Source organism: Sus scrofa, chromosome 9, assembly GCF_054392235.1.
Source record: "Sus scrofa isolate SSC_HxYL_T2T_F1_AM1 chromosome 9, Sscrofa_HxYL_maternal_Yorkshire_Landrace_v2.0, whole genome shotgun sequence".
Taxonomy (NCBI): Eukaryota; Metazoa; Chordata; class Mammalia; order Artiodactyla; family Suidae; genus Sus; species Sus scrofa.
In genome coordinates, this window is record NC_139391.1 from 23,263,119 (window position 1) to 23,407,297 (window position 144,179).

At 37.6% G+C, this 144,179-nt stretch overlaps 1 long non-coding RNA gene across 1 annotated transcript; it reads right to left on the bottom strand.

Annotated features, from left to right (window-relative positions):
• Nucleotides 1–1,594: 1,594 nt before the first annotated feature.
• LOC146399789 (uncharacterized) lies at nucleotides 1,595–57,210 on the bottom strand. The gene is made up of 2 exons (XR_014816720.1): nucleotides 57,059–57,210; nucleotides 1,595–1,845 (listed from the first exon to the last, which is right to left on the bottom strand). It is a non-coding gene; the product is annotated as an uncharacterized LOC146399789 (long non-coding RNA).
• Nucleotides 57,211–144,179: the final 86,969 nt, after the last annotated feature.

Consider the following 144,179-nt stretch of genomic DNA (forward strand, 5'->3'; position numbering starts at 1 on the left):
AGTATGGTTGATTTACAATGTTGCACTAATTTCTGCTATAAGCAAAGTGATTCAGTCATATTTATATATATATGTATATAAACATACACATTATTTTCAAAAATATTTTCCATTCCATCCAGGGATTGGAAATAGTCCCCTATGCTATACAATAGGACCTTATTGTTTTCCATTTTAAATGTAATAGTTTGCATCTATTAAATCCAAACTCCGAGTTCATCCCACTCCCTCCCCTACCCCTTGGCGAGCACATGTTCTCCAAGTCTGTGATCCTGTTTCTGTTTTGTAGATACATTCATCTGTGCCATATTTTAGATTCCACATGTGAGTGATATCATATGGTATTTGCCCTTCTCTTGCTGATTTTAAATGTTGTTCCTATATTCAATTTAATTAATATTTATGAATTAGTCCAGTCAGGGATAGGAGTAGTTTTTTTTTTTTTATTTTAGTTAACTTCATTAACAGAACTTGAATCTAATGTAAATGTTTTTCACCAAGTGCATTCTCACTACTGAGTAAAACAATCCAAATATAAAACTTAGTTAACCCTTTTTAAGAAATGGCTTGATAATTTGGCTCCTTTCTTCCTCTAAGTCTGAAGTATTTAGTTAGGACATGTGACTGTAATTTTAGAATTTCTTGTCCTCATAACAACTAAACCATAGAAACCAAATGCTTATACAGTAATAATAATAGTCTTAGTTACTCTAATAAAAGTTTTATAGTTTATTGTTTTTGTATGTATTTAATTATTAATATAATAGTGAAGTATACAAATATGATTTGTTTGGTTATGATTCTCAGAGAAGAAATGGCATAGATTTGATCCTTTAAAGGAATTACTTTAGTCATTTTAAAACCAAACAGAAAGGCAGCCTGGGGGCAGAAAGAATAATCAGAATGATGAAATTACAGGAGAAACAAAATGCTTCAATGAAATGTCAACATTTATTAACTAATATATGTATGTTTGTAGCTTGAAGCTATATATAAAAGTTTTAATTACACATATGCATAAGTAATGTATATGAAATAAAATTATTTTGTTACATATCTTAAGCAAGCAGTTGTTCAAAATGTTTACTGATTCTTTGAAATTTTAGTAATTTAAAAAATAGATTTTAGTGAAGGCATTTTTATTTAATTCAGAGATGCATTGTCTCCACATTTTAACATTTTGAAATTGAGGTAAATTGTATAACCTGTGTTAAATTTGCAACCTCAATGAAAAAACTTGGTAAAGCAATAAGTTGCCATGTGATCCACCCTGCCTGTGAACTTGAGTATGTTATAAATATATATTTATCTGTTCGCTCAGCAAGGTTATTTGTGAAATGGCAACCAAATAGAGGATTGAATTTTAATTTAATTTGGAACCATAATTATAGCCCCAAATTCATAAACAATATTACATTGGGATGTAACATTGAAATGAAAAGTATTGGGGTCAGAAGAGCACAACATAGATCTGTCAGATGAAAAATTTATTACAAATTGCTCAAATATTTTTGGCTAGAGCAGTATCTGCACATTTTTAAAATATCAACCGAGAGATTTACCGTACCTAGTTTGAGCAAAAATACACAAGAAGATAAAGCTAAGTTTTATTTTGTCATTAAGACATTTCAAAAGGATTTCTGGTCACACTTCAGGCAATGCAATTAAAAATAGGAGGAATTGCCAAATGTCTTGGGAAAGGTCACAGGATTTCAAAGCTAGGAATGGTTGGTGTGATGATTCATACATTGTGAAAATCCATCCCTCAGATATTGAGCATGCAACATTCAAAGGCTTCCAACTGACTTCCAAGAGAAGCTGTTAACTTCTGCGGATGCATCAGTCCTATAGGGAGAAAAAGAAACCTTGAATTTAACTAAATAGGAAATGCAGAGGAAATCTTGAAATTCTTTGATATGCCAAAAATTATACAGTCAATCCTAAATGTGCTAAAACCCTTCATGAGCACAGAATGTAAAAAGCAGTATTTCTCTGTTCTGAAACTGCATATGCCTAGAAGTGATTCAGGAGAAGTTTTGGATTCTGAATTGTTACAAATATTCCCATATTCTCCAGGGATAGAAAGACATTTCATAGCTGGTATCCTCTAGTCTACACACAGCACATCTCTCTTCTCTCCTAAATCCTAATGGTAATTCCACCAATGAACACGTGAACTGGAGCAAGAGTTAAAGTGAGAAGGAGATGCTGAGAGAGAAGGGTGAAATGGAGAGATGACCTCTAATACTTGAGAGTCTGATGGAGGAGGCGGTGAAAAGAGGCTGAAAAGAAGGGAGCAAAACCAATGGAATGTGGTGTCATGAAAGCAAGGAGGGAGTCATCAATAATTAAATGAGATACAGAGTAATGTGAAGGCAGAAACGTGTCCATTGAATGCAGTTATAAAGAGCTAACTGGAACCTAAGCAAAGTGGTTTTCATGGAGTAGTGGGGGTTCAAGGCAGATTAAATTGGTCTGAGAAATTAATGGGACAAAAAAGTAGGAACCGAAGAACTTTTCTAAGTCTCAATGTGCAAAGACTATGAGTTAAAAGAACACTGGAGGCAAAAGGTTTTTAATTTTTGCAGTTGTTATTATTTTTTTAAATTAAATAGAGTTGGTTTACAATTTTGTGCGAATTTCTACTGTACAGCAAAGTGACCCTGTCACACACACATATATACATTCTTTTTCTTACATTATCTTCCATCAGGTCTATCCTAAGAGATTGGATAGAATTCCCTGTGCTCAACAGTAGGACCTCATTGCTTATCCATTGCATATATAATAGTTTGCATCTACTAACCCCAAACTCCCACCCAGCCCATCCCACTCATCCCCCCTTCCCCCTTGGTTACCATATTAAAATTTTTTTTTCGATGAAAGAATTTCAAGATAAAGTGACAGAGGAATAGAGTAATTCAGTGGTTCAAACTGCAGGTTATGACTCATTAGTGTGTTCATGCACTAATTTAGTGAGTGGTGACTGGCATCAATTAAAAAAGGAAAAGGGAAAGAAGAAAAAATATCAGTGCATCCTGCAGAGTAAGGTAATCTTATAAAATTTTGTTTTTTTATGAAAATTGTCAACTACAAACCACAAAAAGAGATACTTTGTATATTTATACATGATGCTTACGCATAGTGTATATATTAACATAAGTACATATCATATGTGTAATGTGAATATATTGGTTTTCAATGTAATGCATATATTCCTGTCTGTGGTTCCTAGTTTAAAAAAAATACTCTGAAAGTGAAAGCATTAAATGTTAGCATAGATTCTGAAGAACATGGGAGGAACTGGGACTCAGAGGGACCAGCCTTCAAAAAGATGAGAAATGTGTATTTTTTTGTATCATCAGGAAGGCAGGAGAAATTGGTACACATGCAAGTTCATGAGAGATTTGGCAGCAGAACATTGAGGGAATTCCTGTCTGTTGGCTCTAATCATTTCAGTACAACACAATCACCTGCTGAGAGTGAAGAGTATAGACAGGGTACCACAGTTTGTAAATAATATAGGAGTTTTGAAATATTTGTTGTAGAAATTAGATTAAGATGGTTAGAGAATTATATTAAGGTTGTGTGTAGGTGAGGTTGTTGATTGGATTTATGATAATAGCAATCCATTTATGAGTGCTTATCTATCTGAATATAGACACAAAGGTGACAAACATTGTCAGATTCTGGATTTGGGTTTTTCTTTTTGGAGGCTTTAAAAGAGCACATGGACAAGGGAGGTTAGTACATTGGTGCCATAATGATTGAAGTAAAAGGTTGTATAATCAGTTGAACGTATAAGGAGTTTGATATTTTGGAAGAAGTGAAGAGATCAATGGAGCTGAAAGCTCAGAGATTGAAGAAGAGTGAGAGTTAGGGCTCATGAATAGGCAAATAGGAATCTTCATAAGAGAGTCAAATGCTTGTAATTTTGGAATTGGACTTTTTTTTCTTTTTTTTTTTTTTTGGTCTTTTTAGGGCCACACCTGACATATGGAAGTTCCCAGGCTAGAGGTCAAACTGGAGCTGCAGCTGCTGGCCTACACCACAGCCACAGCAAGAAGGGATCTGAGATACACCTGCGACCTACACCACAGCACACCGCAACACCAGATCCTTAACCTACTCAGACCAGGGATCAAACCCGTGTCCTCATGGGTACTGGCTGGGTTCGTTATGGCTGAGCTACAAAAGGATCTCCAGAAGTGGACATTTTAAAATGATAAGTTAGAGGGAATTGGTGGAGACGATGTGAAACATACCATTAACAATGAGGAAGTCAGGGAACCATTGAAGTATGATGTTAGATAGATTGTCCATGCGGACACTGGATTTTTCTGAGATGATGGCAGGTACAGAAGAGGAAAGAAATACCTTGAGCTGGGTACCAAAATCTTAAGTGAATGAGATGAATTGGACAGGCTGTTGGTAGATGAAAACAACAAAGAACAGGAGTTTTTAAAAGTGAATGGAAGAACATCTGTTGAGCAAGGCAACAATGAGAACTCAAGCCCCACTTCTAAGCAGTAAGAAGAGAATGTCGCCTAACAGTCCCAGCTCTGGATTCAGCCTGCCTAGATTCCATTGCTGGCTTCATCTCTCTACACTTCAGTGCCCTTGATTAAAGTTACTTAATGTGTCTATGCCTCAATTTCATGTGTCTCATATATGGACAAAATACTCACCTTACAGGATTGTTGTAATAAATAAATAAGTTTATGAAATGCATTCATGAAATACATTCATGTACCATATAGGTACAGTGCTGTGCATAGGAAGTACACAATACATGTTTGCTATTATTATTGGCTATTTTTTCTAGAATGTTAAATAATTTCTGCTTGGGAGAGCTGTAGAAGGTTTCTCAGTAGTCATACATTTTCAGTTAAAGCAGTATTTAGGGAAGCTGGTCAGGTGGTAGGGATTGGCTGGTTTTACAGGGAGTGTTCCAGAAAGCCCGATGGAATTGTCTTCGATGGAAAAGAAGTGTGAATGTGATAGCAGGTGAGGGAACAGACATACTGAAAAACATAGACTCATGAGATAGCTTCAAGAGCTTGTTTCTCCACGGTGTCACTGCCACAATGGCCCATCCCTCACATAGACGTGACATGGAAGCTGTGGTAGGAAGCAGGAATATGAGGCATTTAGTGAACTTAGTACCAATAGTTTTTGGAGGGAGGAAAGGTGTTTTGACCTTACAGAATTCAAGCATGTGTGATCTGGAAGGGAGATCTTGTGAGTGTGGAATGGGGTGAGATATTTCCTTTCCTCCCCGTGTCATAAGCTACAGTGAGAGCAACCGTGGCCTGGAAACTGTGGTTAAAGGAGCACAGGCCACACGGTCTCTCATGGAAGTAAGAGAGGATGCACTTCGGCCATAACTTCCATATGTGTTCAGTTGGTATAGCCACCCATCACCCTAATCACTCTCGTTTCTCTATTTCCATAGAGGTCATTATCATTATCTTCAACTACTACTTGTTTCCTTTTTTGCTTATTTACTCAAATTTGAAGTTAAATGAAAGCAAGGCTTCTCAGACAGCCACTGTTATGTGTTAAATAGAGAAGATCTTTTCCTTTCAATCCAGGGGACTTAGATCGTTCTGAGGATGAGAACCCTCAGTCCCACACATGAAGTTACTTTGCCTTATGAACATACATGCCTGTTAAGTGCCTACTGCTTGGTGTAATTTCCCATTCTGAATTTGTTTTTCTTATGAAACAAAAAGGGAAATCATGATGAATGACTAAGCACCAACTCATGGTTTTGTTTTATCATAGTATAAATAATTATATTGTCTACATTTAGAACTATTTTGGTGAAACTTCACACATGCTGTTCTTTTTATTAAGTCCTTGGTCAAATAGTTGAAAAGTGCTGTACTTGAAAAGAGGTGGAAGAAGTGTGAGGACCTATTGATGCTTTCCTCACTAACCTGGCCTCTGCTCCAGAACAGCCTTTCTTTGGCTTTCCCTCATGGCCAAGGGGAACTAAAATTAATTTCAGAATTGGAAAGATACAATAGCTCATGCAGAGTTCAGAAATCTATAGCATTTTTTTTTTTTTTCTGGGAGCCAATGGTCAACTGGAAACCTCCCATCAATGCAAGTGGGGAAGGGATGGACTGGGGATTTGGGATTGGCATATGCACACTGTGGTATATGGAATGATTGGCCAATAGGAAACTGCCATATAGCAAAGGGAACCCTATCCAGTGTTTTGTGATAATCTATATGGGAAGAGAATCTGAAAAACAATGGATGTGTGTATAACTGAATCACTTTTTTTTTTTTAATGGTTTCACCTGCACCATATGGAAGTTCCCAGGCCAGGGACTGAATCTGAGCCACAGCTGTGACCTACACCACACCTGTAGCAATGCTGGATCCTTTATAACTCTCTGCCCTAGGTGGGGGATCAAACCTGCACGACCTGAGCAGCTTCAGTCAGATTCTTAACTCACTGTGCCACAGCAGGAACTCCTGAATCACTTTCTTGTACAGTAGAAACTATCGCAACATTGTAAATCAACCATACTTTGACAAAACTTTTTAAAAAATATTGATACTGCTTTGAAAAAACAGTTATATTATTCAACTACCTTAAAAACATTCATGGTTCTTATTGTGTTTATTTTTTTATATAATGATTTTAATTTTTTCCATTATAGCTGGTTTACAGTGTTCTGTCAATTTTCTACTGTACGGCAAGGTGACCCAGTTACACATACATGCATATGTTCTTTTTTCTCACATTATCATGCTCCATCCTAAGTGACTAGACATAGTTCCCAGTGCTATACAGCAGGTTCTCATTGCTAATCCATTCCAAAGGCAATAGTCTGCATCTATTAACCCCAAGCACCCCATCCACCCCACTCCCTCCCCCACTGCCTTGGCAACCCCAAGTCTATTCTCCAAGTACATGATTTTCTTTTCTGTGGAAAGGTTCATTTGGGCTGTATATTAGATTCCAGATATAAGTGACATCATATGGTATTTGTCTTTCTCTTTCTGAATTACCTCACTCAAGTAATGAGTGCTGCAAATGGCATTATTTCATTCTTTTTTTATGGCTGAGTAGTATTCCATTGTGTATATATACCACATCTTCCTAATCTAATCATCTGTCAATGGGTTGTTTCCATGTCTTGGCTATTGTGAATAGTGTTGCAGTGAACATGTGGGTGCATGTGTCTTTTTAAAGGAAAGTTTTGTCTGGATATATGCTTATTGCATTTAGAATACAGTCCCAACACCTTTTATTGGCTATAAGATCATGTGTATCTGGAACCTGTTCACTATTCCGTCTCATCTCGTGCCACTTTCTCCCTCTCCCACTTACACTCTTAGATGCAAATTCTTTTTATGGCAAAATTCTTTGCTCAGCTTAGGGCATTTGCACTCGCTGTACTCTCTTCCCAGAACTATCTTGTGCCTATTCTTCTTATCCTGTTACTTCTGAGCTTGAATGTCACTTCTGCAGAGAGACTTTCTCTGCCCACTCACCCTGATCCACACTCCTCATTTTCTAACATAGAGTCTATTTTGTTCTTGCTTATGCTTCTTACAAGCTCTGAACATTAGTTGCTATTGCATATCTTCCTAAATGAAATATGAGCTCCATGAGGAGCAGGGCTACATTAGTTTTTTGTTTTTGTTTTTGTTTTTATTACAGTTGATTTACAATGTTGTATCACTTTCTGCTGTACAGCATAGTGACCCAGTCATATATATACACAGCCTTTTTTTCATACTCTCTTCCATCATATTCTATTACTTTATTTATTTATTTATTGGGCTGCATTTTATTTTTTCTTTATTGCTCAAATGAATTTATCACATCGGTAGTTGTATAATGATCATAACAATCTGATTTCACAGGATTTCTATCCCACAGCCCAAGCACATCCCCCCACCCATTACTTTTTTTAAACTCAGAACTTACAACAGTCTCTCTGGGTCAATATAGTCTGAATCACTAAATCTTAAAAGGCTATTTCGGCCTTTATTTTTTATTTTTTTGGCTTTTTAGGGCTGCACCTGTGGCATATGGAAGTTCGCTGGCTAGGGGTCAAACCTGAGCTACAGCTGCAGGCCTACACCACAGCCACAGCAACACGGAATCCAAGCCATGTGTATGACCTACACCACAGCTCACTGAAATGCTGGATCCTTAACCCACTGAGTGAGGCCAGGGATAGAACTTGCACCCTCATGGATACTAGTCAGGCTCAGTTCCGCTGAGCCACAATGGGGAATTCCCATGCCATTGTTCATTTTTGAAAATTACCTATGCATCCTTGGATTCTTGCATGTTGTGTGACATGTGGGATATCTAATTGTTTTATTATTAATGTTTTGCAGTGCTTATTCTATATAAGGAGTAACAGAGTTCTTCAGTCAATTGCTTAAATAATTATTTTCCTGCCTTTAAAAATACATTAAAAAATGTGGGAGTTCCCGTCGTGGTGCAGTGGTTAACGAATCCGACTAGGAACCATGAGGTTGCGGGTTCGATCCCTGCCCTTGCTCAGTGGGTTGACGATCCGGCGTTGCCGTGAGCTGTGGTGTAGGTTGCAGACGCGGCTCGGATCCTGCGTTGCTGTGGCTCTGGCGTAGGCCGGTGGCTACAGCTCCGATTCAACCCCTAGCCTGGGAACCTCCATATGCCGCGGGAGCGGCCCAAGAAATAGCAACAACAACAACAACAACAACAACAAAAAAAATGTATATTACTCTGATCTCTCCCTCCCACTACCACTGCATTGAATTTCCTACTACAACAATACAGATCTAATTTTATCCATTTTAAAATCAATGTATCCTCCAGTTATTGTGTCATGTAAGGTTTATTTTTCTGGTTTCTTTACATTTTGAATACCTTGCAAGATCTGAATAGGTTATGTTTAGACTCTAGACCATAGCTCATGAAAATGTAAGATAAACTGATAGGGTATCTTTTAAAATACCAAGTGTAGAAGGAGCAGAATACAAATGCTTCTATTTGTGCTTTGGAATAAATTCAGCTAAGAAGCACATAAACTAGCAGCATTCCGTGTACAGACAGTATCTGTAAAGATGTCAGGAAGAAGAGGCTAGTGATATTTTTACTGGACTGAACAGCACCTATATGGTCCTCTAAGACTGTCCATTCCTTTGTGAGACACAAGAGTTAATACTTCTAGAGCATAGAGAATATACGTGGTAATGTAATTTAAAAAGATTTAATAATGAAGTGTTTTTGAATGAGGATTAAGTAATTTACTTGGCATTAATAAAAATTGTTAACAATGAACCAGAGTATAAATTACTTTTTAGAAGTGGATATATGTATCAATTTACAGGTTTTTGACTGAAAATTTAATGTGAAGGCTATGACTACGGTATAGAATTTAGCAGTATTATTAACATTTGTATGATCTGTATTTCTCAGTTGGAAATCAAATTTGTTGTCAGGGCTACACAAAAGACATGTGGAAACAAGTCCAGTGGCACCATCCTGTGGCAGAATCAATAGCCAGGGTTCTCGACAAGGTATCAAGAACTCTTGCCGGGCACAGGGCTTAAGGGAACAGACAGGCATTGTGAAAAGAAAAAGATATTCAACATCACTGATAATAAAAATGGCTCTCTTATGGTAGATTTTGTCCAGATAATATTTTTTAAAGCACCTTTCTACTCCTTCCCAAACCAGTTGTCTTTTGTTCGGAGGCAAATCACCTGTTTGTGGTTATGATAACCTGAATCCTTACAGTTTACAGAACTGTGCTTAGGACGTTTCAGGTCTTATCAATAGCTCGATACTACAGGCCTTCATCTGATGATGTTAAGGGATCCAAAATCTAATGCACTGTAAAAAATTACTAGGCTTTATTTATTTTTTTAAGAATGATTTTTGTTTTTTCCATTATAGCTGGTTAACAGTGTTCTGTCTGTTCACAATAGCCAAGACATGGAAACAACCTAAATGTCCATCAACATTTGATTGGACTATTTTTTATTTAGATTGCTAACTATTTTTTAAAGATTGCTTTAGAGCAGTTTTAGGTCTCTAGAAAGACAGCAGAAATTATAGAGCGCTCTCACATAGCTTCTCTTGTCTTGCACTGAGTTCTCCCTATTATTAACTTTATTTTTAATGCTTCCTTAATTTTTGTACCAGAGAATTGGCAGAATTTTAATATGATTTCCATAAAGTAAATTTTTATTCCAAACATCTCTAGATCTACCAACTTTAAAATAATGGCTGAAAGTATGGTCATTAGGATAAAATAGTTGCATTTATGATCAAATTCTTTTTTTTTTTTTTGGTCTTTTGTTGTTGTTGTTGTTGTTATTTAAGGGCTGCATATGGATGTTCCCAGGCTAGGGGTCCAATCAGTGCTGTAGCTGCCAGCCTACGCCAGAGCCACACCAGATCCGAGCAGCATCTGTGACCTACACCACAGCTCATGGCAACGCTGGATCTTTAACCCACTGAGCAAGGCCAGGGATCGAACCTGCATCCTCATGGTTACTAGTCAGATTCATTTCCACTGTGCCACGACGGGAACTCCCCTATGATCAAAATCTTGTTCTGTTTCTTGCTACTTGTGAGATCTTGTTCCTCAAGTCTTTTAAGATTCAATTCCGTTGTCTGTAATGTAGGCACAACAATATCTACTTCATGAGGTTGATGTAGGTGGATGTAGGGAATAAATTAGGTCGTAATACAATACCTATCTTAATGAAAAGTGGATGCTATTATTCTTACAAGTGAATAACTGTCTCTTTCTCTTTTAATTTACAAGTAATGGTGTGGAACTTGAGGGACATTTAAGGAAAAACTTAAGGAAACACAATTTATAGCAGAAAGGAAAAGTACAGGAGTTTAGTACAGAAGAAAAATCATGGGCTTTGGAGTGAAAACTGAATTTCAATAGCACTACATAAAACTAAGTGACTCTGGAAAAGTAGTTTAAATTACCTGATCCTCCATTTTTTCAACCTAAAAATAGAAATATTGTTACTTATCTCTTTTTGAGAATTAAATGAGATAATACATGCAAAGATTCTTCCAAAGTATATTGAACATAATTGGTCAAGGTATGTGATTGTACTTCTATAAGGGACATGCCTATGTAATCTTTCCTGCTTATATTATCTTTCTGAGATAATAAAATATAAATATGGTAAGTATGAGCTATTTCATATCATTAATTTGGATGTTCAGTAAGCTTTTGTCGTTTCTATAGAAAAATTTACATAAATATGAAGCTCCCCACAGATTTCTAGTTATGATTTTATTGTAAATGACTTTGCTAAGATAGTACAGGTAAACAGAAATAGCCACATCTCTGCATCAACGGTTGTGTTATCTCATATCCTCACCTTTTTGTTCTAAATTCAAATGGTACACAGTTCTCAACTGTGTGCACTTGGGTTAGTTTTTCACCTCTCTATGTTTTCATAACTCAGTTATAAAATATGTATTATGACCACACACATAATAAAGTGACTATATATAAAAATATAATTGTGTGTGTGAGTATGTACAAAGCTTTGATGTGATGCCTGAAAGGCAAACAATGTAGCCAACAAACATGATCTAGAATTTTGTGGGAGGTAAAGAGATCATTTTTTAGTGGAAGGTTCTTCTTCTGTCCTTTGCATCTGGAGCATTAATGCCAAGTATGTGTTCTGCTGGAGAAGTCCTCCTCTTGCAAAGGCCAGACACAGGTCTATGGTAGCACTAAGAGAAAAGGAGAAATGGAATGACTTTGCAGAGATGATTCTGTCTAGGATTTGAGTGAGAATTGAAAAGGTTATTTATTTATTTTTATTTTTGGAGGGAGAAGAGAGTAAAAAGAATTTGTGAGCAGAGTCTTAGCCAAGAATTATGAATATATGGGAGTTCCTGTTGTGGCTTAGCAGTAATGAACCTGACTAGTAACCATGAGGATGTGGGTTCGATCCCTGGCCTTTCTCAGTGGGTTAAGGATCCAGGGTTGCCATGAGCTGTGGTGTAGGTTGCATATGCGGCTTGGATCTGATGTGGTTCAGATCTGGCACAGCTGTGGCTGTGGCCGTGGCAGGCCAGTACAGCTTCAATTCAACCACTAGCCTGGGAACTTCCATATGCCACAGATGTGGCCCTTAAAAAAAAAGAATTATGAATATACATAAATGTGGTTTCTTTGACATCATACTTCTTGGGAACTTTTAGCATCGTCTTTGGAAAGTAGGAGGCATATATTCCAGGAGGCTGATATTTGAGGGAAATAAATTTCTGGCTAGTGATTAACAAAGCACTTGTTTGTCCCCCCCAAGGGAATCAAAGTACAGTCGACCCTTGAACAACATGGGTTTGAACTGAATGTTTACACTTACATGCGGGTTTTTTCAACAGGAAATACTATACTGGAGTGGTTGGTTGAACCCTTGGATGTGGAGGAAGCAGGTGTAGGGAAGGCTTACTGTGACACGAGGATTTTTGATTGTGCAGAGTCATTGCCTCTAACCCCAGTGCTGTTCAAGGGCCAACTGTAACTTAACATTTTTAATGACAATGTTCGATAACATATGTTGGGTTTTTAATTTTTGTTTTTTGGGTTTTTTTGGGGGGTGGGAGTGGGACGGGGTTAGCCACATCTGTGGTATGTGAAAATTCCCAGGCCAGGGATTGAAGCCACACCACAGCAGCAACATGAGCCACTGCAGTAACAACCCTGGGTCCTTAACGTGCCTGCTGCGCCACAGGGGAACTCCTTTTGCTTGTGCATTTGTTTAGGTTTTTTTTTTTTTTTTTTGGTTAGGTTTTGTTTGTTTTATTTTTACAGTAGAAATTGGTATAACGTCATAAATCAACTATACTTTAATTAAAAACTGCAAATGTATCTACCTCAAAAAATAAAAATTAAACATCTATAAGCCATAAATATTAAGATTTAAGCAAGCATTAAATTTTTAAAAGGAATCTTTTCCACGTGCCGATGACATTTGAAGAGTAATTGCTCAGAGTTGCTTTGTGATGGATGTGTGCTTTGCAGGACTTGGAAGAAGGCGATGGGGAGATTTCTACATGAATGGGTTTAGCAGTGTACACGCTCTGCTTGTTTTATATCATGCTAAAATTCCCCTTCTTTTCTGTCTGGAAGCTGTACGTTAAAAATATAGTTCCAGGAGTTCCCATTATGGCTCAACCAGTTAAGAACCCAACATAGTGTTCATGAAGATGAACACTAAATTCAGGTCAAATTCCTGGCTTTGCTCAGTGGGTTATGGATTTGGCATTGCTGCAAGCTGTGGTGTAGGTTACAGGTGCAGTGTTTTGTTTTGTTTTTGTCTTTTTTGCCTTTTCTTGGGCCGCTCCCACGGCATATGGAGGTTCCCAGGGTAGGGGTCTAATCGGAGCTGTAGCCAGCGGCCTACGCCAGAGGCACAGCAACATGGGATCCGAGCCGCGTCAGCGACTTATACCACAGCTCACGGCAATGCCGGATCCTTAACCCTCTGAGCAAGGCCAGGGATCGAACCCACAATCTCATGGTTCCTAGTCAGATTCGTTAACCACTGAGCCACGACGGGAACTCCTACAGGTGCAGCTTTGATCCGGCCTTGCTGTGGCTGTGGTGTTGGACTATAGCTACAGTTCTGATTCAAACCCTAGCCCAGAAACTTCCATATGCCACAGATGCAACCCTATAAAGAAAAAAAAATACATATAGTTCTGAATCATAATAATAAGATAATCTTTTTCTAGTTTCCAATCAGTTCAACAGTTTGATAGTATTTTTTAAAATCTCCTTGGGATTTCCCTTGAGGCTCAGTGGGTTGAGGGCCCAGCATTGCCACTGCAGCAGCTTGGGTCACTTCTGTGCCATGGATTTGATACCTGGCCTGGGTACAGCCACAAAAAAAAAAAAAAAAAAAAAAAAAAAATCCATGTTTAATGAGTTGCACAATTACTTCAATATTGAACATTTTTGCAATATCTGTCAAAAATGTAAAGTTCAAAGCATTTATACATTTCAAGTATGTACAGCATGTTTTTATAAAAATCTAATGTTTGTTTATATATGTGGAAATAGCTAATACATGAGGAAAGGAAGTGAACCATAAACTCATCGAAAAGTCGTGAAAAATAACTGTTTCGCATCGGTGAATATTACTAAGAGCATGTTTTTTTAATTTCTTAAAGCATAATAATATGTTAATGTAAAGAACAACGGTAAAAATAAAGCCAAGTATTGAATGCTTAGCAAATGAAATTTTCATAATCTAGAGTGACAAATACTAGAATATATAATATTTTCTGAGATTAGGTCATTGGCATTTCTTTAAGTACCTAGCACAGTTTGTTCTATTAGTAGGAAACAAGTACTTCATGGCATGTCACAAAATTTATTATTATGCTAGTTTATTTCCCACCTAGCACTTACGTGTGCTGTTTGAATTTCAGTTTACATTTAGTAATGTAGTCAAAACATTTTCAGTTTTGTGCTCAATCTGATTTCTCTGGAAATAGCATTTTGTTGACAAAGGCAAGGAAACGTTGTGAATCAACAAACTGTGACTTTGTCAGGTCCGACAGAACTACTCCTCAAATGCTCCTGCTTACACTGCACAGAATGGCGCTTTTATGTGGTTTCGGTAGGTCGATGTCTCTAATCACCTGATAGCATCTTTTATTCAAAAAGAGATCACATTCTCCAATGCCTCCCTACTCAGTCTGGACCATTTCAAGTAGGCTCTTTTGATGATCCATGATTTTCCTATTCTTTTTTCTTTACACTTTATCCAATTTTCCAAAGTCCAGCCTAAGCTAGATCCTATATACATACATGCACATTTGTATATATGGTGCTTATTCACAAAGTATTAATGGATACAGAAACAAAATTGGCCTGATTAATGTTGAGTCCAGTTTTATTTCCCTTGCTAAGTATGGTCAATTCTAGAGAAATAAAAAAGGAACTAGTATAATGCACTGCATTCCTACCAAGTGACTGACTGGCCTTGGGTTGATATTTAACGTATGTTTTTAACTAGTTCAACCTACACGAGAGCTATGAGATTCACCTCCTCTTTTCCTCTGCTTCTACACAAATTAATTATTCTTGGATTAATGGCTTATTCCCAAACCCCCACAATCAATTGCCTATATCCCATCTATTTAAATTAATTGTAGAAGTTTCTCTCAGATAGATCTTTCTAATATACAGTTATCACATTATGCTTTATTTAAAAGTTTTGCTGTGGCTTGTCATTATCTTGCAATACATTCCAAAGAAGCTGGAGCACATTTGAGCAAAAGCACAAGATGATGCACTAGGATATGGGAAGAACAATGTTAAAGCTTTATTTGTATTACCATAGTAATAAAGAATCTGTATTTTATAAATAAGTGAACAAATATCAAAGTGGGGGGTGAGATATTTTTCTGATAAAGGTGTATGATTATTAATAATTGGAAACCACTGGGATCTAGAATGCCATCCTGAGCCAGGCACTCATTTCCTCTAGAACCTTAACTATCACTTTCACACTGTATCCTCTTCAGTCTTTATTATAGTCAAATTTAGTTACATTTAGCCACAGACATTCCCTGATTTCCTAAGTGTTTCTTCCTTCTGCCTGGATTGTTTCCTTTCACGTTTTTAGGCTTCTTAAACATTTTTCAAATTCTAGCTCAGATGCTTAAACCTTTTTTTTTTTTTTGTCTTTTTGCTATTTCTTTGGGCCGCTCCTGCGGCATATGGAGGTTCCCAGGCTAGGGGTCTAATTGGAGCTGTACCCACCAACCTACGCCAGAGCCACAGCAATGCAGGATCTGAGCCGTGTCTGCAACCTACACCACAGCTCACGGCAACGCCGGATCCTTAACCCACTGAGCAAGGCCAGGGATTGAACCCGCAACCTCATGGTTCCTAGTTGGATTTGTTAACCACTGTGCCACAATGGGAACTCCCTAATTCCTCTATTTTAGCATTTAGAAGAGTAAGAACAAAGAACCACTCAAATTGTTATGATTAAGAAAGGAAATAAAGGCTCATGCCAGTGAAAAACTAAGATAAAGTGAAGGCTTCAAGAGTAGTTTTATCAGATCCCAAAGCCATCCCGCCATGTTGTTTTCCTTCTCATTTTGTTTTTCTTCATGGTTACACAATGTTGTGGCAATTCAAAGCCTCTTATTTGCATTCCACATCACACAGAGCAAAAGCAAGAAGGAAAACACCTCCCCCACCCTACCTGTGACCACCCAATTCAATAAACATCCTTGGCTTCACACGGAATTACCTTAGGTCATCTTCTCACTTGTGTGGCCAGAAAAATCCTGTTTAAATTAGGTCACCAAGGCCCTACTTCTACATTAAGCTAGCTCACAACCCCCCCCCCCCCACCCCACTGCCCACCCCAGAGCTTGCAAGTTATCAACTTCACGGCTGCTTCATAATGGAGATAAAAACTTTGTATTCTGAGTAGGTAAAGTACAATATTCACTACAAGCCTTAAGTCATTTACCCACTAAAAATGGACTTTCCATCTCTCAAATTACGTTATGTTTTCTTTATGTACTTTCTTTGCTCTTATTTTTTCCTCATATTATTGCAATTTTCTTTCACATCCACAAGGCTTTAAGCTGCTGGAAGAGCAAGTACCTATACCCGATTCATCTTTTTATCCACTTCTCCCTGTCTAGCATCTACCATAGTGCTTTGTTAATATACTATATGTAGAACAAATGAAGGAATAAATAAAGAAATAATTGCATGATTGGATGATTGTATAAAATCATTTCCTTGAAGTATAGATTCTCTGTTATTAGAAGAGTTCAAGCAAAGTTTGACACAACATATTCAGATATGGAAAGAACTCATTCATTGGAGAAAAGCTAATTATCTCTAAGATAACTTTAGTCCAACAGTTCATTTACTTCTTGAAGATTTAATCTTTTGAGAGGAGGAGGTGTCTGTTAAATGTATTCTTCTTAACTACATATCTTTTTTGATTCACAGGTAATCATTTAAAAAAAAAAAAGACACACTGCTACTTGTGTGGGGAAAAAAAAAAAAGGAAAAGTACAAAGTGGTTGGGAGGGATGGCATGTTAGCCTGCTAAATATTATGCCTTTCTGTAAAGGAGGAAATTTGACCTTGGACAGTTCTTACTTGTGTTTAAATGAATAGTACTTACTTAATACTGTCATTAGATAAATTAGCTGATCTTCTCTTGAAAAGATAATTTCTTCTCATCAGAATTTTAATTAAATGAATAAAATGTACATAGTCTCTAAGCTTCCAGGTTCACTTTGGATAAAGTGAATAGAGAAGCTACAGTTCATGTTCACCTAATATAAAAACTGTAAATGAAAACGATTTTTATGTAATGTTACTTATCAAAAATCTCCCCTCAAATATGCTTCATTCAGTCAAGCATTGACCATTAGAGATTTTTAAAAATTGAAGTAAGGTTGATTTATAATGTTGTGTTAGTTTCATGTGTACAGAAAAGTGAATCATACATGCGTGTGTATGTGTGTGTGTGTGTATGTGTATGATTTTTCTTTCTCTTTTTCTTTTTCATTATGGGTTATTACCAGATAATGAATATAGCTCCCTGTGCTGCAAGTACCTTCTTCTTGTTTATCTATTTTATATGTAGTAGTGTGTATGTGTTAATCACAACTCTTAATTTATCCCTCCTCCGTTTCCCCTTTGGTAACTAAAAGTTTGTTTTCTATGACTGTGACTCTATCTCTGTTTTGTAAACAAGTTCATTTGTATCCTTTTTTTAGATTCCACATATAAGTGATATCATATGATATTTGTCTTTGTCTGATTTACTTCACTTAATATGATAATTCTAGGTCTATCCATGTTGCTGCAAATGGCATTTTATTCATGCTTATGGCTGAGTTATATTCCATTGTGTACGTGTGTGTGTGTGTGTGTACTACACATCTTTATTCATTCATCTGTTGATGGACATTTAGGATGCTTCCATGTCTTGGCTATTGTAAACAGTGCTGCTATGAACATTGGGGAATATATCTTTTTGAATTAGCATTTTCATATTTTCCAGATATATGCTCAGTAGTTGATTGCTGGGCCATATGGTAACTCTATTTTTAGTTTTTTAAGGAATCCCTATACTGTTTTCCATGGTGGTTGTACTGATTTCCATTCCCACCAACCCTCTTTTCTCCACTCTCTCCAGCATTTATTATTTATAGAATCTTTGATGATGGCTATTCTGACTGGTGTGAGATGATACCTTATTGCAGTTTTGATTTCCCTTTCTCTAAACTAAAAATTTTGAGCACTTTTTCTGCCCATTTTTTCTATTGGTTGTTTGTTTTTTGATATTGAGCTATTTATATATTTTGGAAATCAATTCCTTGTCGATTGCATCATTTGCAAATACTTTTTTTCCATTCCATACATTGTCTTTTTGTTTTGTCTATGGTTTCCTTTGCTGCGTAAGAGCTTTTATGTTTACCTAGGCTCCATTTACTTAAGCATTGACCCTTAAATCTAAATTGATCTCAACACCCATTTAGATAATAAAAAGTCCACTGAGTTCTTTTCAGAAACCTGGGAGTCATCCTTGACATTCCCTCTGCTTTACTCCTTTATATTCAATTCAAATCCTGTCAGTTCTCCTTCCCACATGTGCAAAATTTGTCTCGACTGTGTTCACTTCTCTCAGCTTCTCTTGCTGCAACTGTAATCCCCCACGATCAACTTCCTGCACTTAGGCAAATAGCCTCCTCACTGGTTTTCTTATTTCTTACCATGTCTTTCTCCATTTCACTACCCACACTTTTACCAGAGTGTGAAACACCTTGTTAAAAGCCTTTAATAGCATTCCGTTGCTCTGTAGGTAAACATAAGTTCTATAAGATTTAGAAAATACGGTTTCTGCTTCTTTCTCCATCCTCATCTTTCACGCATCTCTCTCTTCCTCACTTTGCTCCATCCGCGCTAGTATTCTCTGTTCCTGAAATACACTTAAGTTCTTTTGCCTTTGTGGCTCTCGCACATCCTGTCTCCTCCATGTAAGGTATCTCATGCACCTCTCTCTCTCTCTCTCACAACCCCCCTTCCTAGCCTAGCTCATTCCTACTCATCCTTCAAGTTTCACATGAAAGATTGTTTTAATTTGTCAGGGAATCTTTCTCAGAATGTCTTACCAGATTAATTCCTTCCACTATAAGGTCTCACAGCCCTCTGTACTTTTATCTAATATCATGTATAATGATCCTATTAAATAATTCTTTGTTAAGAATTTTGTGCCTTTGATTTTAAAAAAGGTAGCCTGGAGGAGTTCCTGTCATGGTGCAGCAGAAACAAATCCGACTAGGAACCATGAGGTTGTGGATTTGATCCCTGCCCTCAATCAGTGGGTTAAGGGATCTTGCACTGCTGTGAGCTCTGGTATAGGTAGCAGATGCGACTCAGATCCAGCGTTGCTGTGGTTGTGGTGTAGGCCAGCAGCTGTAGCTCCAATTTGACCCCTAGCCTGGGAACTTCCGTATGCCGCAGGTATGGCCCTAAAAAAAAAAAAAAAAAAAAAAAAAAAAAGACAAATAAATAAATAAAATAAATAAAAAAGGTAGCCAATGGAAAAAAACAGCACTTTTTTCTACGTAGGAACTGATCTTGACTTTCCTCTGTGTACATTTCATTCCTTTCTAGCCTTAGCCTCTCTCTAACTTCCTCTCTATGTAATGTCACTCACCAATTCTATTGATTTTTCAGTAATATCATTACATTTTGCCCATGTATTTCTCATGTGAATTATCTGTGTCAGTGACCAGTCCATATATCACCACAATTATTTTTTCTCTTTTAGAATATCATCCTTTCCTGGAGTTCCTGTCATGGCTCAGCAGTGAATGAACCCGACTAGGATCCATGAGGATCTGGTATTGCCCTGAGCTGTGCTGTAGGTCGCAGACTGGCTCAGATCCTGTGTTGCAGAGTCTGCGGTGTAGGCCGGCAGCTGTAGCTCTGATTAAACCCCTAGCGTGGGAACCTCCATATGCCACAGGTGTGGCCCTACAAAGACAAAAAACCAAAAAAAAAAAAAAAAAAAAAAAAAAAAGATCCTTTCCTACTTTACTTGTTTTTTACTCCAAAATGTGGTTCCTGATTTCTCCTACTGAGAACAGTGCCTTTTTTCCCTCTGAACTTTATTCTCATTTTACATTCTAGGACAATCACCTGACATGCCATATTTTCTATGATTCATTATTATTATAATAATAGGAGCTGAACCCCCAATTAAATTGGTGGTCACTTGACAACTCTATTGAAGTCCCAGCATTTAGAATAGTACCTAGTAAACTAACTGTAGCCTCTTACAACTCATGGTAGTACCAGCATTTAGAAAGGTATGTAGTACATAATATAGTGTAATGAATATTTACTATTGAGCATGATGAGTATCACTTAGAGAAGGGGAGGTGGGCATGATGAGCAGAGTACCCCGAGGAATACCAAACATGTGGAATATTGCTAGTAGAGGAGTTAACTGAGTCCACAGGCCTTGAGATTCCTAATATTTTGATGATACCAGTTTTAGTTGAATTGTCCCCTGATACAAGAGAGCATGAGTGAAGGGCATTTCACTGGAAAGAATGGCAGGACCAAAGGCTCAGGAGGTGGAAATGTGTATGAACGATGGGCTAATTTGAGAAGAAGGGGAGATCGCCTACTTCACATGGAGACCATTAGATTATTATTCAACTCTTTTGCAGGGAAAAAGTGAGGCTGTTTTTATGTGAAAAAAAAAACTTTTATAAAGACCACATAAAAAGCATTGTTTTTCTTATACCAAGCTCTTTTTGAGAAGTTGAGAGAATTTTTGGTCAAGGAAAGAATAGAGTATGTGTAGGTATTCAGCAAAGTAGGTAAATAAAATTATACAAAGTGGAAAACATCTAAGCCAATTTCCCATCCTCTTATCCACATTTCAAGTTGTATCTTGTTTGCTTGAACAGATGAATAAACTATTTTGTGATATTGGCATATCATAAATATTTTTGCTTTACACATCCAAATGTATCTTTTTAAAATTTTGTAATATCCTTTTATTGTACATTATGTTTCTTCTTTTTTTTTTTTAGTTTCAGGCATACAGCACAGATTCAGTTATACACCTATCTATTCTTTTTCAGGATCTTTTTCCTTTTAGGTTATTACAAAATATTGAGTATCGTTGCCTATGCCCGAATGATTTTTTTCCCTTTTTATAGCTGCACCTGCAGGATATGGAAATTCTTGGGCTAGGGGTTGAATCGGAGCCACAGCTGCTGGCCTATGCCACAGTCACAGCAATGCTGGATCTGAGCCTCATCTATGACCTACACTACAGCTTGTGGCAATGCCAGATCCTTAACCCACTGAGCAGGACCTGGGATTGAATCCTCAGAGACACTATGTCGGGTTTTTAACTGGCTGATCTACAACAGGACCGCCCCCAAATGATTACTTTTATAATTTTTTTTTTTTTTTTTTTTTGCTTTTTAGGGCTTCTCTTGAGGTATATGGAAGTTCCCAGGCTAGGGGTCAAACTGGAACTGCTGCTGCCAGCCTACACCATAGCCAGAGCAAGGCAGGATCTGAGTCCCATCTTTGACCTACACCACAGCTCACAGAAATGCTGGGTCCTTAACCCACTAGTGAGGCCAGGTATCAAACCCGTATCCTCATAGATACTAGTTGGGTTCGTTACCACTTAGCCACAACAGGAACTCCTACTTTTATAATTTGGATTTTTTCTACCCCTTTTCAGTGAGATGTTGGTATTGATTGATATTTAACTAGCAAAAAGAAAAGAAGTTAAAATCCTTGGTATTTAGTACTTATAAAAATTACCTTCCATATTCTTAAATTTGGGAATAAAAATGAATCTATAAGGTCAATAATCATGAAAAGTAGATTATTTTCTGGTTGACAGAAGTCTAACACATCAAAACAATATAAGCTGATTTTTTTAATGGTAAATTTACATATTGCTCTGGTATTCAGAGGAGCATTTGAAAAGTTGATATACTTGGTTCTTTGGTACCTTAGTATAATTAATTTTATATTGCATACCTTTTAGATGTTACCATGCTGATATGAGAGGCTTGAATGTTAAATAATGCATTCTGCAAATAACTTGGTCTTTAAAGATTACTTTCTCAGGGTTTTGTTTTGTTAGGTTTGTCTCGATTTATTTTGGTTTTGATTCTACTTACTTGAAAGAACTCCTAGATCTTTGCTGCAGGACATACTAAGTAATGGAAGATGGAGTTACAGAAAGCAAGCAAGCATATCATTTTATTTTGTTTTGGTTTTGCTAAAAGTGTAAGGCTGCAGGTTTCCAGGGCATTTAAATTTTCATGTGGGCTGCTTATCCACAGACACAAAATATCTAAGACAGACACCCATAAAGAGCATTCACATTGTCTTAATATGTCTCCATTTTCACCTGTAGTGACCAATGTCGTATGTGGTAACAGATTTCCACTTAATATCAATAGCCTGATTTTTAATTCTATAGTCATCTTCAAGGATATAAGCAGGTAGGACAAGGCAGGGAAGTAAGTTGCATGGACCCATAATAGTCTCCTCCTTAAATTCAGCTTTTTCCTTTGTGACCTTGTGGTCTCTCACTCACTTTTCATCTTGGAGCAGAAAATAGTCACACTGTAACATCGTCTGTGTTTAGGTGGTAATAGTACTGTGTATTTGATATGTGGTCATATGAAGTTGACAGGTCACCATTTCTAAAAGCTCATGGTGACAAAGTGAGAAGACCCTGGGAAAATCTGAGGCTTCCTTGGTAGGCAAATTAAGTCTTCCATGGCCTCTTGCCTCCAAGTATGAGTATGCTGGAAGGCAGAAAAAAGGGGATGATTTTGTTTTTTGTCACAAACACTCATTGCTAGTTGAGTGAAATATTTTCTTTGGATTGATTTTAAGAACTTTGGAAAGTTCTGGTAATATATATTACATTTCCAGTGGCCTAGCTAACATTACCATGGTCTGGAAGGTTGAATGCATGGGATGCCCATTTAAAAGGACCTAATGATCCTAGAAAGATGGATCACTGTTTCTGGTTGAAATTACATTTTAATAGAATTCTAGCAAAAACAATATGCATTTTAATAAGTTGCATGAAATGGCAACATTTTCAAAATGCAAAAGAAATGGCATGAGTGATGGTAGTGTTGGACCCAGGACGTGTAACGTGAAAGTTCTGGAATATCATGACAAACTACAGAAGTGTATACATCGTATCCTGACTATACCTTTATAGTAATACAGAAGGAGTTTTTAAGATTTATAGTCAGGGGCTCAGAAACATAGGACGTACACTATTAAAAAAGGTTGTTCTAGCCCTAGGGGGATGGTGGTGGGGAAAATGTATGGAACAGACCATGAAGTGGGAGAGAGATGAATTGCATGTGTATTGTCATGGAACACAGACGCGCGGTCAAAAGTGGGGCTTAAGTATTCTTGTTTTCCTGCTTTATCTCCATTATCTCCACATATGTTTAAATCAGAAGTTGGCAAACATTTTCTATAAGGGGATAGATGGTAAACATTTCAGGCTTTCTAAGCCAGAGGGTCTCTGATTCAACCACTCCACAGGAGCCACAGACAATACATAATATAATGGTCATGATGTGTTTCAACATGACTTTATTTACAAAAGGAGGTAATAAGCTAATTTGATCCACTCTTCATCTAGATTCTTGCTCACTAAGTCAGATTTTGCCTGGACCATGACATTAGCTTCCCTCCTCTCTGTGTAAAAAGTCTTTACATCTCCATTGATTTATTATTCAAGAAATTTTAAAGAACTATCAGACACCATGTTGTACACTGCGAAACAGTAGTCCAAAACCATAGTTGGCCTTCTTTCCTATAGAGGTTTTTGTCTAGGCAACATATGATAAATGAGCACAGAAGTGAGTAAACAAGATCATGAAAAGTCATTTTAAGTGTTACGATGGAAAAAAATCTTATGATGGGAAAGAAAGTAATTGGAGGTGGGAAGTCAACTTGAAATAGGGTAGTCATGAAATACTTTCTGAAGAAAGCTCAAACCGGAATGATGGAGAAAACTAGTCGTACCATGAGCCTAAGGAAAGAATATCCCAGAAAAGGGAAAAGCATAAAGGCTCTGGGATGGGAAGGTGCTTGGTGTATTCTGTGAACAGCAAGGAAGACTCTGGGCCTAGAATACTGGGTATAAAATGAGAGTATAGATGAAGACAGTAGCTAGATCAAGTAGGGCCTTGAGGGTTATGGCAGTGTGCATGAAATGTTTTCTAATTGCAATGAGAAGTTACTGAAAATGTCTTATGAGAGAGGTAACAGGATATCATGTACTTTTAAAAAAATATTCTGGCTGCTATATATAATGAATGAAAGAGGAGAAGCAAGAGTAGAAGTAAAGAGATTAGAAGTTTCTACAATGGTTCAGATGAGGGATTCTGAGAGTGGAAGTAATGTAAAAAGAGACAGAGGTTGTATTTTATATGCATTTTGAAATGGGATAATAGGAATTATTAATGTATTGGATATGACAGTAGGGGAAGAGAGGGGTCAAGGATAACTCAGATATTTGAATTGAACGTCTAGGGAGGGGGCTGGGGGTGAGCAGGAGAGAAATGGATGGGGGTGTGTGGAGTGAATCAAGAATGTGCTTCATGCTTTGGAGAAGTTGAATTCTGTTTTGAATAAGTTGGGTTTAGAATGTCAATAAGGATTTAAGGAAACATAAAATGGGAAACGGATGTCTTCCGAGTTCTTTTTTTAAGTTTTATTGAAGTAGAGCTTATTTACAAGGTTGTGATCATTCCTGCTGTGCAGCAAAGAGAGTCAGTCGTAATATACACATATCCAATTGTGGATGTCTCTGTAGTTCAAGGGAGAGTTCAGAACTAAAATTTTACTTTTTGTGGTATTAGCATAGAGCTGGTATTTACAACATCGGGTTAGGCATCAGCCTCTGGCCACATGGAATAAAGGCCTTGATATACCCTCATGCCTTAAACAAATAAAAAGTAGGACAAAGTATAAGAGTCAATGGTGTTTTAGAAATTGAACCATCAGCGTCTGAGAGAGGGAAAGCAAATGAGGTCAACCATACTATTGATCCAACTTACTGCCTTAAGAGAATCTCTAGGGTGCAGTCAGGGAGAGGGAACACAAACAGAGCCTCAGTTTTCCCATGTTGAGAAACCAGAGTTGAGAATGCAGAGAGAAATTTATAGGGCAGCACACAGGAGAGGAGAGGTGAGGACAGAAAGACAGAAATCTAGAGATATGGAAAAGGGTGTCCCCTTGAGTCTGCAGCTGAGTACTGATCAGTATTTGATGTGAGAAAGTGACCTGAGCCTGGGGAAAGAGGCACATCTTCTTTGATATTTTCTTCTTCTAGGAGGTAGAGCTTACAGTGGAGAAACCTGGAGATACCACCTGCATCAAGTGATTGAAGTTAATGTCACAAGTAATGATATATATAGTTATCAGGTACCCCCGGTATGATGTGATCAGAAGTGCACTTCTCCTTTGTGGTATTATATCCAGAAATCTGTAACACCAGTGTAATCATGAGAAAACATCACACAGGGAGTTCCCGTTGTGACTCAGTGAAAACGAATCTGACTAGTGTCCATGAGGATGCAGGCTCGATCCCTGGCCTCTGTCAGTGGGTTAAGGATCTGGCTTAACCCCCTGGGAACATCCATATGCCACGGGTGCAACCCTAAAAAGACAAAAAAGAAAAAAAAAAGAGGAAAAACATCAGACAAACCTAAAGTGAAGGGCATTTTACAAAGCTCTTGACCAGTATTTTTCTGAAGTGTCAAGGTCATGAAAGATAAGGAAAGATTAAGGAATGTCACAGTTTGGAGGGGACTAGACACATAACCACTAAACCCAATGTGCTCTCCTGGAACAAAAAATGGACATCAGTGAAAACCCTTGGGAAATCTAAAGTAAACCCCCAATAAATTAACCACTGGTATCATGGTGGTGTTAAATCCTCACTTTTATAATTATGTGTTGGTTATGCGATATCTTAACATTAAGGAGAAGCTGAATGAAGGGTTTAAGAGAACTCTGTTATCTCTGCAACTCTTTTGTAAGTAAAAAATTATTTCGCCATAATTTTTTTTAAAGAATGAAATTAAAACTTTTGAAATAGTAAAGCAGAGCATTGACATATCACTGGTGGAAGCCTCTCTAATCACACACACACACACGCACACACACACACTCGCACCCATATCCCAAAGCTACTCACTCAGTTCTTTACATGTATTGGGGGCCTATAATGGGCCAAGCACTATGAGGATTATAGAAGCAAATGAAAGATACATGTTCTTTTAGTTGACAAAGGGGACTGCAATGGTTATTATCTGTGAGATGGAGAAAGTTTGAATTTGCAATAATGAAATTGGGTTGGGGGCTCAGCCATAAATGTGTTTGAATCATCTTCAATTTCTGATTATCTTTAAGGTTGATATGTATTGGGAGAACCAAGATTTCATAGAACAATATCAAAACTGTATAACTGAAATACTTCTAATCTTCTAAACTGTATAACTGAAATACTTCTAAAGTTTGTGTAAAAATCCTTTTTACTGGTTTTTGATGGTCATCACATGTACTGTAGGCCTCTTCACTGCCTGACTCAGTAGCATGGCTATTAAGGCAAGCTTACCAAAATTTCCCAGGTGTATGCTGAATATTCTGGACATATTAATCAGAAATAATGTTGTGAAATCAATATGTACATGTGTCCATGCCACTTTGAATGTTCCTATTCTGCACCTTCTATTAAGGGACACATTCAACTTTTCTGTCTTTTCTTCATTCCTTTGCAAATGGGAATATTTAAAGGGATTATTAAATACATTAAAATAAGTAGACTGAATTTCAAATGAGTGAAGAAATAGGTATTTATGAGATTTGTATGCTTCTGGAGTCCTCCTGAGATTTTTTTTTTTTTTTTCCTGGCAGCATAGTCTGTAAATATTTAATATTTTCCAGAAATTATCCTCAGAGGCCCAATCCATTAACTCAAGTGCATGCTACAAAAACAGATTCATATACTATTGATGGTACATGAACAGAGGAAGCAAAGAAAATAAAATGGTTTTTCTATCAGGTGCCATGATTTAGTCATCTCTGGGTTCTATGGATTTAGCTCAGTGCTTGGCAATACTGGAAGTCCTAAATTCAATTTTGTTGAAATTAGTGAATAGATGAATGAATATATCATCCAGAGTTTTATTTAAAGAGCTTAAAGCATCACAAGACTTTCTTTTGTCTCCCAGAATGTCCTTGGCAAAGCTAATTTCTGGGGCTGTTCAACTATTTCAGGAATATTTCCATTTTACCAGTAGATGGCAGTCCCTCTTTACTTCTCCTCTCTCCTTAGCAGGAAAAAAAAAAAAAAAAAAAAAAAAAAAAGAAAGCAAGAGATTGAAAAAGAGATGGAAATGAAAACAGATAAAGATAGATTTTTAAATTCAGCACACTGTGTTTATTTCAGTTTTATGAATGGATTTTTTAAAGTGAACTGCTAAGAAGGAGCAAAAATTAGAATAGGTCTTAAGTTAATTGGAAATAAGTCATCAAACACAATTGACTTTGTGCTAGCTCATCAATTTCACACCGATGTGCTACATTTTGATTAAATGACACTGCGTAATTTCTTCTGAAAAATAATTTCATCAAGAGCCATGGGGACTATATGGTTATTCCGTGTAAATGTCACCTAATTTTTTGCCAAACTGAGTACTCTAAGTGAGGCAGGCTTCAGTGGTTAAGATTTGGGGGCTCCACTTTGTTATCAGCCTGGTACCTTGGAGAGTGCTTAGGGAAAGTCTCAAAATATTTTAATCTCCAAAATGTTTAAATTTTGTTGAGCAGCTCAGGATGAGGCAGACATCTGGACAAATGCATACCCTAGCACTGAAGCATCATACAGAAAACCACCCCAACAGGAGCTCATTACACATTTCCAGAAAGAGTCTCAATATATGAAACACATTGATGCGCTCAAATTGCATCTCTGCTACAATAGTTGCTAGGGAGCAAACTGAGATCACCAATTTCATTTCCTTTAGAAAGTATCTTTGCTTGAAACTTATATCATGAGTTCCAGGATGATTTCCTCAACCTTTTCCCTTCATTATCTTCATCATTCCTCCATCTACTTCAGCCATCTCATAAAGACCTACTCCAATAGGAAAAAAAAAAAAAGGACTAAAGTCTGGGGAACCATCCAGAATTTTAAATACTGGGTCCAGTTTCCATTTGATTTTTTGTATCCTCTAACTTAGTATATTTTTACAATTTGTCAACAGCTAAAAGCACAACTGTATTAAACATTTTTCTAATCTACAACCTTTGTTAACTACAGAATACAGGTCATGGGAAAAAAATACTTTATATGAAGAGGGGTGTCTTCTTACATATTTCTCAAGTAACTTATTCCTCTGAAAGTAACTGCTGTGTGGATAGTTTGACCAATTTTATATTGTACTCAGAAATGTATTTTTATTTAGCTGTTAATGTTTAGAGAATATATAAAACCAACAATATAGATACAGTAACAATAGGAAATGGCAAGAGTGATATAAACAATTGCAAAGGACACAGAAAGATACTTTATGTTCATATTGAACATATGTGCTCCTCCTTGACCTATCTAGAAGTAACAGTCAAGAATAGAAGCAAGTCAACCACTGCAGATACATATGCTATTACAATTTTTGATGTTTGTATATGTTCTTCCATTAGACTTTAAGACAGTTGAGGGAATTCCTGTTGTTACTCAGTGGATTAAGAACTTAACATAGTGTCTGTAAGGATACACGTTCCATCTATGGCGTTGCTCAGTGGGTTATAGATCCAGTGTTGCCACAAGCTGTGGCATAGGTCACAGATGTGACTTGGGTTCGATGTTGCTGTGGCTGTGGTGCAGGCAAGCAGCTGCAGCTCCTATACAACCTCTAGCTTGGGAACTTACATATGCCACAGGTGCAGCTGAAAAAAGAAAAAAAAAGACAGTTGAGGAAAAGCAGTGTTCACATTAATTTATTCATGCAATCATGCTTTTATTGATCACTTATTACATACTTACTATGTGACAAGTAGGGGATAAAATAATAAGATATATCCTCTGCCTATAAGATGCCTAAAGGGAAATGGGATTAAGATGGCAGAATAGAAGGACTGGAGCTCAACTTATCTCCTAAAAACAACAAAAATCACAACTAAAGGCTGAGCAATCGTCACCCAAATGGACCGGAAACCTTAAAAAAGATATCCAACTCCAGAAGACAAAGAGGAGGACACATCAAGAGGTAGGAGGGGCTATTTCACGATATAAACAACCCCATACCTCCTGGATGGGAAGCCCCACAGACTGGAAACTAACTGGTTCACAAATACTCACCTATAGGAGTGAGAGTTCTGAGCCCCACATCAAACTCTCATGTGTGGGGATCTGGCACTGGGAGAAAGAGCCCCTGGAGCACCTGGCATTGAAGGCCAGGGGGGCTTGTGCACAGGAGCTCCATGGGACTAGGGGAAACAGAGACCCCATTCTTAAAAGGCGCACACAGACTTTCACGTGCACTGGGTCCCAGGGCAAAGCAAAGTCTCCATAGGAATCTGGGTCAAACCTGACTGCAGTTCTTGGAGAACATCCTGGGAAAGCAGGGGTGAATGTGGCTTGTGAGGGAAGGACATTGGAAGCAAAGCTCTCGGGAATATTCAGCAGCTGCCTTTCTCTGGAGGTGGCCATTTTGGGAAAACCTGGCCCCACCTGTCAGGCAGCTCTGAGAAGCCCCAGGGCAAACAATAATCCATGTTGGGATCACAGCCCCACCCCTCAGTAAACAGGCTCCCTAAAGACCCCTCAGGCACACAGCTGCCTCTAATCCCATCCAGAGACTAAGCCCCACCCACCAGAGGGATTAGAATCAGCTCCACCTACCAGGGGGCAGGCATCAGCCCCTCCCATCAGGAAGCCTACAGCAAGCCCCCCATACCAACTTCAGCCACAAGGGGGCAGACACCAGAAGTAAGAGAGGCTACAACTCTATTATCTGTAAAAAGGTCACCACACCAAAAACCTATAAAAATGAAAAGACAGAGAACTATAACTCAGATGAGGGAGAAAGGAAAAACCCCAGAAAATCAGCTAAGTGATCAGGAGATTCTCAGCCTCCAGGAAAAAGACTTTAGATTGTTGATGCTGAAGATGATGCAAGACATTGGAAATAAACCAGAGGCAAAGATGGATAACTTATAGGAAACACTGAGCAAAGAGATACAAGATATAAAACTTAAACAAGAAGAGATGCAAAATACAATAACTGAAATAAAAAATTCACCAGAGGCAGCTAACAGCAGAACACAGGAGGCAGAATGAATAAGCGAGGTGGAGGACAGATTAGTGGAAATTATGGATGCAAAACAGAAAAGAGAAAAAAGATTGAAAACAAATGAAGAAAGTCTCAGAGAACTCTGGGAAAACATTAAATGCACCAACGTCTGTATTATAGGGGTGCCAGAAGGAGAAGAGAGAGAGAAGGGGACAGAAAAAATATTCCAAGAGATAACAGCCGAAAACTTCCCCTAACATGGGAAAGGAACCACTCACTCAAATCCAGGAAGCACAACGAGTACCATATAAACTAAACCCAAGGAGGAACATCCCGAGACACATATTAATCAAACTGACCAAAATTAAAGAGAAAATATTGAAAGCAGCTAGAGAAAAGAAACAAATAACATACAAGGGAACCCAAATAAAGTTATGGGCAGATTTTTCAGCTGAAACTCTGCAGGCCAGAAGGGACTGGCATGTTATATTTAACGTGATGAAAGGAAAAAACCTCCAACCAAGATTCCTTTCCCCAGCAAGGCTCTCATTCAGATTTGAAGGAGAAATCAAAACCTTCACAGATAAGCAAAAGCTGAGAGAATTCAGCAACACTAAACCAGCCTTACAACAAATACTAAAGGAACTTCTCTAGGCAGAAAAGAACAGAGAAGAAGGAAAGAAAAAAGAGCAAGAAAAACAAATCCAAAGCAATTAATAAAATCACAATAAGAACATACATATCAATAATTACCTTAAATGTTAATGGGCTAAATGCCCCAACCAAAAGATATAGACTGGCTGAATGGATACAAAAACAAGACCAATATATATGCTGTCTTCAACACCCATATATATGCTGACTTCAACAGACATACATCACTTCTAGGGATACATACAAATTGAAAGTGAGAGGATGGAAGAAAATATTTCATGCAAATGGGGATCAAAAGAAAGCTGGAGTAGCAATACTCATATCAGACAAAATAGACTTTAAAATGAAGTATATTTTAAGGGAGAAAGAAGGTCATTACATAATGATCAAAGGATCAATCCAAGAAGAAGATACAACAATTTTAAATATCGATGGACCCAACATAGGTTCACCACATTATATAAGGCAACTGCTTACAACCTTAAAAGGTCAAATCAACAATAACACAATAATAGTGGGGGACTTTAACATCCCACTTACAGCAATGGACAGATCAACCAGACAGAAAACCAATAAGGAAACACAGGCCCCGAATGAAGCATTAAACCAGATGGACTTAACAGATATTTATAGGACATTCCATCCAAAAGCAGCAGAATACACATTCTTCTCAAGTGCACATGCAACATTCTCTAAGATTGATCACATCCTGGGCTACAAATCCAACCTCGGTAACTTTAAGAAATTTGAAATCACATCAAGCATCTTTTCTGACCACAACACTCTATGACTGGAAATCAAAAACAAGAAGAAATCGGCAAAAAAAACCACAAACATGTGGAGACTAAATAACATGCTACTAAACAACCAATGGATCACTGAAGAAATCAAACAGGAAATTAAAAAATACCTAGAAGCAAATGACAACAAAGATATGACACTCCAAAACCTATGGGATGCACCAAAAGCCGTTCTAAGAGGGAAGTTTATAGCAATACAAGCCCACCTCAGGAAACAAGAAAAAGATCAAATAAACAAGCTAACTTTATAGCTAAAGCAGCTAGAGAGAGAAGAACAGACAAGACCTAAAGTTAGTAGAAGGAAAGAAATCATAAAGATCAGAGCAGAAATCAAAGAAATAGAAACAAAGAAAACCATAGAAAAGATCAATGAAATGAAAAGCTGGTTCTTTGAAAAGATCAACAAAATTGATAAACCCTTAGCCAGACTTAAAAAGAAAAAAAAAGAGAGAGGACTCAAATCAATAAAATTAGAAATGAAAAAGGAGAAGTAACAACGGACATCACAGAAATTCAAAGGATCATAAGAGACTACTATATGCAACTATATGCCAATAAAACAGAAAACTTATAAGAAATGGACAAATTCTTACAAAAGTACGATCTTCCAAGACTAAACCAAGATGAAACAGAAAAGATGAATGGACCAATCACAAGAAGTAAAATTGAAACTGTGATTAAAAAACTTCCAACAAACAAAAGTCCAGGACCAGATGGCTTCACAGGCGAATTCTATCAAACATTTCGAGAAGAGCTAACACCTCTCCTTCTGAAACTATTTTAAGAAATTGCAGAGGAAGGGGTGCTCGGGTGCTCCCAAACTCATTCTGTGAGGCCACCATCACCCTATACCAAAAGCAAAGATAACACAAAAAAAGAAAACTCCAGGCCAATTTCACTGATGAACATCGATGCAAAAATCTTCAACAAAATACTAGCAAACTGCGTCCAACAGTACATTAAAACGATTGTACATCATGATCAAGTGGGATTTATCCCAGGGATGCAAGGGTTCTTCAATATCCTCAAATTCATCAGTGTGATACACCACATTAACAAACTGAAGAACAAAAACCATATGATCCTCTCAATAGATGCGGAAAAAGCCTTTGACAAAATCCAACACCCATTTCTGATAAAAACCCTTCAGAAAGTGGGCATAGCAGGAACCTACCTCAACATGATAAAGACCATATATGACAAACCCAGAGCGAACATCATTCTCAATGGTAAAAAGCTTAAAGAATTCCTGCTGAGATCAGGAACAAGACAAGGATGTCCACTCTCGCCACTACTCTTCAACATAGTTTTGGAAGTCCTAGCCACAGCAATCAGAGAAGTAAGAAAAATAAAAGGAATCCAAATTGGAAAGGAAGAAGTAAAACTATCACTCTTTGCAGATGACATGATACCATACCTAGAGAATCCTAAAGACTCTACCAGAAAACACTTAGAGCTCATCCACGAATTTGGCAAAGTCGCAGGATACAAAATCAATACACAGAAATCAACAGCATTTCTATACACTAACAATGAAGGAGCAGAAAAAGAAATTAGGGAAGCAATCCCATTTACCATCACATCCAAAAGAATAAAATACCTAGGAGTAAACCTACCTAAATAGACAAAAGACCTGTACTCTGAAAACTATAAGACACTGATGAAAGCAATCAAAGATGACACAAATAGATGGAAAGATATACCATGCTCATGGATTGGAAGAGTTAATGTTATCAAAATGGCTATACTACCTAAGGCAATATACAGATTCATTGCAATCCCTATCAAATTACCAAGGACATTCTTCACAGAACTTGAACAAAATATTTTAAAGTTGGAAGCACAAAAGACCCAGAATAGCCAAAGACATCCTGAAAAAGAAAAATGGAGCTGGAGGAATCAGGCTCCCGGACTTCAGACTCTACTACAAAGCAACAATCATCAAAACTGTATGGTACTGGTGCAAAGACAGACATATAGATCAGTGGAACAGGATAGAAAGCCCAGAATTCAACCCACACACCTACAGCCAACTCATCTATGACAAAGGAGGCAAGAATATACAATGGAGAAAGGACAGCTTGTTCAAGAAGTGGTGCTGGGAAAACTGGACAGCCACATGGAAAAGAATGAAATGAGAACACTCCCTAACACCAGACACAAAAATACACTCCAAATGGATTAAAGACCTAGACATAAGCCCAGACACTATCAAACTCTTAGAGCAAAACATAGGCCAAACACTCTCTGACATAAAGGACAGCAACATCTTCTCAGATCCACCTCTTAGAGTAATGACAATAAAAACGAAAAGAAACAAATGGGACCTACTCAAACTGAAAAGTTTCTGCACAGCAAAGGAAACCCTAAACAAAAAGACAACCCACAGAATGGGAGAAAATCTTTGCAAGTGAATCAACGGACAAGGGATTAACCTCCAACATTTATAAACACCTTCTTCAGTTCCATACCAAAAAAACAAACAACCCCATCCAAAAATGGGCAGAAGATCTAAACAGACAGTTCTCCAAAGAAGACATACAGATGGCCAAAACACACATGAAAAGATGTTCAACATCACCCATGATTAGAGAAATTCAAATCAAAACCACGATGAGGTACCACCTTACCCCAGCCAGAATGGCCATCATCCAAAAGTCTACAAACAAGAAGTGCTGGAGAGGGTGTGGAGAAAAAGGAACTCTAGTACACTGTTGGTGGGATTGTAAATTGGTGCAACCACTGTGGAAAACAGTATGTCAGTACCTTAGAAATCTAAACGTAGAACTACCATTCGATCCAGCAATCCCACTCCTGGGCATCTATCCAGAGAAAACCACGACTTGCAAAGACACATGTACTCCAATATTCATTGCAGCACTATTTACAATAGCCAAGACATGGAAACAACCTAAATGTCCATCGACAGAGGAGTGGATCAAGAAGATGTTGTACATATACACAATGGAATATTACTCAGCCATGAAAAGGAACGAAATGCCAGCATTTTAAGCAACATGGATGGACCTAGAAATTATCATGCTAAGTGAAGTCAGCCATACAATGAGACACCAACATCAAATGCTTTCACTGACATGTGGAATCTGAAAAAAGGACAGATGGAACTTCTTTGCAGAACAGATGCTGACTCACAAACATTGAAAAACTTATGGTCTCCAGAAGAGACAGTTTGGGGGCTGGGGGGATGTGCTTGGGTTATGGGATGGAAATCCTGTAAAATTGGATTGTGATGATCATTATATAACTACAGATGTGAGAAATTCATTTGAATAATAGAAAAAAATAAATAATAATAAAGTTTTTATGAGCCTCTGTATGACCCATTGAGGGGAAGCAGAGACCACAAATAAGCCTTCCCATATTCCTTTTTTTGTTTGTTTTAAATTAAAGGGGTTCTTAGATTTACCTTTATGTATATTTTTCCACCTTTTAATTTGCTTTTTTCCCCCACAAATACCAATAAAGCAGTTATTGGTAATGAAAGCTTTCCAAAAATTTACCATCTTAAGAGTTTTTCCAATTTAAAGGATCCAGCATCTGGCCATTAGTAGATCTATCTTAATGGTGACTCAAACCAAAAAATGCAAGAGGCTTCCCCACAAGAGAGTGTGAAGGATTCTGCCTAAACAAGATCCAGAAAGTTTACTCCCCAAAATAGTTTAAGAAACTACCGGTCTTCTTTGCAAAAGCTGACACAGTGGTTAAGATGGCAAAACGCCCCTGAGAGTTGGCATAGTCAGAAAAGAGACTGCTCAGCTTCACAGTCTTTTTGACTGACTGGCAAATTGCCAAATGTACACCAAATGTGTACCTTTTGAATGCTACAGACCAAGTTCTCAAAGCACAAACAACTACACACTCACACAAAGTGTCTGGAGACCAGGTAGAATATTTACATTCAAAGCTGCAGGAAGAGAAATGCAAGAACCTCCTAAAAGAGCTTTTTGTTTCTTAAAGTCGGAATTCTAAAAAAGATGTTTTTATCAAGCCATCTTTTTCGAACTAAACTGCGTACACAATAAAAGAGCCCCACCTTAATCATTTTCAGGGTTAGAGTTTCTTCATTTCCAAGTAAGGAGGGGCTTGCAACTATGAGCTCTGTGTGCATAGGAGTCTGGCTAGAGCTTTAGTTGGAGGGTGGATTTCTGACACTCTCATTTTTCTGTTTGAGAGACTCTTATTTCCCATTTAAAGTTGAATTTGTCAGGAATACATTTTACTAGTGCTTTGATCTTGATAAATCCTTGTTAAGGTAACCAATGAGAGGACAGTATCAGATCAGCCTCTTGTCTACTTAAAAAAAAAATGCATGACCTGAGGGAGTGGGATGGGTTGGGAGCTTGGGGTTACTAGATGCAAACTATTGCCTTTGGAATGGATTATCAATGAGATCCTGCTGTGTAGCACTGGGAACCATGTCTAGTCCCTTAAGATAGAGCATGATAATGTGAGAAAAAAGAATGTATACATGTATGTGTAACTGGATCGCCATGCTGTACAATGGAAAAAAAAAATTGTATTGGGGAAATAAAAAAAAAAAAAAAGTACAACCTGAAAAAAAAAAAAGATGCCTAAAGTATGTAAAGGTAAAGAAGACACAAAAAATAAGGTCAATAAATCATAGCTGCCATGGTGGCAGTGTTATTGGCTACAGTAGAATCACAAAAGTTAAATATTTTCTGTCTACTGGAATGTAAGGTGGAGTGATAGAAAGCTTCATTAGAGAGGAACTCTTGAACTATTTTGAAGGGTGTACAGGAGTTCACCAGATTGACTAGTTGTGAAGTGGAATATTCTACACAGAAGGACCAGGGTGAGAATTTAAAAGGGCATACGTAATGTGGTATATTTGAAAATTGAAAATAACTTGCACGAGAAAGTTTTTTGACTTGAGCACTCATACATTTGTTTTGATTTCTTTGAGGTTAAATTGTGGTCATAAACTTGTATTACCAGACAACTGGACAAAAATGAATTTTCTATAGGACCTGACTTAATTATTGCCTAAGAGGTTTTATGCCATTTTAGAAATGAGGGGTACCACATTCTACAATACTGCATCTTGTAAAAGTAAATAGCAGAAAATTAAAAACAGATTGAGAACATGTTTACATTTAAAAAACCCTTATACTCCAATACATTTAACAAAATATAGATTAACTCTGGGAAATAACCACCGCGGTTTTCTCACTTGTATGCATGTGCCATGATATAACCAGAACAAAGTCTACAAATACACAAGCAGCAAATGTAATAGTCTTCCTTGAAAATCGATTGTACGTCTCAAGACACAATAACATATGCTTAATGCATTTCACCTGTATAAACAACTATATCTGGATTTGTAAAGAAAAGCACTTTTTTGGGGGGGCGGTCAGTCAAAGAGTAGTAATAGTCAAAGACTTAACAGTCAAGCATATTATTAAGCACCTGCTAAACATATTACAGAGCATGAAGTGATTTGAGGCTTCAAGTTGACTTAACAAAGGCTCTCCCTCAAATGGTTAATGGAGGAGAAACACTAGCCATCATTAACAAAGTTTCTGTGGGAACTTGAACAATTCTCTCCTCCATTCATTTTATCTTTTGCATATTTTTTGCTTCTTCTCCCATCCTCCCGTTTTTCCACTCTTCATCTTTGACCTGACTACCAATTGCCTCCTCCCTGTTCATTCTTTTTATTTTTGTATCCATGGACTAATTATATAGCTATCCTTTGATTTACAAATGTCTTCTTTGTTCTCTGTGACTGAGTGTAGGAGACAACTAAGTGTGTGAAGAAGTTAAGGGAGAGAAGAGTGACAAGCAGTAGATAATTATGTAACATGGCTGAAATGACTGAGGCTTTTAATTTGAGTCATAGGAAGGTCACTAGTCACCTCTGTAGTTTAAATATCTGGGTTTGAAGAGAATGCTGTGAAAAGATGTTCAAGGAATGAATTTGAAGGAAGGAATCAAAAGATAGATATTTACCTTTGCCTAGATAAGTTACAAAAAAGGAAAGTAATTCTCTGCCAATTGTAAAAACAAAAATCAATCCATGTTTTTCTAGAAAAAATATTGATTTCAGCAAGAAAAGCATTTGAGAAACATATATTTTTTAATACATCTGATTCTAAGATTATTTCATATATCATGTTTCCCCCAAATTAAACATCTCATTATATTTAGAATCTAAATTTCCTAATGGTATGATAAATCGCCATTTCCCCAGAATGATGTAGGCTAAAATATTCTGGTTAATGGAAAAGTCTTGTTTAACTGAGGTTTGCAAAGAATTCATATTCTTCTCTGGATATTAAAAAAATTTTTTTCTTGGTTTTTAAACATCTCTTTTTCCCCTATTGTGGCATGTGGAAGATCCCTAGGCTAGGGTTCAAATCCAAGCTGCATCTGCGACCTACATCACAGCCCATGGCCACACTGGATACTTAACCTACCCAGCAAGGCCAGGGATCGAACCCATATCCTTATGGATACTAGTCAGGTTCTTAACTTGCTGAGCCAGGGAGCTCCTGGATCCTAATATTTTGAAATTTGTAACAAAGTGTTAAAATTTATATTAAACACCTCCAATAGTTACCAGTTCCTTAACTTCCTTAAACATGGAAAATATAGAACTGGAATTCTTTTAGCCTCTCTCTGTTTTGTGTTCCATCATTCTTTAAAAGTATAGCAAATTTAATAAGAGAGTTATAAATACATTTTAAAGAAAGCTACTTTATAATTATACAGTGGCTTTGTAACATACTCCTTATTTATAATTACCTAATGTTTAGTAAAATACTATGAACAGCTCCAAATTATCTTAATTGCAGGAACTTAGCTTCTTCCTCTTTGACTACTCGGCATACTTCTTTGCATTGAGCAACTAGCAAATATTTACCAAAATATTGATTTTGTGACTTTGGGCTTTTCATTCTGACACAGGAAAGAGGCTAAAATCCTAGAAGGCTGCCTTTTACTGATGTTTTCTTAAGAGGTACTGTGTTCAAACAGCAAATAAATATTTCTCACTAAGAAGTATTTTGGAAACAAAGCAAAACAAAACAAAAAAGCCCTTATCCTATATTACCCTAAATTGTTGGGGAGTTCCCCTTGTGGCTCAGTGGTTAACGAATCTGACTAGGAACCATGAGGTTGCGGGTTCGATCCCTGGCCTTGCTCAGTGGGTTAAGGATCTGGCATTGCTGGGAGCTGTGGTGTAGATCGCAGACACGGCTCAGATCCAGCATTGCTGTGGCTGTGGCGTAGGCCAGTAAGTAGAGCTGATTCGACTCTTAGCCTGGGAAACTCCATATGCCATGAGTGCGGCCCTAGAAAAGACAAAAAGGCAAAACAAAACAAAACAAAAACGACTTGTTGAAATAGCTCTATTTGGTATTTCTGGTTCTCAGCCTCAAAAATCCTGTAACATGGCTGAACATAATTTAGAGAAATTATACTCAGCTTTTATTAGATCAGAAGGTATAGACTTTAATTTGACCTTAATTATAAAAAAAGTGTATTACATTACATTTGAATAAGGGGATTAGAGAAGAAAATAATTTTGAACCTTGTTTTCCTCTCATGATATAAATACTTAAGTGACATGAAATTGCCTTTCTGAGCAACACAAAGAAAGCTAAGAAAATATTTACATTTCTGTGATGATAATTGTTCTATAGTTAAGAGTATGTTGGAAAGACAGCCAAATAGAAATGAGATTACTTAAGTAAAAATCTACATGTTGGAGTTCCCGTCGTGGTGCAGTGGTTAACGAATCTGACTAGGAACCATGAGGTTGTGGGTTCGATCCCTGGCCTTGCTCAGTGGGTTAAGGATCCAGTGTTGCTGTGAGCTGTGGTGTAGGCGGGTGGCTACAGCTCTGATTAGACCCCTAGCCTGGGAACCTCCATATGCCGCGGGAGTGGCTCAAGAAAAGGCAAAAATACAAACAAACAAACAAACTATATGTCCCCTTATTTCTTATTCTTATTATATGAGCTTCTCTCTTTATGTTTGCTGAGTAGAGAACAATCCAAGATATTGAGCTATTTAATTAGGATTTTTTGTAGTTAATTTCCCAGGAATATAATATATGTATATGAGATTTGTGATAAGAAACCTTAAAAATATGTTTGTTACAGGTTATTGTATTTTTTCATTTAGCCAATAACATGTTTTTAAATAGGAAATTGAATTTTCTTACTTAAGCTGTAAATTAATTTATTAGCTTTGAGAAAATTAACTCAATGTTCTATGAATGAACTCTACAATCACATAATCAACTCAGCACCATGTATGGGTTTTATGGCTAAAAAGAACATTTTGGCTAACTTTCCGCTAGAGTTGCCAAAAATTAGTGTTTCCTTTGACAGATTTAATTTAAAATACAAAGTAGAGCTTGGGGACTTTCACATGTGTGACAATAGCTTGAAACATAGGACTGAGAAAATATAAAATCTGGGAGTAGTAATCAACAAAGACTCATGAAGACAGTGGATAATGTTAGCACTGTCTTATTGGAAACAAACTTGAAAGAAAAAACCCATGACAGATGAGAATATATAAGTACATACTGAGAGATATTAAAGGCTTAAACATGAATTAAGTCAAGAAAGTTTTAGTTGAATTAATGGCAGATTAAGCCAAGATTAAGGTAGGGGAATATCACTAAACTGAGTTTGTACTAAGGGAAATGACTCTGCCTCTTTACCAAAACATCTTCAGGTGCTGCCACCATATTATTGTTAAATGAATTACTTGGGCTAGTATTAGAAATCTATATATATGAGAAGTATGTTAAACATTTGCAATTAGATAATGATATTTTCAACATTTAAAAATATTCTAACTACTACCTTCAAACATGTGCTGTGTGGAATTTCCCTTTTCTGTCTCAGGCAATCCTATTAACTTTCTGGTCACCTTTCTTTTTTTTTTTTTTCTTTTTGCTATTTCTTGGGCCGCTCCCGCGGCATATGGAGGTTCCCAGGCTAGGGGTCGAATCAGAGCTGTAGCCTCCGGCCTACGCCAGAGCCACAGCAACGCAGGATCCGAGCCGCGTCTGCGACCTACACCGCAGCTCACGGCAACGCCGGATCCTTAACCCACTGAGCAAGGGCAGGGATCGAACCCGCAACCTCATGGTTCCTAGTCGGATTCGTTAACCACTGCGCCACGACGGGAACTCCACCTTTCTTTTTTTTTTTTTTTGTATTTTTTTAAAATAATTTTTTTATGGTCTTACCTTCTGCATCTGGAAGTTCCTGAGCCATGGATTGAACCCAAGCTGCAGGTGCTACCTATACCACAGCTGCAGCAATGATGGAGCCTTAACCCGCTGCCCTGAATTGGGGTTAGATCAGCAGTGATCCGAGGTGCTGCAGTCAGATCCTTAGCCCACTGCACTGCAGTGGAAACTCCTTTGGTGACTTTTACATTAAAAAAAAAAGTCTAGTCCAGTCCAGTACAATTTAAATCAGTTGAGTATTTTATATTTATTATTATCATCATTATTTTTTAGGGCTACACCTGTAGCATACGGAGTTTCCCAGGCTAGGGGTTGAATCAGAGCTGTACCTACTGGCCATACAACAGCCACAGCAATTCGAGATCTGAGCCGTGTCTGCGACCACAGTTCACAGCAAGGCCGGATCTTTAATCCACTGAGTGAGGCCAGGGATCCAGCCCACAACCTCAAGATTCCTAGTCGGACTCATTTCCGCTGCACCACCACGGGAACTCCCAGCTGAGTATTTTAAATTCATATCCTTCCCTCTCTATAATTTTGTTAAGCCTGAGGGGTTCATTGTAAAGTAGGGAAAAATAGGTTCTTTACCTCCTCTTCTGCCTTTTTCTAGGATCAAAGATGGGGAAATGTGGAGAAATCTTTCTACTTAATTAATGCCCTACAATCTTGGCCTTCAGTGAGATTGGTCTGGTGACATTTAAATGGTAACTCATTCATGCGCAGTGTGTGAGATCATCATGGGCTTTGGAGGTTTTCCCACTGAACGGTTTCATAACATGGAATCCATTCTCTTCACACCTTCCTTCGGCTCTCTTCATGAAGGATATCATTTCTTTTGCTACTGGAATCCCCTTCTGCAGGGGCTTCTCAGGTCCATTTACCTTCTTATCTAGCTCACAACATTATCATGCCAAAGAGTTTGATGTTGGATGTCCCACTGCTGTTGCCACTCTTCGTTTTGCATGGTCTCTCCACTCTTCTCTTGCTCCTTCACAAATGATCAGAAGGGCCATGGGGAGATGCCTATCTAGACAACAAGGGTCATCTTGGCTTCTCGCGAGCACACCCATTTCTACAAGTAGTTCTCTGGGGACCTCTTTATGGGGTAAGAGGAGCAATATTTATCCTCCTTTTACAAAGGGAGCATGTAAAAGTTTACTAGGATATCTACATTTCCTACAACTCTGTTCATGGACCCTTGTAGTTCCTTTTTTTCTCCCACATAGACTTGAATGGTATCAGTTGGGTTGATGGTACCTATTTCTCCTCGTTAGCCCTCCCATAAGCTAGCTCTTTAGAATGCTTGTGGTGATAGACGAATGCAACTGTAAAACAACAGGAAAGTCAGATTAAAAATCAATTATCTATATATTGAGCTGGAGATTTGCAGGAGTATTTCTTCCAATTTTTTTTTTCTTTTTACAGCCACACCTGTGCCATATGGAAGTTCCCAGGGTAGGGGTCAAATTGGAGGTGCAGCTGCAGGCCTATGCCACAACCACAGCCATGCTACATCTGCAACCTATGTGACAGCTTGTGGTAATGCCAGGTCCTTAATCCACTGAGTGAGGCCAGTGATCAAACCTGCATCCTGATGGAGACTATGTCAGGTCCTTAACCCACTGAGACACAATGGGAACTCTCCCAATATGTTTTTTAATTCCCCCTCCCCAGTTTTCAGTTATAATAAATTACTTAAAGAAAGCATTCTTCTTTAATGAAATATCAGAGATTTTAGAATCATCCTGTCTTCCATGCTTTCTTTTAAACATGCAGAAGACTCATCTATTGCTTAAAATTCAAACGCCTTTTTACCAATTTCTTAGGAAATTAATTATTCATTTAAATGATTCTCAACTTCCCTATCCTTGGAGACCTATGATTATATTATGATAAAAGAAGGATAAGTTCTATTACCGTGAATATTATTATAACTAGTATTTATTTAAATGGTTGGAAGAATTTTAGTTCATCTCTTTTTTACAGACATATAAGAGCCAATACAGAGTATGTACATCTATGGGAAAAAAAGAGATTAAATTCATAATACAGTTCGTGCCTAAAAAAATTTTTCATTAATATGTATTGATGTGTACTTTGTAGTGTTCAGAATGAAAAATAACTTTCCTCTCCCCTCAAAAAGAGCCTACTTCTAAGGAGACTAAACTAAGACTGTTTCTTCCATTTAAAGAAAAATTCTTTATTTGAAAAGTAAACTATGATAGCTTATTAAAAATTCAGTTAAATCTGATTGAAGTTTTGCTCCAAAGCCGTTTTGAAAGACTAGTATTTTACTTTGTATGCTGTAGTTCTTTATGAATTTATTTTATGCAGCTGTCTTTAAGTTTTGTGAAATAGTCTAGTAATTGTTGTTAGGTGTGTTGAATTTAGTAAGACTGCCTTCCTTACTTAAGTGATCTATTTCCATTGAACTGCCAGTTAAAGATGACCTCATGCCTGCTGACATATTATTAGTGGTTGATTTTTTTTTTTTTTCGTCTTTTGTCTTTTTAGGGCCACACGAATGGCATATGGAGGTTCCTAGGCTACGGGTCTAATCAGAGCTGTTGCTACTGGCCTAGGTCAGAGCCACAGCAACACCAGATCCGAGCCATGTCTGTGGCCTACACCACAGCACACAGCAACACTGGATCCTTAACCCACTGAGTGAGGCCAGGGATTGAACCTGCAACCTCATGGTTCCTAGTCGATTCGTTTCCGCTGCGCCAGGACAGAAACTCCTAGTGGTTGATTGTTAAAGAAATGTTGATATTTCTTTATGCTGTTTATTTTGCTTCTTCATATATCATGTTGGCCTTATTTTTTTGTCCCTTTGCAAACTTCATATTCTTTGAAGACACAAGATAAATGTTCATAAAACAAGTTATGAATTATAACATGGAAAAAATCCAAATATGAATTAGCTGCTTACAACTATCAAGGCTCTCTCCTAAAATTATAAAAATAAAAAAGCCCCCTTTTCATAGGTCAAATTTTTCTCATTTATGCCCACCATTTATTTTATCTTTGGGTTACCATTACTATATACTGAACACAAAAGTCTATGTTTAAAATTTTTCTAATATTTTGTTTTAACATGTCATCTAACAAAATATTTTTTAAAGCTTTTAATCAGCTTGGTAATATCTTGAAACCATTTAATTGGTTAATTCATCCTTCATTCAACATCATTTTATTTATTGATTTATTTGTTTTTTGCTTTTTAGGGCCCCACCTGCAGCATATGGAAATTCCCAGGCTAGGGGTGGAATCAGAGCTACAGCTGCCAGCCTACACCACAGCCACAGCAATGTAGGTTCTGAGCCTTGTCTGCAACCTACACCACAGCTCATGGCAATTCCAGATCCTTAACCCACTGAGTTTGGTCAGGGATTGAACCTTCATCCTCATGGATACTAGTCAGGTTCATTACCAATGATCCACAATGGGAACTTCTCAACATCTTTTAAAACACCTGCCACATACCAGCATTTAGATAGATCCTGGAAATGTGCCAGTAAATCAGGGACAAGACCTCTGCCCTCATTGAGCACAGCAGAGTCTGGTTGTAGAGATGGGGAAAAAACAACAACTAGTAAATGTAAAAACTAAAAATTAAACATTGATGAACGTCTGAAGAAAATAAGCACAGGGCTTTCACAGCACTTAGTCCATGGCAAGCTGAGTGATAAACTCAGCAATATTTGGTGTCAAGCATGCAAAACATAATACATATACACGTGTACGACTCTCCTGAAAAATCACTAGAGTTTACTTGAATGTTTAAAAAAATTCCGTCAAATATAGCTTTTCAATTACAATAGCTTTGCTATTTCAAAAAAGTACACATTTACAAGTGAGGTAACATGGACCCTTGAAAAAAACTTTGACTTTTCATGAATAGTTTGTGATAACTATAAACAAAAGGCTATGGGACGCACGTACCCTTAGGAGAAGGCCTAATTCTCCAGCCTTATCGCTCATTGCTCTTCACTCACCCTTCTCCACCCATGGTCCAGTCTTACTGAGGTCCTTGCTCTTCAACATGTTATATTCTTTCTTGTGTTTGGCACACTTAATGTGCCATCTCCTGAATTCTCTACATTCCCTACACTTTCTCTCCGTCCCTCCCCCACAGAGCTATCAGGTCTCAGTTTAGACTAGTGGTTCTCAAGGTGTGGTCCCCAGAAGCATCAGTATTACTTGGTCTTTTTAGAAATGCAAATTCTCAGGTTCCACTCCAGACCTATGGACTCAGGCACTCTGGGCTGCGGCTCAGCAGTCTGTGTTTTTTTTTTTTTTTTTTTGGTCTTTTTTTGCCATTTCTTGGGCCGCTCCTGAGGCATATGGAAGTTTCCAGGCTAGGGGTCGAATCGGAGCTATAGCCACCGGCCTACACCAGAGCCACAGCAACTCGGGATCCAAGCCGCGTCTGCAACCTACACCACAGCTCAAGGCAACGCCAGATCGTTAACCCACTGAGCAAGGGCAGGGACCGAACCCGCAACCTCATGGTTCCTAGTTGGATTCGTTAACCACTGCGCCACGACGGGAACTCCAGCAGTCTGTGTTTTAACAAGTGCTCCAGGTGACCAATGCACAAGCCTGCGAGCATGTGAAATACTGGTTTAAAAGCCTCCCAAACCCTCTGTGGACAAGTGAATCTGTGTGTATAAACCTCTTTTAAGTATTTTTCTAACACAGGGCCAGTCAAACTATAGCCTCCTAGACCAAACCCAACCTGCAGCCTGTTTTTTGTAATAAAATCATTGCAATAAGATCACATCTATTTGCAATGTCTATGGGGGCTCTTTTGAGATATAATTGCAGGATGTAACAGAGGCTATATAGCCTCCAAATCCTAAATTATTTATCATCTGCCTCTTTGCAGAAAAGAAAAATAAGGCAGATTCCTGCTGTAGCACTATAGTGTAGCACTTATTACACTAAATTATCATTAGCTATTTACATACTATTCCTTTACTGCCAGGCATGTTTCTGAGTTCTGGGATGCATTCACCATCATGGAGCTTACATTCTGAAGTAAGTGGGGGTAGACTGTGAGCAAATAAACATTATTTTCCTTTTTCAATAACAGGATTAGAATTGTGTATTCCCTTGGGGGTCTAGCGCAGTGTCTGGTCCATAGTGGACATTCAATGGGTATCTATTTTTTTCCATTTCTTTTTTAAAAAGTTGAAGTATAATTAACAATGTTGTCTTAGTTTCAGGTATATGGCAAAGTGATAGTATATATATATTTTTCCCCCAGATTATTTTCCTTCATAAGTTATTACAAAATATTGAGTATAGTTCCCTTTGCCATACAGGAGGTCCTTGTTGGTTATCTATTTTTATATAGTAGTATGTGTATGTTAGTAACCATAAGTTTGTTTTATATGTCTGTGCATCTTTTTGTTTTATAAATAAAAATGTTAAAAATGAACTTACGATTCCACACATAAGTAATATCACATGATATTTATCTTTCTGTCTGACTTCACTTAACATGATAACCTCTAAAGTAAGTACCTATTAAATCAATGAATTACCAAATGAATGAATGAAAAATGCCACAGAGTGACAGGAAAGGAAATTCTCTTTGTATGTGAGACTCAGAGTACATGGAATTAAGCTGTCTTGGAGTCATCTTTCCATGTCCATAGTTAATATCTTGAGGTTCTACATTCAATGGGTCTCAAACCTCATTTGGTGTTTGATCGCCATAAAAAGTGTTAGAGACTTCAGATAATATTAAAAAAATTAAACTCAGCTTTAAAATTTTAAAATAATCTGTCCTTTTAGGAGAGGAAGCAAGGTTCAGGTTATGGGGCAAGCACAGGTGAGTCATGACCCCTTTCTGCAACTCCAGTCGTTGGGAATTACATATTCTACCTTGCTGTGGTATTTTAACATATAGGCTGTAGACATGAAAAGATACTATGAATCTTGGCCGAGTGGTTCACAATTCAAAGTACTAAGATATCCTTATGTGAAATAACATTTATCTGTGTTGGAAGAGTAGCCGCTTTACTTTATGTTGTTTACATCAAGCAGAAATGAATCTCAAGTCACTACCAATTACATATCAATCATACAGACGATAAAAATTCTGATCCAATAGATTACTTTGTTCACTGGCAAATTCTATCCAATATGGTCAAATAAAAAAGGAAATTTATTTTATTTCGTCTGTATACAAGGTAAAGAAAACTGCTGCAAAAGTAAATCAGGAAATTTAAGTGGTTAGTGACTTTCAGATGGAAATAAGAAAATTGTGACCAGCTGAAAATTTCCCTGCATTTGGAACCAATTATTAAACTCTACCTGTGAAGCTGGTATGGATATCCGGCCAATGAATCTACTAGATTATTTATACATCAAACTATCTACTAATTTGTTTTCTGATTAAATAAAATTGAGGAGATACCCAATGTGTTTTCCAAGTGTCAATTTCTAATTATTTGTCTTGATATTCAGCCTATTGACAGAAAGTCCCCTGTGGTGAGATATATAGCCCTCAAGGTGAGGCAATTAGGGAGACTGAGTAGCTTGGCCCCTTATCAAGCCCATGGGTATTCAGCCCAAAATTATACATATAAAATACATACAAAGTACTTAGCATAGTGCTTGGCAGACAGTAAACACGCAATAAATGATTCCCATTGTTATTAGCCAGAATCTGAAAACTGACTTTTGAAAGGGACATATTTTCTGACTCAGAGATGAGAGAAAACACCCCAAAGGTCTCCTTTCCCTGAGGGGGGAAAAGAAAGATGCATGGAAAGGGTATATTTTGAGGTGAGTCACAACAGTTAATTTTTGAAAGATAGAAATGGGAGGGAGCTCAAAGACAATGGCAGGATAAATGCACATTTTTGTTGCCCTCTTCCTTTCTTTAGAATTATTCACTTTGAGAGTAGCAGTTTCCAAAGACAGCTATGCTTGGATGGGGAAAACAAGGTTTGCCTTTGTGTTGAGATCCCGGCAGGAAGCACATGTACAGAACTGAACTCGTCTCTGGGCCTGCCTAGATCCTGGATACTGTAGAGAAGGTCTCTTGCTGGACCAATTTGCACTTCCCGCAAAGAGGAGGTTCCACTGAATTCTGTGCACTAAGAGCTAGCACCTGCCCATCCACATATGCTGAAAGAATTTATTGGTCCCTTAGGTCCTTAAGCAGCTCCCTGATGCTGAAGAGTTTGGAAGTTATCTCTTTGTCCAGGAAGACATTAACTACTATAATTATGGGAGAGGAGGCATTTTCTCCTTTAGACTCAATAGATGACCAAAAAACCCTCAAGCTGATACATCTACTGCTCAGAGGCAGAGAAGGCACATCTCCCACCAATGGGGGTATTAGCATCCCTTGGGACTGAGCAATGGGAGAGGAATGCATTAAGGAAAGAGTGCCTTTGGAAAGGGATGGATAACTATTAGCAGAATGTAAAACTTCTGTAGAGCTTCTAAATGGAAGAGAAGGAAAAGATAATGGTAATTTGATTGAACAAACTGAAAAAAGTTATGGAAAATATAAAAAAAATGGATAATGAGTAGAGGAATTATTGAATAAATTATGCTACATCTGTGCTTTGGAAGTTTATGCAGCATTAAAGATAATTAACACAAGCTATATAATTTGATCACTAGATATTTCTATGAGGTATTCATGAAGAAAGCAAAATGTAGACAATTATATAGAATGTGATCACATTTTTATAAAACAAATAATGGAAGATCTAGATGATTATACGTTTGTGTGTGCAAATGTTTTCAGTTTGTGTATGATTATATGAGGTTGAAGAATAACGTAGACTAAGTATTAGATTTCTAACATGATTTATGGGGTTGGAAGGGCTTATATTGATAGGAGGTAAGTGAGTAAAGATGCAGAAAGAGACGAGGCTGAGGGAGTCAAGCAACACAGGAGAAAGATAATCAACAATAATTTGGTCAAACAAGTAAGAAAAAAGAGGCTATGATAAAAAATTTCACAAAAATGGAAAAAATATGCAATTACAATAATACAAGTATATTTATGTGTACAGAAGTGTTTTCAAAGGAAAAACTGGAATGGGTAGAGGTATACCAGACAAACTAAAACCAAAGAAAGGCAGGAGAAGCAAAGTTGATCTTAGGTTAGGTATCTTAGGTTAACTGGGATTAAAAAGAACATTGTGGAATAATAAAGAGTAAAGAATAATGAAATGCAATTCTTTAAAAGTACAATAATAAACCTGTTTTTGCCAAACAGCACGGTGGCTGATTACATAAAGATAATGTATTAGAAACACAGGAACATTTCATTACAAATTTAAATTAGGGTATTTGGGTTTATATTTATAGATTATGCCAAATCAGGTAAACCAAAAGAAGTTAAGATAGGAAGAAGTTGAATAATATGATCATACTCGAGTGTGTGTGTTCTTGTGTTTAAGGAGAGGAAAAAAGAGAGAGAGACGGAGACAGAATTTCACACCTCACAAATAAGAAGCAATTTTTTTTTACGTGCATGGAATATTTTCAAGATCAGTCTTCTGCTTGCTGACAAAGAATAAATGAAAACACTTTAAAGTAGAGACTTTACAGGTCATATTCTCTGACAGTTAATCCTACAGTCTAGAAGGTCTGAAAAATTAAGAAACATGCTCTTAGAAAACCCTTAGATGAAAGAGGAATTCAAAAGTGAAATTGTAAAGTATCTAGAAAGCCATAAAAGGAAAACACTTTACACTAAAACACATGGGACACAGCTAAAGATATTCTCATAGAAAATTTTACATTTTAAATGGTTTCATTTTTAAAGAAGACAGAAAATATGGGAACTTAGTATTTATCCTGAGAAATTAGACAAAACAAACAATATGCTAAAAGAAAGCAGTAGAAAGAATACAAAATAGTGAATCTGAAAGAGTGAAATAGAAAATAAAAATAAATCTGAAAATAAAATTTCTTAGATCAGTGATACAGATTATGAGCTCAATTAAGCAAAAAAGGGAAAAAAAAAGAAAAGCAAATCACATATTGGTGTGAAAATGGAGATATAATCCACATATAAATGAGACTTAATAAATACTTTAAATACTATAACTTTTTTTTTTTTGTCTTTTGTATTTCTAGGGCCACACCCATGGCATATGGAGGTTCCCAGGCCAGGGGCTGAATCGGAGCTGTAGCTGCCAGCTTATGCCGCAGCCACAGCAATGCCAGATCAGAGCCAAGTCTCTGACCTACATCACCGCTCACAGCAACACTGGATCCTTAACCCAATGAGCGAGGCCAGGGATCAAACCCGAAATCTCATCGTTCCTAGTCGGATTCCTTTCGGCAACGCCAGGACAGGAACTCTGCTCCAACCTTTTTGAAAGCTTAGCTTATGCAGATGTTTTCCTAACAAAGAGATAAATTACCAATACTGTCTCACGAATAAGCAGAAAATTTGGGATACAGATTATTGTAAAATAGATTGGAAAAGAGATTTAAAATGTCAGTAAACAAGGAATTTTCATCAGAGAGTTTCAAAAATGAGTTTTGTCTAATCTTTAGAGAACAGGTAGTTCTAATCTATTTAAATTATAGACCATAAAAAATGCAAGAAAGCTTCTAGAATACATAAAGACAATGTATTAATATCAAAACATGATAAAGAGTACACAGAGAAGGAAAATGTAGTTCAATGATAGTTTAAATTATAGATGCAAATAAAATATTATCAATTAAAATTTAGTACTGAGATAGTCACAGGTAGAATTCCAGGAATAAGGGAGTGAATACAAAATCGGGAAATTTAGCACATTTTATGATGCCATGATATTAATGGAGAAAATCAAATGAATACAGCCCTAGATGCTGACAGATAGTTGATGGAATTTAGCAGATGTTCTCAATAAACCCTGATTAAAATAAGAAAGAAAAGAAATTTATTTAGAATATCCTATCTTAGGACAGGATAAGGATAAATAATTTTCACTTGTAAACAATGAGAAGTCCACCTTTATTATTATTTAACTTAAAAAATACATGCTAGCAAATGCAATAAGAAAATAACTTTAAATAATAAGTACTGACCTTTGAGGAGTAAAATTATCCCTATTTTTAAATAAAAGTTGAAACCTAAGAAATCTAAAATGCCTAGGCCTCTCAAGAGAAATTTGCAAAGTGGCTATGTACATTATAAGTACACATCCATGAATATATTTCCTTCATATTTTATATAACCATCTATCAATAAAAATGAAGTTAACCTATTCAAAATGGCAACAAAAACTATGAAATAATTGGGACTGATTTTAACAAGAAGTAAAAGACCTATAAGAAGACCTCCATAAAACATTTCTGAAAGAAATTAATCAAAATGTAGACTAAAGGAAAGATTTAGCATGTTCTTAATGTTAACACTTAACACCATAAACTCGTAAACACTCAACACCATAAATTTGACACCATAAACTTGTAAACACTTGACAATTCTTCTCAAGTTAATATGTGAATTACAAGATATTTTAGTAGGAGCCCTAAGATGTTTTCTTTGGACTTGGATTAAAGCGATCTACAATTCTTTTGAAAGAAAAATATTCAAGGGCATAATATTGGCTTTGGGATGTGTGAATAAATTAGTAACACAGAAAATAAATTTTAGTAATGGGCTGCAGTGTATATACGTATGGGTGTATGTGTGTGTAAGGTAAAGGCAGTATTTCTGTTCACTGTGAAACAATGTTATAATTTATTTTATTTCATTTTTTTTTACCAATAGCGCTATTAAAATGATTATCCTCCTGGAATAAAAGAGAGTTGGATCTCTCCCTATCACCATCCACAAATATACACACAGACACACAGGAAGGTAAATAAATGAATAAGTAAATTAAATTATTATAAGTGAACTGTGGGAAAGCCATCATAATCTTAGGAAAAATTTTAGAAGAAATATGTGTATATTCTAGGGGTCTGAAGATTCTTAAAGTCACATAGTATATCCAGAATCCAACGACAAAAATTATGTATTTAATCTGAGCAGGGGAAAATTGAAAATTATTTCAATAAAGATACCATGAATGAGGTCAAGTGCATGCTTGATTGGAAGAAAACTTCAGTGCACATAAAAGATATAATATTAATATTTATACTGTGTAATCAGCTCTTAAATTTGATGACATGCAGATTAGCAACCATAAAATTAGACAAGAAGTTGTTAGAGTACATAAACCCCAAAAGACCAAATTCAAATGACCAGTACCCATACAAAAAGATTCTCCAACTCACAAATAAGAATATGGAAATGAATAATGAAATATCTCTTTTTACCAATCACATTGGCAAAAAAAGTCACCTTGAGATTGGACTATATTTGGGCCTTTTTTCAGATGAAGTCCTGGCATTTTCGCTAGTTATCTACAGGCCCATTTTGCTGTCATAGGTGCTAAGATCACACTTGGAAAATTGTCTCTCCTAGAGATTGTCCGTCAACTTTCCCACACAACACTGAGTATTCAGGAATGATTAGATACCTGAGTTCAAGTGACTTTATTGTTTATTATCTATGTACTGTCTTTCCAGTGTCAATCTATCAGAGTGAATCTATCGGTCTGCAGATATGAATAATCTTGTCTGTTAACTCTGAATATAAATTCACAAACTATCATTTGGAATTTGCTTTTTTTAAACCTAAGTTCCTTTGAGTTGAATTAGTACAAATCTGTCCATCAAAGCTCAATCCTCGTAACAACTTTTTTCTTTTCTTCCAGTTTTATTGAGATATAATTGACATACAGACTGTATAGTTTTAAGATATAGAGCATAATGATTTGACCTAAGACGTCATGAAATAATTACCATCATAAGTTTAGTGAACAACTACTATCTCATATAGATACAAAATTAAAGATATGGAAAATATATTTTTCCTTGTGCTAAGAACTCAGGATGTACTCTGAACAATTTTCATATATAACATACAGCCGCTTTACACACAGACTTGTAAATAAAGGTTATGGCAGCATTATCCAAATAGTCAAAAACTTGAAGCGATCCAATAGCCACTTGGTGAATGGATTGAAAATGTAGTATATCCCTACAGTGGAATATTACTATTATGTTTTTTTCTTTTTTTGGCCATCCCAAGGCATACGGAGTTCCCCGGGTCAGGGATCAGATCTGAGCCGCAGTTGCAACCTATACCACAGCTGGTGCAATGGCAGATCCTTAACCCACTGTGCTGGGACGGGAATAGAACTGAGTCCCAGTGCTCCCAAGACACTGCCAACCCCGTTGCACCACAGCAAGAACTCCAATGGAATATTATTTGAACAATAAAAAGGGATGAAGAAGTACTAATAAATGTTACAACATGGATGAATCTCAGAAAAATGCTAAGCAAAGAAGCTAGATGCTAAGACGACATGTTGATTCCATTTATGTGAAATGTATAGAAAAGTCAAATCTATAGATACAGGTGTCAGACCAGTGGCTAACTGTGGCTGGAGGTGAATGAGAGAATTGACTAAAAAGAGAAGAGAAGGAGTTTTGAGGGGTGATGGGAATATTCTAAAACTGGATTGTTGTGATGGTTTTACAACTTAATACACTTACTAAAAGTTGTTTACTCTCAAGGACGAATTTTCATTGAATATAAATTATGACACAACAGAGATAAAAATACAGTTCTTTAGTTCTCCCTATAATTTATAGGCAACAGTATGATGGAGCTATAATCTTTCTACATATATGTGAATGTGCATATACTTACATATGTGTGTGCATATATATTTGTGTACATATATGTTTAGTTTAACTTTTCTTCTAGCATACAATGTAAACACTGTTTTTTCTGGGTATTTATGTTTGTAAATATTATTTATTGTCTGTGCCACTGGAGAATGCTCTTTTTTTTTTGTCTTTTTAGGGCCATATGCCAGAATATGGAGGTTCCCAGGCTAGGGATCCAATCGGAGCTGTTGCTGCTGGCCAAAGCCAGAGCCATAGCAACACCGGATCCGAGCCTACACCACAGCTCACGGCAACGCCGGATCCTCAACTCACTGAGGGAGGCCAGGGGTCGAACCCGCAACCTCATGGTTCCTAGTCGGATTTGTTTCCACTGCGCCACGACGGGAACTCCGAGAATGCTCTTTTTGATAATTACCAAAGAAATTCTGGAGTTCCCGTCATGGTGCAGTGGTTAACGAATCCAACTAGGAACCATGAGGTTGCGGGTTCGATTCCTGGCCTTGCTCAGTGGGTTAAGGATCCAGCGTTGCCGTGAGCTGTGGTGTAGGCCGGTGGCTACAGCTCCGATGAGACCCCTAGCCTGGGAACCTCCATATGCCGCGGGAGTGGCTCACGAAAAGGCAAAAAAAAAAAAAAAAAAAAAAAAAAAAGCCAAAGAAATTCTTTTGGAAATGTTTGCCTGGAAACCCTGAATTTATATTTATGCAACATGTACATAATTGCATGTCAGTTTAAAAAATGTAAAGTTAAATTCAGTAAAACAACTTGTTTAGGGAGATATGAAACAATATTGGACTATGTTCACTTACTTTTTTAGTCTTCAGTCATTGAATGTACATATATTGAGTTTCTTTTTTGTGCAGGGAGACCTAAAATGTCAAAAGCTAGAAGAGAATGCGGGGATGATGCAGTGACTGCAACTTACAAAATAGTGAAACTCAGGACCAGAGAAGTCGAGTTCTTGTCCAGTGAAAAACTTGTTTTTAATTTACAAATAGAATTGATTCTAAAAATAAGTTTGGGGAGAATTGACAACTTTTAAATTTTAAATCTTCAAATATATGAATCTGGTATATACACCCATCAATTTAGATGGTTAAAATTTTTTTTCTTAGTAATATTTTACAATCTTTTAAAAACTGAATTATAGTTGAAATCCAATGTTGCATTAGTTTCAAGTGTACAGCAAACTGTGTGTGTTTATTTATGTATATACATTCTTTTTTGGATTCACTTTCATTATAGGTTATTACAAGATATTGAGTATAATTCCCTGTGCTATACAGTAGGTTTTAGTTGTTTATTTTATATATAGTAATATATGTCTGTTATCCCAAATTCCTAATTTATCCCTCCCCCGCTTTCCTCTCTGGTAACCATAAGTTTGTTTTCTGTATATAAATTCATTTGCATCATTTTTTAGATTCCACTGTAAATGATATCCTATGATATTTGTCTTTATGTGACTTCACTTAGTAATATAGTCTCCAGGTCTATCCATGTTGCTGCAAATGTGATTATTTCATCTCTTTTTATGTCCGAGTAATATTCCAACACATCTTTATCCATAGATCTGCTGATGGACATTTAGTTTCCTTCCATGTTTTGGCTATTGTGCATAGTACTGCAATGAACACTGGAGTGCATATATCTTTTTTGAATTATGATTTTCTCCAGATATATGCCAAGGAGTGGGGCTACAGGATCATATGTTAACTCTATTTTTAGCTTTTTAAGAAGCCTCCATATTGTCCTCCATAATGTCTCTACCAATTTACATTCCCACCAACAACGTAGCAAGGCGCCTTTTATGCAAAACTCCTCTACAAAATACTAGCAAAACAAGTCCATCCATACATTAAAAGCATCCTATGCCATGATCGAGTGGGATTTATCCCAGGGATGCAAGGATATTTCAATATATGCAAATCAATCAGTATGTTACATCACATTAATTAGAGAATAAAAAACTTATGCTCATGTTAATATATGCAGAAAATGCTTTTGATAATATTTAACATCAGTTTATGATAAAACCTCTCCAGAAGGTGGACATAGAGGGGAACTACCTCAATATAAGAAAAGCTGTATATGACAAACCCACAGCTGACATCATACTCAATGAAGAAAAGCTGAAAGCATTTCCTCTAAGATCCAGAACAAGACAAGGATGTCCAGGGCAAAACTTCTTAAAAGACAAAGCTGGAGCAGATTCTCCTTGTGTCATTCTCCCTATTACACTTGTGCTAAGTGCTATATTTGTAAGAATTTACCAGAAATTGAACCAATAAAGAGATTAAAAAGTCACACTTTATCACAATCTCTTTAGGACTAACTCATATGTAGCAAAGTCAACATTTGTGTCACTCAAGAGACAGCAGGCTCTGAGGAAGCTAAGACGCTACAGGAAATTCACTTGATGACAGCCTTCTCTTGCCAGATTTAAAATGGAAAGCATTCTAAACCTTATCACATGTTCCTCCACATTTCCTTACAATGTAATTTCATCCTTGTTAGCTATAAATATTGTTGAAGGGAATTGAAACTGACAAGCCTCCTTCATAATAGTTTAGGAAACGAGATTAAACATTGATTGATTAGCAAACCAAACTTCAAGCAGCACTTCAAAGAAAATCATTCAATAATCTTATAATACATGTAGTCCAAACATTTAACCCCCCTAATTTATATATTCTACGCTTTACCATGTGAGGAGATCAATACATGATGTATCTTACAAACAACAAAACTGATTTTTTTTTTCTACCTTAGGTTAGAGATCAGGTTTGGCCAATGTAAAAATGCTTCCACTTAGCTGAGGAGCAGAGAGAGAGGGATGGGGGATTATTGAATGTAAATTGGGCATTTGTGCAGCAACTATAAAAGCGGAGTACACATGTTAATAGATGGAGTTTTTTTAGCCTTCTATTTTACATATATTTAGAGTAAACTGCAAATACACACGATGTCACAAACGGATTTGAAAACTGTTTTCACAGCGACTGAATTAGCTTCAGGGTGTATTTTAGTCAATAGATGAAGGTCGGTCAATTTTTTAAAAGAGGAATTCAAACATTTGAAATCTTACTTTTAAAAACTTGCTCTTATTTCAGATGGCCAAGAAATGAGAAAAATATTGACTTTTTGCTATTAGCTCTCCCTCACCCCGCCCACCCCTCATTGGGCTGCACCCTGCTGGCCTACAAGGCCTGTACTTACCCAGGTTCAAGACCGAAGAAATAGCCCAGAGTCAGCAACAAAGACCTCAGTGATTTAACGGATGGGGAGCTTATTTGTCTGAAGTGAGGTCCTGGCGTTGACACCCCACCTTGTGTGCTGAGGATGGTGAGCAGAACATGGCTGCAGTCTTTGCGCCTGCTCCCAGGGGGAGGGGGAGATTGCCAGTTACAGGCGGAATTGCCATCAGGTTGGCTCATGGGTTACCAGGGAAACTAGCAAGGAGCAAAGCCCTCACTGCCCCTTTGGTAAGCTCTCCAGGTGGAAGTGTTCTGATCAAGGTTGAAACAATTGCTAGCTGGGGCCGGGGGCAAGCATGTAGGAAGGTCAGACCTATGAGCAGGGTGTAGGTGAAGCAGGCACAGGTTGAGCAGGGGATATACAGAGAGCAGGAGAATAGCCATCTTGGGTGGCCTGACCATATAACCTCTCAACCTTGGAAAGATTACAATCCTCAAAAACTTTCAATTATCATTATATTTGAGTGATTCACACACTAAAAATTATATTGATATCAAAATTGGTGGTAGGGCTCTAAAATAGACACATGTGAAAAGACTTTAGAAATCAGCTATACAGGCAGTAGTGATTTTTTTAATATTAAGTTCATCTATACTTTTGTATTCCTTTATTTGGCAAATATTAAACATTTATAAAAAGGCCAGGATCCCATCAGGTGTTGGAAATACAATGATTAAACAAAACAGACTCATTTTCTGCTCTAATGAAGCTTAAAATATCAGATTAGTAAATTGGCAATTATAATATAGTAAGATAATTGATAAGTCTTGAGCTAACCAAACAAGATGAGATATGCAGTTGAGTCCATTAAAAAAACAGACTCCTATTTTGTAGATGTCATTTTTAGTATTTATTATGGGGATGAGGAAAACAGTTTGTGGTAGATCGCATTTTCTAAAACTATTCGGTGATATTTCTGGTTTCACATGCTCTTACAATCTTTGCTACACCAAAGATAAAGACAAGGAGTCTAGGAGTTCTCCTGTTTTTCAGTGGTTAAGGATCTGGTGTTGTAACTGCAAGCAGCTTGGGTCACTGCTATGGTGCTGTTCAATCCCTGGCCAGGGAGCTTCCACATGATGAAGGTGTGGCCAAAAAAAAAAAAAAAAAAAAAAAAAGGCAAGGGGTCTACTTTTTATCTCTTTCAGCTTGGAAGTGTTACATATACTTTGATCAAAAGAGTATAGCAGATATGATACTATGTAACTTCCAAGGCGAGATCTAAAATTATACAGCTTCTGCCTGCCTCTCTCCTGAGATATTTAGGAGTGGAGCACAAGCACCCCATTGTAAGAAAACCCAGTAGGGAGTTCTCAATGTGGCTCAGCCGAAATGAGCCAGACTAGCATCCAAGAGGATGCAGATTTGATCCCTGGACTGCTCAGTGGGTTAAGGATCCCGCATTGCCGTGAGCTGTGGTGTAGATTGCAGATGCGGCTTAGTTCCTGAGATGCTGTGGCTCTGGCGTAGACTGGCAACTGTAGCTCCGATTGGACCCCTAGCCTGGGAACTTCCATAGGCTGCAGGTGAGGCCCTAAAAAGCAAAACAAACAAATCCAGGTAAGTGGAGGGTTGTGTGAACATGTTCCAGTTTATAGCTGCCCTGAAGGTCTCAGCTGACAGCCAGTAGCAAGAGTGGGATGTGTGAGGGAGCAGCCTTCAGATACCTATAGGCTTCCATCTTTAAGCTGCCTCAGCTAATGCTTAGTGGTGTCAAGACCAGCTGTTACTTCCCAAGCCCTGCCCAAGTGGCACATTTTTGAGCAAATTAAATTCTTTTGGTGTTTAAGCCGTTAAGTTTGAGATTTTCTTATTGCAGAAATAGAGAGTTGGAAAAAATATCTCTGTCTAAACTATGGTTCATTTCAGTAAAATGATTATTACAGGACTATGTATTTAACAAAAAAAATGCTTCTTGAAAATTGACCTCTAGTACTTGTCTACATTTCTCTATTTCCCCAAATTCATTTTCTTTTATTCATATTCCATTTGCATTTTCAGTCAAATATAACTTTTTTTTTTGGTCTTTCTGTCTTTCTAGAGCCGCACCCGTGGCATTTGAGGTTCCCAGGCTAGGGGTCTAATCGGAGGAGCTGTAGCCGCCGGCCTACACCACAGCCACAGCAATGTGGGATCTGAGCCGCAGCTGCAACCTACACCACAGCTTGTGGCAATGCCAGATCCTTAACCCACTGAGTGAGGCCAGGGATCGAACCTGCAATCTCATGGTTCCTAGTTGGATTCATTTCCACTGTGCAAAGACGGGGACTCCCAAATGTAATTTTTTTCCCCCATATTCATTCCAGAGAAATTTACTGAACATTTACTCTGTGCTAGGCATTTTTTTCTAGATATTAATTTTCCCTGAGCAGACTATGCCCATTCACAACTCTGTATTTTGACATACTGTTCTTTCTATCAGAATACCTTTCTCTACCTTCTCTGACATACTTCAGCTTACCCTTCCATAATAACCACTTCTTTTTTCTTTAAAAAAAAAACTAGCTCTTTTTTTTTTTTTTTTTTTTTTTGTCTTTTTGCCATTTCTTGGGCCGCTCCTGCGGCATATGGAGGTTCCCAGGCTAGGGGTCGAATCTCAGCTATAGCCGCTGGCCTACGCCAGAGCCACAGCAGCGCGGGATCCGAGCCGAGTCTGCGACCTACACCACAGCTCACGGCAACGCCGGATCGTTAACCCACTGAGCAAGGGCAGGGATCGAACCCGCAACCTCATGGTTCCTAGTCGGATTCGTTAACCACTGCGCCACCACAGGAACTCCAATAACCACTTCTGATGTTGCCTCTACTGTGAAGTCTTTCCTGATTCCATTGGTAGTAGCTTTGTCTGCCTTGTATTCAGATAACTACACACATATCTGTTATAGCTCTTACACACAATTAGGATTCTCATTTTAGTCTGACTCCTTACTAATCTTAAATCTCTAGAGGTCAGGTACAAATGTGTTTGTAAGCTACGATTTTCTTCCACTCTGTACTGTAGTATCTGCAATGTATTAGTTTCATAATATATGATGATTGAATATTATCAAAAGATATTGAAATATTGACTAAGCACTAGTTTTTTTTTTTTTTTTTACTATTTTTAGTACTCTATGAAAGTAATATTAAACACATGATAATAATAATCACATCATTCGCTATTGGAAACAGATTTCCTGTATGTAACTAAATCTATCAAGCAGTCATAGCTTTTACTCACAACTAGCCTTAGATGATTTTAACAACCAGACAGAGATTAAAGATTTCAGGAGTTCCTGTTATGACTCAGCAGGTTAAGAATCCGACTAGTATCCAAAAGGATGCAGGCTTGTTCCTGGGCCTCGCTCAGTGGGTTAAAGATCTGGTGTTGCCACAAGCTGCAGCACAAATCACAGATGCAGCTTAGGTCTGGTGTGGCTGGATCTGGCATTGCTGTGGCTGTGGTGTAGGCCAGCAGCTGCAGGCTCTGATTCTGGGAATTTCCATATGTTGCAAGTACAGCCCTAAAAAGAAAAAAAAAAAAAAAAAAAAGATTTCATTGCCTATTTCTAAACTCTAAATATATTTAGCTCTCGGATTAACCTAACAAGATATCATAAGAAAGAATTTTCATTACCCTGTTGAGCTGCAACTATGAGTAAGAGTACAACTAAGATATATTTTTCATAAAGCGTTCAGAACATTTTCTGCTTAACGGGATGTTTCATCCAAATAAATTGGTGTGATTGTTAATGGTACTTTTCCTTTTAATCATTAAGGGCCTTCTGTGTTAGGAACTGAACTGTTATCATTTACTGAACCACAGTTCACTGGAGCCAAGATGGAGATGGAAGACCTCCCTTTGATCTTTCCTATTTCGAAGCTCAAATGGAGGTACCTTATGTACTTTTTAGTCACATTCTAAAAGGGCTCATTAAGAAATAATGCCATAAAATCAATGATGTTAGAGTTTCAGCCTTGTGAACATAACCATTTCTAGATATGTAGGAAACACTGAGGGCTCTGTAGGGAAAGCTTCCTAAATCATGAGTGCTAGCTACTTGGATTGGTGCCTCTGGGGAAGAGAAAGAAAAAGTAAATAAAATGATGAATTAAGACTCTGTGAAACAGACAAATAATGTAATGAATCAGATGGTTCCCTTGACAGTCAGAAAACATTTTTTCTCAAAGTTTAATCATCGTAGATGTATATTTTAACAGAAAAATAAGTGGTTCATTGAGCAAAAGCTTTTGATTGTTTTTTCATGGTCTAGTTTCACCTATCTTATTTATCTATCCCAGAAACACTTTGGGAATATTACAAATAAACACAGAGCTATCTCACTAAGACAGCTGTAAGAAATAGGGCAGTTTTCATAAGTAAGTTTTTAATCATCAAATAATAAATTCTGGACAGAGTGTGGAGAAAAAGGACAGTTTACAAGAGCCAAGACATGAAAGCAACCTCAATGTCCATCAACTAATGATGGATAAAGAAGATGTGGTACATATACACTATGGGATATTATCAGATATTTAAAAAAAAAAGAATGAAGTGATGCCATTTTCATCAATGTGGATGAACCCAGAGATTACCATCCCAAATGAAGTCAGACAAAGACAAATATCATATGATATCACTTATATGAGGAATCTAAAAAATGATAGAAATGAAGGGAAATGTGGGGTGTTGGGGGAATAAATTAGGAGGTTGTATTGACATATACACACTACCTGTATAAGATAGATAACTAAAAAGGACCTACTTGCACAGTTTAGCTAAGGGAACTATACTCAATATTTTGTAATAATCCTATAAGGGAAAATAATCTGAATCTGAAAAAAAATAGATGTGTATCTATATCTATATATCTGAGTTACTTTGCTGTACATTAGAAAATAATACAATATTGTAAGTCAACTATACATCAATTAAAATTAATAATAGAATCTAAAACTATTTTATTTATACAGACTGAATTTTCCCCTGCATAGAATAGATGCCCATGCACTCTGTCTTTAGGAGTTCTGATAATGACTCTTCTTGTTCCCCAAATTCGCACACTCCAATTTAACATTCTCCGGTGGCTGAAACTTTTCTAATGAAGATTTTTCTTTCTTTTTTTTTTTATTTTATTTTCCCACTGTACAGCAAGGGGGTCAGGTTATCCTTACATGTATACATCACAATTACAGTTTTTCCCCCACCATTTCTTCTGTTGCAACATGAGTATCTAGAAGATTTTTCTATTTCATTACTTATACTAAGATTGAAAATGTGGATATTCTAGGGGAAAGAAATTGATATCTGTGGTTCTTATTAAATTGGAAGTGGCTAGTAACATCTTTGTCTAGAAATTAATTATGATAGAATAGACCATGGACTTTGGAGAAGAAAGGGGGGGGGCTCTGGAGTTCTCTTTCGGCACAGTGGGTTAAGGATCCAGCATTGTCACTGCAGTGAACTTCCACATGCTGTGGGTGCAGCCGCAAAAAATGGGGGGGTTTACTTACACATCTGCCCATTTTATCATTTTGCCTAGGACCAGCTCAATTCCCAAATAACTGAAATTTATCCATTTTAAACTGTGGGGTGTATTTTATTGCTCATAGAATGTATCCAAAATGTATCATGTATTCCTTTGATTTATTAAAGAGAGCATACTCTATGGAATATAAACTTTTTTCATGACCGGGGATCATTATTTTCGTGGTTCTGAAATTATCCTAGATTTCTGTATCGTGTCCTAATTCTGTCCTCTGGCTTTTAATGGCAACTCTTCCGTCTCAGTACTGCTGGTTTTTGCAGCAATCTCTCCACATTTCTTTATCCCTCACTATCTCTCATATACTTCAAAGCTCTATAACATTAGAGGACAAAATTCTAGATTTCAGTTCTGAATATAATATTTAGTAGTGTTACTTGACCTCTTTAAGTTTTGTTTTAGGGGAATATGGTAGTACTTTCTACAGGGACTAAGGTGAGAACCTAATTAAAAATGCACATGAAGTCTACAGCTTTTAGCTATAACTTGTTTAACTGTCTGTGGTAGCTTAGAAACAATAAAAGATATCAGGTGAGATCAAGTCTCAAAGCTTAGTAAGTAAACAACTGAAATTGTAACATAATTTTGAAATTATAAAAATCTTTCCAGAGGGCACATGGATTGCTTTTCTCGGTCATAGCATGTTCTTAGGAGGTTAGAAATATTTTCCACTAATATTTTAAATTTAAATGATTAGGAAAGAGGGTTTGTAGAAGATGTTTGCCTGAAAAATGGGTAGAATTATATTTTTACGTCCTTAAATCAAAGAATAATGTATAAAATTTCATTCAATGTATAATTGATCTTGGAGAGACAGCAGTGAGTCATGGCTTGAAGCGAGATCTTAATTCTCTGTTCAGGAACTGAACTTGGGCAGCCTGGTCAAAAACTAGGAATCCTAGCCACTAGGTTAGCTAGAGGCTAAAATAGAATTGCCCTGATTCTTACCCCCTATTGAAGGCAAAAATATTTCAAGGATGTAAAGACTGTAAAACATGTATAAAGTTTAGAGACACAGTACACCATGTCAGAGAGCACAAAGAAGCAGTCTATTTATCTAAGGCAGAAGCAAAGCAGTAACAAACACTCAAAAGAGGGGTGAGGGTGCTGGCATCCTCCTCAAAGAGAAGCCCACCAGAGAGGTGATTTAATCCACTTACATGAGGCAGTTCTTCTGGGTCTCTCTTTTCCTTTGGCCAAAATTATCTCATTTTTCACACCTGAGAGGACCAAGACCCTCCGAGATGTGCATACACATCTTTTGGCCAAGATGGAGTCCAACGCAAGGCATTGTGGGAAGGTTACCTAGGCTTATGATCTGACATCCCTTCCCTTTCTGACCCAGAGGGGTTTCTATGCATATGTATTTGGGGTCTCCCTGATCCTGAGGATGGGAATTATGTGACCTTGTGATCTTTTGCCCAAGCAGGGCTTAGCCCCTCTTCTGGTCCTGTCCTGTCCTTGTTTCACAGAAGATAAGGACCAATTATTTGCCTTGTGCCTGTTGTTATTTCTACCTTAAAGTATAGATAGGTGGAAGGTTGTAAATGTCTATCCTGGAGCCCACCTATCTCCATCCTCAAGAAATGTAAACAAGAGGCAAGTTGTAAATATTTATTCTTGAGCCCATCTTTCTCCTGCCTCATAACTATTAAGATGCACCATTTGTCTCTCTACATTGTAGTCCTTTGATGGTACTGCCTGTGTTTTATTATTGTGTTGGTATCAAATACTTAACTTTGTGCTGTTTACAATAAGGACCAGGTGCTCAATCTACTGTGAGTAACTTTAGGACGGAGTTGGGGAAAAGTAAGTGTGAAAGGGAACGTCTCTTGCCTTAGATACCATGGGTTTATCACTCTATTTGAGCTCATGGAAATGTCACAGGGATTTGCATTTCAAGGCATCAGTTCCCAGTTGAAGGACTTTGGGAACCCAAAGTGAATTTTTAAAAGGTCAGTTTTTAGTTGCTCACGGCCTGCCTTTCCGTCCCCATACAGTTATTGCTGACATTCAGCATCGTCATGGAGAATGTCCAAGTAAGAGTCCTGCTTGGCAAGTCACCTTTAAATTCCTCTATTTTATTTGTCCCCTAGCATCGATTTGGAGTGCCACCATTTTGGAACCTTGAAGGTATATGATCTTTATTACAATGGCCACTCTCCAAGGAAATATATGTTCTAAAATAAAAGGCAGGCCAGTGTGATAAAAAGTATCTGGACCTTCCCGTCAGATCATGACACATCATCTTCAGGGCTTGTCTTTTCCTGGCCTTTATTTTCTGGCCGGGACTTTAGCGAAGAACAATAACACATTTATAACTCGATTACTTCGGGCCTTTTCAGCCTGAAGCTTCTCATAACAAAGGATTTTGGCACCTTATGTGTAGTCAGAGTTTGAGGGGAGGAGTTATTGACTAAATCAGAGTTTATCTGATATTGCTTACGAGCAAATTAGAAAATGAACTCTACCCTTTGTTCTAGGATAAGATCTTCTCAAAGGGAAAGTGCTCAGTGGTTCAGAGGGAAGGGTTGTCACAGTAACATTGGCTTTTGAGAGTTACACTTGACAACATTAAAATAATTGAGAATCACTGGCATTTTGTTAAAATATCCAAGGGAATCAGAGAACCAAAGTGATGAGAAGAGTTTCTTGCTTTGAATCCTAATAAAATCGTCTCTCTCTCTCTCTCTTTTTTTTCTAATGCTTTCCATGGAGACCTTTTGGAAAAAAAAGAAAAGATTCCTTTTCCATCCAGTGTTGTTTTGTCTGAAGAGACCAGAAAATTTAAGTTATGGTCTTACCTTTAAAAAAATAGACAAAATATTTTGCTTTTAAGAGAGAAGAAAAGTAATAGATGTGCAGTTAGATATTGACAGGGTCTGAGCCTATTCAGAGGTAAATTTTAAAGACATTTGGTTAGAAACTCTATCCTTAAGTTTGCTGCTATTTGACAAGATATTGACCAAAAGAACTCCTGACTCCTGATTCATCATAATTGAATAATTGAAAAGGAGTAGCTTAATTAAAGCAGGTAAAGATCATTTTCTCTGAAGTCATTCTTTGTCCTTTCCTTTCATCCCCAAAGGTGATAATTAACAAGAGTCCAAATTTTAGAATTACCCTACCAGTTGAATAATCTTGACACAAATACTGCCAAACAGCTTAGGGCCTATTTTAAATCTTAAACCATACATGCAATTTTGATTGACATTTTAACATCAAGCACCCTTACAGAAAATACACAAAAATTAGCAAAAATATTATGAATTTTAATTAATTATAAATATTATTATGTATTTATTTTAATTATAAATACTATTATTGTGTATTGAGTTTACTGAAGGAATTGGCAGTAAAGAATGAAGAAATACAAGCAGAACTGACTGACCAATGAATATCAATTTTAAACTGGCAGTTTGTCTTAGATTTGGCATTGGATGTAATGTTCAGTAATTTTATGTATACCCACTGAATAATGCTAGTAATTTGTTAGTATATCAGAGGAGAAGACCGAGTATGCCTACTTTTATAATATTGTTTTTGTGGTATCACCATTACAAATTCCTGTGATCACTCGTCTGTGTGTTTTACTAAATTTTATTGGCGTATAGTTAATTTACAACGTTGTGCTAGTTTCAGGTGTACAACAAAGCAAATCAGTTATAGATGCATATATCCATTCCTTTTCAGATTCTTTTCCCATATTGGTTATTATATATTTTGAGTAAATTTCCCTGTGTTCTAGAGCAGGTCTTTGTTACTTATCTATTTGATAAAAAGTAGTGTGTATATGTCAGTCCCAACCTCCTAATTTATTCCTCCCTCCACATCTCCCCTTTCATTACCATAAGTTTGGTTTCAAAATCTTTGAGTCTGTCTCTATTTTGTGAATACGTTCTTTTATATCATTGCTTAAATTTAGATTCTGCATATTAGTGACATATGATTGCTAGTTGTGCTGAATTCCTTAGGATTAAACTGATGTCCCCATACAAAACTTAGGAAAAAATCTCTCTTCTAGCTCACTTTTTTAGAAGTAGAGAAAAATCAACAGATTATTTTTCAAAGACTAGCCACAAGGGAGATACCAAAGAAATGGTGTTTGAGGAACCGATTTGAGAAGAAAGAAACATAATCGTCAAAGAGGACTAGGAATAATCACTGAATGAAAATAACGAGGTAACTCACATGTGGTAGTTTTTGAGAAGTTTAGTAAAAGGAATGAACAGCACAAGTTGGGCTAGTCAGGAATATTACTACAGAAGTGGAGAGTCACTGTATAGCATTAGAAAACATATGGGGGAAGAAATAAATGACATTGTAGACAGAGCACTGACTCTGTGGGAAAGGACAGAGTCAGGAATCTTCTAAGGTTGGACTATTGTTGAAATTTCCATTTGCACTGAGATTGAGGAGGAAAAGTTTGAAAACATAAGGGACCCATATAGTGGGAAGACTGCATTAGTTTGTGAGGGCTGCCATAACAAAATACCATAGACTGAATGGCTTAGACTACAGAAAACTATTTTTGGCACAGTTTTGAAGGCTAGAAATCTAAAAATGAGATGTTGGCAGTTTTGGTTTCTTCTGAGGCTTTTTTCCTCGGCTGGCAGCTGGCCGTGTCTTCACATGATCTTTTCTCTATATACAGGCACCCCTGATGCCTCTTCTTATTTGTTCAATTTCCTCTTCTTATGAGGATACCAGTCAGACTGCATTAGAATTCACCCTAACAGCCTCTTTTAACTTAATCAATTCTGTAAAGGCTCTATTTCTAAACGTAGTTATATTCTGGAGGTACCAGGTGTTAGGACTTCAACATGTGAATTTTGCAAGGTTACAGTTCAGCGCATCAGAGACCTGCGTGCCATCTTCAGGAGAAGGTTCCTAAGAGAGCATTAGTGATCTGGGATCTGGTTCTAACAGAGTCATTTCTTTTCTTCGTGGCCCTGAGTGCATTGTGAAACCATTCTGGTCCCATGCAAAAAACGGAGTTGAACTGAGACAATCTCTAAGAGGAAATGATTCAAAACACATGCCACTTTATTGCCTACGACAACTCCTTGACGGTGTACTGTGAGACACTGTATTATAGTTGGTTAACACAAATAAATTAGTTAGTGGATTTGTGGGTCCATAAACACCTAATTTATTGCTTGCTTACATTTGGTAAGTATTTTTTTAAAAAAGGATTACTTATATTTTTTGTCAGTGTTGTGGGAATGTGCAACCCAGAACTGCTTAAGAGTTTGTTCCTTTGACAATTGAATCTCTTTAGTTTCAAGAATACAGGTGTTTCGGGAGTTCCCACTGTGGCTCAGCAGTTATGAACCTGATTAGTATCCATGAGGATGTGGGTTTGATCCCTGGCCTTGCTCAGTGGGTTAAGGATCTGGCATTGCTGTGAGCTATGGTGTAGGTTGCAGATATGGCTTGGTTCCCATATTGCTGTGGCTGTAGCACAGGCCAGCAGCTGCAGCTCTGATTTGAACCCAGCCTGGGACCTTCTTAAAAAAAAAAAAAAAAAGAATACAGGAGTTTCACTTGAGGTCCAGCAATTTATTGGGGATGAGTGTGAGACACATTATGATCACGGAACATGCTGCAAAGAAATAAGGTCACGGGTTTCCATCTTCAAACTTATAGAATTTCAGAATCTAATATTGATAAATATATTACCATGCATATGAGCATTTTTATTTTATATGATTTAGCACCACAGAAAGACACCAGCATTCCTGAAATTCACTGCAGGTATGTGAAGTAGCTATGGGATATCTTTAAGAAATTTCAGTTCCAAAGTAAGAAAATCCCATGGATGTTAATGGGGAATATTTTGTCAATAGGATTCAATCCTGATTTGCAAAAGGTTCAGGGAAGGCCAAAGATAAGAAACTCAAACTTAGATTAGGGCATTTGAGTATTTTTACTAGGTACAGGATGCTGGGAAAAATACTAATTCCTTTGAATTTCTGTGTCATTGTTTATAAAATGTGGAGGTTGGATCAAATTATCTTTATGTCTTTCTACTCTTGATACTTAAAATTTTAAGCAGTACCCTGGAAAATGTTCATATGACTTGTACATCTGGTCTACCACAATTTCTCCCTCTTCTACCTGCTCCCTCTTTTCCTTCCTCCCTTTGTTTCCTGTCTTCCTCCCATTCTTCCTTCCCCTTTCGCAGATGGTTATGGAGTTTGTCTACAGGTTTTGGTCCCTGTGTTGGGAGGTAATAGCATCATGACAAAAAAAGGTAAAGTGCTTGACTTTAAAGAGCTTTTACTTTGGTGAGGGAGACAGACAAGTGAATTGGAAATTATAAATGGATGTGTCAGGTGGTACCATGGTGAAAAATATCATCTGAGAACATAGAAGGGATATCTAACCTTCTCGTGGGGCTTATAAAAGGGAGACATTTCACTAGTTTACAGTGGAATGGCTGAACCACTTGTGAAAACAGTGAAATTCTTCTGTACAGTTTGGTAATTAGTTTCTACCTTTTATACCCAACTGTTTCCCCTCACACCTTGGCTACTCAGGCTCCTCTCTAGAGACTTCCCTCTCACACCTTGTCTTGACTCTGCCACCAGGGGCTTAATCTCTGAACACTGTAAACCTCCCATGACTCTGTTTCAGCACTGTAGCCTGTGTCCATTCTGATTGGCCACCAGCGCCAGAGACATCCTTGTTAAGTGTTTTGAATATCACACTTAACTCAGGGATTGATTCTTGGAGAATGGAGATATCAAAGACACTTAGAAGTGAAAGAAAGAAAGGGAGGAGTAAGTGAAAAAAAAAGTATCAGACAAAGAGATCACTGTGTATACAGGTCCATTGGTGAGAGAGAGGCCGGTAGGTTTCAGACACCAAGCTAGCAAGCTCACAGTGAGAAACAGTGAGAGAAAACTTGAGAAAAGTGGGCAGAATCCAGATTACAAAGTGCTTTACAAGTCAGGCTAAGTGATAGATACTGAAGATAAAAGGTTATTCTTTATGTATTTCTGAGATGGCAGTGCTGTGTTTTAATGGTGTTAGAAACACCAGGGAAAATACTCTGGAAAGGCTAGACTTCAGTGTTGTATAGACATCTGCTTACTCTCTGTGATATTCGTACCAAAAATATGAGTTCTGCTTGTCATCCTCGTACTTGTACAACTCTTTTCAGGGTGTGCCAGAAGCATCCACATCTACTTCAACACCAAAGAAACGGTAACATAGGACCCCTGAGTTTTCCTCCCCATTCCATTACTCATTCTAGAGGAAAAGAGACCTGACATCTCGAGAGCAGAAAATAAACTATCTTCAGATTTTAGTCATTCTGAAAATGGTATTAAAACGGTTTGGGGGAGTTAACTAGAAGGGCTTTTTAGAGAGATGTTTGAAGATTGATCTTTTTAATGGCCTAGAGATTAGTAGCGTGTAATAAATATTTAAGGGATGCAAGGGATGCATAAGTGAATAAAAGGCGGTAATTCTCAGGTGTTAAGGTGGGAATGTTTCTTTTCTTTTCTGGATGTTTATTTACCTATGGTGGGTACTCGAGTAGCCTAACACTCCTAGTATCTTTTTTCAACCTCTCCCTCACTCCTTGTTCGAAGAGGAGGAATGACAGTATTATTCATCAATTTTATTTGCCCAACTGATCCTCTGTACTTGGATTAGATTCAGGTGACACCTGGAAGTATGTTTTCTCTCACACCCTTTGGGCAGACTCTTTGTTCTGGGGCAGGAGAATGTTGGGAGTGACTTTCCTGGTTCTAGAGGTTCCATGTCTTGGTAGGCAATTTTGTCAAATTTGGAGGTTTGTTATTAAAAATATGCTTGCCAAAATATATTATTCAGATTTTCTAGTATCAGCTTTCTTAGTAATAAAGGTGAAACTTTGAACCTCCTTTGCTACCTTTTATGCCTTATATTTCATTTGGTTCAGGAATCAAGTAGAAAATGAGAGGGCTATCTTTGGGCGCCTTTAAAATGTAATAATGCTTTCGTCTTACTTAAGCCACAGCAAGATATTTTCCTACTAAATTTAGAAAGGAATTTGCTTACACCTTAGTATGAAAGCCCATTTACTTTTCGTTTCGTATACTTGCAAATATATCCTTTATAAATGTTTAAAAATACTGATAAATTATCGGTGGTTTAATATCTTCCTGTGATTGTCCATTTTCTAATTCAAGGACTCCAAATATAATTATTTTCCCCAGGAAAAAATAAGTGAAGACCAAACATTAATTATTGAGTTCTCTAAAAAATTTCTGTTCAAAAGACATGAAGTAGTAACACTGGAACAAATTTGCATGTCGTTTCTAATTTGCAAGCAGATCAGAGAGGTTTATGTTGATATTTATTAACTATTCAGCTTATTCTCAGAACACAAATAGCAATACACATAGAAATTATGCAAAGTATCATAAGAGAATATCATACAAAACTGTGGGGAAACAGTCAAAGACCTATAGGAAAATAGATTTTGTCCTAGTAAAATAAGAGTTAACAAAATCAGTGCAAAAGAAGTGGGAAACTTAGTAGGTGGGTGGATTGTCCAAAAAAATGTAATTGCGATTAAATAAAATCTTTAAATATAGAACCTATCTAACCTATAAATGAAATAAGATTTCAATGCTAGTTCATAGGAAATGTACAACCTCCCAACTCATTTTACGAAGCCATTATAACTTTAATATTAAAAACTGAAAATATAGTAACATCTCATTTATCATTATAACAGCAAAATTTATTTAAGAAATTGCCAAATAGAATTACCATTTTTTTCAAAGGATTATATCAGGCCCCAATACAATTTATTCAAGAAATGCTAGCATTGTTCCATATTGATTGATCTATTAGTGTAATTCATCTCCTTAACAAATTAGAGGGAAATTTATACATTTTTATCATTTAAATGCTGGAAGTGTATTTGAAAAAGAAATTCAAGAGCGATGACTAATAAGAATTCTGAGTAAACAGGAGAATAAGATAATTACTTAAACATGACAAACTATAATATTTAAAAGCAAATATAAATAGTGAAATACTAATAAATACCATTTTAATTACACTTAGAAACCAGAAAGGGATATATGTTAGTGCCATAATTAATCAAAAATATGTTGAAGCATATAAAATAGATAAAACATTAAAAAATCAAACAACAGTTATAACTTTTTTTTTAGTTATAACTTTTGTAAGCATAATTATTTGCTTTTATTGATGAGGTGATTGTATAACCAGAAAACCAAATATTTTTACTAAGAAAAATATTATTTAACTTCAAATGAAAATTGGAAGAAGTTATTGTGAATAAGAAAAATAGAAAAAAAATAGTAACTTTTTTCTATTCTAGCAATAAATAAGTTAAAAACAGGAATTAGGAAAAGTTTCATTCATATATGAACAGAAATCTGTAACGTAATTAGGAATCAATTTAATAAAGGCAAAGCAATATGATGAAAACTATTAGAAAATCACTAATGCAAATAAACTACACAGAAAGTTATGTTACTCCTGAATATAAAATTTTAACTCAGCCTGTAGAATTTAATAAAATCACTATTTAAATGTTTTACCACTTAATGGCAACTTTTGTTTCAGATCATACTTGCTGTATCTCTCTGTATGTACCTGTCTCTCCAGATTTTAGAGTGACAGTTTGTCCTAAAACCTTTGATGGGTACAAGAAGCCTTTCATCTTTACCTAAAGATAGTCTTTAATCTTAATTTTTCCTTTAATCAAAAAGTCTTTAATCTTACAATTTAAAATTTACTGTAATTGTAAAGTCTGAATTAATGACTTTAAACTTTTTGCATATCAGAATTCATTGATATTTGGAAAAGAAAAAATGAAAGCTCCAATTAATTTTATATAAAAATTTATCTTGGAAGAAAAAGGGAAAAAAGTCAGAGCAACTAAACCTCTTTGTGTTTACATATGTTTCTCTGAGCAAGAAGACTAGTTTGAGAGAATGCCCGCAGTCATTAACACTGGTCATTAATGTGGTTGGGCCATTTTTGTATTGTGTTGGTTCCCTTCTTACAACATCACTTTTCTAATTAGATTATTATATTTTAAAAGTTGTGCATTTTGATGGAAGCATTTATCATTTGTGTTCATGAATAATAATGATAAACCTTTTAAAAAGTAGTAGAGTTCGAAATGCCAGGTGAAGAAGCATGACCTTTATTTGAGAGGCAAAGGGATGCTGCTGATGAATTTTGAGCAGGGAAAAGATATCATTTGAGTTCTGCTTTTAGGAAACTTATTTAGTTTCTGTAAGTTGAATGAGCTGTAATATTGAGGAACTAATTTTAGAAGGCTATCAGAATTATGATAATAATATTTTCTATTTGTACAGTGCTTTAAAATTTATTGAGCACTCTAATTACGTTAACTTATTTCTAAAACTACACAGTGAGTCAGGCAGATCAGAGATTTTTACTTTGTTTTTGGAAATATGGACACTGGTCTAAGTAAATTAAACAACATGCCTTGACCACACAGTTAGTGCGTCTCCAACTGGGGTGTGAAATCAGAAATTTTGTGCTCTTTCTATCCTCACATTTACTTTCTGCACAAAATCAAACACATTATAGCCCTATATTTTTATGAAACTTAGAGTTTATAAAGTACTCTATGGAATAATCTTAATTAAGGTAGAAATAATATAGCTGAAAACAACCCATGCTGAAAACAAACAGAAAGGATGCTTGAGATAAGCGAATGAATGAAGTAGGAAAATAAATTAATATTTTTTAATCCTTAACTTATGACAGCATTACTGCTCTTTATGGTGGCTATTGAATCTGTACTTTGTAGATGAGGAAATAGAAGCTTAAGGACGTTAAGTGACTTGCTCAAAGTCACATAGCTTTTCAAAAGGCACTCCTGAGATATGAACCCATGTCTGTCTAATTCTATTTATAATACCATGTCGCCTCTTGTGAATGACCAAGATGCTTACTGTGAATGGCTGGCTGCATGGTATGTATTTGTTAAACCTCTTTTTGAGACACTAAAGTGTAGGTGGAAGTGTATGGTAGACATGTTGATGTCCTATCCAGATCCCCTTGCTGTCCAGCTGTGGAGAGTCCCATCAGCAAGTAGTCTGCAGCTGTCAGTAACCTCATGGTCTAGTTCAGCTGCAGAAAGATGGCTCAGGAAACCAAGGCAGGTGCATCACAGCTCAAATCCATCAAAGTAATATGGTAATGTTGACCAGAAAAATCTCTTGGGTTGCATAAAATGAAATTTCATCTTCTTCAGCAATGGAATAGAGAAAGCTAATAATCAACCCTAGGACTTAAGAGATTGGATTAACTTGAAAGATAGTTAAATGCCTAGCCAAGATAGATTTCTTATGCCAAAATGAATGACCTGGTTGGGAAAACCTAGAACTTGATATACAGGATGAGATTTCTATGAGGATACTTTCAAATATTTTGATACCCTCCGAATCATCTGAGCCTGCAGACAAAGTCCACCCTTGATTAAGAGCCAAAATACCCTGAGGAATCCAGTTAGCTGTTGGAAAAGAAATTAACATTGTATTTCATCTTTAACTTTGGTCACAGTATTACTGCCTTGTCTGGTAGATATTAAATCAATATTTTGTAGATGGAAAAAAAAAAAAGTCCATCTGTAATTTTTCAGGCCTGATCCAAGGCCATTACAAAGTTTGTGCCTGGGAGGGATTGTGGAAGAAAGCTGCCCACCCCATTTCAGACATGGTTCACAGCCAGTGCACTGCAGTTTTCTGGAGAGAGTTGCGGCCTAGGACTCAGGAATTCTGGGCCAGCCATGTTCATACACAGATCTGCATTTGAGCTGAGGAGCTTCTGCCTGTTTATTAGGGGGCTTTGGCTGAGGCATCTTTCTCCACTTTGAGCATCTTTCCACTCCTAGCCTTTCCTCCTTTCTCAACTTCTGGTCCATGGGTCTATAAAGAAGCAGTAATCTTTTGTTCAGAGCTCTTTGGCAGTGAGATGATTCAACCTACTTGCGTTGCATTCATCTGATCCTCTCTGTTGGGAACAATTCAACACTTTGCAGTAAGTGAATAAAGGCTTGATTTTTACTTTCATTTGGCTCATTGTCCTCATTGACCACCATTATACCTGTTTGCATGACAAAACTGGCACAAAAAGCAGGGTGTTCAATTCCACAAAATGTCATTTTGGAAGAGCTCAAACCTGAGGGTCCCGTTGGATGCTTTGCCAGCTATGCAGAGTGTTTTTGGGTGAGTGAATGCTGGAAGATGGTTTACAGAAACCTAAGTTCAGAGGGGGGTCATTGGTCCTTCTATTTAGCGCTTGACACTGGCTGGTTCACCTGGTAGGCCAAATTAGAAATTCAACCAAGGGTCTCAAAGAAAGCTCAGGAAGCATCACTGTAGCTACTGCTCATGGTTCTACAATGGGATAGAAAGTGTCAGAGGTCCCTGCAGCTGAAGTGTGTCCAATGACTCTTGGTATTTCTGTCCAGATCCCTGGTGTCAATGTCTGTCCTGTGACACAGAAAGTTATTGAGACTGTGGCTTAAGTGAAAAAGCACATAGAACCCTTGGGAATTACTTTGCCCAGTAGACCCGAAAAACCTTAGAGACTTGACTAGTTTACTTCTATAATGAAGGGCTAATCTTGTTAAACTCAGTGAAGGAGGGTGATATTTGGTAGGGTGTGTCCTCCTTCAGAGTGCCCTGATAGAGTCCACTTTACACTGGGGAGATGGATGGGGGTGGGGGGAGGAAGAGAGAACAAGTACACATGAGACCTGTCATTCTGCAGCTGGATATTACTTCAGATCCAGAATGTTTGGCCCACTTGTAATGAGTGCCCTCCCACTGAAAAACACGTCTATATGATCCTCACAGTGGCAATAGTGGCCCTGAAAGCCACCCTGATGGTCCCTTGGGTCTATGATGAGTGACTGGGAACAGTGGACAATGAGACTGTTTACCAGACTCAGATTTCTAAGATTATCCCATGTTGCCACTGTTGGTTACCCAGCCCAGGTAAACCTCATAAGGTCAGGTTAATCAGCTCATGACACAATCTGAGTCTTAACTGACACATCCTTAGCAAGGAAAACACAGCCATGTCAAGACAGCAAAAACTGACCAGCAAAAGAACAGTATATGAGTGGTAAACAGACATCCTTTCCTGGACAACTTGCCCAAGAGCATCTCCCAAAAGACATTTGGGTCTTCTTAAAGGATTATGAGGTCTCAAAGAAGTAGACTTATGGGCTCCCCTCCAAAGAACTTGTGGCCGGGTAACCAGCCATAGAGGTGCCTGACGGGAGGCCTGGTGAGGTTCTGAAAGATAATGGTCCCTGTGACTGACACAGTGCTTTTTTTTTTCCTCCTGGTGAAACATGTCCCAGCAGGTCTGGAGATGAATTAGAGAGCCCCCCAAATAAACATTTACCTGGACTCCTCAGCTTTCAAAAGTAAGACTAAAGGTTAAGCCAAGGTTCTCTGTCCCCAAGATGATCAGGAGTCTATGCCAAAGTTTGAGTTCAATGAGGAGGAAGAGAGATCATAGTTTTGAGCTTTTATGAATACTGGGGCCCAGGTCACTCTGGTCCCTGCAATCCTTGATATCGGAATGAGGGAGACCAGATAATGCTCTCTGGTTTGGGGTCTGGGGCCACCACCACTGGAACCCTTGCTTAGGCCTAATTGTAAATTTGTACCTTTGGGTCCCTAATTCCTCTCTCATGGGCCCCACTACTGAATGTATTACTGTTACAGGTATATTGTTTGTATGCAATCCTGCTCACCCACACTCTAAAGGGAATACCTGCTAATAATCCTGATAGAACAGTGAAGATCATTTTAGTGGAGCATGTGGAAAACAGTGCTCCTACACAACTACTGTCATCTACTGTCAGTGTTTCTCAAAAACATTTTCAACTGCCTATGAAAGAAAAAGAAATAATTGCCTTCACTGCTGGGCTTCAAGAAGCCAAATACCCCTGTAAGACTAGTTCTCCACCAAGTAGACCCATGTAGCCCAGATATAAGGTCTCCGGTACCTGGAAACTCACTTTTGACCATTGGCAACTCAAGGCCACAGTGCCATCCTTGACACATGCAATACCAGACATTGTGACTGTTGCCTAAAAAGAGGGAACTTGACATATAGCAACAGATATCACAAATAATTTATTCAGTATTTCTCTTCCACCACAATCTTCATTAATTTGCCTTTTGTGGAAGGGATTGCAACACACCTTATGTAACATAAATCCTTGGCTATCTTCCCTCAATGGGTAGACTGTAATCTGAAAAAAATGTTTCTCTTCCAGAGGGAACACTAGGCTTATTGATGACATAATCTTGCTGGACCCAGACAAGTGGCCTGTCCACTGAGGAGTGGAAGCCCCATTGACCCACATGCAGCAAGTAGCTGGGACATTAACACAGATGAGGTTAATGAATCCAGGTGAAGTTTCTGGATGTAATCTGGTTAGGGGTATGACCTCTCATTCCAGACTTCTAAGATTTTGGTTTACTCTACATCAACAAATAAAAAAGAGGCCCAGAAATTGTGGGTCTATTCAGCTATTAGTAATCTCATGTACCCCTCAAGTAGATTTGATGGTAGCTATCTAACAGGTTACCCGAAAGACTGCTACCTTTGTGTGGAGACACAACCTCTAGATGGGGTGCATGGAGATCCAATAATGGGATACCCAGCCTACTCTTTCCCTGGATCCCAGTGATCAATCTACATTTACCATTTGAGTGAATAGGTCTCCACAACCTCTCAGTTCACCAGTTGGAATTATGGCAGAAGGGCATCACCAGGGCCAGCAGCATTGTTGGGTTTTTGAATCTGTAAACTCCTGGAGTCAGCAGAAAGGTACACGGCTTTTGAGAGGCAATAATTGACATGTTATTGCACCTTAGTGGAAACTGAGCACATGACCCATGGCTGTGAAGTAGTCTTATAACCAGAAAGACAATCATGTGGATCTGAGCAGAGGCTCAAATTACCACAAGGAAGTGACTCAAAAATCCTTTCTAGTGAAGTGGAAATGGTACACACAGGACTGGAAAAAGCCTGGCCTACTCGGGGTATTGCAAGAATGAAAAGGTCTCTGCAACCAAGAAAAGGTCTCAGAATGCCCCTTTCCCCCCAGTATATGTAACTCATCGAGCCGCTGCCACCTTTGGGTCAGTGAAGACCCAGATGTAGAGACCTTCAGGACTATGCACAGGCCTGGATCTCTATTTGCTCCTTCTGGTTAACTTCTACTGGGATGGAATGGAATGCAGCTGCCGTTTAACTTGAAAGAAATCTGCCCCTTACAGATCATAGTAAAGGCTGCTCAGGACAATTGGCAGAGCTTCATGAAGTATGGATAGCTATCTACGTCACCTCGGCAACTGAGCTGTGCTATATTTTCACTAACTTACAGGCTATGGTCATAAAATACCATAAAACAACTGTGGCTCAGGTCACCAACAAGCCCTGGACTGGAATATAAAACAAGCTTCTCTGTGGGGATAAGGCTTACTAAGACATCCTTAATAAGCTTTTTGTTACTCGTGTCACCAGAAAGACCACTACACCAATGAAAGGCAACATAATTATGAGCAGACCCTGTTTAGCTAAATGAGAAGACTGAATTTTTTTCTACCCCAGAGATAGAAGATGTGCAACCAATTGCCTGTGGATCCATGAGAAATAAAAATCCCATCACCATCCTAGTCAGGACCTACATGCATGGATCACCCCTGTTCATCCGAAGATGCTAAAACAGTATGAAAACTATACTAACTGATAGACCCCGACTAAGGGTCTATTGTGACTATTGAACAGCAAGAGGCAACCATCTCCCTTTTTACTTACCTCCTGGAAGCAATGCATAGGTTTTTGCTTACGGAGACCTTGAAGATAATGACTATCTATTTTGGTTCCCTAAGGATAAAATTATTGCTTAGGTATAGTTTCTTGAGCCAACAGGCAGGGTGTTCTTGGCAGATGACCACCTTGAGCCTCTCACCCTATCCAGAAGTTTCTGCTGGGTCCTAACTGCAGCTGACAATGTCTCTAGATTTGGCCTAGCTATCTTCATGCATTCCACTGACTCAGACAATACTATCTAGCCCTAAAAGGCCACATTTTTTCCTGTTTGTGTTTCCTGAGCATTATTATATTATTACATATTTCATCTTATAATAGATATGGATTTGTGGCTCAGGCTACACAACAATGGGGCAGGTTATGAGATATGTGATGGACTCTTTCTAAAACTCATAAAACTCCCATATTGCAGGGGTGGTTGACTATTTGAAAGGACAGATTTAAGTGGCTGGTGGGAGGGAAGAGGGTAACTCCATTCTGGACTAAAGAGTTCTCGTGAGCAGTATAGGGTCTCAATGCAATAATTCTCCCAAAGAGGACTTTTCATTTGTGCTACATGTTTGACCAGACTGCCTACCTCATTCCTTCAATTGTACACTCTTTCGTAATTATGGACACCTTGGTCTCCATGGGAGCCCTACAAGGGCCTTCCATCCACCTTGATCCCTTCCTGAAGACTCCAGCTGATGAGAGATCAGGATGCCTATTGAACAGCAAGAAGCAACCATCTCCCTTTTTACTTACCTCCTGGAAGCAATGCATAGGTTTTTGCCTACAGAGACCTTGAAGATAATGACTATCTATTTGATTCTCTTGTTCACCATTTTCCTTAAGGGCACCCTGCCACTTTGCCCTGAGTGGTCCCACCAAATGAATGTTAGTATAAAAAATAAAAAGCCATATTTAACTACAAGAGGATCTTTGTAAGGCTTATGCCTGGCAGGCCTCATGGCGGGGGGCGGAGGGGGTGGCAGGCACTGCCCTCCCTACCTCAGATCTAGGGCACAGCCAGTGCATTGCAATTTTCTAGAGAGAAGTCAGGCATTCTAGGGCCAGCACTGTCATTATCATACCTGTAATCCTAGCCAAGGTGCCTCCACTGAGACCTCCTTACTGAAAGGTAAGTATCTTTCTCACTTTGAGTACCTTTCTACTCCTAGTCCTTACTCCTCCCATCCTCCCAGTTCATGGGTCCACATAAAGGCAGATGCCTTTTGTCCAGGCATTTGCCCCTTGATTGCATTTGCCATAAGGTAAATGATCGATGCTTTGATTGGCCTAATTTTCCTAACTGAATATGAAACACTTGATTGCATGATCCCCACCCCAACACCCCATCCCTGCCTTGAAAGAAGACAATGCAGATGAATTTCCTCATACTCCGTGTCCCCTCCTGACCATGTCCTATGACTGGGGTTAAGTTGCAACATCACTCAGCTGGAGAGGTGCTGAGATTGGTGAGAAAGCAGAGGGTTTATATGTCCCAAAGTATCTATGAGAATTAGCCAGCATGCACCAGCAGGAAGTAGAGGAATATACATGGGACCAGATTTGAGGTTTCTAGATTAAAGTGGTTGGAAGATAAATTTGGATAGACAATAGTTTCTGGACTTGAGAGCACTCTCCTGACATACATAATGTACCACTCTGGCAAGAACCCCAGATGGTGCAAACTTGCTGCTAGCACAGCTCCTGGGGCATGTAATGAGAAATGGCCAGCACATAGCAAGTTGAAATGTCATAGAGGAAAATGGAAGAAGGGATTAAAGGCCTTGGGGAAGTATCCTTGATGGGACAGACACACCGTGTGTGTCCATAAGACTTTCTGGTTGAGTGTATTTCATGGGAAGACCAAGAGGCTATAGCATTTACCAAGGCCAGACAGTGACTTTGCTGAAGAAACAGACATAAGCACCAGTACCAATGATGCAGTATCATGCCAGTTACGGTGTCGTGCTTCTTCAAATGAGGGCTGGTGGCAGGACAGGCTATTACCAGACACTGCATCACCAAGAGAATGGAGAAGACAGGACTCTGAAGCCATAGAGACCATAATTATTGTAATGAGCATCAGGGTCACACTGGTAGCTGAGGGGCTGAGCCGTGAGGTATAAAGATGGTTAACAGAACGTCACATTCCTAGATGGGAAGCTGCAATGGTTTTTCTTAGCTTGGTCTACCAGAAGAAATTAAGGACATATTACTTACTGGGAGGCTGAGCGTAGTCTCTCAACTAAAAAGTCAAAATTCCTTACCCAGTATGCAAACCTGGCTTACCTTTCTGACATAAAACCCATTGACTAAGGACGATGTCCCTTCCCTCGGAGAAGACCCCCTGTGATCTCATGGCGACCATGCACAGTAACGTCTTTCCCAGTTTTCCTCAAAGGAAACTAGGATGTTTTATTCAGGGAATAGTTTCCTGGGGCAAAGGGAATACCTAGACATCTTATTAACTGTTGGAAATAGAGCATGAATTAATATTTGATATTAGGAGAGCTGAAGCAACATCATGAGTTTCCTGTTAAGGGTGAGGGAACATAAGGTGCAGGAGACGCATGGAGTTCAGAAAAGTTCTGGCTTGCAGTGGATCCAATAAGGCGATTTGCACACCAGTTTGTAATCCCTTCAGTTCCTAAAGGTATAATCTCCTACCTAATAGTCATCCCCTCTGTCCCCAAAGGTATAATTAGGACACATACTTTGCAGTAGAGTACAACTCCCATAACCTGTGAGGGAATAGTTATTATAATGAGAAAAGTCAAGGGAGAGCTTCTGAAATTCTCCTCCTCCTAAAGCCCAGATAGTAAATAAAGAACACTCTTGCATGGGGTGGGGGGTGGGAGTAGCCCCTGGGGGCATCTAAAGAATTTAATGGGGATTATCCTCATCTTTATCTGTTTTATTTATTTATTTAGTTAGTTAGTTAGTTAGTTAGTTATATTATCACACCCACAGCATAGGGAAGTTCCCAGGCCAGGGACTGAATTCAAGCCACAGCTGCGGCAACACAGGTCCAGTCGCATATGAGATCCTATAAACCACTGCCCTGGGCCAGGGATCAAACTCATAACCCAGCAGTGAGTGGAGCCGCTGCAGTCTGATTCTTAACCCATGGCAACCTGGCGGGAACTATTATCCTCATCATATCTATATTTAATTCACCAGACTGTTCCCTGCAGAAACAGAATAAAGCCTAGAAGGTAACTGTAGACTCCACAAACTCAACTAAATCATAGTTAAACTTTCAACTGCTGTGCCAGATACACAATCTTTGCTCGAAGAGATTGATACAGCTTCGAACTCCATCTCAGCATCTGCTTCTAGACAAAACAAACTGCCGTAGGGATGGCAGGATCTGACAATCTATATTCTCATTTCACAGGAAAAATCAAGGCAGGTATAGTTGAGAGTCAAAAAATAGAAAAAGAAAAAAAGAAGTGTGTTTCTTAATCTTCCACTGTAGCCATCAGTTCATTTTTCTCCCAGATATTAGAAGCAACCCAGTCTCATACATACACATGTACCAACATATATTCAGGCTTTCTATTACAAGCAAGTAGTCATGCCCAGCCCTCACTCTTGGGCATCATTATTTATGAAGTGCAGCATACATGATTATTGATACTAGTAAATATCTGATACTAATAAATATCAGAAAAATAGGAATTTTATTTTGTCTTTTTGCTATTTCTTTGGGCCGCTCCCGCGGCATATGGAGGTTCCCAGGCTAGGGGTCGAATCGGAGCTGTAGCCACCGGCCTACGCCAGAGCCACAGCAACGCGGGATCCGAGCCGTGTCTGCAACCTACACCACAGCTCATGGCAACACCGGATCGTCAACCCACTGAGCAAGGGCAGGGACCGAACCCGCAACCTCATGGTTCCTAGTCGGATTCGTTAACCACTGCGCCACGACGGGAATTCCAGAAAAATAGGAATTTTAAACAACTTATAGGATATCAAGTGTATCCTGCTTTCTTTCAACTTTCTTTTTTTTTTTTTTTTGGTTAGACTTACATGTTATCTGAATGCTTTTTCTTTGTAAAGTGAAGGAAGGAGTTAAGCTAATACAATATGCTTGACTTCCTATGATGGAGGAGCCAAAGAATAACTAAGCATTTAAGGCTTTTCATGGGCACTTGAAGAACTTATATATTTTACCATAAAGGAATTTAACATTTGTCACTAATTTTTTGAAAGAATATTTTGGCTGTAAGCATAGTGGAAACCTTGCATTTATTTCTTCATTCAGAAGCACCCTGCCACCACATTCTTTATCTCAAGAACTATGAAATTATTTCTTTGTAGAATGAATGATTGGATATTTTCCAGTATTTGCAAATGTCACTATTGATAACTTTAACTTGGTACCTACCTTTCTAGTGATTTTCTTTTGAACTGTTTGCTTCCTCCTCAGCCAGTGACAATAATTAAGTCCGCTGCGTTGGGGTTTTTTCAGGGGTTCACTGAACAAGTAGCATATGGGGGTGAAATTTCTCCATGAACCCTGACTTTGCATTTGGGTTAATTTGAGAAAAGGGGTGCCCTTCTGTGATTCATCTACCTGGGGATGGCAAATTTTTCTTATTCCCACAAGGGCATTTTATACCCTCTTGGTAACTCCGCTCCTAATGTTGGCTCAGGTAGTTAAATTGTTCATTGATATTTCTCTGTTTAAAAATAAAAAAAATAAATTTAGGGTTTTATAATTTCTATTAACAATCTGAGATGATTTTATCTCAACAGGTGAAATCTTATAAACAATAAATTTGAAAAAGCATGTTTTCCTTCCTTAATCTTTTCCTCTTTGAAATGTTTCTATTTTGTTAACTTGTTTTCCAGCAATGTATTAGGCCTTAATTTCACAGTTTCTTCCTTAGGACTTTTCCAGACTATTCCAGCTTTAGTCATTGGTAACAGCTTAGAATTTAAGTAATTTGCTCTTTTTTAATGTAAATTAAGCTAAATATACATTCAGTTTTTAAAGCTTACAGATTCTAGCCTTGAAGGAAGGGAATAGCAATGATTTTGGGCTTTTGACAGGAGGATGAGGGAAGAAAGACTTGGATATTAATCATAAAGGCACCTGACATCTGCCATTTTTTCACTTCCCAAAGCCCTAAAACATCAGATTTAAAACTCTAGACTAGACTATAAAGCTGCTTGAAGGCAAAGATTTTTACTTGTTAGCACATAGAATACTGCCAGCATGTAGCAGGCACTCAATAAATATTTGTCATAAAATTAATGCAGTAAAGCCCTTTGTGTATCATGCCTCAAAGTTGAAAAAAAAATCTAAATTTTGTAAATCATATAAAATTACCAATTCTATTTCTCATATATAGAGTTATCTTCAATAAAGCAGACTTTCTGTGCTGCATACCAAGGGGTCTGAGCAGGACACCACAGCATCCATTGCAAAGGATTGCTATGAGGAGTAAATTTAATTATATGAAATATTGTATGTTCCAGACACTATACTTAATACTGTATGGGGCACTATATGTTTTTAATATATGTTAAAATATATATGTTAAAGTAATACACGATCATTTATGAAACATAATTAAACTTTTACTTTGTTTCCCCTTTATTTGTTTATTTATTTTTGGCTGTTCCTGAGGCAAATGGAACTTGCCAGCCCAAGGACTGGACCCACACCACAGCAGTGACCCAAGCTGCTGCAGTGACAGCATCAGATCCTTAACTGGCTGTGCCACAAGAAAATTCCCCTTTTCCCTTATTTTTTCATTGTAAAAAATTCCCCTTTTCCCTTATTTTTCATTATAGTCCATATCACTTCTTATTTTCATTCATTGGACAAATGAACAAACACTTTTTACTATAGCTTATGTCATATTTTTTTGGTAGCATCCAGTGTTTTTGGTGCTTTTCAATGTTTATTGGAAACATGTTCCAATATTTACTTATCAAAGTCAGTAGAGTAGAGTGAATTATTCTTATTCATATTCTAAGGTAATACTGGAAGCAGAATAATAGATTGGTACAACTGTTTCAAAGAAATCCTTTCGCTATTTTTTTTGTTAGAGAATTACATGCTGTGGCTTCTTCAGATTACTTCAAAATTTGCATTACTTAGGTTCAAACTTCAACACTATAAAAATATCAAAGAATTAGCTTTATTAATTAGCAATAGTTCAGTTAGATAACCTCCTTTCAGGAGTTTGAATCCATGTTAAGGCCAGAATATATAATTCTATATAATTTGCAAATATCCAGATTCTACATGGAGGAATCATGGATGGTATATGGACTGTACATTCTGGCTATCTTTGCCATGTATATATAGATTTCTTTCTATAAATCTGTATGTCAATATTATGCTAAATATTAAAAATACATATAATGTATTTTTAGCAATCTCTGTCACATTATTATCAATAATAGATTATATTTAAATCTTTTTTTTTTCCATACCTGAGTTAGGAAAAAAAACTAAGATGTAGTGAGAGACACAGAAGTGAAAAAACTAGATCCTTAACCCACTGAGATGCTGGGGAATTCCATGTTTAAATCTTAACAGTAAAAGCTTTCTTAAGATATTGACACACAGATTAAATGGTTATTATTTTACCTTGTCCAGAAATTGAAAACTGATTTGAAAATATACTGCAGACTAAGTATTTCTTTCGTCTCAACCAGCTGTAAAAAGTAGGTATTAACAGCACTGGAAATCAAAGCCCATTGAAAGAAGGCATAGATTCAGTGTCTCAAATGAGGTGACAATAAAACAGAGACAGATTAGGATGTTAAAGGTAAATTAATCCTCACGAAGGGAAAATTATGCTTTAATACTGGAAGACATTATTTCCCAAAACAATCTTGCCTTCTTCTCTGATCCAATTAAAAAAAAGTCATTACTAAGGTACATACATAATTCAACCAGATGATTTGAAATGATGCTTTCAATGAAATTCCAATTTTAATTTTAGGAATTAATTCATCTATCTTTTGATCCATCTATCTGTCTATTATCTATCTATCTATCATCTATCTACCTATCATCTATGGCATTGTTCTGCTTTTAAGGTTGAGATCTATAATAATATTCATATTTCTGTTTCTTATAAAAATATTTTCTTTTTTTAAAATCTTTTTAGGGCCGAACCCGTGGCATATGGAGGTGCACAGGCTTGGGATTGAATTGGAGCTGTAGCCGCTGACCTACACCACAGCCATAGCAATGCAGGATCAGAGCTGCATCTGCGACCTATACCACAGCTTGTGGCAATGCCAGATCCTTAACCCACTGAGCGAGGCCAGGGATCAAACCTGTGTCCTCATGTATGCTAGTCAGATTCATTTCTGCTGAGCCACAATGGGAACTCTGCGAAAAATATTTTAATGATTTAATCTAGGAGAACATTCTTTTCCCAAAGTGTCATGAACATTTTCATTCATTGCCATTTGTAATACAAACTGCTACAGACACTTTGGAAGATGGTTTGGCAGTCTATTAAAATGCTAAACATAGTCTTATCCTGTGATACAGTATCATGCTGCCAAGTATTTAGTCAACTGACTTGATAATTTATGTCCACATGAAAACCTGCACACAAAGGTTTATAGCACATTTATTCATAATCACCAAAAACTGCAAGCAAACAAGATGTCCTTCAATAGATGAGTGGATAAACAGAGGTGTGTTATAGCCAAACCTTGAGGTACTATTCAGCAATAAAAAGGAATGTGCTATCAAGCTAGGCAAAAATATGGATAAAACTTGAAGGCATATTGCTAAGTGAAAAAAGTCAATCCGGAAAGGTTGCATACTATATCATTCCTTTCATATGACATTCTGGAAGAGGCAAAACTGTGGAGATAAGAAACAATAATAGCCAGGATTTAGGGAGGAGAGAGGGTTGAATAGGTGAAGGAGATTTTTTTTTTTTTTTAAGATGCTTTAACTAGGAGTTCCCATCGTGGCTCAGTGGTTGATGAATCCGACTAGGAACCATGAGGTTGCAGGTTCGATCCTTGGCCTTGCTCAGTGGGTTAAGGATCCGGCGTTACCGTGAGCTGTGGTGTAGTTTGCAGATGTGGCTCGGATCCCGCATTGCTGTGGCTCTGGTGTAGGTTGCAGCTGTAGCTCCGATTGGACCCCTAGCCTGGGAACCTTCATATGTCACAGGTTTGGCTCTAGAAAAAGGCAAAAAGACAAAAAAAATAGAATTAAAAAAAAAAAGATGCTTTAACTAAGTCTGTGTGATACTGTAACTGTGGACACATGGCATACTTGACATTAGGCCTCTGTCAAAGCCTGTAGACCTTTACAATACATAAAGGAAATTGTAATGGATGCAAATACAGAAATTATTTTGGAAGTTAGGGGATTCCATAACACAGGCTTGAGGTCCAAAATGAACCAGTGTTTCAGTCTGAGTCTCATGGCTGGAAAAGATCAATATTCCAGCTTAATAGTCAGGCAGGTGGAGGTCCCTCCTACTCAGCCTTTTTGTTCTATTCATGTCTTCACTTGAGTAAATGAGGTTCACTCACACTTGAGAGGCAAACTGCTTTACTCAGTCTATCAGTTTAAATGTTAATTTCATCAAGAAAGACTATCACGGACACACTCAGAATAATGTCTGGTCAAATGTCTGGGTACCGAGTGGCCCAGACAAGTTGATACACAAAATTAACCATCACATTGACCTTGACAAAAGAATTTAAGTTACAAGTATATGAAATAATCTCCCTGACAGGGTCGTGGGAAAAGGTAGTAGAAGATAGTTTGGCAGTCTATCAAAATGCTAAACATAGCATTCAAGTAACTGATTCAAGTAACTGGAAATGAGTGGAAACGCTAAGACCAAATACAAAAGAACTGAACACAGCACCCTCTCTGGCTGACAGAACCATTTCCCACGCAGATACAGGTTAATAATTCTTGTTTTTTTGATTTTTTGCTTTTTAGTGCCACACCTGCAGCATATGGAAGTTCCTAGGCTAGGGGTCCAATCTGAGCTGCGGATATGAGCCATATCCGCAACCCACACCACAACTCATGGCAACGCCAGATCCTTAACCCACTGAGTGAGGCCAGGTATCGAACCCGAATCCTCATGGATAATAGTAGAGTTCATTACCACTGAGCCACAACATGAACTCCCAGGTTAATAATTCTGAAACCTCTATCATGCATACTAGAATTGAATAACTATGTGTATAGATAGGGGACAGTAGCAACATACCTTGCTGGGGACAACTATTCAAGCTACTACTAGCAGGTTCTAAGCATAGCCTTTTTTTTGTTGTTGTTGTCTTTTTGCCTTTTCTTGGGCCACTCCCATGGCATATGGAGGTTCCCAGGCTAGGGGTCTAATCGGAGCTGTAGCCATGGGCCTACACCAGAGCTGCAGCAATGTGGGATCCGAGCTGCATCTGTGACCTATACCACAGCTCACAGCAATGCCGGATCCTTAACCCACTGAGCAAGGCCAGGGATCGAACCCACAACTCCTAGTCGGATTCACTAACCACTGAGTCATGACTGGAACTCCTAAATATAGTCCCATTTTATAAAGAGAGAAAGTCTTGCAAATTGTAGTAAGATTGCCAGAGTCCTGGTTAAATGATTTGTAGTCATATTTTTCCTGGTTCCTTAGCTGTGCATGTACAGCCACTGAAAAAGCAGATGGATGAATTCATGAAGATTTGGGTTTCTGCTGGATGAGAGACACAGGAAGAGAGATGCTCGAAAAAGAAAAATATTGAAAAAAATTTTTTTGAGAGTTGAAAATCAATAATCCCCTTTGTTATGTCCATATGTTTCTTTGGAATATGTCTTTTTAAAAATTAGATTCTACTTGGCACTATATGTTAGTTGAAATATTAGTACATAATTCTGGTTAGTTTTTTCTTTTTAAAAAATTAAAAATTTATTTTAGCTGGACCTATTTGAAATAAAAATGAGTATATTAAAGTATTGATCTGTATCACTAATAATAAACTTCAAGCCCTTGAATATTGTTTCTAAGATCTGTGATTGTTTGGTTTGAATATATTTTAGAGGTTTTTTTTTTTAAAGTAAATATTCTACTTTGAGATGCAAACTATTACATTTAGAATGGATAAACAATAAGGTCATACTATGTCCAATCTCCTGGGATAGACCATGACAGAAAATAATATAAAAAAAGAATGTATATATATGGAAAAAAAAAAGTACCATTGCCCTGAAAAAAAAAAAATCCTGCTTTGAACTGATTTTAATAAAATGTATGGAATAACATAACATGCCAACAATTTGCATTTAAACTAGGAATACTAAAATATTCAAAACAAGGGTACAAACAAAGTAAATATGTAATAACTCTGGGAATATTTAATTTTAAATCCCATATCAATGGTACAGACTTTGATACATGTAACAGGAGTTGAAACTTAGGTCATCTCAGTGAACCAGATGGATGGTCAGAATATTTCTGTAGTCATGAAGCAAAGTTAAGAGGAAAAGTTGTCACAAAATGTTTTCTCACCTCATCAAACCACAGAGTCAAGAGTGTAAATTTTTATTGTGCCTAATGCAAGACATCTAATCTTTCTTATTTCACTGAATTTCAATATACGTCTAATTCAAAGAGAAAGAATTCATAACGTTATATGCTGTTCTTTTTGTCCTGATATAACAATATTGGTTCAAGGCAATATATATATCAAGGCAGCATATATATGTGTATGTGTGTATATACATATATATTATACATAAAATATTATATGTATATAATGAATAGCTTGGGTTTTAAATACGTGATGGCTAACATCAGAAATGAGAGAGATTTGATGTAATGAGGCAAGTTACTTTAAATGTCAAGGATTTTTGCATTTATCAAATCTTTTTAACTTCCAAAAATATTATAAGAAAGAAAAAAACTTTGTACATTTTTTGGATAATCTGAAATATTATCAAAGCCTGTGATAATTAATAAAAAATAGAGCAACTGACATACGGGAGACATTTAAATATTAGTCAAGTGGCCGTGAAGCTGAGTTAACCTTTAGGTCTTCCTGTTCCTCACCATCCTGGAAAGCCCTTTAGTAGATGGAGAATCCCAGGGATTGACTACAAATTGTTTGCATAGTTTGCATTGTGGTAATCTCTTTGGAGACGCAAAGAGTATGTGCGTGAGTACAATATACAATTCCATAGGAATTTCTCTAAAGTTTATACTATTAACTTCAGCTAGATCTGCACTCTAAGTGCACTTGCATGCAGAGAGCTTCAAAATAAATCTGGGGCAGCTCCAAAAAGATGTTCACAAAAGTGATCACCAGCAATGATGAACCTCTGGACTTTACTCACTATCATTTTTTTGAAAAGTAAAATGTAGAAAGCAGTTGTTTGTCTTTTCTCCTCACTGGTGGGTCATCTAATTCACCTGTCTGAAGTTGGAGTTAGAAGGACCAAGGTCCTACTTACTATCCGTGGGTCATTCAACCTTGCCATGTATCAGTTTCCTTAGGTATAAAATGGGAACAGAAATGTTAATGCTGCCCACCTCACAGGTATGGCCGGCAGTGTAATGGAATGAGGAATTATAGACATTTCAGTTAGGTGAGCAAAACAGTCTTCATTCTTTCTAGGTGCGTAAATTTGGCAAATTAATTAATCCCCATAAAGCCTCAATTACCTTATCTAAGAAAATGAAGTTAGTAAAAAATTTCCCATATCATCACTGGAAGGATTAAATATGATATTTGTAGAGTGCTTGGCAAAGTGCTTAGCTATAAAAAAACACTAACTAGGTGTTGTTTGTTAATATTCATATTAATAATGATGCGACAGTGTTTATGAAGAACAAAAATTTTACACCAATTTATGGTATGTTAATCCTAATTTTAATAGTTAAAATTAGATAATTTGGTTTATTAAAATTTTTAGGACTTCTAACCTGTATATAAAAAAGGAGCTATAAAAATGCTCGGATATTTTAGAATGACAGTCTATTATGTGATTAATGTAGAGGATTTCTGGATGAAGAAAAGTTTCCAGATTTTTAGCCAACATAAAAAAAAGAATTTCCTTAAAAATTTGGAAGTGCACAAATTGGAGCACACAGGTAAAGACCGTCATATTGCATTCTTATTCTAATAGTATATGTTATTTCAAGAATAGTAAAAACTTCACCACATTAACAAAAGTCAAAAACCACATGATCATCTCAGTAGATACAGAAAAAGCATTTGACAAAATCCAACATCCATTCTTGATAAAAACTCTTACCAAAGTGCCTGTAGAGGGAACGCATCTCAACATAATAAAAGCCATTCATGACAAGCCCACAGCTAATATAATACTCGACGGAGAAAAGCTGAAAGCCTTCCTGCTAAAATCTGGAACAAGACAAGAATGCCCACTCTCACCACTTTTATTCAATATAGTGTTGGAAGTCCTAGCCACAGCAATCAAATGAAAGAAACAAAAGGTATCCGAGAAGAGATAAAATTGTCACTATGCAGATGACATGATACTATATATAGAAAACCCTAAGGACTCCACACAAAAACTACTTGAACTGATCAATGAATTCAATAAAGTAACGGGATACAAGATTAGCATTCAGAAATCAGTTGCGGAGTTCCCGGAGCTCCCGTTATGGTGCATCGGAAAGGAATCTGACTAGAAACCATGAGGTTGTGGGTTCAAACCCTGGCCTCACTCAGTGGGCTAAAGATCTGGCATTGCCGTGAGCTGTGGTATAGGTCGCAGACGTGGCTTGGATCCTGCATTGCTGTGGCTGTGGTGTAGGCTGGCATATGTAGCCCCCATTAGACCTCTAGTCTGGGAACCTCTATATGCAGCAGGTGTGGCCCTAAAAAAGACAAAAAAAAAAAAAAAAAAGAAAAAAAGAAATCATTTGTACTTCTGTAGGCTAACAATGAAATATTAGAAAAGACATACAAAAAAACATACCTTTTAAAATTGCACCTCCCCAAAATTAAATACCCTAGGAATAAACCTGAAGAAGGAGATGGAAGAACTATATGCTGAGAACTATAAAACATTAATCAAGGAAATTAAAGAGGATTCAAAGAAATGGAAAATATTCCATGCTCCTGGGATGGATGAATTGACATCATTAAAATGGTCAGGTTACCCAAAGCAATCTACAGATTTAACACCATCCCTATCAAATTAACCACGACATTTTTCACAGAATTAGAACAACCCAAACACATATGTGTAACCACAAAAGACCCAAAATTGTCAAAGCAATCCTGAGAGGGGGAAAAAAACAAACAAACAAGCAGGAGGCATAACTCTCCCAGACTTCAGACAACATTACCAATCTACAGTCATCAAGACAATGTGGTACTGGTACAAAGGCAAACATATGGACCAATGGAACAGAATAAAGAACCCAGAAATAAACCCAGACACCTATAGCTAATCAATCTTTGAAAAGGAGGTAAGAATATAAAATGGGAAAAAAGACAGTCTCTTCAGCAAGTGGTGCTGGGAAAACTGAACAGCTACATGTAAATCAATGAAACTACAACACACCCTCACACCATGCACAAAAATAAACTCAAAATGGCTTAAAAGATTTAAACATAAGACACCATAAAACTCCTAGAAGAGAGCAAAGGAAAAGCATTTTCTGACATCATCTGTACAAATGTTTTCCTAGGTCAGTCTCCCAAGGCAATAGAAATAAAAACAAAAATAAGCCAGCGGGAAGTAAGCAAACTTACAAGCTTTTGCACAGCAAAGGAAAATATAAAAAAAGAAAATCTATGGAATGGGAGAAAAGAGTTGCAAATGATGCAACTGACAGGAGCTAATCTCCAAAATAAACAAGCAACTCATACAACTCAACAGCAAAAATAAAACAAAACACCACAGATGAAAAATGGGCAGAAGACATAAATAGACATTTCTCCAAAGAAGACATACAGATGGGCAACAGGCATGTGAAAAAATGCCCAACACCATAATTATCAGAGAAATCAAAATTAAAACTACAATGAGGTACCACCTCACACCAGTCAGAATGGCTATCATGAATAAGTCTACAAATAAGAAATGCTGGAGAGGGTGTGGAGAAAAGGGAACCTCCCTACACTGTTGGTGGGAATGTAAAATGATGCAGCCACTATGGAAAACAGTATGAAGGCTCCTCATAAAACTAAATATAGAACCACCATGTGGTGCATCAATCTCATTCCTGGGCATATACCTGAACAAAACTTTCACTGAAAAAGATACATGAACCCTATGTTCAGTGCAGCACTATTCACAATAGCCAAGACATGGAAACAACCTAAATGTCCAAGGACAGATGAATGGAATAAGAAGACGTGGTAAATATACACAATGGAATACTACTCAGCCACAAAAAAGAACAAAATAATGCCATTTGCAGCAACATGGATGGAACTAGAGATTCTCATACTAAGTGAAGTCAGAAAAAGAACAATACCATATGATATCACTTATTTGTGGAATCTAAAATATGGCACGGATGAACCTATCTATAGTATAGAAACAGTCTCACAGACCTGGAGAGCAGACTTGTGGTTGCTAAGGGGGAGGGGGAGGGAGTGGGATGGACTGGGAGTTTGGGATTAATAGATGCAAACTATTACATTTAGAATGAATAAGCAATGAGGTCCTGCTGTATAGCACAGGGAACTTTACCAAATCACTTCTGATAAAACATGATGAAAGATAACGTGAGAAGAAGAGTGAGTATGTATGTGTGACTGGGTCACTTTGCCGTACAGCAGAAACTGATAGAACATTGTCAATCAACTATAACAACTTCAAAAGTTGTTTTGTGGATTTAATGACATCATACATGCAAACATCCATCATTTTCTTGCTGTATAGTAACTACTCAATAGATGTACATGTTGCTTTCCCCTACTAGGGAAATTGCTTGATGTGAAAGAAAGATTATGATTTTTTACTCTCTGCTTCTCAAAAATTATGCTTTGTTGTGCAGAGTAGATATTTAATACATGTTACTCAACAGTTGCAGTTCATTCACCACTAAATGGATTGCAGTTGTTCAGGCAGGATGAATCATTTCTTTATTGCTTTATTTGCTCAGGCAAATTGTACTAATATCTACTATGTGACAGGCTCTGTGATGAACGCTAGAGACTTTAAAATGAGTACAACAGGCGTTCCCACTTTGGCACAGTGGGGTAATGATCTGGCTTCTTTGTGGAGGTGCCAGTTAGATCCCCAGCTGGTGCAGTGGGTTAAGGAAACAGCATTGCTGCAGCTGTAGCACAGGTCCAGCTCCATCTTGGACTCGCTCCCTGGCTTGGATGGGATATGAGAAAATGAGTACAACGAGAGTTCCCACCTTAAAAAAATCACAGCCTCGTTGTGGGGGGCATATCTATGCAAATAATCGTACGCATTTGAAGTATTTAGGTATGGTTTGAACATAATATCAATGTGGGTACATAGAAGGAATATTGTTAGGAACAAAAATCAAAACACTGTTTGCCAGTGTATCAGATATTTTTAGGAATAAGAAATTTTCGTACCCCAGTGACATTTCACTACTGTCATACAATAAAATACCCAGATTACTTAAATATATTTTTGAACAAAAAGAATAGTACTCTGTTAGTAACTTCTATGGGCAGTATCCACAAGGGTGAGTAAAAGAAATCCACAGAAATCTCTGTCTTAGCTTAACACTCCACGTTGCAGAAGACTCTCTGAGAACTAAAATCATTTGTTCTATTGTTTCTTTTATGGAGCGCCAAATTATTTGCTACCGTATGTAACATGGACTTCAGCTTTTTGGATCTTTTGTCCTTAGCAGAATCGAAAATGCTGGTTACTTTTGATTTATCTTTCTCATACACAGTTCTATGTTTTCCCACGGGCACTTTCACCTGTATTCTTTTAAAATAATTCAGATATGCTACTTATACTCTTTTCAAGATGTGGTAGACTTGTGATGAAGATAGCACTATAGTCCTTCTTTTGAAATATTCTCTTGCTTGCTCTTTCAAGACAAATGAGAATTTTCTTAGAGAGGTGGCTTTATTTGTAATTTCAATTGAAAAACATTATTTATTCATAATTTTAATATTTTAAGTAATTAATACACATAATCAAAAAAAAAAAAAAAAAAACCCAAAGTACTTACAGTTGTTGCCTGCCCCAACCTTTCCATCCCTCAAATCCTATTTCTGAGGCAAATTCTATTCAGTCTTTTATTTTTCTTCTGAAAACTTCCTCTTATTTCTACATAAAATGCTTATTTTGCTTACTCTTTTTTTAAAAACCTTTTTTTTTTTTTTGCCCTCATCTGTGGCATTGGAAGTTCCCAGGCCAGAGATTGAAACTGTGCCACAGCTGTAACCAGAGTCATAGCAGTGACAACACCTGATCCTTAACCTGCTGAGCTGCAAGGGAACTCCTAAACCATTTTTAAAACTGAAGTATAATTAATTTACAATGTTGTATTAGTTTTGGGTGTACAGCAAAGTTATCGCTCCTGTGCTTGTGACAATCTGCTTCTTTGATTGCTGTGGTCACGTGGGACTCGTGAAAGGAAGCCCCGTGGCTATCAGAGCCCAGTGTTCTGGGCAGCTGTCCTTGGGGCAGCATCTGCACGACCTGGGGCACAGATCGTAAGGATCAATATGAACTCCTTCTGGGGAGAGACTGGAAACTTGCCAAAGGTTTCAGTGATGGCAGGGGAGGTGTCTGTGGGTTTCCTTGTCTCCAGGGAATATCACAGGCTGACCTAGATGAATGCTGAGAAGCCTGACCCCTCGGGCAGCAGTTTTCAAAATAACCAGATGGGCTGGCCCCTTTCAAGGAAAGACTAGAGATGGGCAATTTTGCCTCCTCCCTCTGTACTGAGTCCCAGGAGTGTAGCCACAGCAAATGTTTATACGCCTGTTAAGAACTGCCTTTTCCTTTCCTGCAGTCGCTTGGGTCTCCAGGAAGCAAACCTCATTGGCTTATAGAGCTGGATGTGTTAGGGGCCCACCTCTTTGAGTGGGAGTCTTACAAGCCATGCAATCCTCAATGTGGAACTCGATCCCTTTGATGCTCTGGGAGACACTGGTGGCAGTAAGTTCTCTCTTTATGGTACGGCGTTGTTCTGTGGGTGGGGATTATGGTCAGGCTGTGTTTCAGCCTTTCCTACCCTTTCTAATTTGGTATTTTCTTACCCACTTGCTATGTAGGAGTCACTCTGTTAGTTTGAGGATTTTTTTTCAGAAGCAATTGCTCCCTGGTTTCCAGTGCTCTGTTGGGTGTGTCTGTGGGAGGAGGGGCATTCAGGAGCCTGCTGGGTTAGCATCTTTGTTGACCTCTTGACATTTTTATCCTTAAAAGAAAGAAAACTAATCAGGAATAATAACATGGCTAACTCTTGGACAATACAGGTTCGAACTGCACGGGTCCCCTTATGTGGGCTTTTTTTTTTTTTTTTTTTTTAATAAAGAGTTCTACAGTACTCTGCAACCTGCTGCTGGTTGAATCTGTGCAGGGGGTGCCTCAGATTCAGAAGTATATGTTTGGATTTTTGTCTGCACCAGGGTTGGTCCCTCTGACCCCTGCATTTTTCAAGGTCAACGGTACTTCTCCTTATGTACTACACATACCAGTCTGTTTGTCACTACTTCATTGTACTTGGCTGCTGTATTTTATGACAGTGCTGTATAATAAAACACAAGGGGAAATGCAATTTCACCCTTTTGTTAGACAATCACTATAATGTAGCTTGGATTCATTGAGATAAATTTATTCTTACACATGCATGCACCTACAAAAACACCAATGGTAAGAACCCCTCCAAAAATAAAACTGTTACTTTACTTCTTCAGCAATAGTCATCCAATCAAACTAATTTCATTTAATTCATTTTTTGTGCCTTCAATGCTTTTTTTAAAAACTTTATTGGCGTATAGCTATATTAGTTTCAGTGTAGAGCTTCAATGTTTTTTTTATTATAAATTGTATCATTAGAAATAATTTCTAAATTAGCACAACATTGTAAATCAACTACACTTCAATTAATTAAAAGAAAAATTCCAGGATATAGGAAAACTCAAGAAGGAGGGGAGAATAGATTGGTCATTTTCCTACCACATAGAGGTAATATTTAAGTGTGTTTCCTTCCAATATTCTTTTCACTCAGTGTTGGTTTTGAAAAACTCCCCTGTGACTTATTTTTGTATTGTTCCCACAAACATTTGCGCAGAACTGGCTTCCTCTTTTCCCTCAAGAATGTCGCTACAGTGTAAGAATAGACAATGTGACTTTGTGAGTCAGATTTCTTTTATCTGATCTTTATTTTAAAATGAAATATGACTTTCTTGTAATATCTCATATATTAACTTCTTAAGCAAGTTAGACTGTTTAGAAGGTTTTTTGTAAGTCTATGCTAGAAATTTTGACAATAACTCCTAATCAGGTCCTTCTTTCACAAAAATTAATAAAGTAGAGTAATTTGCAGGAGTTAGGGAGGTTAGGGAACACAACATAGAGAATGAAATTAGGTTTTTAATTAAATGACTGGCTGTAAATTCCATAAAATTCAATAAAATTCTTATTGAATGTTGGAGGAAAGCAAATTCTGTAATGAGGCAGGAGACAGTACTTATCAAGACACTCTCCAAGATGATGGCATTGAACTTTGGTAACAAGGGACATGGACTTTGGTTCAGTTCATTAGCCACCTCCTTCTTTGGCCAGAAAAAGAGGCTTTCACAGAATAGATTTCACTAAAAGGCCTTGCTCACAGAGGGTACCTAGATTTTCAGTATATCCTGTGCTAAACTTTGGCCTGGAATTTAACAACTATCCTTATTACCTGCTAAAAATATCTTGGAAGAACTTACCCTGATACACACATTGATCTAAATTAGATTCATGGATGCCTGATCCACATCAGTCACACTTTTAAACACATCATCTGGGCTGACTTCTTGGAAACATAGCCTGTACAGTTGCACAGGGCTTCCTGTTGAAGGGCTTGACACTTTATTTAACGCTCAGCTGTTTTCCATCCTGAAATTCCTAATAATTTTTGAACAAGTGGCCCCGCATTTTTGTTTTGCACTGGCTCCTCCAGAGTATGTAGCTCATCCGATAACACTGCTGAGTTTATAGTATCTCTCCAGATGGAAACTAGTTATCTGTCTACTCTCCTGAACTGCTGAAAATTATTAAAAAAATAAAAATCTTAGAAGATTGGTAGCATATGGCTTGTTTTCACCCTGGGTTAGTAGAAATGTAATGTGATTATGCTCTCATGTTCTCCTTAAAAAAGAGGATTTCTTCTTTTCCTTTTCCTCTTTCTTTTCTCACATTACCAATTCCCTTCTTTATTTCCATGTTTTACTTGCACTGCATAAAGTATATAAAATCCCATTTCATGATACTGTGTTTTTCTTTGTGTAAAATGTTTCTCATGCTAAAGATATTTTTTGCTATTGAATATTTGAAAATAAAAAGATGATACATATTGAGAATTAAAAGCCTAAATGTATTTTTCTTTTTGTGTGTGTATATTTTATTTAAAAATTTTTTTATTGTAGTTTATTTACAATGTTCTGTCAATTTCTGCTGTACAGCAAGGTGACCCAGTTATACACTTATATACATTCCTTTTTTTCAAATTGAAATGTATTTTTCTTTTCTTTTTTTGTCTTTTTGCTATTTCTTGGGCCACTCCCGCAGCACATGGTGGTTCCCAGGCTAGGAGCTGAATCGGAGCTGTAGCCACTGGCCTATGCCAGAGCCACAGCAACGTGGGATCCAAGCTGCATCTGCAGCCTACACCACAGCTCATGGCAATGCCGGATCGTTAACCCACTGAGCAAGGGCAGGGACCGAACCTGCAACCTCATGGTTCCTAGTCGGATTCGTTAACCACTGCGCCACGACGGGAACTCCAGAAATGTATTTTTCTTAATTCCCTAATGAAATGACAGATTTTTCCCAAGTGTACAACGTTTGAGTCAATTTTGTAATGTTGCAGGGCTCTCTGTAGGCCCATTGTAGTCCTCTTATTTATAACTTTTCTCATTTGCACAGCTTCTGGATATTTTGAAACAATTATGGTAGCTTAACATAAATTTAATTAGGAAACAATTATAGCAACACCAACTATACTCAATTTCTAATTTTGATTTGACTATAATATAGAGATTGCAGAGTGCATATTTATACTGTGTCATAAATTAACTTTATTTCAACAGGCTAGTTAAAACTCCAGTTTCTCTCTTTCCAGGTAATACCAATGCTCGTGCTTCTGGTTGACGTTTTATTGGCTATACTATCCTACCTCTTAGAGTAACTGTAAAGTGGGTGGAATCTACTCTTATTACAGGCATACGTGTCTTCTGGCCCCATCCTGCTCCGCCCAACATAGATAATCTTGACACTGAGTCTTACATTTCCTGAAGCAGGCTGTTTAACAGCCAGTCTTATTAGTTAATCATTTCTGCTTCTACTTATTCTCCCTTTGTCTTCTCATTCATTACTGGCATTTCAAAACATAGGAAAAAGATTAAATAAGTATTACTGCTCAGGCTGCCATAACAAAATACCCAGACTGGGTGGTTTAGACAACAGGAATTTGTTTTCTCACAGTTCCAGAGGCTAGAGGTCCAAGTTCTAAGGCCCCTCTCCTTTGTTGGCAGAAGGCTACCTTGCTGTGTCCTCACATGGCCTGTTCCTTTTGCACGGGTGCCTTGTATTTTTTCCTGTTCTTATAAGACAGCAGTCATATGGGGTTCAGGCAACACTCTATCGTCCTCATTTTAACTTAATCAGCTCTTTAAAGACCATCTCCGTATGTGACTACACGATGAGGAAACGGGGTTTGGGATGACACCATTTAGCTCATAATAAGATGGAACCTCAGACAATCAGCAGCTAAAAGTGTAAACACTTCAAGTCTGCAAAATCAAGGTTGGGATAATTGATTTCTATCACACTCTGATGGGGTAGATACATTGGTGCTGAAGTATAATAGCCAAATGTCTCTAATCCTTATCCTTGAAATTGCCAAAACTTTTGGGCCATTAAGTCTGTGGGGACTGTAACAGTATAAAGCAAGGAGTATCCATGAGGATGTGGATTTGGTCCCTGGCCTCGCTCAGTGGGTTTCAGATCCGGTGTTGCCATGAACTGTGGTGTGGGTCCCAGATGTGGCTCAGATTCTGCGTTGCTGTGGCTCTGGCGGAGGCGGGCAACTATAGCTCTGATTTGACCCATAGCCTGGGAATTTCCATGTGCCATGGGGGCAGCCCTAAAAAAAACAAAAAACAAAAACCAAAAAAACCTCGTTTACTTTGACAAAGGTTAATTGGATATTTGCTCTGTGACACTGGGCTATTCTCTTGTCTATATGGCCTGACACTTTTCCAGACTCTTGATCAACCAGCAATCAGAACACAGCCCCACTAACTGGGAGTGGGTGCAGGCAATCTATCCCATCTGAACCTTTTCAGTTTAGACTGAAGCTGTGCAGGCTCTGGAGAAGGCACACGGTTTTTATTTTGAAATACTCCCATTTGACAGGACCCCGTCCCACCTTCCTCTTTGTCTGCCTTCTTGAGGAATTCATTCCCCACCCCCCCATCTGACCCACCTCCTTGAATTTCCTGCTCCGAAAAGAGAATCCAATACAACTTCCCTGTATGAATTTCGAAATTTTGCCCTTTCCTCAAACAGAACAACTTTAGTGACAAGCATTACTTTACCTCAGTATAATTTTAGGACTGTCATCTTCACTCCCCACCTACATAGGTTATCTACGCATTTCCTTAGAAAGGTGAGTTTTCCTTTTGAGGAAACTCAAGTTGCTAAATTAGCATATTTTAAAACTCTGTATTCCTACATTCCTCTATCTATCTATCATCTGTCTACCTATCATACCTTCATTCATTCTTCTAACATCATTTACCCTATGGCAAACTTATTATAGCATCTTTGAGATCACGTAACTGAACCTCACCCTCTTACCCTATGGATGGGAATGAGGCTGTGTCTGAAGAAATTGTGTTCTTTTCAGGTAATTGATATCAAGGCTTAGAATCAGATTTTATGTCTCTTGATTCTTTACCCTGTTAGATCTTGATCACTTCTGTTAAGTGAGGACGGTAACAAAAGCAGAGAGCTGCAGTAGGCAGTTTTAACGCATATCCATTTATTTAAGTCCCGTTCATCCTTGGAGTTTATATTCTAATCTGACCTCTTCTCTGCAGTGCTCTCTTCACATTTCTGTAGAGCTTTATATCTCCTTTTTCATTTCTCCAATTTTACTTGGTCCCTCCAGAATATCTCTGCATTAGTCACGGTTCCCAATTGCAAACAAAACCACCCATTCTGCTTCATCTAAGCAGAAAGTAAATGCATTAACATGGTATTATGAAAATCACATAAATATTAAGGATTAACCCAGAGTTGCTGGATTTCTCATCCACCGTTACGTGAGAGGCTTGCCTTGGACACAATGACTGGCTCTGCTGTCAGTGAACAATGGTTACCACAGGGTATTCTGCTCCATAGCATTGTACTCATCTCCATGGCAGCCACTGTGGATAAATTCGAATTGACTAAGACAATGCTGCTCTTGAATCCTCTTGTTTAGGGGACAATAAAACCCTCTTGGAGCATGTGGCCAAATAGGAGGATTCACATCTACCCATTATCACGTATGCCAATTTGTCTCATATTCCGGTGATTTCTTTCTTTCTCCTTGGAACATGATGGAAACTCAACACGCAGATTTTTCTCACATAGAGGAATCCTTCAGCATCGATTTTTGCATTGGAACCTACCTTATCCTTGTTAAACATTTGCTGAGTTTGTTAGTTGCACATCTATGATTTTTATAGAATTATTTAAATGTTTTGGAATCCGTAGTTGTGGTATGGTTAAATATTACACGAAAATAATCATTTAGAATTTGTGAAAGAAAACTTCCCCCAGAAGACAAAGTAGGTACCATCATTATTTCTACTTCTATAGTAGAAGTTTGAGGAGGGAATGCCTAGTTTGAGCATTTCACTTATAATATTATTTAATATGCTGCAGTTTCACTTATAATATTATTTAATATGCTGGACAGTCTGGTTATACCCATTTTACAGATCAGCTAATGAGATTCCAGGAAGTTCACTAAGTTCCTGAAGGCTACATAACCCCGCAAAGGGCAAGACTGAGGTTTCAACCCAGTGTTGTTGGATTCTTTAGCTTAGGCATTTTCTACTAAACTATATATTTATAAGCATGAAATTTAAATAGCTGATGTTGATTTTTTTTTTTACTTTTTTATGGTTAAAACAAGTTACTTTCCAAAAAAAAAAAAAAAAAATACATGGTCATACCGAAATCTGCATCTGCATGAGAATCATGTAAAATTTTGCTAAGCAACATTTTTTTTTTTTTAGTAAATTAAATATACACAGCCAGAAAATGCTGTCTTCAGTTTTCTCATAAATAGACTTTAAATTAGAGACAAAAGACCCAGGAAAATATAATTTAGTATTATTGAGCCCCTAATGCCTGAATATATCTTAAGATCTCTTGAAATCTGAAATACAGCTGGGCAATGTATCTTGGCATAATTTATTTTTTTAAAGCCACTCACACCTGGTTGTATTTTTCATGTATTGGGTTTTGGGGATTTACTTGTTCACAAAAAGCACTTATGCCTAGTCAAAATTCATCCTACTCTAAATGAAGAAATCCCTAAGGGTCACAATGAATATGGCATCATAGCGATGGTTTGTGCTATGATTAAAGCAAATTATTTTTATATGACATCCATTTAAACAGTATAATATCCATTTCGTGTTCTGGAAGTAATTTTTAGTGAGCATTTTGCCATTTCCACTAATGATGAAGTAATGGAGGACACTGATGGAGATTTTAAAATGTCTGGATTCAAATGTCTCATTAATATGGCGTTTTAAAGACAAATAGCACTATGTCTGTCTCTGGTGAGGGGGATTTCTTACTTTGGATGTGAGATCACCTTTCTGTGCTTGTAACACATAAGCAAAAGCTTTTGCTCCTATAATAGAAATTAAAAAAAAATAGACATCATATCATTAAAATCAGCATTTCCTAAAGTGTGTTTCTTAATGGTTCTTTGTTTTCTGCAACCAAAAACCCAAAAACCTAAGTAGACTATGGTTAGTTTGGATCCTTTGTAAATGACAAAAATTCCTGCTCAAACTGTTGTCACCAGGAAGGGAAGAGCTCAAGTAGGATTAAAACCTTTAGCTCACTCACTTTTTCTGTCTCTCTGGCCTTTGCTTCTCTCTGTACATTACACACAATGGTTTCAGTGAGTTTTAAATTGATATTCTTAATGTTTGCAACCAGCAAAGACAAGGAGCTTCTTCTCACCAGCTCAAGACAAAAAATGCTATTGAAGGATTTAATTGACCCTGCTTGGGTCATAGGCCCTTTCCTAATCCATTTTTTTGTGCCCTGCAATAGGGGGACTTATCCCCATACCTGCAGAGAGAGAACTGAAACCAGAAGTATGGGGAAAGGGAAAGTAGTATGAGGAGACAAAACCACAAGAGGATTCAAAACCTTTTGAACCAGTTTTTGTACTCTAGGCCATTGCGACTCTTTAAGCTGCTAATACGAATTATGGATCTGTAGACAAGACGACTATTTCATCCAACATTTTCTAAGTACATCTCAATGTGGAAATTTCTTTTTAATGGGACATCACATGAGATTGATGTGTTTTCTGGTCCCAGATTTACTCACACACAACCAGGTTCCTTAGTTTCTGTTATCAATCTGACAGTCTTCATGGGCTCCTACACTGTTGAGTGGATGGTCCGAATGAGGGGACTGAGCATGTGGGTGTGGTTAACTTTAACTACCAAGCCAAAGTATCTCAGATGTTTCAAGTTTAGTCTCCATCAATTTGTTTCTCTGGACGAAAGTCTCAATTAGTTAAATCATCTGCCTCATCTCTCAAAGTGGCCTCTGGCTCTTATGGGAAAGGATAGGCTTGCTCGTGTCACCCTTTGGCAATGGGGTCTGTGCTCTCTCCTCTGGATTCCCGCCAGCCTCTGCTGTGGGATGACGGATCTGGATCTTCGGTTCCTTGTGCCGAGGTTGCCAAAATGTGGCTAGTAGCCCTGAGAATTTGGAGTTTATCCCCAAGTTTTTTTTTGCCTTCTTTTACTAACTGGCTCTACTTCAGCCTGGCCAGTGCTGTACAGATTTACACTGAAACAGCCTGCATTCAGTCCCCGGCCCAGGCTGTCTATTCCATAAAAGGGATCATTTTTCCTCTCGCAATGTTCCTTCTGTGAAATGTCACTGGCCCTTTAAGAGACGAATGTTTACATATTCCCCACCCCCCTCCCCAGAGCAAAGGGGAAATTTCAGAGCCTTTTCACATGAGATCAGAGTAGAAGGTGGTTGAGGAGGATAACTCTCCTTCCTTAACCTCACTTCTTACTATCATCTACCTTGAAGCATCTCCCCCATGTTGGCAGATCAGGGAAGTTTTTAATGTTTCCCTCAAACTGTTTATCAAACAAAGCCTGCAGACTGTCCTCCCTCCCCAACTAAATGGATACAGGACACATGCATCTCTTGCTTTTAGCTCACTTATTTGAATCCTTCCTCTGTTCTCACTGCACCAGCCATAAAGGACTTTCTTATCGGTGTTATTCTAGGTAAAATCAGCTTTGAATTTTAGGAATCTTTTTTCTTATGACAAACTTTCTTCTTTACACTGCAATCTAGAGATTGATTGGAAAAAATAACGAAGTCAACTTTGTGATTCAAACCTAAAGAAGAATTACTTAGGAGTTTCCGTTGTGGCTCAGCAGTAATGAGCCTGCCTCGTATCCATGAGGACTCAAGTTCTATCCCTGGCCTCACTCAGTGGGTTAAGGATCCAGCGTTGCTATGAGCTGTGGTGTAGGTTGCAGACACAGCTCAGATCTGGCATTGCTGTGGCTGTGGTATAGGCTGTCGGCTGTACTTCCGATTGGACCCTAGCCTGGGAATTGCCATATGCTGCTTGTGTGGCCCTAAAAAGACAATCGAAGAAGAAAGAAGAAGAAGGATCACTTAGTGCTGGGTAGAATTTACTCTCATCCTGAGGGGACCAGTGACGTTGACTCACTGGATTGGGAGGGGGACCCAGTACAGATTTATTGGTTGTGAAAGCACATATAAAAATATTTCAAAAGAATATTATCATCACTGTAAATTTTTCACAGCACATGCTTTGGGGTATGCTGACCTAGTCCAAACTATAAATTAACTAATGAGAAGAGACAGCCTAAGAGATGTGCTTTGATTTTGCAAAATCAAACAAGTCTTTAGGGTCAGGGCTGGAACCCAAATCCCCTATTGCCAATCATCTTGGCTCCCACTTAACCTTTTTAATTTGTTTTTTGGATATAGTCCTTTATGATTTTTTTTTTTTTTATCTTGTTAGGGCTGCACCCACAGCACATGGAGGTTCCCAGCCTAGGGGACGAATCAGAGCTATAGCTGCTAGCCTAAGCCACTGCCACAGCAACATCAGACCTGAGCTGTGTCTGTGACCTACACCACAGCTCACAACAGCGCTGGATCCTTAACCCACTGAGCGAGGCCAGGGATCGAACCTGCATCCTCATGGTTCCTAGTCGGATTCGTTTCTGCTGCACAATGACGGGAGCGCCCCTTCATGAAACTTTGAATTCAGCAGGACCACACAGATATTAACGTCTTCAACCTTTCACATGATTCTAACTGGGAAGAGAGATGGAGGTAACTTGAAAGCTGAAAAGTCTCTTTCTGTAGATAATTAATAGCTAATGATTTCAAAGCATATGTGTGCAGATGATGTTTTGTGCTCTGAGTATATAAACTCAATCATTTCTCACAATAATCCAATGAAATAACTATTCTTATCCTGATTTACAGATAAAGAAATCACAACACAGGGAGATTGAACAACTTGCTTTTAAGTAAGAGATAAAGCTGGGGACTGAACCTAGGCAGTCCTGCTCTAGAATCTATGCTTTGCCCATTACACACAAACTACCTCTTAAAAACCTTTGCAGGAGCCATCTCAGACTTCCTCTGAGTGAATTTTCCATTTCTCAAAGATCTTCTCCAAGAGAAGGTGAAATGAAAAGTGGCTATGAATAATTCCCTTATTTAATTTTGGAATTGTTTCTAACAGCTCTAGTAGGGAACCAGAGAGTTCTCAGTTCAGTGTCATAGGAATCGATCTTTATTCTATGTTCTGTGAATCAAGCCACTCTTAATTAAGACGGATTTGGGAAGTGGGAGATAATATTATGGGGGAAGCTCAAATGCTAAAAATAAAGTCTTTCTCTTGGTTAACTGTTTGTGATGCTGTCTTGGGACATTCAATATCACGATTAGAGAAAAACATTTTTATTCCTTTCCCCTCACACCAGTCCCTGAGATTTCTCAAATCCTGGTATTTCTATATGGGTAATATTCAATGAATACTGAATTTAGCAATGGAGACAATTGAGACTCTGCATCTGAGTATTGCTAATAGGTTGTTAATTGCTCCTGACCACAACCGCCAAGAAAGCTTTTGTTTGCACGTTTGTGAAGGCTGGATTCCTATTGTGATCAGATGGTAACGCTTAGGACAGCAAGTCAGTTATGGGTCCTTAACATTTTGGCCTAAGTATAATCAATCACCCTCCAAGGTATGAGCTCATCACCTGAGATGCCAAAAAGGAAGCTCAACTTTGCCCCAGCTGTCCAATCCTTTTATTTCTTTCCTATTTTGGAAGAGCCTGCCAACAATGGAGGTAGATACCGTTTCATAACAGATAATGAAATGTCATATGAGAAGAACTGGTGTGGTGGTATGAAGAGTACTGACCTTGGATTTGGGCTGACCTGGCACACATCCTAGCACCGCTTATTTCCTATGTGATGCTGCTGTAGCTCATGCTCTTGGTCTGTAAAATGGAAATAATGCCTATTTCCTAACTTTTTTAATGGAAATTAAAGGCAACAACACTGAAAGAAATGTTTACCATATATTAATTTTTGCTTTTAATATAAAATTTGCTTTGATTTGAGATTGTAAGGATTTTCTTTTGTTAAAAATAGTTGCTTCCCCTCCCCCCCAGTTTTATTGAGATGTATTTGACATATAACATTGTATTAGTTTAAGGAGTACAACATAATGATTTAATATACTTTTTTTTTAATGGCCGTGCACCCAGCGTATGGAAGTTCCCAGGCCAGGTACTGAATCTGAGCCACAGCTGCAACCTACACCACAGCTGCAGCAAGGCCGGATCCATTAACTCTGGGCTGGGAATTGTACCAGTGCCTCTATAGCTACCCGAGCCCCTGCAGTCAAATTTCTAACCCACTACTCCACAGAGGGAACTCCCAATATGTGTTTATATTATAAAATAATTACCACTGTTAGTTTAGTTAACATTCATCACTTCACAGTTATAGTTTTTCTCCTTGTGATGAAAAATTTATCTATTGTTAATAGCTAAAATGTTGGAGATGGATGGAATAAAAAGTCTTTAAAAAGATTTTAGTATAATGAAGAAATTGCAGACTTTTTCACTGAACTAAACTGATTAACTCTAGGTTAGGTAGCTCAGATTCTTAGAGTGTATTTACCATTACTTCAAAACCCCCCAAGGGGGATATACACCCTCAAGTTTTGTTGTTTTTGTTTCTTTTTCACTTTCTTCTATATCAATGGCAGGTAGTGAAATTATTTTGGTTACTTCAATGTTAGAATTTGTAGAAAATTTTTTTGGTCTTTTTTTAGGGCCGCACCCACGGCATGTGGACGTTCCCAGGTCGAATCTGAGCTGTAGCGGCTGGCCTACACCACAGCCACAGCAATGCTAAGATTTGAGCCACATCTGCGACCTACACCACAGCTCACGGCAATGCCAGATCCTTAACCCACTAAGCAAGGACAGGGTTCGAACCTGTGTCCTCATGGATTCTAGTCAGATTCGTTTCCACTGAGACACAATGGGAACTCCTAGAATATTTTCATAGTAATGGCTTAATGGAAAAACTATATGAAGTGCTGTATGAGATAGAGTTTCAGAAAGTCTGGAGAGATAATTCCTATAAGTCTCTCCAATTACTCTCTCTCATTTAATAAATTTCAAAATCTTTCTTTGTTCCCTATCATATTACATAATGTCTATTTTCTATAATAACTACTTTAGTGTCTTGTTTTGACTAAAAAAAAAAGACCCATTTTATGCTTGATGTACAGTGTCCCAAAAGTGTTAGCATCTGGAGGTAATATATCCTATCCTCTGAAACCTGTATCATCTTTGGCTCTTCTCTCTCTCTATGTCCTTTATCCAGTCATTAAACTGGGCTATATGGCTCTTTCTACCCCTGTCCTTTACTGTGCAACTGTATGGTTTTGTTTCCTACCCAGTTCAATTTTTTTCAATAGGCATATATTTTTCGGCTGCACCTGTGACATGCAGAAGTTCCTGGGCCAAGGGTCAAACCTGCTTTACAGCTGTAACCAGAGCCACAGCAGGGACAGCACCAACCTTTAACCTGCTGAGCCATCAAGGAACTCTGCAGTAGGTATTTATTGATTGCCCCGATACCATTCATGGTTATAGATTTTGGGACAAGGATGAATAAATACTGCTTGATGCCCTTGAGGAAATTTTAGTATGATGAAGGCGATAAACCAGGAAAGAGCTAATCAAAATTCAGTGTGACTAAATAAGATACAACATCTTTTGTGTTTCTTTTCCTTTGCTGCTGTTACCTAATTCACCTGATCAGTACAAATTTATCAAGTGTTAAATGTATACATTTCTTGAATAGGGACAGTAGTGACAAAAATAAATATAGTCCTTGCTCTCTAGAATTTCCTTGCCTACTGAAGAAAACAGATATAAAAAAATTTCAAATACTTAAACATTTACAAATATTCTTATGTCTTATATAATGGACGAAAACAGAAGATATTAAATAAGTAATTAACATTAGTTATAATCAATTAAATTTGACTAATAGAAAACAAAAGCTCGCAAATAGTTGTTAGCAAATAGTGCTATTTCTTCTGAGCTTTAGCCTGTAAAGTTAACATGTTTGTGCGCAAACACATTATTCTCCCACTGAAAGCATTAATTTTTATTTACTGTTGATTACTCCATGGACATAAAATGTGTAGGTGTTTTCTTATCTAAGTTCTGAGTAAATGTTTTATTTCTTTTTCTTAGCATAAGAATCATTTCATTGGGTCTATATATGCCATCATAAGTTCATTTTCTTTAAAATAATATTATTTCCAAGTGTTCTAGTATTCTAATGTAGTTTATTAACTTTTTAATATAATGTAAGGGAAAAACATTAAGTATATTCAGCTCTTCAGGTCCATGAATGGTGCATGGCATATTTTCAGCGACAGTTTAAAAAATTACATCCATTGTATTTTTATCATTTCCTACTTTTCATTTATCTCTTATATTTCTATGGATGCCAGGCACATTTTTAAAATATTCCATTTCAAAACTTTGTGATCAGCGACTATCTTTTTGCCTTATAATTTATGTCATCAACTTTTATGAGTCTTCTGTTCTTTTAGTGCTTCCTATTTTAGAGTAGCTATGCCATCATGGACAGAGCACGTTGTTTCCAAATCAGCATTGCAGTTTTGAGTCTGTTACTTACCAGCTGTGTGACTTCAGAAAAGTCAATTCTCAGGGCTTCAGTTTCATCATCAATAATGTGGGCATGGTGACACATGCCTTACTAAGTGTGTTTATATTAGAAGATCTGATCACCTGTAAAGCCAAACACACAGTAGGTGGTCAGTTTCCTTTTCGTCATGATTACATTTTCTTTCTTTCTTTTTCTTTTCTTTTCTTTTTTTTTGTCTTTTCTAGGGTGACACCCATGACACCTGGATGTTCTTAGGCCAGGGGTCCAATTGGAGCTGCCGTCGGCAGCCTAAGCCACAGCCACAGCAACGTGGGATCCGAGCCACATCTGCAATCTATACCACAGCTCATGGCAACACCGGATCCCCAACCCACTGAGCAAGGCCAGGGATCAAACCCGCCACCCCATGGTTCCCAGTTGGATTTGTTAACCACTGAGCCACGGCAGGAACTCCTATGATTACATTTTCTATCACATCATAAGATTCTAATAATTGGCACCCACATAAAAGAGGGGAAGATAAGGAGCGGTATTCCTCCGTGTGCTGGAGCGGCGCACAGTTTAATGGATTTTTACTTGATACATACTTTTTGCAAAAATTTATAAGAATTCTGTGGTGGTTATAAAGAAGTAGTCTCAGTAGTATTATTCCTAGATCATACTCACTTCCTAAAGAATGCAGAGAGAAACGCGGATGAACATAACGCTTCCTTTCTGTCTTCCTTCCCTTCCTCCTTTTCTTTCCTCTTTTTCTCTCTCTCTCCTTGCCTTAGTCTGTAAAGAAAGCCATTTTCTTCATAAGCATCCATGAGTTACCAAACCAGTCTTTGAATCATGTTTCTAAGAGAAAGCATTCTTTAGAAAGACAACAAACTATTAGTTTATAAACTTCTAACAACTTATAAACTCATTAATCTTAAGAAGATGAAGTGATGTATAAAGGGAACAACTATCATAATTGTGCTTTTGAGTTAAAAATATATAATATTTTGGAGTTTCCATTGTGGTGCAGCAGAAACGAATCTGACTAGTATCCATGAGGATGTGGGTTCTATCTCTGGCCTCGCCCAGTGGGTTGGTTGGTGATCTAGCATTTCTGTGAGCTGTGGTGTAGGTCACAGACACAGCTCAGATCCTGCATTTCCAGGAGAGAGGACTAAGGTGGTGGAAGAGAAGGGCTGGAGCCCAACTTCTCTCCTAAAAACAACAAAATTCACAACTGAAGGCTCAGAAATCTCTACCCAAATGACTGGAAACCTTAAAAAAGATACCCTACTCCAGAAGACAAAGAGGAGGCCATATCAAGAGGTAGGAGGGGTGATATCGCGATATAAACAACCCTACACCTCCCAGGTGGGAAGCCCCACAGACTGAAAACTAACTGGTTCACAAATACTCACCTACAGGAGTGAGAGTTCTGAGCTCCACATCAAACCCTTACGCGCGGGGTCTGGCACTGGGAGAAAGAGCCCCTGGGGCATCTGGCATTGAAGACCAGGGGGGCTTGTGCGCAGGAGCTCCACGGGACTGGGGGAAACGGAGACGCCCTTCTTAAAAGGCACACACAGACTTTCACGTGCACTGGGTCCCAGGGCAAAGCAGAGTCTCCATAGGAATCTGGATCAAACCTGACAGCAGTTCTTGGAGGACCTCCTGGGAAAACAGGGGTGAACGTGGCTTGCTGTGAGGGAAGGACATTGGAAGCAAAGCTCTCGGAAATATTCAGCAGCTGCCTTTCTCCGGAGGTGGCCATTTCGGGAAAACCTGGCCCCACCTGTCAGGCAGCTCTGAGAAGCCCCAGGACAAACAACAACCCAGGTGGGATCACAGCCCCACTCCTCAGTAAACAGGCTCCCTAAAGACCCCTCAGGCACACAGCTGCCTCTAATCCCATCCAGAGACAAAGCCCCACCCACCAGAGGGATTAGAATCAGCTCCACCTACCAGGGGGCAGGCATCAGCCCCTCCCATCAGGAAGCCTACAACAAGCCCCCCATACCCACTTCAGCCAATGGGGGGGGGCAGACACCAGAAGTAAGACAGGCTACAACTCTATTATCTATAAAAAGGTCACCACACCAAAAACCTATAATAATGAAAAGAGAGAGAACTATAACTCAGATACTCAGATGAGGGAGAAAGGAAACACCCCAGAAAATCAGCTAAGTGATGAGGAGATTCTCAGCCTCCAGGAAAAAGATTTTAGATTGTTGATGCTGAAGATGATGCAAGACATTGGAGATAAACCAGAGGCAAAGATGAATAACTTATAGGAAACACTGAGCAAAGAGATACAAGATATCAAACTTAAGAAGAGATGCAAAATACAATAACTGAAATAAAAAACAGTCCTTCAGATGATACTGTATGTCTTGCTTATGACTGTTTTGGACGTTTTTGGAATCACATGCATCCCCAGTCACCACTCTCCAAACACCAGGCATCTTCAAAAACAAGACGTTGATGGTGTCAATAGGAAGACTAAAGGGTCAGAAATGCTGGAATTTCCACTGTTTTCATGTGGATGATTAAGGATGTAGTATTATTGGTGTAGCAAGAGATAATGACAGGAGACTCAGAATGTTGCTAAATAGTGAACCTCTTAAAAACTTTGGGAAACATTTTCTTTTCTCTAAGTCTCACTTTGAATGAGGAAAGAAAGGGACCAGAAGTTAGCAGAGAGCTCCCTTAAATAAGGCAAGGAAGGGGAGGTGAACGAGTGCTGTGAGATAAGCATTGCAGGCACTTGCAATCTAGTCGGAAATGAATAGATACCCCATATCTAAATAGCACTTTACAACTTACAGACTTTTGTTACATTTGATTTCATAGTCAGAAAAGGCTATATATATAAAACCCCAGGTTTTAGATGAGAAAACAGAGATTTAAGAGAAGCTAAGTGAGGGGAAGTGGCAGAATTGGGACCAGAATTCAGCTTTTCTGATTTTAAAGTCCATTGCATATATTAAAAAAAAAAAAAAGAAAAGAAAAAAGACTTTCACGGAAAATTTTATTGACTTATGAGGCTCTCCAGTGTTCTGTGTTAAAAAGGCTCTGAAGCCAGGTTTTGACTCAGTGGAGAAGAGTGCTGTGGTTGATTATTAATGTCTGCCCTGGACAAAAAATAAAGAGTGGCAAAATGTTGCTCATGCCAGCCCTAGTTTCCCGTGTTGAGGTCTCTGGATATCCATGTCTACCCCAACAGTAACACTGATTATATGAGCACTAATCAGTGGAAGGTAAGAATTACTTTCAGCTGCAGGGAATTAGAGGCAATAACTAACTGCAGGAGCCCTATCCTATCCCGACTGGATGGACCTGAAAAAGGCATATTCAGAAGTGACCAGAGAAAGAGTAGGAAAAGGAAGTGGATTAGACCTTTATTAGACAAAGTGTGCTGTCCATATTTAACCGAAATGAAATCTTTTGTCAGATTTACAGCTTAAAACATTTGCATAATTTCAATGATTTTAAAAACAGTGGAGTTTGAAGAGTATTATTACCTTTCATACCCACCATTTCCTCCTAAATGATGTATCTTTATAATGTCGTCCTTCATAACAATGAAAATATCTGCCATTTGAATGATGGAGATTTTTCCCAAATGTAAAACAGGTAATTATCTTCAGGTAAATAAGATATTTGCCTCTTTTAGGAGACCATTTGAATGGGCTTGATAAGTACAGTGGAAAGACTGTAATCTCTATACTACTACACTCAAAATGCCTACTGATATATTCTTCTAAGGAAGAACTATAAAGGCATTGTAGCAATGTAATAAGGTTATTGTTAACTAAATATGCAGAAAAAAATTCATGCTTAAGAATGTTATATCAGCTATTAACAGCCTTTTGGCCTCTTGTTTCATATTAGACTCTTTTCTGTGTGCTTCTTTCTCCTTTTCTCTGAATCGTCTGGCTGTCCATTACTTTTCTTCTGCTTGAAAAGGCAGAGCCACAAAGAGCTTTCGGTACCCAGTGTATTTCAAATCTATCCTCATTTTCAAAGCCTAATTCTGTGTGGAAAGGTGTAATTTAAATTCAATTTTAGGGTAATTTTAATAGAATATTTGCATAATACGATTCTTGCTTCTCATAATTCAAATCTGCTTACTCCAAATAGGATTCTCCAAGGACACATACCCACCATGCATCAAATGCTAATACACTTGGTTTACTTGGGATGAGAGTATAGAAGCAAAAAGGAGTAAAGCCTGTGGAAGGAAGGCTGAGGTGGGATTTCACAAAGCTATTAACGATACAAGAAGACCTTGAATTTTCACAGAATTATACATTGTTAAAACAAGCACACCTATTATCTAATCTTTCCATTCTAGTCTCCATTGAACAATTTGAGACTCAAATTCCCTCAGGCAATATACCCACATTTGAATGGGGTGATGTCACTGGCAAATCTCATCTTGAAATGTGGTAAAAAGAAAACTGAAGTTAAAAGGGCCTTCTGTTGGGGTTCTCATCGTGGCTCAGCAGAAACAAATCTGACTAGCATCTGTGAGGACGTGTTTCAATCCCTGGCCTTGCTCAGTGCTGTGAGCTGCCATGTAGGTCACAGACTCGGCTCGGATCCTGAGTTGCTGTGACTGTGGCATAAGCAGTTGGCTTCAGCTCCAATTTGACCCCTAGCCTGGGAACCACAGGTGCGGCCCTAAAAAGACCAAAAAAAAAAAGGCCTTCTCTCAATCTCCATCAGATTAGCCTAAATGTACTACTAAGTCTTTTAGGGCTCTCTCTCTCTCTCTTTTTTTTTTTTTAGGGCCGCACCTGTGGCACATGGAGGTTCCCAGGCTAGGGGTCAAATTGGAGCTGAAGCCAACTGCTTATGCCACAGCCACAGCAACTCAGGATCCGAGCCCTGTCTGTTACCTGCATCACAGCTCATGGCAATGCCAGATCCTTAACCCACTGAGCAAAGCCAGGGATTGAACCTGCATCCTCATGGATACTAGTCGAATTCATTAACTACTGAGCCATGAAGGGATCGCCTAAGTTTCCTTTTCCTCATTTCTATTGACTGGATAGTTGGATTTTTTTTTTTAATGACTCATTTTGTCTATATTTTTTATATCACTCCTCTTCCATAAGCTCTGTAAATTATTCTAAGAAGTAAAATAAATTCTAGCATATGCAAAAATGTTCACTTCCCATTCACTGTAGAAAAACAAAATAAATTTAAGAAAAATAATTATATACAGTGGCTGTTAACCACATCAAGAAATATAACTCATACTTTCACTTTTATATCATTACTATTTATATTTTATGTAAAGCCTCTCTCATTTTCTCATTCCATGGGTACGTAAAGTTTATAACATGTTTATGACTCTTGGGTTTTTGTTTGTTTTTTTTTTCTTTTTAAGGCCACGCTCACAGCATATGAAGGTTCCCAGGCTAGGGGTCGAATCGGAGCTGTAGCCACTGGCCTACACCACAGCCACAGCAACACCAGATCCAAACTGCCTCTGTGACCTACACCACAGCTCATGGCAACGCCGGATCCTTAACCCACTGAGCGAGGCCAGGGATCGAACCCACAACCTCACGGTTCCTAGTCGGATTTGTTTCAGCTCGACACACCAGGAACTCCTTGGTTTTCTATTAAGATCTACTTAGCTAATCAATCTGTATATTGATATTAATATTAAATAATGAAGTTCTCGCTGTGGTGCAATGGGATCAGCAGCATCTTAGGAGCACTGGGACACAGGTTCAATCCCTGGCCCAGTACCGTGGGTTAAGGATCCAGCATTGCCACAGCTGTGGCTTAGGTGACGGCTATGGCTCAGATCTGATCCGTGGTCTGGGAACTCCATATGCCACAGGGTGAACAAAAAAATAAATAAATACTATGTTTATATTTCTTTTCTGCCCACACCAACTTAAGTGAATAGTTTTAAAGAAATTTATACCTTCCAAGAGCAGCTAATACAAAAGAGGGGTTCTGTCACATTAACTCTTTTTCTTAAGATAGTCTCCTAATTTGATTCCTTAACTCGAGTTTCTCGCCTCTCTGAAACATTTTTCATGCCATTGCCAAAATTAACTTACTAAATAACGAAATTTGTTCTGATCCTCCACTATTCACATCAAGCCTGCAAAGTATCACCACTGCTTTTGTAACCCAACAGGACCTCTAGGGCCTTCCTGAGACAGACCCCTCCCCCCATGCCCTCTGCTTGTCTCTTATTTGCAGAAAAGCTACCATCTCCCAGGCTTCCCCTGAGCCACAAAAGCCTGGCTCCAGAATTAATGATTGAAAGGATATGAACATGTAGCAATAAAAACAGCAGTTGGGCCAGGAGAACTAGGTGAAAATTTAGAGAATAAATCAGCCATAAAACAGGATCTTTAATCCCTCCTTAGAACCTAGATAACAGTATCTGATGCATATTTCCTGAGTTGTTTTACAGACACTAAAAGCCCCACCAAGCAGAAGAATTTAACTTCTTGATGACCATGAACACATAGCCCCCAGCCATGCTGGAGCTTGAGGACTGATAATATTAACCCTTGGGACCCTGTCCTGTTACTTCCCCATCAATCAGAAGACGGTACACAAGCTGATCGTGCACTATGCAACTTCCCTTGCTCAGCTGACCTTTAAAAATGCTTTGCTGAAACCTTTCAGGGAGCTCAGTTTTTTAAGCATCAGCTGACCCAGACGCCTTATTTGGTGCCTTGGAATAAATGCTGCACTTTCTGTTACTACAATGTGATGTCAGCTTTATTGCCCATGGGTGAGTGGACCCACGTTTGATGTAGTAACTCCTTGGTGAAAATCCTTCAAGATTTAAGGATGGGCTCATCATTATTCACAAAGCAAACTGTAAGTTCTATTCCTTTACTCACGGTGGCCCTTTAACTTGATATTTCCTCCCTGCCCCCATTTATTCTTTGCTCAGTAGAACACAGTCTGACCATAAGGACCCAATTCATCTGACCTCTTCTTTGGAAGCTTTCCGTGGTGAAATAATCATAAATATTTCCTCCATGGAGTTCCCTTCGTGGCTCAGCGGTTAAGGAACCTGACTAGGATCAATGAGGATGCGGGTTCCATTCCTGGCCTTGCCAGTGGGTTAAGGATCCAGCATTGCCGTGAGCTGTGGTGTAGGTCACAGACTTGGCTCGGATCCCACGTTGCTGTGGCTGTGGTGTAGGCCAGCAGCTGCAGCTCAAATTCAACCCCTAGCCTGGGAACTTCCATATGCCAAAGGTGTGGCCCTAAAAAGCTAAATGAATGAATGAATAAATAAATAAATAAATATTCCCTCCTTTATGTTTTTAGAACATGTTATTTTCCATTTATTTAGCAAGTATATATCACTCTGTCTTGAATCAAAAGTAATTGCTTCTTTTTTAACTTACATTAGCTTATACGGTCCTTAAGAACCAACACTGAGTTTATTCTCCCCCCAATATCTCCCCCCAATAGTTTGCTACCACCAACATCCAGCATAAATAAATGCTTTATAAATATACATTAAGTTTAATTTCTAAAAGCCACTAACACAAATGAGTAGTTTCATTACTATTTAGCCTTCACTCTCCATCTGCAGAGGCTTTTATGATTATTTTTACTCAGGTCACTGATACCGCATTTGACTTCACTCTGACCTCTTGATCTGTGGTCTAGAAATCTGGTCTCCAGTGTGTTACATCTTCGCCTGATCAATTTTGTATCCATACTTATTTAATTACATTATTGATTATTCACTGGTCTCTATATCTTTACGCCCTTAATAGCTTTTTCTTTTCATATGTGCTTGAGTACTGCTTCAGCAGCAAGCATTTAAATATATTGAGCAATGGAAATAAGAAAAGATAAAATTAAAAGCAAAATGACTTTACTGTCTTCCTCAAATGTATTTGATTTCATTGATAATTTTCTTTCAGAATGAGTCTGATTACTGTATGTTGCCCTTAGTATCCTTTAAACATGGCCACTCAATATGTCGCTCAATTTTGAATTTATAGCCCATGTTCAAGTAGTCCCTGAAAAAAAAAAAAAAAAAAAAGAAGAAGGAAAAAGGAAAATCCAGGAATTAACTTGATTCAAGGAGGCTTATACATTCAATGTGGCAATACAGAAACAAGAGAAGAGGCAACAAGGAGATGGTACTTGAAACATTTGGCAGCTTGCCCACGGAGAACCATTCTTAATTAGAATTATTACCCCCCAAAGAAACTGGCATAATACCTTGTGTGTAGGCACTTTGCCATCAAACAGATGGGTCTGTACAGAAGATGCCAAAAAACCACATATGAACATCAAACATGGCTCTTAACCATGTTATTTTCAGCTTATAGTATTTAAATGACTTGTCCTGCAATGCCATGATTTCAGTCAAGAAGAGGAGCAAATATAGTAATTACAGCCACAGTAACTATTAGGGACCAAACATGAGGGGTTCCCACTTTGACATATCTCTTTGGCTGTTACTTCAAATTTCAGCCTAAAAGTTTGATGCTCTGGTACCAAGTACAGACATTCCAGGAAGCGTTTTCTTGCATATATTGACAGACATAAGCAAAAGGAGTAAAATCATCATTCTCAAGGCCAATGAGAATATTCTAGAGGCTAAAGAGAATATTGTTTCTGGAAATAGCATTTCTACTGAATCATCGCTACCTAAAAAGACTTCCATTGCAGTGTGTATTACTGAAATTCAAAAAGATTGATTTCCATTATCACATAAAAATTTAAATTAAATTTTGACCATCAGAAAATATTTCAAGTTTTCAAAAAAAAAAAAAATCACCTCATATGTTAGCCAGATGGCCAGCTAAGTTTGTCACAACCTTAAATTTATAACCTTACATATAAAACATAAAGTGAAAATTAATTACTATTAATGAAGCACTCATTATGTTCACAGCACTGTGCTGAACTCTGTGGGATACAAAACAAGTAAGACAATACGCCTACTCTTTGGGCTCTCTATGCAGCTGTGAAGGGCATACATGGTAAGTTATATGAGAAATTTTAAGATTGTTTACTGAAAGAAGTTATACCCATTTTATGGCAGCGGTAAAGACCCTTGAAGAAGGTAAAATTTGAAATAAGCTGAGAAGAGTGAGTACAATCAGTTGAACACAGTGTACAGAGTTATTTTTCTTGGAGTGGATTAAGACAGAATTAAAGGCTCTGATAATCTCTAGATAATTTAAATGGCTTCTCCATGGCTTTCTGTGTTTTGTTATAGTATTCTTTAAAATATTCCAATAATTGCCTAAATAACTAATGATCTTCTCTGGCAGATTCCCTGCAAAGACTCCATCCATCATGCCTAGTGAGGCAGGTGTGTTCTCTAGTTGCAGGGACCATCACAAAACCTGTCTGCTGGCCAAAGAGAAGGCCAACTCATGAGGGCTCACCCTGTGAGCTTCTCAATCAGAGATATTTGAGGCATTTCCAGGGTCACTTCCAACAGAACCACCTTGCTCATCTTGCTTCCCAATTTTCCAGAAAGATTTACTTCACCCATTTCCAAGGAAAATTGATTTCTATTTTCCTGAACATTTCAACAAGTTCCAATCTTGGAAGATAAAATTTTCAATGCATTAATAGGTCCACATTTGCAATTTTCTTGCTGCTGAATTCTTCTGTTCCTTCAGGTCCATTCAGGATCAGAGCCGTCCTTTCTCAGAGCCTCAAACCAACCATGTGTCCTCTGATTCTTTCCAGCCTTGACTTTTCCTGATTTTTGGATTCAATAAACTTCTGCACAGGAGAGGAACTGGCCGGCCCTTATCAGTGAACATATAAACGTTACTCACCATTTCCACTAACAGTGAAGCTATCAAGTTTGCCTTAATAATCAGAGCATCTTTAAGTGTAAAGATCCCAGTAGGCATTTAGGCTCTGGATGGGAGGGAAAAAATGGAACTGATTTAAATGCTGTCTCTTCCCTAAATACTAGGATTGAATTAATCTGCCAGCTCCCTATGAAAATTAAAAAATAACTGCTCAACAGGCTCATGTTTTATATGTTTGAATAATAGGAAATGTTAAACAAAATGCCTAACTCACAGTAGGCACTCAATAAATATTTAAAGAATTAGTAAATTAATTCCTCTCTTTTCACATTCCTATTGTAACCTTAGATAAACCCTGTTGCCTAGTAACTGCTCAGTGGAAAAGTTCCTGATTCCAAGATAGGGTTATTATTTTAATTTATAAATTATATTTTCTAAGTAACTATTTACACACTATTTGGAAAATGTAATATTCAACTTTTAACTTCCTATAGCAAACGGAAAACTGATTATAAATATTAGACACAAAAAACAGTTTCATTCTTTTTTTTCCATTTGTTAAAGGTTTTTTTTTTTTTTTTTTTTTTTTGGTATTTTTAGGGCCGCATCTGTGGCATATGGAAGTTCCCAGGCTAGGGGTTGCATTGGAGCTGTGGCTGTCAGCCACAGCCACAGCTGGAGCAACATGGGATCTGAGCCATGTCTGACCTACACCTCAGCTCACGACAACACTGGATCCTTAACCCACTGAACAAGGCCAGGGATCAAACCTGCATCCTCATGGATACTATTAGGGTTTGTTACTGCTGAGCCACAACAGGAATTCCCAAATTTTTAAAGTTTTATTGAAGTATAATTGATTTCTGCTGTATAATGAAGTTATTCAGTTATACATATATACATACCCATTTTTTTTTGGATTCTTTTCCCATATAGGTTATCACATAATATTGGGCAGATCCCTGTGCTATACAGCAAGTCCCTGTTAGCCAGTCATTCCATAGACCACAGCGTGCAAACACCAGTCCCAAACCCCCAAGCCATGAGTTTGCTTAAGAAGTCTGTGAGTCCAAATAGTTTCATTCTTTATTCATTTATTTAACAAATATTACTCAGACACTGTCAGGATTGATGAAGTTATGCTGTAATAATAAACAACCTGAGAACAGCTTAAAATAATAAAATGCATCTTTTACTCACACTATATATTACAAGTTCATAAGATAATTCTGCTCACTGCGGTCACTCACTGACCAGTTCGACAGAGATTTCATCTCACTTTATTCTTCCATGATCACAGATGCAGAGAAAATAGATAATGATGAAGGAAACACTAGTTCTTAAAGCTATTTCTTGGAACGACACATGTCACATCTGCCAAAATTATATTGATCAAAGAAGTCACACGAATGTTCTTGAGTTCAATAGACAAATGCATATAATCCTCAAAGAAGTCACATGAATGTTGAGTTCAATAGACAAATGCATATAATCCTCCACACAAGACAAATCAGGATATATGATAAAAAAACATCACAACTGTCTACAAGCATGTAGTAATTTATTTGGTCTTATGCACTAAGTTACAAGGTGAACAAGATGGACTTGAACTCTTGTTGACTATTATCACCTTCTTGGGGTTGGGCATGATTCTGTTTCTCTGTGTCATCCCCATGTGAAAAAGCATGTGTCAATCTATGATTGTGGCCAGGGATGATGACTGTGTTTGCTCCCCAGAAAGAATCACAAAATAAACATTAATCGTTTACAGTGAAGTTAAATGTAGCAATGACTTAGGGTTACTGAGGCCTAAATGTAAATATCTAGATTTTCTTTTCCTTTTTTTTTGTCTATTTAAGGCCATACCCACGGCAGATGGAGGTTCCCAGGCTAGGGGTCAAATTGGAGTATAGCTGCCGGCCTATACCACAGCCACAGCAATACCAGCTGTGTCTACGATCTACACCACAGCTCACAGCAATGCCCGATCCTTAACCCACTGAGCAAGGCCAGGGATCAAACCTGCATCCTCAAGGATACTAATCGATTTCATCACTGCTGAGCCACAGTGGGAAGTCCTATCTAGAATCTCTCCTATTCAATGATCCCATCGAATCTCAAAGCTAAGTAATCTATGCAGGAAACAAACTGACCTTTTAAGTGCCCTTGTCATGCCTCTACGTTCCCCCACTTCATATTTTGTCTTCATCCCCTCTACCATTCTTCCTAAAACTCTTACTGTATCTGGAAGCCTGGAAAATAAAAAGTCTCAATTCTTCCCATCCTGTTGTTGGGGACTGCCATTGAACCAGAGGAGCTGGCACAAAGAGATGCAAAGTACAAAGTGCTATAAGTAAAGGAAAGAATGGCTGTTATATAGAGTTCCCTTGTGATGCAGTGGATTAAGGATCTAAGGTTGTGACTGCAGCAGCTCAGCTTGCTACTACGGTGCAGGTTCTATCCCTGGCCTGGGAATTTCCACATACTGTGGGCATGTTGTCCGCCCCCCCCAAAAAAAATGACTGTTATAATAAAACCAAAGTGTGCCTCTAGTGAGGAGAGTAGGGATAGAATAAGAGTTTGAGGAAGCAAAGCTTGGGAGAGTTCTGATCTGATAGTTGTAAAGGAAACTATATAGTCTGATTTTTTTTCTTTTCTTCTTGTTTTTATTTTTTTTTTATGGCGTCACATAAGGAATATGAGAGTTCCCAGGCTAGGGTTTAAATCACAGCTGCAACTGAGGCCTAATCCACAGCCATGCAACACCAGATTCAACCAGCATCTGTGACCTATGCCACAGCTTGTGGCAACTTGGGATCCTTAACCCTCTGAGAGAAGACAGAGATTGAACCAGCATTCTTACAGAGAGAACATCAGGTCCTTCACCTGCTGAGCCGCAATGGGAATTCTCCTTTTTTCTTAGTTATCAAGTCTAATTAAGTTTTTCTACTTTTTCTTTAAGTTCTCTCTCTCTCTCTTTTTTTTTTTTTCTTGGTTATAGTCTTTTAATGAGTTGATTTTTTTTCTAGATATCCCCAAAAAGGTCTATAAATTTCTGTGGAAACTGCGAGCTGGTTGGAGCAGCAATGTTGCCCTTAGGCAGAATGTTTATTAGCAACTGTGGCTAAAAGCATTTTGATATAATGGGAATAATATGGGATTTGGAGTCAAGCTGGAACAGTTTTAAGTGTAGAGTATTGTTCACTACCAAACTTCTCACTGAGCCTCAGATCTTTTCTTCTAAATGAAGATAATACCATCTGCTTCATATTATCCTATATAATGAAAAAGGAGGGCAGGAAGGGGGACAGGGTGCAACCCTGAAAAGAATGACAATAGTCCTTGAAGAGGTGACAAAAAAATGGGTGAACTAACTGGGTCCAAGGTGATGGATGACTTAACATCCAGTGGACCTTGAGTTTCATTATACATTCATTGTGACACATTAGAAGCTGAATGGCACAGCCACAGGCACTATGACAGTTCCAAAACCAACCATAAAAGGCCAAAAAGTGGGCAATGGCCCAATTCCTGGAAACCGCTGCCCCTTCCCAGAAATAATTGAAATAATGCTCCCACTCATGAGCCTATGAATTAGCTCAGCTCATAAAATTCACCCACTCTGTATTTCAGGGCCTCTCACCCCTCACCTTCAAAGATGGCCAACACTCTGCAGAGTGCATTTCTCCCAAGGCTGCTCTCTCACCTTTTGAGAAGGCCCCCACTTTGTCTATCTATCAATGATTCTACTTCTTATCTATCCTTACCGATCACTCTGCCTTTCATTGATTTCCTTCTGCATTGAGACAAAAGGAATGTAAATTTTAGTAGGTCCTAGGACCAGGTGTGTGATTTTAATTAAAAAACAGTGTGTTCATGTCCCAGCCTGGCCAGGTTTGGGTCAGGTTTGAATCCCAGTGTGTGGGTTCAAGTCTCAATCTGAGGTGTATAGTTTCAGTAGGATTGAAAAAAAAAAAAATGCAATTCCATAGGAAAATTCCTAGCATAGATATTCTCCACCCTGTCCTTTAGTGATTCATATGTATTCTTTCTGCTAGATTTTCTCCTCAGAGTCTGTGATATGTTTCATCTTTATCTTTAGTTGCTAATTTTATATGAAATATAAAAGTTATAGCCATCTCAGGAAATGTTTTATTGGGTCTATAAACAGTAACACTAAATTATACCTGATAACCAGACTTAAGATGTTATCTCTCTCTGAGGTAATTTGAATTTTGTAAGAGGATAAAGTCTTAAGGTAAAAAATTAATCTTAATCTCACATTAGCACTGTACTCTGAGTCTTTTAAATTTTCAACTTGTGTGACCCTGAACTAATTACTTTTTTATCTTTGGGGAAGTTATTGCCTACTCTAAGCCTCAAGATTTTTGGTTTGTCTTGCTGTTGTTTTTAGCTTTAATACAATGAGCCAAAACTAGGTTATCTTTAAAGAAAAACCCAACCAGTCCTAATACTGATAGTTTTTATTGAGGACCTTCAAGTATTAATAAACTAAAGAATGAAAATAACACCAAAGGCAAAATTTGGTATTTCAGCAATAAACAAGGGTTTGATGGTTGACAAATGGGTGAGCCAAACTGTAAACTCTTGCTCATCTAACTCCAAAGTCTTTGTTCATTTCACCAGGAAACACTTCTCCAACAGGAAGGTCCTTTTTTGCTAAAATTACACCACTAAGGAGGCCACTATTATTAAGGCTGTTTTTGTTGCAGTTGTCTATATGCCGCTTCTTGTAAGCACCTAGAGAAAGAGAGACATGAGTAATTTGTTCTCGAAAGGTCCGGCACCCAAGAAAATTAAGGGATCAAGTCTGTTTCTGTCGACTAAAAAGAATGCACAACCTGAAAGTTGAGAGTTATGTTTTATTTGGTGAACAAAACTGAGGATATAAGCCCGAGAGGCAGCATCTCAAGTAACCCTGCATCTCAAGTAACCCAGAGAAAATGGCTCCAAGGAAATGAGGAGGAGCTAAGATATATAGGAGTTTTGTGACAAAGGGCAGGTAGTCAGAACAAAAGATTACCATTCATATAGGAAAACCAGACATCTCATGTTAAGGAATTTAGCACTTTTCTATGTATGGGAAGAAGCAAGTTCTGGGCTCACTGTAGTCATTCTTTTAATATGCACTTCAGCTATCTGGGGGCTGTATCCTGTGTTTTCACATCCTGAATATCCTCAGGGCTCACCATCAGGAGTGGCTGCAGTCTAATGGCTGCTAAATGGCAGGTATTTTTTGTTACCTTCCTGAGTTCCCTTGGGGGCTCACTGGCCCACCCTGGGAGGTGGTTGTAATCCCTGAAGCCTGTGACATCCTTTGTTTACTGATATGGCAGGCAATATTTTATTTCTCGTTTTCAAATAGGATTTGCATTAGAAATATGACAGAAAAAGGAGGAAGAGAGAGAGGAAGAGAGGAAGGTTAAAAGAAGAGGAAGAGAGCATTTATTTTATTTCTTAACCATCACAAGCTTTAAGTCTTGCTTTGCTAGGCTGGAATAACAGCTATGCGAGAGGTATTTCGAGATAGCCATTTTCTACTGTAAGCAAAATATAGTGATTAAACTTTATTTTGAAAACTGTTTAAATGTTTTTAATGTAATGCCATTCACCAATCAACTTTGTGACATCACACACCAGGAGGTATTTTATGCTAAAAGAGAAGAAAAACTTATGTTCAGTAACCAAGACATGCAAATTAAACTGGCAAAAGACAGATTAATAGGAGGAAAAGTGTAAAAATTTCATGTGCATGGCAACTCCACAGAAAAGAATTGAAAACCCAAAGTAATGGTTAAACTAGGGGCTTATATATCATTTTTAAAAAAGGCAATAACTTGTGGGAAGGTGACTAGGAAATGTATGGCAAATAAGGGTTCTTCAGTAAGATGTCTTATGCAGACTCATCTTAGTACTAGCCCAGATCTTCCTGGTATGGGAGAGGGAACAGTTTTACAAATGAAAATGTATCTTATCTTTATAAAGGGAAATTTATGTCCTGCCCTTAGGCAGAAAGGAGGAGAACAGAGAGCTTTTCTTGTGTCAGCTATTTTTCAATTGCCTTCAGCTCAAAATAATCCTTATGCCAAAGTGGCATTTTGGGGGAGAAGGATGGCATCTCCTGATTCCTTTCAATGTCAATAAGATTTTTGAATACTGAAAAAAAAAAAACTCTCTTAGAAAGCCTAGAGAAGATGGATATGAGGAAATGCCTTCATTTACAGTTAGTTGCCATGTTGAGTGTACACTTTCTGAATCAAAATGTATTTAAAATTACATATCCTTCAACCTAGCAATCCTACTTCCTGGAATATGTTCAAAGGCAAGAATCCGGAGTTCCCGTCGTGGCGCAGTGGTTAACAAATCCGACTAGGAACCATGAGGTTGTGGGTTCGATCCCTGGCCTGGCTCAATGGGTTAAGGATCCGGTGTTGCCGTGAGCTGTAGTGTAGGCTGCAGACGCAGCTCGGGTCCCGCCTTGTTGCTGTGGCTGTGGTGTTGGCCGGTGTCTACAGCTCTGATTAGACCCTTAGCCTGGGAACCTCCATATGCCCTGGGAGTGGCCCAAGAAAATGGCAAAAAGACCAAAAAAAAAAAAAAAAAAAAAAGGCAAGAATCTGGTACATGTACAAATATGTGTTTATATGTGTGTTAATCAAAGCCAAGTTTAATTTTAATAAAACTAGGGAGAAAACCTAAATATATATCTACAGATATATAAATATATAAATTATTATGGCAAAACTACAAACCAGGCATCTATGATATAGATCTTTATTTACTGGCGTGACAAATGCCAAAAAATAATGTATTTTATGGAGTTCCTGTCATGGCGCAGTGGAAATGAATCTGACCGGGAACCATGAGGTTGTGGGTTTGATACCCGGCCTTGCTCAGTAGGTTAAGGACCTGGTGTTGCCATGAGCTGTGATGTAGGTCACAGACATGGCTTGGATCTTGAGTTGCTGTGGCTGGGGCATAGGTTGGCAGCTGCAGCTCTGATTTGACCCCTAGCCAGGGAACTTCCATATGCCATGGGTGTGGCCTTACAAAAAAGAAAAAAAAAATACATAACACTATGTAAGCTATGTTTTGTCCTATATAAACATAACTATGATAAAGTTTACTTTATAAATTAGGCGCAGTAAGAAAATATCTGAATTGCCAGCCTCATGACACTTGTGCTTTCTGGATCTTAATTAAGTAAAATAAGGATTACTTGAAGGAAGCACTCTAACATCACAACAGTGGTGCTGATAATAGAGATGGCTTTAAGTGCCTACCTTGTAGTATATACAGCCTGAATACAACAGACAAATAAATCTGCTGCATACTTCTGATTGGGCCCACTTGATTCGACTGGATTGCAGTCTCCAAGACAACCTATGGTGGCAGTGTTTTCCTTCCAGTGGACTGAGTGATGCCCCCCTCAAAGTATCCCAGTGACCTCACACTTGTCAGAATGGCCATTTTTAACAGGTCAACAAATAAAAAATGCTGGAAAGGGTGCGGAGAAACCTCCCACGCTGTTGGTGGGAATGTAAATTGGTACAACCACTATGGAAAACAGTATGGAGGTACCTCAGAAAACTAAATATAGAATTACCATTTGATGCAGCAACCCACTCTTGGGCATATATCCAGAAAAAAACTTTCATTGAAAAAGATACATGCACCCTTATGTTTATTACAGCACTATATACAATAGCCAAGACATGGAAACAACCTAAATGTCCATGGACAGATGAGTGGATTAAGATATGGTACATATACACAATGGAATACTACCCAGCCAAAAAAAAGAACAAAATAATGCTACTTGCAGCAACATGGATGGAACTAAAGACTCTCATACTAAGTGAAGTAAGTCAGAAAGACAAATACCATATGATATCACTTATATCTGGAATTGAATAGACTACACAAATGAAACTTTCCACAGAAAAGAAACTCATGGACTTGGAGAACAGACTTGTTGCCAAGGGGGAGGAGGAGGGGGACGGAGTGGGATGGACTGGGAGTCTGGGGTTAATAGTTGCAAACTATCACATTTGGAGTGGACAAGCAATGAGATCCTGCTGTATAACACAGGGAACTATATCCAGTCACTTGTGATGGAACATGATGGAGATAATGTGAGAAAAAGAATGTGTATATATTTGTGTGTATATATATATATATATATATATATGTATATGTACATATATGTACACACACACACGCATATATATAAAAAACTGTGTCACTTTGCTATACAGTAGAAATTGACAGAACACTGTAAATCAACTATAATGGAAAAAATTAAAATCATAAAATAAAAAAAAATAAAGTATCCCAATGAGTTGTATTCTCGACTGGTGATACTGTCACTTTATGGGGATTCCCACTGGCTCCGACCAGCCACTGCTTGGATCCCTACACAATGCTCCTACCTTAGAGAGATTGCCTGCATCTCTAACGCCCACCACTTCAATTTGTTTTGGCACAGCAGGTGGGGAATCAAGGCAATAAGGCAGAGCTTTAACATTCGTTATCAATAGCAATATCACACCTCGTATGTGATCAATGTCGCACTTTTCATATCACACAGAAAATTGAGAGCTGAAAGGGACCGCAGAGAGCATAAAAAATTTGGAATAAATGAGATGTTAGTATAAAGTGTAAATTTCAGAGGAAAAATTATTTTTGTTATTTCTTAACGTCCCAATTATCTTCCACCATATCCTCTTGTTGGGTCACTTTTCTCTTAGAGTGATTCCTGTCCTTACCCTTTCATGTCAGCACTTCCAGGATTTCTCCTCTTAGAATGTCACGTGTATCCATGCTCACCCTGTTTTGAGATCTGAACTGCTCGCAGAGCTGTCAGAGCCAGTCTCCCCTGGATTGGCTGTTCAGGTCAACCAGTTAGTCAAGTGAATCTTTGGGTTTCTGAGTCTCCTCCGTTAGTGTGAAGCGGAAACAGTGTGAGACTGTTTCCACTAGTGTGTTTCCTCCACTCTGAAACAGTATATTACCTTTCTGACATGCAGAGTTCCCTCATTTTTGCTTCATATCTTATGCCCATATATGAAACTACTTTTCGGTGTAACTCAAATTCCGAGGACTGTACTGACTTAAGTGAAATTTGTTGTTTATTAACCTTATCTATTTACACGGAAGGTTTTATACACTCTGATAGTTAACTCCCCTTTTCCAAGTGTTATTTTTAAAAGGACAGAAATTTTCTAGGCAGTTTTAAGTTGATTCAAAGTACTTTATGTTTTAATAATTAAATAGTACTTTTCTCAAAATGAATTAAAGTCTTTTCTTAGCCTCTGAAGAAAAATCTCAGAGGAATTTGATTAAAGATAACCTAGTTCCTATATATTACACAAGCTATAGTTAGAGAATCAATCTCTGCTTTTGGATCAAAGGACTGGGCCAAAACACTTAAAAGCACAAATATCTAAAAAAAAAAAAAAAAAAATTGTAAAATTTAATGCTTTATACTCACCAGGAAACTACATTTTTTTCTCTCTCTTTTTTGGTATAAATTATCAAAATAACAGCATGCAGGGCAGTAGAGCTTCAGCATATAAATTTCATGTTATTATTACAATAACAATGTATCACTGTTGTCAATTTAAATATGAAGAAATGAAGATCAAATCAGATCAAGAAGTTGCCCAAAGTCACCAGTACTCACAGCAGAGCTAGAGATTCTAATGTCAGGTCAGTAATCTTTCCATTATGTCAATACCCTAGAGAGAAAATGTTTTGAAGTATTGATGAAAAATTGTTTTGAAGTATTTGTCTGGATGGGACTTCACACTATATGATCCAACAAACAATAAGATTATAGCTCATTGTCACTCGAGTTACAGATTTAATCACAAAGTCCCTTGCTCTGTGCCAGTACTACTATTTTGAGCTACTTGTTCACTCTCTTTCTTTATTCCTTTGCCATAGAGTCTCTTAATGTTCAAATATTTTTCACAATTTCATCTCCCAATATAACCAGCTTTCTAAGCCCTTTGTAGGTTAATACTTCCAATGCCGCATCTCTTTCTAATAGCTCTCATCTCTGTGCAATTGTTTCTTTCCAAAGAACACGATACTATTCCATGTATTCTTAACCTGGCAGTGATCTTGAGTAGGAGGAAAGATGGTACCCCTTTCAAATATCTACAAATATTGTGTATATATGAATATGGGCATTCTACAGGGGAGCAGATTCTTAAATTGTAATAATCCCCTGAATGAAAATGTTTATTTTTCCACAAAACATTTAATACCCCCTACGTTACAAGCCAGGCAATGTTCAGCATGGTAGGAATACTAGGCAGCTGGAGATAAAGGGTTGCCCAATAAATATGTGGCAGAAAGATAAAGAAGAAATACAAGAAGAAATAAAAGAAGGAAAGGTGGAGGATTAGCTTATTCAAAAACATTACTTGAGTACCTACTCTGTGAGACACTATATATTACTTTATATAACAACTAAAGGACTGCAAATCATTTTCAAAAACATCTAATTCAATAGAAATTAGTATTTTAAAATTGAATATTTACTAATGAATAAAATCTTTTAATGTGACTCTATTCGAGTAATTAGTTTCAAAATTGATACAGGAAAAAAGTAAATCTTAATAAACAATGACTAAAGTTTGCAAAGAGTTATTACTAAAAATGAGCTCCCTGAAACCGGATTCTGGCAAACAATTCTCAGAGGTATAAGGCACAGCTGTGCATTCAAGCCTGAAATCACTACATCAGCTAATTTTAGACTATACTTATCAGTAATAATGGTATGTCATTGTTCTCATTTTTTAATTCTATATTACCCATGATTCCCGTTATGACAGCTAAATTGTTCTCAAATTTACTGTAGTCAAAAAAGTTTAAATTACACATGTGTATAATTTTGTTTCTAGAACTTTGGAAAATTGATGATGGTGATGATGGAGAGCTTACTCCTGACTTTTGACAGGTATAGATTGAACCACAGCCAAAAAAGATTTTTAAAGTGTATAATACCAGCACTTTTTAATATATTCAAGGAAACAACATCATCACATTTCATGAAGTCTTCAATTCACTGGGAATAAATGAGATATTAATTGTCATTATTATGTATTATTAATGTTACTTTTACTATTATTTTTAGTAATCTTTGAGACAATTTTAATGAACATAGCAGAATAATGACCTAAAAGGCTCAAATTTCCCATCTTAGGTTTCATCCAGAAAGATTAGTCAATCCTAGGACTAGTTTCATGCAATTTTATAAATGTTTGGTTGTTTGTTTTGCCCACCAGACTGCACAGTACTTGAGGGCAATATACATGTTATTAAGTCTTGTATTTTCAGCATCCCAGTTCAGTGACTGTTATTGACTAGGTACCCCCAAAAATTTCTTGAGTGAATGACTGCTTTAGTATCTTTGTTTTATGGAAAATCCTAGCATTAAATTTGTCTTTAAAATCTCTAAAAAAAAAAAAAATGACTTGGAATTTCCATCCTGGCTCAGTAGAAATGAAACTGACTAGTGTCCCTGTGGACACAGGTTCAATCTCTGGCCACGCTCAGTGGGTTAAGGATTTGGCCTTGCCATGAGCTGTGGTGTAGTCTCAGATCCCGCGTTGCTCTGGCTGTGGCATAGGCCAGCGGATACAGCTCCAATTCGACCCCTAGCCTCTATATGACCTAAATAGACAAAAAATTTAATTAATTAATTAAAAAATAAAAATAAAATCCTAATAAAATGGAAAAGATATGCCTACATAATCATAATTTTACATGAAGAAATTATGCTAAAAAAAGTTTCCAGTATACAGTTAAGCTTCAGTTAATATAATATTTGCTCACCAAAGCTAGAAGTTAAGAGGCATGAAGGCATATATTTTTGTCTTTTAATTGATGCTCTATCCTCAGTACCAGGACTGCTTAGCGTACAGTATGAGATTAATAAATATTTTTGAATATGTGAATATCAAAAGGATCATTGTCTGGCTTTCTTAAGGATGACATTGTAAACATTTATTTCCTGTAAAATTCATTATTTCAATTTATTTAAAGTCATGGGGTAGTTTTTCACTTCTAAATCTTTACTACAATTTAGAATAAGCCCTGGCATAGGTGTTCACCAAGTATTTATCTGGTGTATGTCACATGCCAGACATCCTGTTGGGGTCTTTCATATACATTTTCTCACTCATTAAACTCTCTTAATATCTGCGTTTTACAGATGAATAAACTTAATCTCAAAAAGGTTAAGTAACTTGCCCAATTTCACATAGCAAGTGGGAAAGAAAGACAAGCTCTTAGATGAGATCCAACTGTTTTTCCCTCTGTCCCATGGTACCCATCATTAAATATCTCCCTGCATAAAGTAGGGCTTATTCAGTTGGTGAAAAATCAGAAATAATTAAGAATATCTGAGAATTATATTTATTGTGACTAAAAAATATAAAGACTTATTTAATCTTCCCAATCATCCTTACAAATAAGGAATAGCTTTTTTTTTTTTTTTTTACAGAAAGAAAAGAGACTCAAAGAAATTTGACTGACAAAAGGACAAAGAACTAGGTTTCAATCTTATTTGACTTAAAATCCATCTTTCTCCCTCACTATTCATCAAGTTTTGACACAAGCAACCAACCAAGAAGAAAGGACAATAACTTAGATGTAAAAGAAAGAGTGGCTGGACTTGGAGTTGGAAAGATAGAGGAAACGGGAAGGATGGTAGCTCATCATACAGGTTTTCTAAAAATGTTGCAGCATGACTCAAAATAGCAGAAGGCTGAATATACTGCAGTGACCACCCAGAAGACAATAAAGCAGTTGTATTCATGAGACATGCCTGCTAATTATTGCTCTAATCCCACTTTCCAATCCTAATTACAGCCTAACATGAATGCCAAAGCTTGTTGTATACACCATGTGTATTTAAATTTTGTAGTGGGTATTATTGCCTTTCTTCCTTCTCAAAACACAATGTTTTAAATAAGCCTATAAAGATAGTATACACCTTATGTCATAGGCTTGTGAAAAGAACCGTAGTCCACTGTTGACAATTTGTTCAGGTATGCTTTGAGCACATTTTCTGAAGTAGAAGAAATTACCTTTTCATTTCACTCTCTCTCTCAAGCGTTCCTCTCATTTATTCTCAACTTACTCTCAGCCTCACAAAAACCATGCCTGAATGGTCAATTAAGCCAATAACAATTCATCTTATAGTAGTATAAGTCATGTATGTGGTACTGTTTTAGCCTCCAGAGAAAGAGAAGTGAATAGGACACAACTGTTGCCCTGAAAACTCATAGTCTTCTTAGAGAGCCAGGCAAATAAATCCACTACAAGGAGGACGTCACCTCCTTGTAGTTCTTAGAAGGTACAATGTAGGAGAAAGAAGGGAGGAGTCAGTTGCTGCTTCTTGTATTATTTGTTCTTAAAGCTATTCTAGGTTTGCAACTCACATATATTACAAGTTCTAGGCTAACTTGATTTTGCACACTAATCTGATCATATCTTCCCCCATTTAAATTACATTAAAAGTCTCCCATCATACAGATTTGAAAATCTTACCAGGATAGAGAGACCTATATAAATTCTGGCCCCTGACTACCTCTCATTTCTCTTTACGCTAAAACATACACCATCACTTTAGGCATGTCACAAAAAGAGACACATCAACAATGTCACATTCCTCCCTCCATGACCTCTCACGGGCTTTTTTTCCTTCTATCTGAAATGCTATTCCTCTTTCTTCCAACTAGCTCCAAATTCATTTTTTTGTTAATTTTTTTTTTCTTTTTTGGCTGTCCCTGCGTCATATGGAAATTCATGGGCCGGGGGTTGAGTCTGAGCCAGAGCTGCAACGTATGCCACAACTATAGCAAAGCCAGAGTCTTTAACCCTCTGTGCCGAGGATTGAACCAAACTAGCGCCTCCACAGAGACAAGCCAGATCACTGCACCACAGTGGAAACTCCTAGTAACTCTTTTTTTTTCTAGCTAATATCCATCTAATTTTAGCTCAAGGTTGCATTCTCCAGAAACCCTTCCTGATCCTAGATTGTGAATTCAGGGCACAGACCTTGTGCTTCCAAAGTGGTATGATTATAAGGTCGCTAACACCAAATTGTTGAATTAGTTTTTTATGCTGCATGATAAATTACCACAAACCTAACAGCTTAAAATAACACACATTTAGCTAACGATTCCTGTGCATCAGGATTCTGGGCACCCCTAAGCTGGGTGCCTATGCAAGAATAAGATCAATGGGTCAATAAGGGCTAGGTCCTCATTGGAAGGCTGAATGAGGAAAAATTTACCTTTAATTGTTTAGTATACTTTATGTGTCTGTGGCCGTCCTCAAGGTTGGTTTGCTTCTTCAAAGACAGCAAAGGGAGCAAGCTTCTAGAGCAGGTATACCCACAAGAAAAAAATTATTTTATAGCATAATGTAATCAGAGATGTCACATCTTATCACCTTTGCCATACTTTATTGGTTAAAAGTAATCCACAGATCCTGGCCACACTCAAGGAGAATTACACAAGGGTGTAAACACCAAGATGTGGGTGTCATGGGAGTCACTTTAAAGTTTTTCTACCATAATTGTCATCACTGATTTATGCTTGTTTTTTCAAGTGGGCCATAAGGCATTTAATGGCAAAGAGCATGTCTTACTTGACTTTGTGGGTCCCGTAACTGGCACTACTCTATGTTTGGTATATGATGCATTTAAAATTGGATTCACTAATTTTCAGCTGCCAAAAACAAAAATATTGAGGTTAACAAAGTAAAAGGCAATTCGCTTTCCATAAAAATACTCACAAACTATAGCATCTAAAAACCAACAAATAGGAGTTCCCGTCATGGCTCAATGGAAACGTATCTGACCAGTATCCATGAGATTCAATCCCTGTCCTCACTCAGTGGATTAAGGATCCAGCATTGCCATGAGCTGTGGCCTAGGCTGGCAGCTGCAGCTCCCATTTGACCCTTAGCCTGGGAACTTCCATATGCCAAGGGGTGGACCTAAAAATGCAAAAAATAAAATAAAATAAAATAAAATAAAATAAAATAAAAACCAACAAATAAAAAAATCACGATACTAAATAGTAAATGATGCTCTTTACCCTCATTCCCTGATTATAATTATGACATGTTGTTAGACCTGAAATTTTTAGAGACAGAACATCAATGAGATACATGAAGATGGCATCGATGCTATGTATTTTTACTGACTATTTAAAAGGAAAAGCGATGCCATGGGTTTATCACCTGAAATTAGAAACCTACAGAACATAGGTTGCCCTATATTTAGTTAATTAGTTTTCCCAATAAATTAGTTAATTAACAGGCCTGGTTAATTAACCAATTAATTGTTAAGAGATTCATATATCTGGGAACACAGGAATGTAAATTGTGCTGAGGTTGTTCGGTATGCTTCAGAGAAAGAAACATTATTTTTCAGGATGTCTCTCTGATAATTTAGCAGAATTAAAACTTGTTTTGTGGATTCCAAATGCTTACATCTACACTTCAGGCAAAAAGAACACCTTTTAAGAGAACAAAGAGTCTGCTTTCTGAACTTGCATTAACAGTACAATAAAGAGGTTCAGGTCTGAAATGTAGTTACAATGAAATAATGTTGGTAGAGTAGATGCAGTCACCACAAGTAATTAACTTCCACGATTTGGCATGAAAGTGTGTGCAATGGTAGCTGTGAAGTCAACTGGCTTAAATCTACTGCCAGGCCGCAGAACTGAATTTATCTTGGTTCCAGGGATTTTATTCACAGCTGATGAGACCACTTGAAAAAATTTTACACTGATTAAAAATTGATTACAATTCACAACAGTTGTGTTATATAGAAAGATCCACTTCTTGAAAAACCAACAGAAGCAGTTGTATTGTTATTGTCCTATTCACTTTTATTAATGAGTGTTTATAGAATCATGTCCTATATTAGGCAGTAGACATTCAACATTTACTGCATACCAGGTAAAATATTAAGTGTTTTAAGGTTACATTAATTTTCCTAATAACCCTATAATATTATATGCTTCTATCATAATACCCATTTGGAAGATAAGCAAATCTAGGCTTACAAAGGTTAATTGACTTGTTCAGGGCAATATATCTTCCAAGTATTGGAACTAGAATTTGAATCCTGGTCCTCTGGCTACAGAGAGTATGTTTTCATATATTACCCAGGAATGCCTTGCCACAAATGTCATATCATGAAACCAGCAAACTTTGGTTTCTTTGCTTCAGGCTCTGTAGAGGCAGCTTCCGTGACTATCAGCTTTGCCTCCTGGCCTTTTGTTTCTCTGCATGTTCCAATGACTATGTAAGCCCCTAATTCCACTATTAAATCCTTTGTACTTGGAATAAATACAGTGTGCTCTATTTTCCTTGCTGAACACTAACTGATTAGGAGGTTTGAACAATAACTGTTTTCTCCAGAACCTATGGAATAAAATGTACAGGTCGACCTATCAAGATTTCCCACTTATTCTGGAAAATGCAGGGATCTCCAACTGCATCAGTGTTTAATATTCTAAAACAGCCAGTTACATAGGCAATGAAAGTACGAGACGAAATTGGGGAAAAATCTTAAAAAATAATTACTTCATCTGGTTTAAATTTACTTTGTGGCAAGTCTTTAGTGCCTTAATCAAAAGGATTTTCTAGATATCTTGCAAAGTTGGTAGAAGGGCTATTTGGGAGTAGAAACCATCTTTTGACCTTCAAAATTCTCTATCATGATAACTAATGCATAGCTGGGCCAGTCTGGCTCTGCTGACAGACATAATAATGAGGAATTTGAGGGTGGTACGAATGGAGGCAATATTCCATTCTTCTTGGTTAGTCATAAGTCACAGTTGCTAACTCTTGATTTAGTATGTTAACAGTTAAAAAAATAATAAAATGTTGTCCAATGTGTTCAGAAAGAACTACTCTGCTCTTTGTCTACAATATCAAAAAAAAAAGAAAAAAAACCACATCTTTTTATAAATAATAGTGATAATAGCAGGCATTTATTGGACAAAATGTGAATTAATCATACATTATCCAGTTTAATTCTCATTACTAATCCTATGGTACATTTTGTTCCAAGTTCACAGATTAAGCTTAATGGGTGTCATGGTATTTTTGCTTTCCAGCCTACCACCCTCCATTCCTCAGATTGGCAGTAGCCATTGTCACGGTTATCATTTGACCCGTTTGGTGGTTAGCTAGTGGATTGGCTCTAAGACTTGCCTTTATTTGTACCCTCTTGCAACTCTCTCGTGGCTGGAGTGGGCTCTTGGGAAATGCTTTTCCAAAGCATTTAAAAACATGTGCTATCATAACCAACTGTGGCAAGACAGATCAGATGGGGCCAGATACTCTAAGACAGACCTAAAAGGCTGAGAGGCATGAAGCTGAGGAAAAGATATATGGGAGAATGAGGGCTTTACAGGGCTTCTGCCTCTACCAGAGATCTACACACCTAAAAAGCTGTCAACAAAAAATTATATGTCCATCAATGCTATTCTTCAAAAATGAAGAATAAACGAAGACATTCCTAGATAAAAGGACTGTTGTGATTATACCAATCTCTATGAGAAATGCCAAAGTAGTTTTTCAAGATAAAATGAAGAACACTATACAGTAACTCAAAGCCATATGAAGAAATAAAGAATAATAGTAAAGGTAACCATAACGTTAAATATAAAAGCCAGTATTATTCATTTTTGGTTTGTAACTTTTCTTTTTTCTATATGAGTTAAAGACAAATAGATAAAACAATAATTATGCATATACATTTACAAGTACATATGGTACAGAGATGTAATTTATGATAGTAACAACATAAGGGAAAGAGACAGATTTACAGAGGAGCAGGGATTTCTGTGCTATTGAAGCTAAGTTGCTATCGGTTTAAGCTAGACTTTTCTACAATTAGGTATTAATTGTAATATTCATGGTAACCCCTAAAAAAACCCTGCAGGTATATAAAAGGAAATGAGGATGAAATCAAAATAATACACTAGAAAAAGTCATTTAAAAAAACCAAAAAGCGGAGTTCCCGTCGTGGCGCAGTGGTTAACGAATCCGACTAGGAACCATGAGGTTGCGGGTTCGGTCCCTGCCCTTGCTCAGTGGGTTAATGATCCGGCGTTGCCGTGAGCTGTGGTGTAGGTTGCAGACGCGGCTCGGATCCCGCGTTGCTGTGGCTCTGGAGTAGGCCGGTGGCTATGGCTCCGATTCAACCCCTAGCCTGGGAACCTCCATATGCCGCGGGAGCGGCCCAAGAACCGAGAGATAGCAACAATAACAACAACAAAAAAGACAAAAGACAAAAAAAAAACCCAAAAACCAAAAAGCATTAATGAAAGAATTAAGGAACAAAAAAAGATATGACATAAAGAAAGCAAATAGAAAAATGCCAGAAGTAAGTCCTTCCTTTATCAGTAATTACTACAGATATAAACTGATTAAACTCACCGTTTAATGCATTGGAAGATAGAAATTGGCAGAATGAACTTTAAAAAATGATTCCATTATATCCTGTCCACAAAAGACTCACATAAAATCCAAAGATACAAATTGATTAAAAAGGAAAGGATGGAGAGAGACACTCCCTGAACATAGTAACCAAAAGAGAGGAGTGTTAGCCCTACTAATATCAGATTAATAGACTTTAAATATTTTTTTTACATAAGACAAATGAAGTTATATATAGGATGAGTGTCAATCCATTAAGAATTTATAACAATCGTAAGCATACACTGAAAAATAAATAAATTGGACTACATTAAAATTAAATACTTTTGTGCATCAAAGGCTACTGTCAAGAAAGGTAAAGATAATCCACATAATAAAAGAAAATATTTATAAGTTATATATCTGATAAAGACCTAATATTCAGAATATATAAATAATTCTTACTACCATAGCAGAAAATCAATAATCTAATTAAAATATCAGCAAAAGATTTAAATAGATATTTTCTCTGAAGAAGATATATAAATAGCCAACAAACCCATGGAAAGACATTCAACATCATTGCTTAATAGCAAACAAATCAAAACCGCAATAAGATACCACTTCACACTCATTAAAATAACTACAAAAGATTGGGAAATAGTGTTATTGAGATATGGAAAAATTGGAACCCTTCTACATTGCTGGTGGAAGTATAAAATGATGCAGACATTGTGGAAAATAGTTTGGCCATTTCTATTTAAATTAAACACAGAATTACCATATGTTCCAGCAATCCCACTTCTGAGTATATACACCAAAGAATTGGAAGCAGATGTTTAAACAAAAACTTGCACGTAAATGTTCATAGCAGCACTATAGCCAAATGAAGAAAGCAAGGAAATGACCCAAATGTCCATCAACTGATTAACAGACATGCAAAACATGGGATATTCAGATAATGGAATATCATTCGGCCATAAAAAAGAATGAAGTACTGATACACTCTATACATGAATGAACCTTGAAAACATTAGGCTAAATGAAAGAAACCAGACACAAAAGGCCCCATGTATGATTCCATTTATATAAATATTAGCAATAAGCAAATCCATGGAGACAGAAAGCAGATTAGTGGTTGCAAGGGCTTGGAGGTAGAGGATGATGGAGTGGAATGCTTAATATGTATGAAGTTTCCTATTGGAGTGATGAAAAAATATATTGGAACTAGATAGTGGTGACGGTTGTGCAACGGTGCAAATGTACTGTCACTAAAGTTAAATGGTATTATACGTATTTTAACACAGTGAAAATTTTTACATCAAGTTAGAAGAAAGAACAATATAAATAATTTGATAGTTTCTTAGAGGAAGGCAGCATGGAGATATCACAGATTCAGAATAAGACCACAAAATCAAGCTCTTTTACTTACTGGCTGCTGGCATCTAATAATAAAATATTTTATGAGAGTTAAATAAGACAAAAATACATGAAAATTTATCAGCGTAGAACATGACACATGGAATGTTTTCCATACGTATCGATTGAACCTAAACTTCTTTAAAGATACAGATTTTGGTGTTACTGCTTTGGGGATCTTTTTGTATAATTGTCCACCTATTTAGTAGAGCATCTTAATTATATGTTCTGGCTCTGGAGCCACACTGACATTGCCCATGTTCAAATCTGGATTCTTTTATTCTGTTACCTTTAGACATTTGCTTTACCTCTCTCTGCTTCAATTTCCCCATTTGTAAAATAAAGACAATCATAATACTTACTTCCTGAGGAATGACGATTAGAGTAGAAAATGTATAACAAATTTGTCAAACAATTTTAGGCTCTGAAACTAGTACTCTATAAATGTTTTGTTATTAATATTATAAAAATCAATTTTTCTATTGTTACATCCCACTCCTGCTTCCTCATAAATGGAAAGAAAATAATTCACATTTGAAAAAGATTTGTATTGATGTATAGTTGATCTATAATGTTGTGTTAGTCTCAGGGGTACAGCAAAGTGATTCAGTTATACATATATTTTTTTCAGATTCTTTTTCAATATAGATTATTATAAGATATTCAATATAGTTCCGTGTGCTACACAGTTGGCCCTTGTTGTTTACCAACTTTCTATAGTGTGTATCTGTTGATCCCAAATGTCTAATTTATTCCTTCCCCAACTCCCTTTTCCCCTTTGGTAACCTAAAGGTTGTTTTGTCTGTAATTCATACTCTGAGTGGGAAGGTAGATTATCTCAATGAAACTATTTATTTTCTTTTCTCCTTCCAAAGAGGATATGCGCCTTCCAACTAGTTTCTACATTTTCTGTTTTGCTTTCCTGACACCTATATCCTTTCCTCCCTCCACTTTTCCTCTTCTTGAGAATTACAGTCCAGTGGCATAATCTGTCCAAATATTTATTTCCATTGTCCTCTAGGGCAATATCCATAATTGCTCATTCTTGGGTTCATGAATCAGTGACTTTGTATTAACTCCATCTTGCCTGAAACAAATTGATGTATTGCTGCTTTTCCAGGAGAAAAGAGAAGACATGTTGAACTACTATACCTTTCTGTCCTGAAATTAATTCTCTGGTCTCATTAAAAACTTTTGGCAAATTCAAAATTTTCTGATTGGGAAAAAAAAAAGACAATGTTAACTCAGGTGCCTGCATAGCCGGCTCATGTCATCCCTCCCATCAAGGTGTCATGTAGGACCAGACAATGAATCAGAGCAATGTTCCAAGAAGGCAGGCATACAAATCCTCAGGTTGTTGAAAAGTAATATTTCAATAGGCCAGCTAAGAAAATAATTCAATAATGCTTAGGAGCTTGTTGAAATCTGTCCCCTCACTAAACTCCTTGCTGAGAAATTTATTTATAAAGTTCTAAGAAAACAAAGAGCTTCTCAGTACACACCTAGGGAAAAACTATAACAGAAATGTAAAATTTTGGCATGCTCCAGACACAAGTTTGAATATTCAATAGTTGACAGACATATTCTTGAATTTTACTCCAAGTAATGAAGAAAAATAAGCCAAACATACAATTATTTAAAAAATAGAGAGATAAGAATAAAATACAAAGTTACAAAAGAAAAACTGATACATAATGAATCTACCATGTATTTCCTCAGAGCATCACCAAAATTGGCTGATAATTTAAGGAAAATATATGCCCTCAGTAAGATTCAAAGGAAAATAAACTAAAGCAACAGTGAAATACCATTTTCAATGATAATTACTATCTATGATTTTAAGGGATACTGTGGAGAATTTACAAATATATAAAAATAGATGAAATATCATGAACTTCAATGTAGTCATCATCCAGCTTCACCAATTATTATCCCACAAACAATTTGTTTCATCTCTACTCTCATCATCTTCAATTTATCAGATTTTTACTGAAGCAAATTCTGGCCTTCAAGTCATTTCAAAGTATTTTATTATGTATCCCTAACAGAACTTATGTGCAGAAGAGAAACAGATTCACAGATTTTGAAAACAAACTTTAGGGTACCAAAGAGGACAGGTTGGGGGAAGGGATGCACTGGGACTTTGGGATTGGCAGATGCCCACTGTGGAATATGGAATGACTGGCCAGTGAAGACCTGCTGTACAGCACAAGGAACTCTGCCCAATATTCTGTGATAACCTATATGGGAAAAGAATCTGCAAAAGAATGGATGAGTGTACATGTATAGCTGAAGCACTTTGTTGTATAGCAGAAAATGTCACAACATTGTAAATTAACCATATTTCAATAAAACATTAAAAAATGAAAAAATAAAAATTAAAAAAATAAATGATATGGTCTTAAGGGGTGTGACCAAGACAGCAGTATAGAACGGCCCTGAGCTCACCTCGTCCCATGGGCACATCAAAATTACAACTATTTACAGAACTCTCTATGAGAATGACTGGAAGCCTGGCAGAAGAGTTTCCATAACTAAAGGTAGATATAAAGGTATAAAGAAGGAACCACAATTTTCCATAGACTGAGATGCTTTCATACTTTCATAATGACAAATACTAAAATGGTTGGAAGGCACTGGACAATATGTAAACATTGGAATTTCTGGATACTTTAGGTTTTATAGTCATCCTAATATGGGTAGGATTGTAAAGTGATACATACAATTGGTAATATATACTTCTTCAATAAATGGGGCTGGGAAAACTCAATGAGCATATGGAAAAGAATGAGACTGGTCTTCTGTCTTAACCACCAAACAATCAGCTAAAAATGGATTAAAGACTTTAGCATAACACCTGAAACCAAGAACTCCTAAAAGAAAGCACAGGAGATCAGCTCTATGACATTGGCCTCAGTTATGACTTGGTTCGAACTCCAAAAGCAAAAGCAACAAAAGCAAAAATAAACTAGTGGAGCTACATTAATCTACAGCAAAGGAAACCATTGACAAAATGAAAAGGTACTGTAGTGAATAGGAGAAAATATTTGCAAACCTTATGTCCAATAAGGAGTTAATATCCAAAATATACCAGGGACTCATACAAATCTAAAGGAAAAAACAAAAAACAGAAAAAGTAAACCAAATTAAAAACAGGCAAAAAGCCTTAAAAGAGCTTTTCCCAAAGAAGATACACTAAAGGCCTATAGGTACATGAAAGGTGGTCGACTTCACTAATCATCTAGGAAATGTAAACCAAAACCTCATGAGTGATCATCCCACACACTTTTGGATGTCTCTTATCAAAAAGGTAGGAGATACATTCTGGAAAGAATATAAAGGGAAAATTGTACACTGTTGGTGGAAATGTCAAATGGTACAGCCATTATGGAAAATGGTATGGAGTTTCCTTGAGAAATTAAACGTAGAATACCATATGACCCAGCAATCCCACTTTTAGGTTTATGTCTCCAAATATCTCCAAGAGATATCTGTACTCTCGTGTTCATTGCAGCATAATTCACAATAGCGAAAATAAGGAAATGAGTTAAGTGTGTCCATCAGAGGATGAAGGGATAAAGAAAATGCGATATGTAGGCAGGAGAAATAGGGAGATGTTGAAAAAGGGTACAAACTTTCAATTAGATGATGAATAAGGTCTAAGTATACAAAATATAATGTAGTGACTATATTTGGTAACACTGTATTGCATAGTTACAGAGAGAATTGAACTTAAATATTCTCACACACACAAAAAAATAAATATGTGAGATGATACATAGTGCTGCTACCCTAAGTGCTGCTATCATTGATGCCATAATAGCATTTTTACTATTAACAGGAGTCTACAGAGTATTGACACCATAAAGCATCCAACAATGCCTCTCTCCCTGATAAGAGGATTTCTTATCATTGTAAGGAGAAGAAACCCCTCTGAAAATACAGTCATGTGGTAGGTTCTCCAGGCGTATATTATAAACCACATGAGGACTTTGCATATTCTTTAGTCAAGAAAAAGCAGCTTTCCTCTACCCAGGGGCTATTCTCTCATAACATCCCAGAATGTTCAATAGAACCTAGAGACTCAAGCTTCTCAAGAACATCCACCAAAATATCCCCAAACCCATCTAGAACCCTTCTTATAATCCTGTAAATACTGTGAATCAGACTTCTATGTACCCTCACCTTTCTCCAAACCAAACTTTGAGCACTCTTTTCAGTAGAGTCTGTTCTCCACTTGCAGAACATGAGGCCTCTCTTAATGCTTCCATAAAGACTTTCTGACATTTACACTGTATCCTGAACTGATTGCTGATGGTCCAAAACCTAATCGTTTTATTTCTTCAGTGCTGCAATATCAGTTAACAACCACCCACTAACTCTATAATCCTTATAAAAACTTAATTTACTAAGGATAAGTGTCTTAATAATTATGATCCTACAGTAAGCCAGAAATTGTTCTTGGTCTACTCACCACCAGCAATGAGTACTTTTTTGGGCACTGCCCACAGCATGTGGAATTTCCCAAACCAAGAATCGAACCTGCACCACAGCAGCCACCTAAGCTGCTGCAGGGACAATGCTGTATCTTTAGTCTGCAGAACTCCTAGCAATGAGTACTTTTAATCACTGGGTTAATATTGTAACCAAGCAGGACCCTATAGGGCCTTCCCAGAACAGATGCCCCCACAACCATATCCTCTACCTGTCTTTTGTCTATACAGAAACTTTAGTCAAAGAATAAATTTAATGAAGTGAAAAACACAGAAAATAAAATAGTCAAGCAAGACAAAATAATAATAGCTTAGCCATTAAACAAAATCAAAGACATTTAGTTCCTCCTCAAAGGTTATAGATAATATTCTGAGCCATGTCCCTTGAGCTGTTTTGCAGATACTGGAACCCCCACCAGGCTGAAGAAGCTATGTATCATCTCACATATTTGTTTCCCACAAGCATGTAGACCTCAGAGCAGTTAGAAGCAGAAGGTTGATGATGTTGATTCCCGATTACATCACCGGTAACCAATCAGAAGAATATCCATGAGCTGATCATGTGATACCCCAGAACCCTCTTCACTCAGCCTATCTTTAAAAACCTTTCCCTGAAAGCCTCTAGGGAGTTCAAGTCTTTTATGCACTAGTCAACCTAGACTCCTTGTCTGGTGCGTGCAACAAACGCTGCCTTTTCCTTTACCAGGGTCATTAGATTGGCTTTAATGCACACAGGCAAGCAGACCCAAGTTTAGTTCAGTAACAATATGTGATCCAAACTCTAGCATTATAGAGAAAGGATCTGTTCACACCGTATCTGTTACTAATTATCTC